The sequence below is a fragment of the Cervus elaphus genome, chromosome 15, assembly GCF_910594005.1.
Source record: "Cervus elaphus chromosome 15, mCerEla1.1, whole genome shotgun sequence".
NCBI classification, from domain to species: Eukaryota; Metazoa; Chordata; class Mammalia; order Artiodactyla; family Cervidae; genus Cervus; species Cervus elaphus.
The window spans coordinates 13,930,546-14,074,724 of NC_057829.1; the positions used below are offsets into that span (position 1 = coordinate 13,930,546).

The following is a 144,179-nucleotide window of genomic DNA, read 5'->3' on the forward strand; positions in this document are numbered from 1 at the left end:
TAAATATAGTCAGAAAGGTAGAAAACATCATCTTTATACCTCTATATTTAAATAAATACATAGTAGGGAATAAATAGTTCAACAGAAAATTCTTAGAGAGCAGAATGTTTTGTAAAATTTTTGTAAAACATGATGATAATTTCTCTTATAAACATATAAGCATTTTTAAAAAGGCTAATAAGTCTTTTCCAAATATACAAGAATATTTTTGCCATCTAAAAGCATTAGGATTGTCAGCTAAGACTTGACTCAAGTGGGATCTAAGTGAAACTTTCTCCTGGTGTCTAATTCATCAAATTCAAGTTATTAAGGTATTTATTTCAGAAGTAGATTACGTTGTGTAAAGATTTCTACCTTTCCCTAACTTCAGATATCAGTATATTTGCATTATCAAGGATATAAATATAAAACATGTTGATAGCCTTGTGGTCTGGGATAACTATTACTGTTTTTTTTCTGTTTGGGTAGAATTAATTTGTTTATTTTCAAATTGGTATGAAATCAAATAACTTTGTCTTGTTTCTATGTCTTTTATAAAGTTGAGGACAATTGAAATAATAGTTACATTGCAAGAATATATATGATCATAAAGAATGGCAAAAGCATTACTTTATTTTATTTATTTATTTCTGGCTCCTCCACGTGTGATGTGGAATCTGACTAGGGATTGAACCCACGCCCCCTGCAGTGGAAAAGTGGAGTCTTAACCACTGGACCTCCAGGGAAGTCCCCAAAAGCATTAGTTAGAATTTTTTTTTTTTTTAAGAATTTTGTGGAGGCTTCTCTGGTGGCTCAGTGGTAAAGAATCTGCCTGACAATGCAAGACACTCAAGTTCAATCCCTTACCCAGGAAGATCCCACATGCCAGAGAAACTTAGCTGGCTTTTTCCACAGCTAAACAAGGCTCACCTGTGACCCGAACACTACACGTCTAGTACTGAGTAAACAGCTTTGAAAAAAAAGTGTCCAGACCAAAAAAAAAAAAAAGAATTTTGTGGACTTCCCTGGTGGTACAGTGGATAAGAATCCACCTGCCAGTGCAGGGAATACAAGTTCCATCCTTATCCAGAAGATTCCACATGCTGCGGAGCAAGTAAGCCCCTGCTCCACAAATACTGAGTGTGCCTCCTAGAGACCTAAAGCCACAACTACTGAGCCTGAGTGCTGCAACCACTGAAGCCTGTGCCTGTGCCTAGAGTCTGTGCTCTGCAACAAGAGAAGCCACCACTACGGAAACCCAACCACAAAGAAGAGTAGCCCTCACTCACTGCAGTTAGAGAAACTCCCTGTGCAAAAACCAAGACCCAACACAACCATAAATAAATAAAAAGAATTCTGTAGTAATAAAAAGAAGAGAGAATGTTACTGGTCATATATTGTAGATACCATCTTAGTAAAATTTCTGAGAAGGCATGAATGAGTAATTCTACATTACCTAATAGTATGGTATAACCAAACATTTATCAAAATAAAAATGAGGTCCATATACATACAAAATCAACTCTTTATCTTAAGTATCACCAGAAACTATAGAGCCCCAAATGAACTCTTGAGTGGTAGTAAGGCTCTTAAAACAATAACATTTTAAGTGCATAGCTATTATAAACCCATTTGATATTCCTTTTAATTGCCATGATGCTGATGAATATAGTTTGTATTCAAACGGAGGTCACAAGTACTACCACAGCAGTTTCAATATAATTCAGCCTTAGTTAAGAAGTAAATGGATATTTAAAGTTACATGTTACCAGGAAGGAGGGAAAAAACCAATTACAGCAAACATTAGTTTCTTAAAATAGCAAATGAAAGATTTGTATTAAATCGTTTTCTTTCTTCTCTGGACATGTACAGAATACAATAATACAAGAAATTTTGCTATATCAACCACTCCTTTTCCTTGCCTCAGCTGTTCTATGGATCAATTAGCTTGGAAAATAGAAACTGGGATGCAAAAAATGACTCAGAAGGGAAGGTTGAAATCCACTTTACAATATTTAGTCTATGAAAAAGGTTTTAAAAATACCACTGAAGTGAAGTGAAGTCGCTCAGTCATGTCCAACTCTTTGTGACCCCATGGACTATACAGTCCATGGAATTCTCCAGGCCAGAACACTGGAGTGGGTAACCTTTCCCTTCTCCAGGGGGTCTTCCCAACCCAGGGATTGAATCCAGGTCTCTGGCACTGCAGGTGGATTCTTTACCAGCTGAGCCACAAGGGAAGCACTAGGTCAATATATTTTAGCTGAAGGAAGAGGTAGTTGTGTATGTTATTTTATTTCGACTGGCCAGACAAATTCTAACGTTCCCTTTAATTTTTTCCTACATTGGAGGACTGACACTTGAAAATCCAACATTAGAGACCTCATGCCATAAATTCAAGATGGTATTTTTCAATGTACAGGTCATAGAATGACCCCTGGATATTTGTTAAAAACAAACATTCCTGTGCCTCAACCAAGTTCTACCAAGACAGAATCACGAGAATCAGCATTTTGACAAGCAATCTGAAAATTTTGACATACACACTTATTTTAAGTGCTCCCCAGGTGGCTTTGCATTAAACTGCCTGCCAATGCAGGAGACACAGTAGATGCAGGCTTGATTCCTGGGTTGGGAAGGTGCCCTGGAGAAAATGGCAACCCACTCCAGTATTCTAGGCTGGAAAATTCCATGTACAGAGGGGCCTGGAGGGTTACAGTCCATGGGGTTGCAAAGAGTATAAATATTACCTCATCCAACCTTCAGGCAGTTTCTTCTTTGTAAGAAGTGTATTTATTTAGAGAGAAACACACTTCACAGAGTATGAACCATCTCAGAAGATGAGAGTGGCCCAGCATGTGTGCATGCTCAGTAGCTAAGTCATGATAAGTAAAGGTGGACAGGAAAACAACTGTAGGGACCTTAAGGATTTATTGCCCCCATCCATGGTTCTCAGGACTTCCCAGCTGGCACCAATGGTAAAGAATCTGCCTGCCAGTGAAGGCTATGCAAGAGACATGGGTTCAATCCCTGAGTGAGGAAGATCTCCTGGAGTAAGAAATGGCAACCCACTCACTCCAGTATTCTTGCCTGGAAAATTCCATGGACAGAGAAGCCTGGTGAGCTAAAGTCCATGAGGGCACAGAGAGTCACACACTGAGCACGCAAACTGAGCACAGCACTGTTTCTGCTAAAACACTTTTCACCATGGCCTAAAGGATCATTTATGTTCTGTCTTTCAGACTCTTGTTGAGCCTCTTTCGACAAACTCAAACTGCCTTTTGACCTCTTTAACAAAGCATTACTTTAACATCCCAGCCATGCATGGTCTTCTCTTCTTTCTCCAAATAGCAGAAGCACCAATTGTCTGAACCAATCAATTTCTTATTTTACAGATTTTACTTTCTTAGAGTTCATAGGTTACACTTGTCTGTAACTTTAGCACAAGGCTTTGCACAGAAAAGCAAACAATGATAGATGAACTCTCCAGGTCGGTAGATGTCCAATATGCTACTGGAGGTCAGTGGAGAAATAACTCCAGAAAGAATGAAGAGACTGAGCCAAAGCAATAACAACACTCAGCTGTGGATGTGACTGGTGATGGAAGTAAAGTCTGATGCTGTAAAGAGCAATACTGCATAGGAACCTGGAATGTTAGGTCCATGAATCAAGACAAATTGGAAGTGGTCAAACAGGAGATGGCAAGAGTGAACGTCAACATTTTAGGAACCAGCAAACTAAAATGGACTGGAAGTGGGTGAGTTTAACTCAGATGACCATCATATCTACTACTGTGGGCAAGAATACCTTAGAATAAATGGAGTAGCCCTCATAGTCAACAAAAGAGTTGTAGTTGAAATGTAGTACTTGGATACAATCTGGAAAACAACAGAATGATCTCTATTCATTTCCAAGGCAAACCATTCAATATCACAGTAATCCAAGTCTATGCCCCAACTAGTAATGCTGAAGAAGCTGAAGTTGAACGGTTCTATGAAGAACTACAAGACCTTCTAGAACTAACACCCAGAAAAGATGTCTTTTTCATTATAGGGGACTGGAATGTAAAAGTAGGAAGTCAAGAAATACCTGGTGCTGCTGTTGCTAAGTCACTTCAGTCGTGTCCGATTCTGTGCAACCCCACAGACGGCAGTCCACCAGGCTCCTCTGTCCCTGGGATTCTCCAGGCAAGAATACTGGAGTGGCTTGCCATTTTCTTCTCCAGGGGATCTTCCCGACCTAAGGATCGAACCCAGGTCTTCTGTGAAAGGCAAATAAGAAAAGGAAAGATATACACATTTAAATGCAGGGTTCCAAAGAATACCAAGGAGAGATTAGAAAGCCTTCCTCACTGGTCAGTGCAAAGAAATAAAGGAAAACAATAGGATGGGAAAGACTAGAGGTCTCTTCAAGAAAATTAAAGATACCCAGGGAACATTTCATGCAAAGATGGGCTCAATAAAGGGCAGAAATGGTATGGACATAAGAGAAGCAGAAAATATTAAGAAGAGGTGAAGAAAAAAAAAAAAAAAAGAAGAGGTGGCAAGAATACACAGAAGAACTACACAAAAAAGATCTTCATGACCCAGAGTATCACGATGGTATGATCACTCACCTAGAGCCAGATATCCTGGAGTGCAAAGGCAAGTAGGCCTTAGGAAGCATCACTATGAACACAGCTAGTGGAGGTGATGGAATTCCAGCTGAGCTATTTCAAATCCTAAAAGATGATGCTATAAAAATGCTGCACTTGATATGCCAGCAAATTTGGAAAACTCAGCAGTGGCCACAGGACTGGAAAAGGTCAGTTTTCATTCAAATCCCAAAGAAAGGCAATGCCCAAAAAATGCTCAAACTACTGCACAATTGCACTCATCTCACATGCTAGTAAAATAATGCTTAAAACTCTCCAAGCCAGGCTTCAACAGTACATGAACCATGAGCTTCCAGATATTCAAGCTGGTTTTAGAAAAGGCAGAGGAAGCAGAGATCAAATTGCCAACATCTGTTGGATCATTGAAAAAGCAAGAGAGTTCCAGAAAAACATCTACTTTTGCTTTATTGACTATGCCAAAGCCTTTGTGTGGATCACAACAAACTGTGGAAAATTCTTCAAGAGATGGGAATACCAGACCACCTGACCTGCCTCTTGAGAAATGTGTAAGCAGGTCAGGAAGCAACAATTAGAACTGGACATGGAACAACAGACTGGTTCCAAATTGGGAAAGGAGTATGTCAAGGCTGTATATTGTCACCCTGCTTATTTAACTTATATGCAGAGTACATCATGAGAAACACTGGGTTAGATGAAGCACAAGCTGGAATCAAGCTTGCCAGGAGAAATATCAATAACCTCAGATATGCAGATGACACCCTTATGGCAGAACGTGAAGAAGAATTAAAGAGCCTCTTGATGAAGGTGAAAGAGGAGAGTGAAAAAGCTGGCTTAAAACTCAGCATTCAGAAAACTAAGATCATGGCATCTGGTCCCATCACTTCATGGCAAATAGATGGGGAAACAGTGGAAACAGTGACAGACTTTATTTTGGGGGGCTCAAAATCACTACAGTTGGTGACTGCAGCCATGAAATTAAAAGACACTTGTTCCTTGGAAGAAAAGTTATGACCAATCTAGACATTATATTAAAGAGCAGAGACATTACTTTGCCAACAAAGGTCCGTCTAGTCAAAGCTATGGTTTTTCCAGCAGTCATGTATGGATGTGAGAGTTGGACTATAAAGAAAACTGAGAACTGAAGAATTGATGCTTTTGAACTGTGGTGTTGGAGAAGACTCTTGAGAGTCCCTTGGACTGCAAGGAGACCCAACCAGTCCATCCTAAAGGAAATCAGTCCTGAATATTCTTTGGAAGGACTGATGCTGAAGATGAAACTCCAATACTTTGGGCACCTCCTGTGAAGAACTGACTCACTGGAAAAGACCCTGATACTGGGAGAGACTGAAGGTGGGAGGAGAAGGTGACGACAGAGGATGAGATGGTTGGATGGCATCACCAACTCAATGGACATGAGTCTGAGGAAACTCTGGGAGTTGGTGATGGACAGGGAGGCCTGGCGTGCTGCAGTCCATTGGGGTCGCAGAGTCAGACATGACTAAGTGACTAAACTGAACTGAACTGAACTTGCACAGAAACAGTACTTAAATCTTCAAAATATTAACTGTCTTGCTTTTAACTCTTCTCTGTGAGCAAATCCCTACAACACTGACTTCAGTACAACAGTGACTCCAAACAGCCCACTGGTCTCTAACAGAATGCTACTTCCAAAGTTGCTTAATATTATAAGAAATAATCGATATATCATTTGCTATTTATTAACTCCTTAAGTGAGTCAAGTCCTATAATAAGCACTAAGTACATTACCACATTAAATTCTCACAATCATTCTGAAATGGGCATTATGATCTTTATTTGACCGAAAAAAGACATTGGAAACTGAGGCAGAAGAGTTCAACGAACTCTCCCAAAGCCACATACCCCAGGAGCAGCAAGGCTGAAAAGTGCGAGCCTGTGTTTCTCTGACTCAAAGCATGCGCATTATCTCCACTATGTTATACTAGAGACAGAGAGATTTGGTGTTCTGTCATCATGTCAAACTTACTGCCAAGAACCCCAGAATGTATGGGTCTTGCAATAAAGACACTTCCAGTATACTGTTTGTAACTCTCTTATTTTCTACACCCCTCATGTATACACATACACATCCTAAAAGTAAGCCATTGTGAAAAAAGAAATTTAAAGAGGATTTCTTGAGACCAACAGATACTGTTAAATGACTACAGACAGCAAAGAGCTCTAAATTCTATCACTATTCTCTATGCTATTTACCTGCAGACAGCCTAAAGACAACCGAAGAACTCAAAGGGAACTACTTGAAAGTTCACAAGGAGCTCTGATAAACTTTTGCCCAAAGCACTTACTGATCATTAAACACTGGAAGCATTCACATACACATATATGCATAAAAAATTGAAAAAAATGTATAAAGACAATGAAATTTTTATCATACGTTCCTTAGCTTCCTTACCCAGAAAACAGACCAAGAGATTCTATTTCAATTTCACAGCTGCCAGCACTTTGAAGACTGGACTGTTCAGAGAATAAACCACACCTGTTGGATTGTTTCGGTCATTCCAATCACCAGCTAATACAGTAATGAAAAGTAACATTCTCCTTCTTGGCCTACCTGAGGTGTTCAACAACGTCAACAGCTTGCCAGAATAATGACATACTGCTCACATGGGGGCGGCATTGTAAATGCGCTGGTCACTGGGTTGTAACCCACCACAGTTCTCTACATCTGCACATAGTGAGACACTCTGGTCCATACTTTGTGCTCCGTGGGGAGAAAAATGCCACAAGGAGGGGTTTTTAGCATGCAAAGGCATCTTCAAATGTCAGAAAATAAGTGAGCTATACTTTCATTTTTACAGTGTTTTCCTGGAACTGCTATAGAACAGTTAAGGACAGTAATCTTTAAAGTACCCCTACTCTCTTCTCATGGGCTTCCCTGGTGGCTCAGATGGTAAAGAATCCCCGACCAGGAAGATTCCACATGCCACAGAGCAACTAAGCCCGTACACCACAACTACTGAGCCTGTGCTCTAGAGCCCAGGGATCGCCAACTACTGAGCCCACATGCCAAAATTATTGAAGCCTGAGAGCCCTAGAACCTGTGCTCCACAGCCAGAAAAGCCACTGCAATGGAAGTAGTCCCTGCTCACTGGAACTAGAGAAAAGCCCGACCAGCAACAAAGACCCAGGGCAGCCAATAAATAAATAAATAAAATTACTTTTTAGAAGCTTTTTTAAGTGTTATTATAAACCCATGATGATGTTATCTTTTTTAAAAATGTAGATATATGTTCTAACTCTGTCCACTGACAAAGTCCCCAAACAAGGACCAACCTCTGGCACCAGAATATCACCACTCAATACCATTTTCTCTTGAGAGAAAACTAAGCTCCTGGAGAAATGGCTGATTCCAGGGCTGGAAATGGTAAAAGCTGTCTGGAACATATTGTCATACTAGAAACAAATAAATTACTGGAGACAGACGACCATTCAAAAATCCCCAGGGTCAAAGAAGAAAGATTTTAATTAACATGAATCAGAATTTCCTGCAATGAATTAAAATACATCAAGGATATTTAATTCTATGAGTTCACTGAAAAAAAAAACATTTAATTTTGAAAGATGCTAGGTAACTAACACATTATTTTGAATATATGAATATAGTATATGAAGGCAAAAAAATACAGCATTAAGTCCAAGTTACCTATATGAAGTGTAATATAACTATTTAGTATAGATACTCCCTTTATGAAAATATTTCAGCTCATAAATAAAGGCTAAATGGTAAATTAGAGTGTTATCATTTTGTAACTTGTAAAAAGTTAGTAGAATCTAAGGAGGATTGGGCTTCCCCGGTGACTCAGCAGTAAAGAATCCGCCTGCCAATGCAAGAGACGCAGGCTCAATCCCTGGGTGGGGAAAATCCCCTGGAGGAGGGGACGGCAACACATGTCAGTATTCTTGCCTGGAAAATGCCATGGACAGAGAAGCCTGGCAGGCTACAGTCCATAGGGTCGCAAAGAATCGGAAACAATTGAAGTGATTGAGCATGCACCCACACAAGGAGGATTACTCATGTCCGCTAACCACATCCACAAGTGAAACGAGAAGAGGTGTGTCTCATGGGTTTGGGACAGGAGAGCAGGTACCCGCACTACTGTGAAGCAGTGCAGACACAAATCAGACATGGATTTCACCAAGCTTATAGTCCTAAAGGATAGGTAAAGTATCTGCCGGTCAATGCACAAGATGCAAGAAACAAGGGTTCAATCCCTGGATCAGGAAGATCCTCTGGAGGAGGAAATGGCAACCAGCTCAAGTACAAACTCTGGGATAATCTCAGGGACAGAGGAGACTGAAGGGCTAGAGTCTGTGGGGTCACAAAGTCAGATGCAACTGAGCACACAGGAATGAATAGTCCTACCTGCCAACTGCTAGAAAATAGAGGGGAAAGGGGAACACATCAAAATTAACCAAAGGGAAACAATCAACAAGATCCGTGCTGTGGAAAACGATACAGATCATGTAACCTAGTTTTTCAAGAGGTAAGCAATACATTACAAAAGAAGAGAGACAGAAAGAGACTGACAGGGACTTCTTTGGCAGTCCAGTGGTTAAGAATTTCCCTTGCAATGCAGGGGATTCAGGTTCAATCCCTGGTCAGGGAAATAAGATCCCACATGCCATGGAGTAACTAAACCTGCATGCTGCAACCACTGAACCCACCCACCACAACTAGAGAGTCCCTGTGCCACAATGAAAGATCCCACACGATCCAACTAAGAACCAACACAGTCAAATGAATAAATAAAAGAAAGAGAGAGAGAGAGAGCTACAGATGAAAAGAGAAAACCTGAACTGGGGTCCTCCTATTTCAGAAAATGGGAACCTCATTCTTCCAGTTCCCAAGACAAAAGCCTTGGAGTCACTGTTAATTCTCTTCATTCTTCCGCCTCCACCTGCAGCCTGTCAGTGACTCCCCTCTGCTCTATGTCCTCAGAATCTGAGCTCCCCTCACCCCATCCCCCACCACTGCTCTGGTCAAAGCCCCTAGGGCCCCTCACCTGCATCCAAGGGGAACCTCTAACCAGCCCCCTTTTTCTCACCCTGAACTCTGACGCCTACCATCAAGACAGCAGCCAGGCTGAGAATTTTCAAGTACAAGTCAGATTCTGACACAGCTCAAAGTCTTCACGGCTGTGGCACATGGTCTCATCCACAGTCCAAGTATAGTTCTTAAAACATCCCAAGGCCCTCAGCAATCTGGCTCCTTCTTGCCACCTGCTCACCTCCCCCTTGCTCCTCAGGCTCTGGCCACCCTGACCTCCTTGAGTTTCTCAAAAAGATCAGGCAGCCCCTCCTTGGAGACTCGCGCTTGCTCTTTCCTGTGTCTAGAGCCATCTTCCCTCAGATCTCCTCGACCCTCCTTTCTTTGCAGATCTGAGCTCCAGAGTTAACCATTCCTTCATGAGTCCTACCCTTATCACACCTGCTCTCCATCTACCTGCCCAGTTTTGCACTGGTAAATTATTTTTTAATGTCTTTATTTTATTTTTGGCTACGCTGGGTCTCTGTTGCTCTGCGTGGGTCTTCTGTAGTGGCAGCAAGCCGGGGCTGCTCTTCCATTGGCTTCTCATTGCAGTGGCTTTTCTTACTGAGGAGCATGGCTTCAGTAGTTCGGTACATGGGCTCTAGTTGCTCCGTAGCATGCAGGATCTTCCCAGATTAAGGACTGAACCCATGTCCCCTGCATTGGCAAGCAGACTCTTATCCACTGTACCACGAAGGAAGTCCTAAATTAGTTTTTGATGTCTATCTCCCTCCATTAGAAGGAACGAAAACAGGGACTTTTTTCAATGCTACATGCACAGTGCTTAGAATGGTAACTGACTCATAGTAGGGCTTCAGAAATGTTAGTTGAATAGAAGCATCAATTGACAAAAATAAATAGAGTACAAATATTTGATCTGGGGACTTCTAAAAATCATTTTGGTTCAAGTTCTGCAGAGACTGTCTTGAGTGACTCTGGACAGACCCTTCCTTCCTAGGAGGTAGAATTTACCTTCATCAATTACAACACTCCTCTCTACCAGAATGCTTTCCAGCTCGCTGTTCTTAAATCATTTAAAATAAGTTCATCTATGGTTACCCTGCAGTCATTTTCTATAGGATAACGATTTTTCCATTTTATTTTTGGCCTGATCAGAACTGCCATTCTGGGACTTCCCTGGTGGTCCAGTGGGTGGGAGTCCACCTTCCAACGCAGGGGACACAGGTTCAATCCCTGGTCAGGGATGATCCCACACGCCATAGAGCAACTGAGCCCACACACTCTGGAGTCCATGCGCCACAACTAAGACCCAAAGCAGCCAAAAATAAATAAATAGTAATTTTTTAAAAAAAGAACTGCCTTCCTTTAGCTCCTCTGATACAGTAAGAAAAACTACAAGATATTTTGGTAATTCAGTCACTTTCTGACATGATTCTGAACTGATTGTCACTTAGATCCAGGCCTGCAGGTTTACCTTCATCTAATTAAAACTTCATTAATTGAATTAGGTTGGGATAAGGATAGGGAATAACAAATCTGAGTCCATATTAGATCTGTTTCTTTTACTTTAACCTTTGTTTTCTATTGCTTTTGCTACAAGTTAATCACTAAAGGGATGCTGTCTATTTTAAAATTTACATGATGGCCCATCTCTGAGAAGCCCCCCCATGCCTGAAGGTTAAACTAAAATACCTTTGTTCAGCTCAAAGGAAACATCCCGATCTAGCCCACCTGTGAATGGCTGCAGGAAAGAAGAAATTAACACACCTCCTCCCCAGTCAGGCCAAAATTAGAACATCTTTGCAACAACTTTTACTGGTCTTCTTACTTTACCTCCTCACCTCCCCCTCCATCCAGACCCCAGCAAGACAGTTCTCTAGGACCCTAGCAGCCTGCCATCTTAGAGGACTTTATTTACTAAAATGCAGTTCTCTGGGTTTCCCAGGTGGCTCAGCGGGTAAAGAATCCATCTGCAACGAAAGTGACACAGGTACAATCCCTGGGTCGAGAAGATCCCTCGCAAGAAGGCAGGACAACCCACTCCAGTATTCTTGCCTGAAGAACCCCATGGACAGAGGAGCCTGGTGGGCTACAGTCCAGAGGGTCGCAAAGAGTTGGACACCACTGGAGAGACTGAGCACACACACTCAGTAAGGATCCACTGAGCACTGGATCAGTTAGGATGTGTTTGGCTTCAAGTAACAGTAAATCCAAATGAAAGGGGTTTAAACAATAACAGCGCAGGCCCTCGTTATATGAAACTCAGAGGTGGGGAAATTCCCGAGTGGGTTGACAGAGAGACTCACTGATCCCATATTTTAAGTGCAAGAGAAAGCTACTGGAGGATTTTCAAAACATTTTCTAAAGTGCTTGCAATTTTGACTGTTCTTTCTGGCTGCTGTACAGACATTGTATGCAGTGGTGGTGGGGGGAGTGTGGCAACAGAGGAAAAAATGGTGAGGTTTTTGCCATAATTCAGGGGCAAAGATGGCAGCTCAAGTTTGAGGTGCTTATTGAAAATCTCCATGGATATGTGAAGTAGGCAATCGGATATGAGTGTTCAGAGTTCAGTGGAGAAGACGGGCTAGAGACACAAAGTTGGTTCTGATCAGTACATAGACTGTATCTAATGCTAGGTAACTGGGTGAGAGCACCTGGAAAGAGGTGAATAGATGGCGAAGGGTATAGAATAGATATTTGGGGCATTCAGACACTTCCAGTTTAAGCAGAGGAAGAGGCCAGCCACAGGGATGGAGTAGGACAATGGTACAGAAGGATGAAGACAGAAGAGTCATGGAACCCCAGCAGAGAACACTCCATAATGAAGGTCTGGTCAGGACTTCCCTGGCCATTCAGTGATTAAGACTCCATGCTCCCAATGCAGACACACGGGTTCAAGTACTGGTCAGGGAACTAAATCCCACATGCTGCGCAGCCAAAAAAATAAAAATAAAAATGAAGGTCTGGTCAACTGAGCCAATAACAATTGAGAAGTAAGATAAAAAAGGACAGAGCAATGATCACCAGACTTGACAACGCATAACCATTGGTAGCCTTGAGAAAAGAAATCCTGGCAGAGAAGTGGGGGGAAAAGATAAGTAGAGTGGGCTGAGAACAAAAAAGGATATGAAATGAGTCACAGTAGACCTGTGCTTTCCAATATGGTAGCACTAGCCACATGTAGCTAATTAACTTAAAAATTCACTCCTTGGGTACACTAGCCACATTTCAAATGCTTGACAGCCACATGAGACTAGTAGCCACCAAATTAGACAATGCAGAGATAGAGTATTCCCATCATCTCAGAAAGTTCTATTGGATAGCACTGCTATGACAATAATTTTATTACATGGATATAGATGCACCTGTAGGGTAAATTCCACAGCACTGGCAGTGGGGTTGGGCAAAGACTCACAGGTTTTTGTCTTGAGCAAATGAGTGGAGAGGGTGCATTTCTTGGAATAGAGAAGCTGGGATAACAGGTTGTGGGGAAATCAGATGTTCTATCTGGGATGTAGTAAGTTTGAGATGGACTTCCCTGAGGGCTAAGCGGGTAAAGAATCCTCCTGCAATGCAGGAGCCACAGGAGACTTGCATCCTAGCAAATACAACCAGTGAAACCCATGGTGGATTTCTGACCCCTATAACTGTTTTTTTTTTTTTTTTTGGCTGCCCTGTGCCACAGGTGGGGTCTAAAATACCAGTCTGATATATAACTCCCTTGCTTAAAATGGTGTTTTCCAACTCCTATAAGACAGCAAATACATTCCCTAACTTGACCTACAAGGCATCCCTATTTGGGCCTGGCCTGCCACTCAAGCCTTTCCTTTAGGATTCCATACCCTCTGCCTCCTTTAGGCCTTTGCATATTCTATTTCCCTATCTGGAACATCCTTCCCAACCCCCACCCTTTATCTTCCCTGGCTGACTCTTACTCCTCCTTCAGGCCCCATCTGGGATGCTTCCTCTGGCAAATTTCCCAGACCCCTAGACCAGTTAGACGCTTCTGCATAAAGGGGACCTAGATACCCCCACCTAAGGCACCATCTAATCGTCTAATCGCCATCTCCACTTCCAGGCACCAAGGGCTCTAGAACACAACTTGCCTAGCACAGCACCTGACATGCAGGAATGTTTGAAAGACAGCAGTTAAAAATGAAATAGATATCATTCACTCCAACTAATAAAAATAAATGAAAAAAAATGAAATAGATATCATTCGAAATGGCTTAAGTGGTTCAGTTAGGATATATGGGAGACTGGAGAGATCCTTAAGAAACTCTTCCAAGTCAGTTTTATCTTTTTCATATTTATTTGGCAGTGTCAGCTTAGTCACAGCACGCGGGATCTTCGTTGTGTCATTGCGGGTCTTTCGTTGCCGTGCAGGGAGTCTCTTGTTGTGGTGCCAGAGCTCCAGAGTCAGAGGGATTCAGTAGCTCCATGGCATGTGGGATCTTAGTTCCCTGACCAGGGATCAAACCTGAGTCCCTTGCATTGCAAGGCGGATTCTTAACCACTAAAGCACCAGGGAAGTTCCCCAAGTCAGTTTTAGTCCCTGGGAACATACTCATTCTCCCTGACACACAGGCAGAGGGCAGGACCAGGTTGCAGTTCCATGCTCAGTTTTGCTGAGGTATTTGAAATAGACCACCATCTAGTCTTGAACTCTTGTATTTCTATAAGAATCTGTCTTGTTTTTTAGAGGTGATCACTTCAGTAAGGGCTTCCCAGGTGGCTCAGATTGTAAAGAATCTGCCTGCAATGCAAAAGACCCCAGTTTGATCCCTGGATCAAGAAGATCCCCTGGGGATGGGAATGGCTACCCATTCTAATTTTCTTGCCTGGAGAATTCCATGGACAGAGGAACCTGGGGAGCTGTAGTCATGGGGTTGCAAAGAATCGGACATGACCAAGCAACTTTCACACATTCATACACACACACACACACACCTCAGTAAATGTTCATGGGAAATGCTGGGCTTCCTTTCTGTTGGTCTTGTAGCAGTGTTTTTCTGCAAGTTATTGGTCAACTGTTTTTTTCTTTCCCTTTCCCTTGTAATGTCTTTGTATAGAACTTTCTCTGGTTCATTTTTGATAATTCATCTCCCTTGAGGTGTTTTCTGAACCAGCACTTTGCAGAAGGTTCACTTGGAGGAGGGCCCAGGGCTACTCAAGGCTTTAATGTGTAATTATTTCTTTTGCATTTTGAAAAATTAAATTGAGAGAATATATGAAATATAAAATGTATATGTAAGATTAAAGAAAGAAAATAGAACAAAGATCAGTGTATCTGAAACTCAGGTAACAAAATCAGGTGCTATCTCCATCTTTGGGGCCCTTGCAGGGCGCCCACCCTAAAGCAACATAATCCTAAATGTGTGCTTACTAATCCCTGTTATTCTTCACAGATTTTCAGTGTCCTTTTTTATGTCTACACATTCTATTAAATAGTATCATATATACTTGGGCTTTCAAAGACGCAGTTTTATGCTTTATATTATCTTCTGTGATTTGCTTTTTTTTGAATGATGTGTCTTCTAACCATTGGAAGGGATAGAACCCATGCCCCTTGAAGGGCAAAGTCTTAATCGCTAGAACACCAAGAAAGTCCCTGATATGATTTTCTTAGTCAACATCATACTTGAGAGATGGCTCCATGCTGGAGGTGGTGGTGACTGACACTTGTTACACTCCCTTCAGAATGGCATTCCATTCTACTGACTGTACACAACTGATTTCTCCATTCTTCTGTTGAAGGACCTTTGTGTTGTCCCATACTCTGCGATGTTATCCATCTAGACTGCCTAGAACAAAATCACCTGGTCCCTGGGACTCCTTTCCAAGAGTCCCACGGGCTATGCTTCTTGGAGAGGAACTGCTGGGATCTGGGACAGGCCCCAAGTCTACCCCACCCTGCACATTGGTTTCCAATGTTACTGTACTGACAATGCTCTAACTCTCAGAGATGGCTCACTGTTCTATGTCCTTCACATCTTTCATATTTTTGTCATTCTCACCAACAGTGAGTGGACAGTGGGAGACATGGGAGAAACTCCCCACACTCCTTTTCTCCACCAAACTATCTTCTATGTGACTTGAGTGTGTGGTTCCTTATTCGTACTCACTCATTTTTTTCCCTGTAGAGAAGGTGGTTGCATTTCATTCCTGATCTCACAAGAGAGGTGTCTGCATTTTGGACTGCAGGATGTCCATTCATTCTGCAGCCCATTCTGCAGCCTCCCTCTTCTGGCCCTGTGGATGGCTCCTCTTCTACTTGATTGGTTTGGCATTTCAGCTCTCCCTAGTTTACTTGAAGACCATATTTGTTCTTATCTGGTTTTGGAAAGAGAAGGAAATGCCAACTGAGAGTCACTATTATTAAATGGAAAGACTCCAAGACACTGTTTTTTGGCTTTTTTTTTTTTTTTTTTACTATGCTGTGTCTTTGTTGCTGTGCATGGCTAGTTGCAGTGAGTGAGGGCTACTCTTTATTGTGGTGCACGGGCTTCTAGCTTCTCTTGTTATGGAGCATGGGCTCTAGGTGCACAGGTTACAGTAATTGTGCCACATGGAATCCTCCCAGACCAGGGATCCAACCTGTGTCCCCTGCATTGGCAGGTGGATTCTTAACCACTGCACCACCAGAGAAGTCCCTCCAAGACTCTTAAAAGCATCAGTTTCTCAGACCAGTCCTAGGTCCCCTGCACTAGGTATTTCCAGATGAGACCCTGAGTATCTGTATGTTTAAAAAAATCTCTCCAGGTTTTGGCCACAGCAATCAGAGCAGAAAAAGAAGTAAAAGGAATCCAGATAGAAAAAGAAGTGAAACTCTTGCTGTTTGCAGATGACATGATCCTCTACCATAGAAAACCCTAAAGACTCTACCAGAAAATTACTAGAGCTAATCAACGGATATAGTAAAGTTGCAAGATATAAAATTAATACACAGAATCCCTTGCATTCCTATACACTAACAATGAGAAAACAGAAAGAGAAATTAAGAAAACAATACCATTCACCATTGCAACAAAAAGAATAAAATACTTAGGAGTATATCTACCTAAAGAAACAAAAGACCTATACATAGAAAACTATAAAACACTGATGAAAGAAATCAAAGAGGACACAAACAGATGGATTTTGTGTTCATGGATTGGAAGAATCAATATTGTCAAAATGACTATACTACCCAAAGCAATTTATAGATTCAAGCTACCAATGGTATTTTTCACAGAACTAGAACAAATAATTTCACAATTTGTATGGAAATACAAAAAACCTCAAATAGCCAAAGTAATCTTGAGAAAGAAGAATGGAACTGGAGGAATCAACCTGCCTGACTTCAGACTATATTACAAAGCCACAGTCATCAAGACAGTATGGTACTGGCACAAAGACAGAAATATAGATCAATGGAACAGAATAGAAAGCCCAGAGATAAATCCACGAACCTATGGACACCTTATCTTCGACAAAGGAGGCAAGGATATACAATGGAAAAAAGACAACCTCTTTAACAAGTGGTGCTGGGAAAACTGGTCAACCACTTGTAAAAGAATGAAACTAGAACACTTTCTAACACCATACACAAAAATAAACTCAAAATGGATTAAAGATCTAAATGTAAGAACAGAAACTATAAAACTCCTAGAGGAGAACATAGGCAAAACACTCTCCGACATAAATCACAGCAGGATCCTCTATGACCCACCTCCCAGAATATTGGAAATAAAAGCACAAATAAACAAATGGGACCTAATGAAACTTAAAAGCTTTTGCACAACAAAGGAAACTATAAGCAAGGTGAAAAGACAGCCCTCAGATTGGCAGAAAATAATAGCAAACAAAGCAACAAAGGATTAACCTCAAAAATATACAAGCAACTCCTGCAGCTCAATTCCAGAAAAATAAATGACCCAATCAAGAAATGGGCCAAAGAACTAAACAAACATTTCTCCAAAGAAGACAGACAGATGGCTAACAAACACATGAAAAGATGCTCAACATCACTCATTATCAGAGAAATGCAAATCAAAACCACAATGAGGTACCATTACACGCCAGTCAGGATGGCTGCTATCCAAAAGTCTACAAGCAATAAATGCTGGAGAGGGTGTGGAGAAAAGGGAACCCTCCTACATTGTTGGTGGGAATGCAAACTAGTACAGCCATTATGGAGAACAGTGTGGAGATTTCTTTAAAAACTGGAAATAGAACTGCCATATGACCCAGCAATCCCACTTCTGGGCATACACACCGAGGAAACCAGATCTGAAAGAGACACATGCACCCCAATGTTCATCGCAGCACTGTTTATAATGGCCAGGACATGGAGGCAACCTAGATGCCCATCAGCAGATGAATGGATAAGGAAGCTGTGGTACATATACACCATGGAATATTACTCAGCCATTAAAAGAATTCATTTGAATCAGTTCTAATGAGATGGATGAAACTGGAGCCCATTATACAGAGTGAAGTAAGCCAGAAAGATAAAGACCAATACAGTATACTAACACATACATATGGAATTTAGAAAGATAGCAATGATAACCCTATATGCAAATCAGAAAAAGAGACACAGATGTACAGAACAGACTTCGGGACTCTGTGGGAGAAGGCGAGGGTGGGATGTTTTGAGAGAACAGCATCGAAACATGTATATTATCTAGGGTGAAACAGATCACCAGCCCAGGTTGGATGTGTGAGACAAGTGCTTGGGCCTGGTGCACTGGGAAGACCCAGAGGGATCAGGTGGAGAGGGAGGTGGGAGGGGGGATCGGGATGGGGAATACATGTAAATCCATGACTGATTCATGCCAATGTATGACAAAAACCACTACAATATTGTAAAGTAATTAGCCACCAACTAATAAAAATAAATGGAAAAAAAAAATCTCTCCAGGTGAGATTCCTTGGCAGTCTAGTGGTTATGACTCTGTGCTTTTTCTGCTGAGGGCATGGGTTCAATCCCTGCTTGGGGAACTAAGAGCCCAAAAGCTGTGTTGCCAAATAATAATAATAAAGTGATGCCAAAAATAAAAAAACCCTCCAGGTGATTTAAGTAGAAAGTCATGTACAACAGATTTGACACAGAAAAGACTTTCTACCTAAGTCTTATTCTTCTTATAATTTTTTACCTGAGAACCAATCTTTTACAAGAACTAATCTGTTAGGACATTCCCAGATTTCTTTTTTCTTTTTATATGAAATTTGTCTCTTACTTAATAATTCTTCAACAATTGTGCTTGATCTGTATTTGGCCTGAGAGATAAACATTCAATTTTATTTACTCAAATGATTAGGTTTCCCTTATAAATTAGCTTGTTAATGACTTGGTCTCTTTGTTACATTTGTTTCCTGGCAACATGGGAGTCTTCCACATGTTGATTTGCTTACCTAAAGGATGCAATGAAAAATTTTTTAAATTTTATTTATTTACTTTTGGCTGTGCTGGATCTTTGCTGCTGCACAGGCTTTTTTTCTAGTTGTGGTGATCTGGGGCTACTCTCTTGTGGTCCATGGGCTTTTCTTGTTGTAGAATCCAGGCTCTAGGGTACATGGGGGCTTCAGTAGTTGCAGCTAACGGGTTCTAGAGCACAGGCAGGCTCAACAGTTGTGGCACACAGGCTTAAGTGGTTCTGAGACATGTGGGATCTTCCTGGATTAGGGATTGAACCCGTGTCTCCTGCATTGGCAGGCCGATTCTTTCCCACTGAGCTGCCAGGAAAGCCTCTGAAATATTAAAGTCCAGTGGCTGCCTGGCACCACCTTGGTTTCCCATCCTTGTGTACTGGAGAGGCTGGCCCTGTGAACCCATGGCTGCTTGTACTAGCTGAGTTTGTGAGAACTGAAATCTCAGCCTGTGTCAGGCATCAGACTAAGTGCTTAGCTTTTGGTGTCCCATCAGTTTATCTCTAATTCCTCCTAGAAAGGCAAGAAGTGCCTATCAAAGGAAATATATTCCTAAAGATGTAAACATTTCTTTAAGTATCAATGCCTTCACTTTCTCTGGGCTCAGTTCCTGGAAACAATCACCAGGATCTTTGAATTTCCAGTTACAACAAAACAAATCCTGAAAGTGACTCCAGAGTAGGTAAACTGGAGTTTTCTTTGACTGTTGTTGGCTTTTGGCTTTGTTTCTTATGAAAAACAGTAGTCTCCTGATATCCTCAATGGATCGATCCCAGGACCCCACAAATAACAAAATGTGTGGCGGCTCAAGTCCCTTTTATAAAATGACACAGTAAGCCAGCCGGTTGTCTCTAAGAGCTCTGCCTCTGAGGATTCACCCAATTTATTACGATTGGCTGAACCTGCTGATTCAGGACCGAAGGATATGGAGGGTCAACCATATATACACTTGATTTTTTCTCCTCTGGGATGGACACTCAATTATACAATTACCTATCTTTGCTTATATATATACTCTACTTTTAAAATTAATTTTATTTCTCTATTCATTCATTTTTGGCCATGCTGGATCTTGGTTGTGGCAAGCCAGTGCTACTGTTCATTGCCGTGCATGAGTTTCTTGTTGTGGTGGCTTATCTTGTTGCAGAACATGGGTTCAATAGCTGTGGTACATGGGCTTAGTTGCTCAGCAGCACATGGAATCTTCCCAGACCAGGGATCAAACCTGTCACCTACGCTTGAAGGTGAATTCTTAACCACTGGACCACCAGGGAAGTCCTACCTTTCTTTCCGATGTAAAACCTAAGAGACAGTTAATGGCCCACAAAATGAAATGTCACTTAGTAAATACTTTTCTAATTCCGGTTTACACTACTTTGGTCAAGGCAGTGTGTGTGTGCGTGTGTGTGTGTGTGTGTGTGTGTGTGTGTGTGTGGAGAGAGAGAGAGAGAGAGTGAGCTATTTTTGAACTGGTAGAAAGGACATTGTTTGCGTGCTAAGTCGCTTTAGTTGTGTCTGACTCTTTGCGACCCCATGGACTGTGACCTTCCAGGTTCCTCTGTCCATGGAATTCTGCAGGGAAGAATACTGGAGTGGGTTGCCATGCCCTCCTCCAGGAGGTCTTCCCGACCCAGGGATCTCTTAAGTCTCCTGCATTGGCAAGTGGATTCTTTACCACTAGCACCACCTGGGAAGCCCAGAAAAAGTATTAAACATGGTAAAAATAGTAAAATTTACTTTTGCAGCTAGGGTAAATCCCAAGTCTTTTCTCCTCTCATGCTACCCCTAGGATGCCAGAGGCAGAAACTAGCACTCCTACTGTGGGAACTACCATTGCCTGGCATTTTCTGCCACCCAGATTAAGGAGGAGCCTCATGATGCTTGGGACAAAACACAGAAATGACTGTTTGATTTGGAGAGTATTCTGAACAGATGGCCACATTGCCTGTGAATTATGTCAATGTTATTACCTCTCTTTTTATTTTCTTTTTGTCTGTGCCTTGAAGCATGCAGGTTCTTAGTTCCTCAAGAAGGGATCAAACCAACATTTACTGTGATGGGAATGTGGAGTCTTCACTGGACTGCCAGGGAAGTTCCAGTCTCTTTTTATTCTTTTCTCTCATTTCTATCTGTCTATCAGCTATCTCCCTCTCTCTTTTTTTTTTTTTTTTAAATACTTACTTGGCTGCACCAGATCTTAGTTGCAGTATGTGGGATCTTTAATTGCAGCATGCCAACTCTTAGTTGCAGCATGTGGGATCTAGTTCCCTGACCAAGGAACAAACCCGGGCCCCCTGCATTGGGAAAGCAGAGTCTTAGCCACTGAACCACCCTGGAAGTCCCTCTCTATTTCATATCCTAGAGTTTTTAATCTGTTTCTATGAGAACTGAAAAAGAGTAACAGGATTTTGGTTTTCACGTAATAACTCAAGAAGTTGAACTTGAAAGCTAAAAGTACGTTTCTGGTTCTGTGAAGTATCTGCCCTTGACTATTTTTGTTTCTATTTTCCTTTTTTAATCTCTATTACGTATTACTGTTGATTGTAGAAAATCAGTAAAAATGAAGTGTTAAGCAGTAGAAAAAAGTGGAAGTTGCCTGAAATCACCCAATGCTTAAATTTTCTCATCCTCCTCTGCCTCCTCCTCCTTCATATCTGCCTCTTTTTTTTTTCCCCTGCATCTTTTTAGTAATATTAATATTAAGAATACCAGACAGATGCACAGGAATGTAAGTACTGCCTTTTCCTCCCAAATATCACATGGTCCCCTTGAGAGATCACTGGTACAGCTAAGGACACTCTGTTTTGAACCATCCCCTGTCCAATTTTATGCCGAACTAGAGTAAGGTGAATGTGACAAACCAATGCAAAAAAAAAAAATCATGAGAAAAATATCAACATTTTAAATAAAAATAAAATCAACATTACTGATTGTTTCTTTAGCTTCAAATTCCACTTTGGCTTAGCATGGGACTGATTCTTCTTTATTTCAAATGTTGATATTTTATTCATTGTGAAATTTTTGCATTAATTTTTATTTTTAAAAAGACTACATTAAAATATTGTCTGGATTACAGGCATCTGGGGCACTCCTTTAAATGTTATGTCCACACCTGCCTCACCCTAGTCCCCACCCAATTCAGAAACCTCTATAATGAGATCTACAGCACTGGAGTGCTTGGTCTGAGTTGCCTGCTGGTCTCTGAGTCATAGCATGTGGCAGTCCCCCATTTTCTGGGACTGTTGTAAAGCAGGAAATCAAGAAGACCGAGGAAAGAAGAAAGCAATCCAGAATTCCCCTTGGGGTTCCTGTTTGTAACTCGAGGTCCAGTTTTTTTCCCTACTTGAATTAAGTTATCTAATCTTTTTTCCTAGAGGAGCAACTGATGGACCAAAATGGTCACTGAGCAATGTCAGGAATAATCCTGGAAGCAAGCCACATGTTCCCAACCAATTTGTGGGGATGAACAAGAGGGCTTTCATGGGACTTCCCTGGTGGTCCAGTGGTTAAGACTCAGTACTTGCACTACTAAGGGCCCAGATCCAATCCTTGGTCAGGGAATTAAGATCTCACAAGACTTGAGGCACAGTCGAAAAAAAAAAGAAGGCGGCGGCGGCTTCTGTGCCACAATCCAATACCAGTCACTGGGAACCACTCGATGGTTTGCTTTTTTAACCAAAACACTCTTATGGGATAGTCAAATAGCACTAACATTTTGGCACCACTTGTCAAGAAAAATTAGGTGTCAAGCAAAGACGTTTACAGCATATAGGTCATTAGCGAGGTATAAAGCAAAAGAAGTGTGTTATTAGATTTGTGAAAGTGAGACAGTCTCCAAATAAGTACCATCTGCTCCCTAGCCCACTGCCTGCCAGGTTCCTGCTCAGTGGAAGGCCAGCCACAAAGAGTTTTAGCTCCCACCAAAGGGCCGCTTTGAGCACCCGAGTTTTCTGTGTGGCCACTAGGGGGAGGGAGTGAGGTATTCTGGGGCTCTTGGGTACCAAGGATGCCTGCCTGCATTCCAGATGGGTCCATGGTTTTCTGTCATTTTTCCTGCAGTTCTTGACTCCTCTCCATGTGTGTTGTTGTCGTTGTTGTTGTTTTTAAAGATTTTTTTTTATGTGGACCATTTGCAAAGTCTTTATTGAATTTGTTACAATATTGCTTCTGTTTCATGATTTTTCACCTGAGAGGTATATGAAATCTTAGCACCATATAGGGATCAAACCTGTACTGCCTGCATCGAAAAGTGAAATCTGGACTGCCAGGGAAGTCCCTCCTTGTATGCTTTTATTTGCTCTGATGGGTTTTGCTTGTTCCTGTCTCTGCATTTTCTTGTGCCTTGCATTTCTCTCTTCCTTTCTGCATATCTCAGGCCTTGACTGCTGCACATCCCAGCATTGTGCTTCCTGCTGCCCCTACCCCAGCTGCCTCTGCAGGCTTCCGGCCCCTCCAGAGACCCAGTGAGTGCAGCCCTGGGCCTTCTGTATGTTCAGTTCAGTTCAGTCACTCAGTCGTGTCGGACTCTTTGCGACCCCATGGGCTGCAGCATGCTAGGCTTCCCTGTCCATCACCAACTCCCAGAGGTTGCTCAAACTCATGTCCATTGAGTCGGTGATGCCATCCAACCATCTCATCCTCTGTCATCCCCTTCTCCTCCTGCTTTCAACCTTTGCCAGCATCAGGGTCTTTTCCAGTGAGTCAGTTCTTCACAGGAGGTGCCCAAAGTATTGGAGCTTCAGCTTCAGCATCAGTCCTTCCAATAAATATTCAGGACTGATGTTCTTTAGGATGGACTGGTTTGATCTCCTTCCAGTCCAAGCGACTCTCAAGAGTCTTCTCCAATACCACAGTTCAAAAGCGTCAATTCTTCGGTGCTCAGCTTTCTTTATGGCTCAACTCTCACATCCATACATGACTACTGGAAAAACCATAGCCTTGACTAGACAGACCTTTGTCAGCAAAGTAATGTCTCTGTTTTTTAATATGCTGTCTAGGTTTGTCATAGCTTTTCTTCCAAGGAGTGAACGTCTTTTAATTTCATGGCTGCAGTCACCATCTGCAGTGATTTTGGAAATCAAAAAACAGTCTCTCAAAAAAAAAAAAAAAAAAAAACAGTCTCTCACTGTTTCCACTGTTTCTCCATCTATTTGCCATGAAGTGATGGGACCAGATGCCATGATCTTTGTGTTCTGAATGTTGAGTTTTAAGCCAGCTTTTTCACTCTCTTTCATTTTCACCAAGAGGCTCTTTAGTTCTTCTTTGCTTTCTGTCATCTACATATCTGAGGTTATTGATGTTTCTCCTGGAAATCTTGATTCCAGCTTGTGCTTCGTACAGCCTGGCATTTCACATGGTGTACTCTGCATAGAAGTTAAATAAGCTGGGTGACAAAATACAGCCTTGATGTACTCCTTTCCCAATTTGGAACCAGTCTGTTGTTCCATGTCCAGTTCTAACTGTTTGTTCTTGACCTGCACACAGTTTTCTCAGAAGGCAGGTCAGGTGGTCTGGCATTCCCATCTCTTGAAGAATTTTCCACAGTTTGTTGTGATCCATACTGTCAAAGGCTTTGGCATAATCAATAAAGCAGAAGTAGATGTTTTTCTGGAATTCTCTTTCTTTTTCAATGATTCAATGGATGTTGGCAATTTGATCTTTGGTTCCTCTGCCTTTTCTAAATCCAGCTTGAACATCTGGAAGTTCACAGTTCATGTACTGTTAAAGCTTCATTTGGACAATTTTGAGCATTACTTTGCTAACATGTGAGGTAAGTTCAATTGTGCGGTAGTTTGAACATCTTTGGCATTGCCTTTCTTTGGAATTGGAATGAAAACTGACCTTTTCTAGTCCTGTGGCCATTGCTGAGTTTTCAAAATTTGCTGGCATATTCAGTGCAGCACTTTCACAGCATCATCTTTTAGGATTTAAAATAGTGCAGCTGGAATTCCATCACTTCCACTATCTTTGTTTGTAGTGATGCTTCCTAAGGCCTACTTGACTTTGGACTCCAGGATGTCTGGCTCTAGGTGAGTGATCATACCATTGTGGTTATCTGGGTCATTGAAGATCTTTTTTGTATTGTTTTTCTGTGTATTCTTGCCACCTCTTCTTAATATTTTCTGCTTCTGTTAGGTCCCTACCATTTCTGTCCTTTATTGTGTCCATCTTTGCATGAAATGTTCCTTTGGTATCTCTAATTTTCCTGAAGAGATATCTAGTCTTTCCATTCTATTATTTTCCTCTATTTCTTTGCATTGATCACTTAGGAGGGCTTTCTTATCTCTCTTTGCTGTTCTTTGGAACTCTGCATTCAGATGGGTATATCTTTCCTTTCCTCCTTTGCCTCTAGCGTCTCTTCTTTTCTCAGCTATTTGTAAGGCCTCCTCAGACAACCATTTTGCCTTTTTGCATTTCTTTTTCTTGGGGATGGACTGCCTCCTGTACAATGTCATGAACCTCTTTCCATAGTTTTTCAGGTACTCTCTCAGTTCTGTGTGTGGCCTTCTGTATGTGGCTTGACTTTGAGGACTTGTGGGTGACTCCCTAGTTAAGGCTGAGGCTCATTTTCAGACACATTTAGAAACTAGAGAGTCAGTTTGGGACATCACCCAATGGGTTGTGAAAGACTTCTCCAGTTTCAGGAGACAGGCCAAAAGAGCCTTCTTGACTCAGATGTGACTTTTCTGGAAAGATTTTTATGAACATATCTTTTGGGAGTTGCCTCTTGGAGGCCAGCCATGTGGTATTTTCAAAAGGCTACTCTGTTGCTCTGGCCCTCTATTCACAATCTGGCCATTTTCCAAGCACTTGCTACATTTCTATGCAGACATTTCTAAACTGCTCAGTTCATGGTGATTGACTCAATGTCTTAAAGAAAGTGGAGCTCCAAGAATAAAATGGTACTAGGCACTGGCTGCCAGTGCACAATAAGAAACTGGCCCAGGCCATGGATCCTCAAGCAGAACAGCGTTTAAGTCACTCAGTCCTTCTTAACATGTTATTTCATTAAAAGCCCTGCCCTCACCATGGCTTGAGGACTTAGGCCTCTTCTAAGCCAGAATCAGAGGTGTTGAGTTCTTGGGTCATGGGAGTCTTCCAGTATGCCTAGCCCTCTTCTTGTATTTCTGTTCCAAGACTGGCTTCTCTACTCTCTGGTCTGCTGAGTGGTGACAGTCCTCACCCCACTTACTCACATCTGTAATCCTGAGGGTTTTCTGATGATCTCCTTTAGCTGGTGTTTATGCTTCTTTGTCAGCTGTAGGTGTCCTGTCATGGGCTCCTTATCTGATACTTGTTCTGCGTCCCTCACACATTGAGACTACAGAGAGCAGCCACTCAACCCAAGAGCTCCCCAGTTGCTCACTGAGGCCGAGGAATCTGATGCTTCCCAGGGACCCAACGCTCTGGCAAAATTAGGAGAGAGAAGCAGCTCAGTAAGAGAAACACTGTGAACTGGAGGTGACTGGTGCCTCTTCTGGTCTGTTTCTGGTCCCACCTCTAGGAAGCTGCACCCAGATCACAGAAGGTGTTTCCATGGTGATGACATACAACCCTAAACTCTTGTTTCTGTATCATGTCCAGCTCCTCACACCCCCATCCCTAATTCAGTGCTCAGATGTCTATGTGCAATAAGGCAGAATACGAAGAAGTGGGGCTACAAAGGTCCTGGGGAAGGAGTGGCCAGGGTGCTTTTGACAGGAGGCAGAAGGCCTCTGAGGTCAGGAGCTATGAGCCTATGGTCCAAGGCTGTGTAGCATCTGAGAGGTCAAGGATTGGGGGTTTAAGGTGACTTGGGAACATGAGTGGGATGCCCATGAGAGGAAGCCCAGAGGTTCATGGAGACATAAAAAGCAGAGATCTAGGACCAGCTAGTGGGGAGTCAAGGTGGGGGAGAGAAAAGCTCATCCTAAGGAAGGCCTTCTCCATTGTAGAGCAGTCCTAGAATAGGCCACCAGGCCCTGGATACGTGCGGGCAGACTCCTGATCATTCCTGTAAGCAAACTGTCCAGAGGGCTCAGACACTAAGTCGGGTGAGGAAAGAGGCTCTTTGTAAATGTTTTAAATCTTAGTTATGTATCACATAGTTGGAAAAGTCAAATATTTCTCTAAGGCTGTATCACAAAAGATAGTGACTCCCTCCCTCCTTTTCCCACTGCCTGCTCTCAGAGGAAATCACTCCCAAGCTGGGCTTTTCCATCCCTGAGCACTTCCAGGTCACAGTTCACCTCTGAAGTCCTGCCATCTTCCCCTCAGCTCTGTGTCTCTGTATTTGTCTCCTGTTTGCAGAGGGGATTCTATCAGCCACTGTCACTTAACACAAGATTTGCCTCATGGCAGCAGTCCCTCCTCATCCATTTGTGTTGCCTGGACTTCTTTTGGGGGGTTCCTGGGTGACTCAGTGGTAAAGGACCTGCCTGCCAATGCAGGAGGTGCAAGAGATACGAATTTGATCCCTGAGTCAGGAAGATCCCCTGAAGAAGGAAATGGCAACCCACTCCAGCATTCTTGCCTGGGGAATTCTCCTGTAGTGACCTCCAAAACAATCCTTTGCTGGTTTCTTTTCCTTATCTCATCTTGGAATTGAGTTTTTCCTGGATCAGATTTGCACAAGACATTTGTGTCAGGGAGAATCAGGGCTGTGAGTGTCAGTGCTGTATTCTAGGCTTGCATAGATTTTGTGGTGATTCAAGTTTTTATATGCAATCGTTTTTCTCATCTTGAAAGAATAAATGTCACACTATGTATATGAGAGGTCATAAAGGTAGGGCATTAAGAGCACTAGGGGAACTTCGCTGGTCGTCCATGGTTAAAGACTTTGCCTTCCAATAAGGGAGATGTGGGTTCGACTGCTGGTAGGGGAGGTCAGATTCCACATGCCTCCAGCCAAAAAAAAAAAAAAAAACCCAGAATATAAACAACAGAAGCAACATTGTAACAAATTCAATAAAGACTTTAAAAAAAAAAAGAACACCAGGAAGTAGGGCCAGGGTATTACTAAGTCTCAGTGGATGAAGTAAACACACCACCATCAGGTACACAGAGCCTGAGCTGCAATTCGAGGGGGCGAACCAGATGTGGCCATATCCCTGAGACCCACCCAGGGGTTCGCTTTGATCCTCAATTTTAATCCTTGCTTTTCTTCATAGTCTTACTCCCTTTGCACCGTATCCTGAAAGGGCTGGCTTTACATGCCCTGGACAGCCTCTGTCCGTGACCTTGTGCCTGTGTCTTCCTCCCAGGAAGTCAGGATTCCGCCTCAACCAAGAGGTCAGTCTGTCCAGATAAGCCTTTTTGGTGTTGCCTTTCTTATGATCAGACACTAAACTCCGGGAAAAAAAACAGTGCTCTCAATGTGGTTTTACACCCAATCTATCTTGATGCCTCCTGAATAAACAAAAGCCCCAGAAATTTTTGCTCCTTCACTTGCCACCTGTCATAGCAGTCACATGTAAGAGACCCTAGAAATAAGAGGCATAGTGTTATCCTTTACATTTAATTAGCTCCACATTTTTTATTAAAGCAACATTAAAGAACTGACCTGCTGACCCATTTATCCAGCCTGCAGGGTAGGAAAAGCCCTAAAATCTAAAAATGAAGTTCAACCTTTTAGAGGTTAATTTTGTATATGCAAAATGTACAGAGTATAAATAAAATGTTTTATTCAAAAAAAATTTTAGAGTTTGTACGCTTTACAGGGTGACTCAGAAGGTCTGGCTATGTCATGGTGCTCAGGCCTCTGGGAAAGGTCATGTGTGAAGTAGTTCTGTATCAAACCCCTCGAAATGTTACTTCTCTTCATTCTGATATTGCTGGTTACTGTAATAATTTCACCAGGTCAAGCAGTCATGTCTTCAGCAGATGGCTTCTGCTTTCCTGCCAGGCTTGCCTGAAGACCCATTTTAAGCTAAGAGCCAGAAACTGCATGTCCAACAAAAGATCCTCTCAAAGCCAGGATGGGAAGGACTGGATTGTATACTCAGCAAAGGACACTACAAGAAAGACTCATGGGTACATGATTCTTAGCATCAGCTAACATCACCTGTAAAACTGTCCCAGGGAACTGAGTGAGAGCTTCTAGGACTCTGAGTTCAGAACAAAAGCAAGTGAATCATGACTGTGTGCCTGGTACACTGACCTGTCTGTGTTTCAGGAATCCACGGAGATGGACACATCGTTGCATCATGTGTTGGCACTGCCTTGTCTTCAGGGTGCAGGGGAACAGAATCACATCTTCTGGCAAGGGCCCTCACTCTGTCTGATGAACTCCATGAGTAGACATGCCTGTGCTATGGAGGGGAAGGAAACAAAGACAGGGATAGCCCAGAGTGCCTTGCCCCCAGCCCCCACCCCACAAGATGACAGATGCCTGGCTCATGCCTGAGAGAGGTCGGCAGCTGCCACTCCAGGATCCTCCTTGGCTTCATTCCTGCCTAAAAGTGGGCTTGGCATCAAGAAGAAACTGTATAGAGATTTATCTGGTGGTCCAGCAGCCAAGACTAAGCTAAGTTCTTCCAATATAGGGGGTACAGGTTCAATCCCTGATTGGAGAATTAAGGTCCTATGTGCTGGGAGTAGCCGCCCAAAAAATCTCTATGTCTGTGGTGATAGTTACACAACTCTGTAAATATACCAAAGTCACTGAATTGTGCAAGTAAAGCATGAGAATTATAACTCAATTAAAAAATTATTTTAAAAAAAACAGGAAACCGTACGTTTTGGCCCTAGTGTGGCCAGACAGGACAATTCACTTACTCCCAGCCCTCAGGGCCTGCCCTTTTCCCAGGGCCAGGCAGTAAGGCAGAGAAGATATTTGAGAGTCAGGCTGAAAACCAGTGAGGTGGATCCAGGAGCCAGTTGGGATCTAGGCCAGAGGGGCTGAGTGTGTGGAACCTGAGGGACGACTCCTAAGTTTATGACCCAGCTCTGCCACAAACTGGCTGTGGCCTCGCTGCCTTTCTATAGAATAATGGTAAGAGAGCCTCTTCCCTTGCCTTGTACCCTTCAATGAATTAATATGTTCAAAAAACTAAGAATAGCCTTATGAGTGCCCATGGTGTTAGCTGTCATTTTCATCCAGAGACCTCAAGGAAGATTGTTCCTTGAGCTCTGGTGACCACTGTCCATCTCAGCCCCAAACTGAAGATCAAATGAGATCATGGAAAGTGCTTCACCCAGGGCCACTTGACAACATAGGAGAGACTCGTGAAGTCACTATAGCAAGTTTCTGTAGCTTCCCTAAAACAATGGTGTGCCCTTCCCCTTGCAGTGCTATGCTCCTGCCTCCTGCGGGAGCCCTCTGTGGGCCCCTCCCTGCTGAAGAACCTGACATTCCTAACTAGGTTTTTGTCTCCAGTTCTTTGGGGCAGGAGCAGGGTGGGCAAGCAAATGGCTGTCGGCAAGCTTCACTCCATATTGTCAGGCCTGAGGGTGAAGTCTGGGCCATAGGATGAAAGTGGGTCCCAGTCCTCACGCAGAGAGCTATTAATATTTGCCTGGCACATTGATAAACATTCCCTATAACTGAGGCCTACGTCAGAAGTGCTCTATTGCCTATCATTGGAGGGTTATAAAACAACAATGTCCCCTACTAACATTTACATTTTACTACCCTTTGAAACAGGCTTCCCTGGTGGCTCAGACAGTAAGCCACTTGCAGTGCAAGAGACCCAGGTTCAATCCCTAGGTTGGGAAGATCTTCTGGAGAAGGGAATCCCCACTCCAGTATCCTTGCATGGAGAATTCCATGGACAGAGGAGCCTGGTGGGCTACAGTTCATGGGAGTGCAAAGGGTTGGATACAACTGAGCGACTAACACTTTCACTTATGGGTTTTCCAGGTAGCGCTGGTGGTAAAGAACCTGCCTCCTAATGCAGAAGACATAAGAGATGGCAACCCACTCCAGTATTCTTGCCTGGGAAATCCCATGGACAGAGGAGCCTGTCAGGCTGTCAGGGGAATATTTATCAACCCTGTCCATAGGGTCGCAAAGAGTTGTACACAACTGAACTGACTTAGTACACACGCACCATTTGAAATAACATTTTAGTGAATATCCTTGTCAATAATAATAATAAAAACTCTCTGTGCATGCCCCCCCATTTTTTTTGGCTGTACTGGGTCTTGGTTGCTGCGCGTGTATTTTCTCTAGTTACAGTGTGTGCTTCTCACTGTGGCAGCTTCTCTTGTTGCAGAGCATGGGCTCCAGGGCGCTCGGGCATCAGTCGCTGTGGCACACAAGCTCTGCAGCTGCAGCATGCAGGCCCTGAGCGCAGGCTCCGTAGTTATGGTGCATGGGCTTAGTTGCCCTGAGGCATGTGGAATTTTCCCAGACCAAGGACTGAACCTATGTCTCCTGCATTAGCAGACTCTTAACCACTGGACTACCAGGGAAGACCCTTAAGTGTTTCTTAAAGTAAGTTTTTAGTAATAGAAGTACTGGGTTAGTGTAATAATTTTAACACATATGGCCACAAATTGGCATTCCTGTTTCCTGAGCCCTTACCAAAAACACATTTCATAGTTTTGGGGTTTTCTAAATTTTATTTTTTGGCCACACCAAGAGGCATGTGGAATCTTAGCTCCCCAACCAGGGATCGAACCCACACCCCCTGAATTGGAAGCACATGGAATCTTAACCACTGGACCGCGAGGGAAGTCCCCAAACATATTTCATAGTCTGCATCTCTATATATCTCTGCCAGTTGCACAGATGAAAAATTATCTCTGAAGTATAAAAGTTCCTGTAAAAGTATATTGGTTGGTTATTGCCAGAATACTATGTACAAACAGCCACAAAGTTTCCATGGTGTAAAAAACTTTGTCCCACATTTATGCATCCATGGGGTGGCTGGACTTCAGCCAACAGGGTATGCTCAGGTCTGCTCCCTGGGTCTTTAATTCTCCTGGGACCAATGAGAATCCACATACATTTTTCTGCTGCAGAAAGAGCATACATTCTGTGTGCTGCAGAAACACAGGAGAAAAAGTCTCTGCTCACATCATAACCACAAGAGTTTCAAAACAAGTTCCTGCCAAGCCCAGTGTCAAGGGACAGGAAGTCCATGACACTCACCATGATGTCATGGTGGCTGATGACATCAGCATTTCCCTACTGCAGGAAAGTGAAGCATCCAGACTAGTAATTCCACCGGAACTGTGAAGCTGAACACTACCTTACATGCTTATTAGTGGTATTCCTTACTTTGGAGTATTATTTTGGAGTGCCTTGGACCAAGGGGCAGGTTTAGATATAATGATCAGCAAAGGTGAGTCATGCAGGAGGAACAGTTTTCAAAGCCAGGAGAACTGCAAGGGGCCAGTGTGAGCAGGACAGGTAAGTTCAGGAACAGGGATGGGGTGGGGGGAAAGTTCAAGGTGACATGTTCCAATATGTGGGGAGAGTAGATAGGGATCCAGAGCAGCAATGGGGGATCCCTTCTTAGGCTCCTGCAGTAAATCTTCAACTTTAAGGTTGTGAATAATTTTTTTGTGGACAAGGGCTTCAAAGAAGAGTGAAGGTGAGGTAAACTGGAAAGCTTGGAGATGTGAGTGAGAGGGAGATGCTGAAATGGGTATTACCGGTGGTGGGCTTCGTTAGTTCAGCCTCTTAACCACCGTAACTAAGCCCACTTCCCCAACAAGCTCTTCCTGCCCTTCATGGTCACAGGCGGCACCACAGTTCCACACACCATTTACCCAGAACAAAACTCGCCCAAACCACACACCTGTCCCCCGTACCAAATCTCCGGATACGGTCAACACTGAGCCAGGCTGCCTCTTCCCTGACACAAGGACCGGCCCTCAGGAGGCTCCGCGAACTTTGCTCAGAGCACCCCACGAATGTTACTACAGCTTTGGTTTCGGAGACAAGAAGAGGCCAGAGTACCCGTGAGAAGATGAGGGAACCAGAAGACACGCTAGGTGAACCCAAAATTTTCACTAACCAACAAGGAGGGCTGCGGGGGAGGCGCGGGGCCCTCTGAAGAAACTGTTTTCCCTGCAGTCTCAGCTGCTCACCTGCTCCTAAGGTACCTGTGCGGGTCTCCATGCCTGAGGTTGCCTGCTCTCAGGAAAGTGAGCCTCTCTATACACAATGGCTACCTACTATCACCATGGGAACACCATGGGCGGGGCTGCGAAGCCGCCATTGTGACTCTCCCAGATCGGAGCCTCGGATTGGTCAGTAGGGTGCGGGGCGGGGCCGGCTGGGGATGGGCTGAGAGCCTGGAGACACCAGGTGGGTAGTGCCGAAACGGGCCGTGGATTTAAGGCTCAGGTAGAAACCTCATTTCTGGGGCCTGGCAAAGTCATAGAGGGAGATGTTTGCCCCTTCTCATCACTTTAAGGGACCTCCAGAGGAATAAAAATATCCTGCTGGCCGCTCCTGATCCCCCACACCCCCGCAAAGAAACTTTTTTCTGTAGGACACGTGAAACTGAGAAGCAGAGAGCCAAAAACAACCACAGATATTGTTAATCTTTCTCTCAGCCTTCCCCCAAAAGATTAAAAGCTGCTTGCCAGCGTCATTACAGTGCAATGGGTAAAGATAATCATACTTTTCAGAAATTACTGCATATTGGTTCTGAAGTGATTTCTGAAGATCACCATTTCTGAATGAAGTTTTAGCTTCGGTCCATCTTACAGTGGATCCCTGAGGTCACCGTATGGTTATTTGCCCAGTTGCAGAATTGGAATAGACATACTCGGCAACTGACAATTCGCACATTGGTTCCCTGATCTATGGACCGAGGGCTGTCATCGTAGGAAAGGCCAGGTGGAAGCCACTAGAACAGCCTCTACCAGAACAGTTAACAAAACAAAAAATGAAACACTGTTCCTGGAGGGATTGCAGAGATTAGTGCCACCATCAAGGATCTGAGGGATACTGGAGTGGTGGTGATTCCCACCCACAAACCCATTCAACTCACTCTTTTGGTGTATGTGAAAGACAGGTAGATCTTGGAGAATGACAGTGAACCTGGTTGTTTAGGGATTTAACAAGGAACACAATTGCAATATTGGTGACAGTGAGGTTTGGGGAAGAAGTATGTGGATCTGCTTCTCTGAATAGGCAAAACAAAAACCAAACCATTTGTGTCTTGTGTGAATGCTCACCCAAGTGTGATTTCAGCAGAGGAGAATTTTAATAATCAAAGGGATAGGATGATCCCTTCTGTGGTTACCATTCAGCCTCTTTCCTCAGCCACCCTGTCATCACCCAATGGGCTCATGAGCAAAGTGGCCACAGTGCCAAGTTGATTCTGCTGGACAGCTTACATCATGGAAGAAAAATCACCTTTGATCTTACTGGAATAGACACTTAGTCTGAGTATGGACTCTCCTTTCTAAGAGGGTTCTTGCTGTGCCACCATGGCAGTTCAAAGATAGCCATAAATTTTTTGGATCTTCTCCCATACTGAAGTGGGGTCTATGTCCCCTCCCCTTAAGTCTGTCAGGCTCTTCAATTGGTTTGACCAATAGAATATAGAGGAAGTGATGCTAGGCCAATTTGGGGCTCAGGATTTTAGAAGCTTCCACTTTATGTCTCTCAGAACACTCAGCCTTGGGGTTCTCAGCTGCCAGGTAAGAATTTCTGCTACCTTTCTAAAGATACCATATTGAGAGCCCATGAAACTGCATAGAGAGAGAACTTGCTGAGCCCAGCTTCTGGTCATAACAAAAGCATCAGGCACATAAATGAAGCCATCATGGGCCCCAGATCACCCCAGTAACTAGCTGAAAACTGAGTAACCCCAGTGCACACACTCATGGAGCAAGAAAAGTGGCCACCTTGGGAATTCCCTGGTGATCCAGTGGTTAGGACTCAGCATTTTCACTGCCCGAAAGTGAAAGTCACTCAGTGGTCTTCAACTCTTTGTGACCCCATGGACTATACAGTCCATGAAATTCTCCAGGCCAGAATACTGGAGTGGGTAGCCTTTCCCTTCTCCCGGGGATCTTCCCAACCCAGGGATCGAACCCAGGTCTCCCACATTGCAGGCAGATTCTTTACCAGCTGAGCCACAAGGGAAGCCCAAGTACTTGGTATTATTACCAGGTTAGAGGTGGGGGGATCCTGAAGGGGAGGGAAGGCACTTCTGCAGGTGCAGAGGGTTCATGGAAATCTGAGTACAGTTGTCTGCTCAGATGTCCCCGTGCTAAGTCTCAGGGAACTTCTGTCTCAACGAGGGAAGGGAAACTTGCTAAGACTGAGAGTTCCTCGTTTGCTCCAGGTCTAATTAAGCCGTGGGTCCAATTCTCAGCGTTTTCAGTGCTCTAGCAGCAGGAAAAAGTGTCTCTTTAAACACAGCATGGAAAGCTTCTGACTCTGACATTTCACTACCTGTTGGTGATGAGTCATACTTAGCTTCTCATTGTCTTTTCCTAGTCAGTGGTCTCAACAGCAGCCATCCCATTCCAGACCTTATAATTAGTCCTCTCAGAAGCCAGAAATAACGTCTCAGAAGCCTGAGATACTGTGTCTCCAGTGCATTTTTTTCTCCCATTCCAATTTACCACCAGCGAAAGAGTTAACAATTTCACCTATTCTCAGCATGCCATGGGCATCAACACATCCCCACCATCAGTGATGGGGGGATGGGGGCGGGAGGTTTTCACTAGGCAACCACTCAGCAATGAAACTCCAGAATCCCATTTAGGGTCCCACCTATGTTGACCCACCCTGGAACCGACTGCCTTAGGTCAAGATCCCTGGGGAAGGCTGAACTGGCCATGTGCATGCAGGAAGTTTATTGGTGAGTGTTCTCAGGAACAATATCCATGAGACATGGTTGAAAGCAGGATGGGCAGAGGAAGAGTGACCCAGGACACCAGAGACCTCATTCAAGCCCACAGAGAAGCTCTGGAGCCTGGCTGGCTGGTCAGGGATGTCCTGCCTTGAGGCAAGGGAGCTTTTTTGCCAGTGCATTGCCTTGCTGTGTCACTGGAGGTGGACTGCCCCCAGGGAGGGGATGTGACCTTGGGCCAAAGGCAGTTCCTGGAGCAGGACTCAGCTGAGAGTCAACAACAGCCACTACTTGAATGGTAGCTAGCAGTGAGCAGCAACTTGAAGCAAGACCTTAGTTCCCTGACCAAGGATCAAACCCTGGTTGCAGGACTTCCCGGGTGGTGCGGTGGTTAGGAATCTACCTGCCAATGCAGGGGACACAGTTTTGATTGCTAGTCTGAGAAGATCCCACATGCCCCAGAGTAACTAAGTACATGTACCACAACTACTGAGTCTGTATTCTAGAGCTTGGGAGCCAGAGCTACTGAAGCCTGCACGCTAGAGCCCGTGTTCTATAACAAGAGAAGCCACCTCAATGAGAAACCCACTCACCACAGCTAGAGAGTAGCCCCTGCTCACTGCAGCAAGAGAAAGGCCACGCATAGCAATGAAGATCCAGCATAGCCAAAAATAAATAGTTGGGGAAAAAAAAAACCCTGGTTGTGGTGGTGAGAGTGTCAAATTCTAACCACTAGACCATGAGAGCCAGTTGCTAGAGTTTGGGTCCTGGTTCTTGTCTCCCTAGAAAAGAAAAAATTCTGACAAGGAGACAGAAGATAGAGAGGAAAGCATGCCACAGTGTGCAAGTTAAGTGTTTAGTAGAAAAGCAGAGTACTTGCAGACGCACTGGTGAGTCAGCATGAGAGTTGAGATATTGGCAAGTTTAAATCCTTTCAAAGGGGGGGCAATTTTCCAAATCTTTGCTTTCCCTCTGGCCAGTTGTCTTGCTTTGACCCCATGGCTGATTTGCCTCAGGACCCTCCCCTATGTGTGCACACACCTTTCAGCCAAGATGGATTTTAGTGCAAAGGCTTGGGGGAGGAGGAGGTTGACATGACTCATGGTCTGTCGCCCTCTGCCTTTTGACACACCCCTGCAGGAGACTTTTCCAAACATGTGTAGTATATCTCTTGCCCCAGTGGTGGGGAATATGTAACCTCTTGATCTTTTAGTCAGACAGGGTTTAGCCCCTGTCAGACATGGGTTCAATCCCTGGGTCAGGAAGATCCCTAGAGTAGGAAATGGCAACCCACTCCAGGATTCTCACCTGGAGAATACCATGGACAGAGGAGCCTGACAGGGTACAGTCCATGCGGTCCCAGAGTAACTGGGTAACTGAGCATGCATGCACGTCCCTGCCTTAACTGTTAACTTAAAGAATCCACAGGAAACGAAGACCAGCTATTTACCCTGTTCTTGCTAGTTCTATCTCTAAGTGCAGGCAGGCCATAAATATCTACCCTGGAGCCCACTTGCCTCTTATCCCTGGAAATGTAACCAGGAGGCTAGTTGTAAATACCCAGCCTGGAGCCCATCTATCTTCTGCCTCAATCCTGCCCTGCAGTCCTCCACAGTCCAGCACACCACATGCTTCTGAATGTCCCTTCCAGCACATTCCACCCTGGACTGCACAATACTGTGGGCACACCTCCAATTCCAAATGCCATGAGGGCCAGGCTGACTGTCAGCACTGGAGATGTGGACAAGAGAAGGGGACAGGCAGTCGGCCTGAGCATATGGTGAGTTTGAAGAGGCAACTGACAGCCTGGAGCAAATGCTGGGTGTTGGGGAGAAGCTGGAGAGGGGGTGGAATAGGCAGGGAGTGATCAAACAGGCAGGGAAATGCTGAAGCTGGAGCTGAGGAGCTGGGCATGATTGGGGAGGAAGGAGGAAGCCCCGGGAGGTTTCCAGCAGGGACCAGGCGTGGTTAGAGCAATGCTTGAGAAAACTCCATCTGATGTGGAGGGGAGAGCGGCCAAGCAAGTCTGGGAAAGGATAAGGTGTGGGAGGAGGGTAAGTCCCCAGGGCAACGAGGGGACAGAGGAGAGAGAAAACTGGTGGCAGCCAGCCTAGAAACTGGATGGAGGGTGAGGCAGCAGTACAGTTTTGCACCCAGTTCAGCCAGAAAGACCAGAAGAGCAAGAGTAGGAGGCAGACCAGAGGTGGGTAGAAGCACGAATTTCCTGGGGGTGTGCAAGGTGCCCGAAGGACTGCTTTCACAACCTCCAGGAGCCTCAGAATGAGGAAGCAGGAATGCACAAGGGAGAAAGGAATGTGAGAGGAGCAGCACCCGGGGAGGCCAAAGCAGGGCTGGTGGAGGGCACGCACCCGGCTTTGGCCGAATGTGTCCTGAAGGCCCAGACCCAGGGGGCAGGGTGGAGCCTGGGCTATGTCTACACAGCTCCTAGATGCTCAATGAGGGCTGGAGAGAGGGCTGTGCACCTGGATTGAGTCTGAAGCAGAGCAGAGAAGTGGTGCCCTTGAATCAAGGGGTCAGTTTTTGATGTAGGATCTACTGCTGTCAGCTGGAGGCGGGAGACAGACAGGCTTCAGGTTAGGCATTTACAACCGGCCTCCTGTTTGCATTTCCTGAGATAGGAGATAGGTGGATTCCAGGTAAGGCGTTTACAATCAACCTTCTGTTTGCTCTCTGAAATGGAACTAACAGTAGAAACAGGGTAAATAGCCAAGCTTTGTCTCTTGTAAACACCTTAAGATAACAGTCATGGCACGAATGAAGAAGAACAAAACCCTGTTTGAGTAACGGATTAAGGGATCTCCACTCCCTACCTTCTTGAGACAGGGGCTGCTGCTGCTGCTGCTAAGTCGAGTCAGTCGTGCCCGACTCTGTGCGACCCCGTAGACAGCAGCCCACTAGGCTCCGCCGTCCCTGGGATTCTCCAGGCAAGAACACTGGAGTGGGTTGCCATTTGGGGAGACACTACAAATGCGAAGAAAGGGTCCTTGAAGGTCAAGAGTCAGGGGACAATGTCAGGCCATAATGAGTCTTACTTTTCCCAGATGCCTTCACATCAAGATCCATCTTGGCTGATAGGGTATATGCACAACTAAGGGGAGGGTCCTGAGATTAATTAGTCAGGGGGAGCAAAATGAAATGACTGGCCTGAAGGAAGACAAAGACCTGAAAAACTTCTCTCTTATAAAGAATTTAAACTTCCCAAAGGTGCAACTCTCTCTCTGAGTTTGCCTGTGCATTGTCGCATATGTAATTTTCTTTTCCATTAAACTTACTTTTCTCTTTACCTTCTGCCTCCTTGCCTGAATTCTTTCTTGACAAGGCAGGCAAGAACTAGGGGTCTAGGCCCTAGTCACTGGTCCTGTGGTCTAGTGGGTGTAAAAACCTTTTAGTTCCCAGGCTGGGAACTACAATCTTGCTCCCTGCTACTGCTCACTGCTGCTTGACACAAGCTGCCACTTACCGCTGTGTGTATCTGAAATTAAGCTGTATGAAAAAAATAAAAATAAATAAATAAATAAATAAGCTGTGTGGTCCTGGCCATGGCCCAGGGCTCTCAATGCCTTCACTAATCAGTGTATTAATGTTAATCACTTCAGTCATACCCAACTCTTTGCAACCCCATGGACTGTAGCCCACCAGGCTCCTCTGTCTATGGAATTCTCCAGGCAAGAATATTGGAATGGGTTGCCATGCCCTCCTCCAGGGGATCTTCCTTACCCAGGGATCGAACCTGTGTATCCTGCAGCTCCTGCATTGCAGGCGGATTCTTTACTGTCTGAGCAAATTTACAAAAATAGCTCCTGCTAGGGACTTCCCTGGTGGTTCAATAGCTAAGACTCTGCATTCTAAATGCAGGGAACCCAGGTTCAATCCCTAGTCAAAGAATCTGAATAGTTACTGGAAGGACTGATGCTGAAGCTGAAACTCCAATACTTTGGGCACCTGATAGGAAGAGCAGACTCACTGTAAAAGCCCCTGATGCTGGGAAAGATTGAGGGCAGGAGGAGACGGGGACGACAGAGGATGAGATGGTTGGATGGCATCACCAACTCAATGGACATGAGTTTGAGCAAACTGGGTGACAGTGAAAGACAGGGAATCCTGGTGTACTGCAGTTCATGGGGTTGCAAAGAATCAGACACAACTTAGCAACTGAACAACAAGGAACTAAATCCCACATGCGGCAATAAGAGCTTGCATGCCTCAACTAAGACCCAAGATAGATAAATACTTAAAAAAAAAATCCTGCTGTATTTTCTCAGGGAAGGAGCCACCAGAAATTCTGGGACTAAGCCAAAGTCAGGCCATTGGAGGCCCAGCAGTAAGGCTGTCAGGCAGGAGACAAAGTCTTCCAGTAAAACACTCATGTATCGAGTACCAGCTGCCAGGGACCTACACCTCAGCTCATCCTAAGGGGGGGTGATGTGCCCTCATCTCCTTCTCTCAGGAAAGGAATCTCCTCCCAGGGGAAGTAACAGGCCCAAAACAATGCAGCTTAGAAGTGCTTGGGTCAGGACCTGAACCTGAGTTGGCACCCTAACCCATGACCCTAGATGCCAAGCCACTCTGCCTATTGTGAGGCTTCAGGAAGTCAAGAATGAAGAAGTCCAGGACTTCCCTGGTGGTCCAGTGGTTAGGACTCCAACCTTCTACTGCAGGGGCCCTAAGTTTGATCCCTGGTCAGGGAACTAATCCTGCAAACTGCGTTGCGCAGACAAAAAAAAAAGAGAGAGAGATGAAAGGGCCAGGAACAGCCTTGACAAAGTGGCTCCCGGGAACGCTGGGGCTGGGGGAGGACAGAAAGGGAGTGGTGTGGTGGGAACAGACATGCCTAGGATATTTTTCAGAAAGCGAAGAAGAATCCCAGTGGCAGCTTGAGGGCCTGGCAGTGTCTAATAGACTCTGTTACAGGAGCTGGGAGAGAGGCCATGCTGAAGAGGCCAGTGGAGGCTGGAGGGGAAGAGGGGGCAATGAGCTCCGCAAAGAGCTATGTGTGGGACTTCCCTGATGGCCCACCACATAAGAATCTGCCTGCCAATGCAGGGAACATCGATTTGATCCCCGGTCCAAGAAGAGAAATTTGGAATCATGATCTTTCATTGAGGAAGGAAAAAGACCCCCAGGCACTGGATGTTTTAGAGAAGAATTCCAAAGGCTGATCCCTAGGCATTTCAACTTTAAAAGGTCAGGATGGTGAGCAGCAACCAGCAAAGGAGTCCAAGAAGGACCAGCCAGTGGGGTAAGAGAACAATGAGACAGTGGTGCTGGAGGCCAAGGAAAAAACTATGAATACTTCAAAGAGAAAGAAATTATTATCCATGAAATATCTGCTAGGTCAAGAAAGACCAGTGGGGTCATGCTTTCCTACTGATGGGAATGTTTCAGTGGAGGAGGACAGAGGAAGTGCAGGAGTGGAGGAACATGTCCTTGAGCAAGGAGAGGCAATGAGGTCACTTGGAGGAGCAGAAGAGTTCGCCCTGAAGGGCAGCCCAGAGATTCCCTCCTGATTGCTTCTGTCAAGTTAGTCAAAATGAAACCAAGTTTTCACAGAGAGTCAGGGCAAGGAGGATGTCTTGGGACAGTGAATTGGCCAGAAGCAGAAATGGCAACCCACTCCAGTATTCTTGCCTGAAAAATTCCATGGACAGCGGAGCCTGGAGGGCTTGGCGGGCTACAGTCCATGGGGTCCGGAAGAGTTGGACACAACTGAACAACTAACACACATGGAGTAGGAGCATGAAAGGCAGTGCCAAGGTCAGTTCCAAGCTCAGAGTCATGTTTAAATCATCAGGGTGGTTGTGGAGGTCCCTCTCCCTGGGCTATTAATCCATGGACAGGTGTGGAATACTAAGGGGCAGAACATAATGAACAAAGATCCAGAGAAGCAAGGAGGCCAAGATGGATGCAGGCAGTGACATCAAAAAGGACCAGGGTCTACTGATCTGAGCTCTAAACTCTGCTCTGGGACCCAGGACCCTCAAGGTCCCCTCCCCATATCCCTCCATTCCCATCTAGGCTCTTAGCCCCACCCTGTTCTCCCAGTGCCTGCTGCCCTGGGCACCAGACCTCATCTCACCTCCAATTCCATCTCCCTGGGTTATACTTGAGAGATGAAAAGGGTAGCCAGATGAAAGCTGAGGTTTACCATCACCATGGAGGCCATGGTGGACTGCTGTGGGTGGGTGGGGCTTAGGGGCTGAGGCCCCTGGGAGAGAGGTGGGCTCTGGGGCTCCACTGACCACTACCCTTAAGGACCTCTCCCCGCCCCTACAGTGCAAGTTCTACAACCCCAAGGAACTGGATTCTGCCAATAACTCAACTGGACTTAGAAATATTCTTGCTCAGAGCCTCCAGATAAGAACCCAGCTGGCCCACACCTTGAATTGGCCCCTGGGGCCCTGCCAGAGAACCCTGCCTGGCCACACCTGGACTCCTGACCCCCATAACTGTGAGGTGAAAACAGGCATGCAGGATCTTTAGTTGCAGCATATGGGATCTAATTCCATAAGCAGGGATCTAACCCAGGCCCCCTGCATTGGGAGTGTGGAGTCTTAGCCACTGGACCACCAGGGAAGTCCCGAGATGGTTACTGACCTGTCCCCCATGAACTCTCATTTCTGTTGGTCTACCTCACCTTGAATTCCTGTTCATACTAGAACAGGCTGAATGTGGACTGGGGAGGTGAAGGGCAGGGCCAAAGTTTCTTCCAGAGTCTTTCGGTCCTTGACTATTTTCAGCTGGAAATAATCCACATACCAGAGAGACGTTTTGGAATGGTGAATTTTGTTCCCCTACAGCCCCCAGATGATGTATGACCTTTGTAACCTGCCCTGGGACACCGCTCCTCCTCCCACCGTGAGAGAAAACCTTCCCAAAGAAAAGGATAGGGCAGTGAAAAGTGAGAAGTACAGGTAAGCTTTGGAAGGGAGGGTGTTAGTCAAGTGCATGTGGTGTCCTTGGAGCTGCCGTGAGCCATGTGGATGATACGCTGGCCTGCTGAGCTGCTGCCACCAAAGGCCACATCATCTAAGAGTCTATCCTGCGTGAGAAGGGCAGAGAGGACAGGGACCTTTGGTAAGAACTGTGGAACACAATGGGGACATGCATACATAAGTGCTAAATAAAGACATGTGATATACGATAATAATTTAGGCTGATTGGTTTGAAGGCCCCAAAGACTCAGGTTCACAATGATCAACAACAACAGCCTGGATGGAATAGGTCCTCATGAAGAGCACTGGAAATGTACACAGATGTCAGCAATATGAAGCATGCAGTATATCAAACATTTCATAAACCAGAGAAAGAATCTGCCATCTATATAAGAAATGTATTACATCTATCTCCCTAAAGACAGAAATGAAGACTACTTTAATAAAAATTACATGGTTAGAAAAATATAGTGGTTACATAAATATTTTAAAAAATGAAGAAAAAGTGTAGAATAGTGCTTGAATTAATTCTAAGTGGAGAAATGGTATACATATGCATAGTACGTGCATGCTCAATCACTCAATTGTGTTCGACTCTTTGCAACCCCATGGACTGTAGCCCTCCAGGCTCCTCTGTCCATGGGATTTCCCAGGCAAGTATACTGAAGTGGGTTGCTATTTCCTCCTCCAGGGGATCTTCACAACCCAGGGACTGAACCTACATCCCTTATGTCTCCTGCATTGACAGGTGGATTGTTTACCACTGTGCCACCAGGGAAGCCCATGCATAGTAAATATACAGATTTATCTGTGTAGATTGGTAAAGATAGCTATTTGCATATCCAGTAGTTCAGTTCAGTTCAGTTCAGTTCAGTCGCTCAGTCGTGTCTGAATCTTTGCGACCTCATGAATCACAGCACTCCAGGCCTCCCTGTCCATCACCAACTCCCGGAGTTTACTCAAACTCATGTCCATCGAGCCTGAGATGCCATCCAGCCATCTCATCCTCTGTCGTCCCCTTCTCCTCCTGCCCCTAGTCCCTCCCAGCATCAGGGTCTTTTCCAATGAGTCAACTCTTCGCATGAGGTGGCCAAAATATTGGAGTTTCAGCTTCAGCATCAGTCCTTCCAATGAACACTCAGGACTGATCTCCTTTAGGATGGACTGGTTGGATCTCCTTGCAGTCCAAGGGACTCTCAAGAATCTTCTCCAACACCACAGTTCAAAAGCATCAATCAATTCTTCAGCACTCAGCTTTCTTCACAGTCCAACTCTCACATCCATACGTAGATGGATGTTTGTTGGCAAAGTAATGTCTCTGCTTTTTAATGTACTATCCAGGTTGGTCATAACTTTCCTTCCAAGGAGTAAGCGTCTTTTAATTTCATGGCTGCAATCACCATCTGCAGTGATTCTGGAGCCCCCAAAATAAAGTCTGACACTGTTTCCACTGTCTCCCCATCTATTTCCCATGAAGTGATGGGACCAGATGCCATGATCTTAGCTTTCTGAATGTTGAGCTTTAAGCCAACTTTTTCACTCTCCTCTTTCACTTTCATCAAGAAGCTTTTTAGTTCCTCTTCACTTTCTGCCATAAGGGTGGTGTCATCTGCATATCTGAGGTTATTGATATTCCTCCCGGCAATCTTGATTCCAGCTTGTGCTTCTTCCAGCCCAGCGTTTCTCATGATGTACTCTGTATATAAGTTAAATAAGCAGGGTGACAATATACAGCCTTGACGTACTCCTTTTCCTATTTGAAACCAGTCTGTTGTTCCATGTCCAGTTCTAACTGTTGCTTCTTGACCTGCATACAGATTTCTCAAGAGGCAGGTCAGGTGGTCTGGTATTCCCATCTCTTGAAGAATTTTCCACAGTTTATTTTGACCCACACAGTCAAAGGCTTTGGCATAGTCAATAAAGCAGAAATAGATGTTTATCTGGAACTCTCTTGCTTTTACAATGATCCAGTGGATGTTGGAAATTTGATCTTTGGTTCCTCTGCCTTTTCTAAAACCAGCTTGAACATCTGGAAGTTCATGGTTCACATATTGCTGAAGCCTGGCTTGGAGAATTTTGAGCATTACTTTACTAGCGTGTGAGATGAGTGCTATTGTGGAGTAGTTTGAGCATTCTTTGGCATTGCCTTTCTTAGGGATTGGAATGAAAACTGACCTTTTCCAGTCCTGTGGCCCTTGCTGAGTTTTCCCAATTTGCTGGCATATTGAGTGCAGCACTTTCACAGCATCATCTTTCAGGATTTGAAATAGCTCAACTGGAATTCCATCACCTCCACTATCTTTGTTCGTAGTGATGCTTATATGCAATAGTTAGATAAATATGTCTCAGTTGACAGTATATACATAGGAAAATATATTTTTCACATTTCTTGATAAACAAGATGTATAGAGTGATTCAAGAAACATATAATCAGATACTTAATGGTTAGTTAAGTGTAGTTGTTAAGGCACTTGAATGCTATGAAGACAAGCTTTTCCCACCAACAGCTTCAGCCAGGTCAAGCCAAGGACAGTCCTGCCAAGTCCTGTATCAGGAGTACCAGTGGGAGCACTGACCCATGGGGATAGTACCAGCCCAGAGGTAAGAATGGATATGAAGGGCTTCCCTGGTGATTCAGTGGTAAAGAATCCATCTGCCAATGCAGGAAACCTGGGTTCAATCCCTGATCTGGTAAGATCCCACATGCCGAGGAGCAACTAAACCTGTGTGCCACAACTATTGAGCCTGTGCTCTAGAGTCTGGGAGCTGAAACTACTGACGTCCGTGTGCCATAGAGCCCGTGCTCCACAATGAGAAAAGCCACTGCAACCAGAAGCCTGTGCACTGCAACTTGAGAAAAGCCCACACAACAATGATGACCCAGAACAGCCCAAAATAAATAAAATAATTTTTTTTAAAAAAGAATGAATGAAAAATACAAGAATGTGATAGTAATGGCATTCCATAGGCACTGGGCACTTAGGTTGATCTCAGTTACCTCCCCAGGTGGATTAACCCTAAGTTAGAGCAGAGGAAACTGGGGCCCAACAAGGAAACATCTGGTGCACTAGTAACTTTATAAATTTTAGGTGTCATGAGAATTAATGGGCTACTCCTGATTTGTAAAAGCAACTTCAGGGTAGAGTAAATCTGCTGCTCCCAAAATCTACTCGCTAACCTTAGAGTGTCCAGATAGCCGCAGAGGGGAAGAACCAATGCTGAAGCAGCCCTTGACTGCCACCTAGTGGCTAATTGGGGTGGACTCCTCCCTGTCTCCCCAAATGAAAACCACCTTGGGATCCCACACCCTTTCTTGCCTGACTCAGGCCAGGCCACAGAAAGGGCTCTGGGTAAGTGAAATGATGAGCTGACCACTGGCTTCATGCCTGGTGGTGCTGTGGCCTGAGGGGGCAGTTTCTGGGCCTGGCCTGGAGGGACAGTAATGTCACAGAGAAACTAAGGCAGGGAGGCATTGAGAGACACATGGATATAGCAAAGATAACAAAAATAAAGATGCCAACAACTTAAGAGATCCAGAGGGATGAGAGAGAGACAGAAAGTCTCAGACAGATTCAGAGAGCAACACCAAGCAACATTCGGAGACACAGACACACAGAAAGCTGCCGGCAGGTGGGAGGACCTGCCAAACAGGAAGCGCCCTGTTGTTCCCACAGACTTCCAGGTAGTCCTCCAGCCTCATCCAAATACACCTTTCAGAAGGTCCTGGCACTCTAATTCCTAGTCCTTTCTGAGACTCATTGGTACAAATTAGCTTATTTCAGGGCTTTCCCTGGGACAGGCTGAGGTGCCACCTCTGCTGTGGCAGGTCCAGATTTACAGCTTCTGAAACCCGGCAGCCATTGTTTCTTTGCCCTTCTCTTTCTCCTGGTGAGTGTATTTCCCAGGTCTCCTTCATATACATAATGTATATTTTCTTATACATAAAAACCTCTGTAGGGACTTCCCTGATGATGGCTAAAACTCCACGCTCCCAGCACAGGGGGCCTGGGGACCAGGGAACTAAATCCCATATGCTACAACTGAAGATCCTGCATGCCGCATCTAAGACCCAGAACAGCCAAATAAATAAATAAATACATATTTTTTTTAAACTTCAGTAGGGACTTCCCTGGCAGTCCAGTGGTTAAGGATCTGTGCTTCCAGTGCAGGGGGCACAGGTTCCATCCTTGGCCAGGAAACTAAGATCCCACAAGCTGTGTGGTTGGGCCGAAAAGTTAAAAAAAAAAAAAAAATTCTGTAGCACTTTGCCTGGAGAAAACAAAACTGATTATGGGTTTCCTCCCAACTGACTCTGTTCTGCTGAGGCATAAAGAGCTGTGAATTTGGAGGGTCCAGGGATTTCTCCTGGCTTGCTAAAGACCCCTGACTGGCTGATGAAAAACAGAATCTGTTTTAACCCACCATGGACACCTCGTGGCTTCATCTGCCCCATGCAGTCTGCTAATTTTTGTGTTGTGTTCCAGGACCACCTCCTTGCTGGCACTTAGCAAGCTCCTGGAGAATGGGGGGTGAGTTAACAACGGAGGGACTTGGGAAGGTAGGAAATGTCAACTCCCAACTTCAGTTCTCCTGCATTCTCTTCTCACTTTCCCACCTAGACTCACCCTGAGGCCATTGTCTGTGGCCTAGAGGCCTAGATTACATAAACTGACCTTCTGGATTCTAATTCTTTCTTTTTGACTTTTTTGGCCACGCCACACAGCACACAGGATTTTAGTTTCTCAGTCAGGGACCGCACTTGCACCCCCCTGCAATGAAAGCACGGAGTCTTAACAACAGGACTGCCAGGGAAGTCCCCTGGATTCTAATTCTGATCCTATCACTTACCGTCTGACTCTCCTTGCTTCCACTTCCCCAAATATAAGACAGAATACTAACATGGTCCACTTTATAACATTGTCGTGAGGATTCAGTTAATACTGCAAAGTGTGGCACTGAACAGAGTTAAAACTTGGGACTTTGGAGTCAGTCTGGCCTTGGGGAATTCATTTAATCCTTCCAAACTTCATTTTTCATCTGTAAAATGGGCACACACTTTGGAATATTAACCCTGGAAGTCCAGTGGTTAAGACTCAGTGCTTTCACTGCCCTGGGCCTAGGTTCAATCCCTAGTCCAAGAAATAAGATCCCACAAAGCCATGCAGTTAAAAAAAAAAAGCAATTGTTCTGTTATTCTAAATACATATGAACTTTCACACAAGCATATTATGTTCATACTTTGTGTTATTTTTCCTAGAACTTTCAGCACTGAACCGGTTTCAGCTCCCACTTCCAAGATCTGCCCTTGCCTCACTTCTGGGGCTGGTATGTTTGTGCTCTGAGGGCCTTAAGTGGGGCATTGCTGCTGGGCACCATGTTTGCACTATTCCACTTTTCAGAAGCAATGCCTCTTGTTTCCCAAGGCAAGTATGCCAATTTAGAAATCAAACTGAGATCCTGTGCACCCCACTCTGCCCAAGTCTAGTATCTTTGAAGGTCTTAGTCACCATGGATGAAAAAGTAGAATACAGCAAACTCCACCCAGTTCTAGTGGCAAAACTGGTTCTCCAAGTGCTGCGTGGTGGAGCAGAGATGGCTTCAGACCCTCTCTATGGAAAATTCCAATGTTGATCATTAGAAGTTAATATATTAATACTTTACTAGTTTATTAAGAACTTAAAGACTTTATCCATGAAACTATAAGACATTCTACATGACAGGAGGAAAAAGTGCTACACAACTTTTAAAATACGATTTCCCATTGTTTACTAATCTTCAACTTCAGTAGTTCATTTTAATTTGGTAAACATTTCTGGGAGGAACTTGTCATCCTGTTTTGTAGTCTGATTGGAGTAGAACAGAACAGTAGCTCTCTTTGTTTATTGGTAACACTGCCTAACATATAACTGCAAAACATTAGGGGACTTTTAGATGAGCTACTGTAGTGGAGACAGCAAAGACTTTGTCAAGCTTTGATTGCTTTTGAATGCAGATTTCAGGTGGCCACAAATTCTATGCATTCTTTATCTTCCAGGCAAGGTTCTAGAAACTACTGACATTCATATTCAATGCTAATAAACAGAATTAGACCCCTTCCAATCCTAGTGTCTTTGGTCTATTAAGCTACTGTTTTCAGCTTTTCAACCGTAACATTCAATGCCAGTAAAAACATTCTTTTATTCTATTATTGCCAAATAAGTAAGTAATGCTCTTTATCAGACACTTAATCTTATTATAACTAACTTATACAAAGATGTGGATAAACAAGTTTAAAGGAGAGACATTTCTTGGAATGAGAGCAGCTTGATCTAGATAAGAGACCCTTTTCATAAATTAAGCTCTAATCTGAAATCTGGCTATGTATTTGACTTCATTGGCTCAGTTTAACAAGGGTGAAATGGGCAAAGGGAAATTTATGACTATGTCAACACAAATATTTTTAAACCCGTATTTCTAACACTGACCAATTCTAACCTTCTAAGAAGGTAGTCTCTTTCCCCCATCACTATATAACTTAGCTGCTTTATGTGTCTTCACTACACTCGTCAATGTAAATCAATATTTGAAATATTATACCAGCTTTTTTCTCTTTCCTACTCATCCTCATCATGTCAGCCGTTCAAGGCAGAAGCTTTGCATTACCCAGTTGGAACCCTCAGTTCCTGGAAAAAGTGCCAGAACAGTGGTAAAATTCAAGACAGACATTGAATCAGTGAATACATACCAAGTAATTACATTAGAATGAAAATACTTTGAAAGATGTAAGACCAAATTATAACATTAAATTTAAAAAACATCATAGGGACTTCCCTGGTTATCCAGTGTGATGAAGACTCTACCCTTCCAATGCAAGGGACACTGGATCAATCCTTGGTTGGGGAACCAAGATCCCACATGCAGTGTGGCGAGGCCAAAAATAAATACATAAATAAGTACATACTTCTATTTTTTTAAAAAGCACAGTACACATAGTACATGTATGTACATGCATGCTAAGTTGCTTCAGTCATATCTGAAACTCTTTGCGACCCTATGGACTATACCTCAGCAGGCTACTCTGTCCATGGGATTCTCCAAGCAAGAATACTGGAGTGGGTGGCCATCCCTCCTCCAGGGGATTTTCCCAACCCAGGGATCTAACCCACATCTCCTGCATTGGCAGGCAGACTCTTTACCACTAGTGACACCTGGGAAGCCCGGTACATATATAGTAATACCAACTTCCCCACAATTGGCATGTTAGTGCAAATAAAATACACATTTATCGACACAAAATATCTAAACAGATAGGCATCAGACTAAAATTCACATATGCATGCACACCAAAGAGAAATACACACGCACACACACATATATCTCCAATATACATTCTAAAAAACATTGAAATTGTACAATTTAAATTGGGAGAATTGTTTGGTATGTGAAATCAAAGCTGTTTTTAAATCACATTCAAAATAAAATCACATGCATAGTTTAACGTGGAGAGTGGTGGTTAAAAGAAGTGGTTCTGGAGCTATCACTTCCAGTTGTGAGGTTGGGTGCTTCTTTTTTATTTTTTTTAATTTATTTTTAATTTGAAAATAATTGCTCTATAATATTGTGTTGGCTTTTGCCATAAACAAATTGCATCAGCCATGGGTATACATACGTCCCTTCCCCCATGAACCTCTCTCCCACCCCTGACCCCATCCCACCCCTCTAGGTTGTCAGAGCGCTGAGCTCCCCGTGTTATACAGCAACTTCCCAGCATGCTTCTCTTAATCTCTCTTCACCTAGTTTTATCATCCTGAAACAAGGTGAAGTCTTCCTGGAAAGGTTGCGATGGTGACATGAATTAACGTGGGGAAAGTGGTGGAAAGTAGCCTGCCAGGTGGCAAGCACTCACCAAGGCTGCCACTGTGGATACACCCAGAGTGCGGGGTGCTAGTCCCCTTACCCTTAAGAAGGTCATCATCTGAGGGGGGTGACACACATCAATAGATAATCCCCATTATGATGTGCTCAGTGGTGGCCTGTGTGACAGGGTGGATAAACGAGTGACTTTTCAGGGAATTCTGAAATAAGAGGCAGGGTTGGCCATGGAGGAGGTGACACAATGGAAAGGTTTATTTCAGAAGTGGTTGACTGGGCGGTGTGTCCAGGAGGTACTTCAATAATAAGGTCGAGGGCTGAGGAGTATGGTTGAGAAACATGAGCAGCAGTTGGACAAGAAAGCTAAGAGACCCCTGGGGGACCTCTAACAGAAGCGGAATGAAGGATCGATGAGAAATGACATCTCCCGGTATCTGTTTTGGGAACCCTTGAGCTTCTCTCCTCTCGCACAGGTTTTCATCCTCACTCTTCGAAGGGCCTTCTCAAATGCAAATTAACAATGTCTCTCCCCTGCTTGAAGCCCTCCCTCCCAAGGTCCACTGCCTGCTTGCTGGCCTCACTCTCTGCGGTCCGCCTCCACGGCTCGTCCCCCTCCTCCTCGGCCTCCTGAGCTCATCCGATGCTCTGTCCCTTCACTTCAGCTGTCCCTCACAGCCTCTTAAGGACCCTCTTAAAGACCTCTTAAGGAGACTGCGGCCATCTCGGCGGCAGGAACGGATAAACGGGTGAACAAAGGCTCCAGAAACGACTTAACCAGAACCCCTACCGTTACCGGCTGACGCAGAGGAGGAAGGAAAACTGCGCACGCGTAATAGGATGGCTGCTTGACAGCCACTCGCGAGAACCCAAGTAGGGCCAATCCGCACGAGGATGAGCGGGACCGCTTCCACGCCAGAAAAGCCCCGCCCACACGGCCTGGGCCCGCGCCTGCGCCTCACAGGCGGCTTTGCCCAAGGCCCCACCTCAACTCCCTTTCTTTGGTGCCGATTGGCTGGAAGTCATCATAGTCCTGCTCCGAATGGCTGTTTCTCGGCCCCCTGCATGAGGGATAGTGGGTACGGAAGGCTTCTTGGAAGGACATCCTAAGTCAATGGAGTCTTTTTGACCGGAGTTGGCCGAAGAGAGTCAGGCAGTCACTGACAGCCGCAGAGACCTCCACATCCCCATTCTTGAGACACTCCCCACCCCCCACATCGTTTCAGTATCCCCTCGTCTGGAAGGCTCTTAGATCGCGCAACGTGACGGACCCATCCTGCCGCCGCCTCCCAAATGCGGAGGAGTCAGCCTACACCGAGATCCAGGGAAAAGCCCTCAAACTGCCGCAACCCTTCAAATGGCCTCCCCTGCACCTTGTCTTAGACCCATTCACCTCCTGCTCTCGCACTGGTAGGCAGGTGAGCGAAGTCAGGCTTCCTCCCTCCACACGGTCCTCAAAGAAAGTGAGACCCATCTGTGAGCTAGGAGCCCAGCACCCTGAGTGCACACCGAGAGGGACCTGGGGAACATGTCAGCCAATGAAGTTAAATACATACCCAGATGTGAAAGAGACAGGAATAAGAACAGGGGGGCTCCTGAGGGAGACAGCAGAGAAGTGGTCCAGGTGGGAGTTCAGTATTTCTGACTGGGAGAAGCCTCAGAGAGTTTCTTTGTCCTTGTTCTCTCATGAATGAGGTCTTTTCTCTCCTCTACCAGATTCATCAAAATAGACAATCAGCTTTCTACTGACGCCTGTGACATTCAGTCTATCTTCGAAGGCAGGAAAAAACACTCCCACTCCATGCCAGGCATACTAGCCACTTCCCTTTTATCTCTGGCCAACCTTAGCTAATTCCTGTTTTAGTATCTTTCTTCAGACAAATTAATGACTTTGAGAATGCATCTATGTTCTCCGCAGAGTAACTGGTAATGAGAAGGGGAAAAGTATAACTTGGGAGTATGAAGAGCTTTGGCAGTGATTGACATGAGCAGAAGAGAGAGTCCTGGGTGTGAGTGCTGATTTTCAGGTGGCCACTCTTGGCAACAGACTTCCCTTGTTCCACACAAGGTCCTTTGTATCATTTGCAGCACTGAAGTCCAGAAGGGGAAGGGAGAGTTCAGAGCTGGATCTTGCTGCATTCTCTCTTTTGACTTTTGATACCTCTAGGCTGTCATCTGCATCCCTCCGACTGAGGCTGGCTCTCCATCACCCACTCCTCCGAACCTTTCATCATCAGAGGTTTGATTTCCCTGTAGGTTTCAGTTCCTCTCACCAAGCTCCCCATCTGGTAGATAAGAAATCAGGCCCAAATGGATGGTTCCAGAAATTCTGATAAGGAATGCATGCCCAAGAAGCAGGGCAAGTAGCCAGATCTCCTTGAAAGTGACTTCCTGAAAACAGCCTTCACTGCCAGTCCAGTCCCTCAGGAATCACATCTTGAGAGAGCAATTGTTCATCCTAAATACTCCAAACAAATGAGACACCTTTTTTTTTTTTTTTTTTTTGCATGAGGTTTGGGAGATCTTAATTCGCCAACCAGGGATCAAACCTGGGCCCCTTGCATTGGGAGCTTGGAATTTTAGCCAGTGGACCACCAGGGAAGTCCCCCGGAGACAATTCTTAATAATATACAAAGCTTGTAAAGTTTTCTACATGCACCTTCATGATCACTTATAAGCACTGAGTTTAACATCTAAGAAGCTAAATTCATTAGTTTCAGAACTGACTGATGCTGCTTCCAGTGTGGAAAGCATTGTTGCCCACCACTGAGTGTGTGGCCAGCCTTTGGGGCCTCTCAGATGGGACAGAAGCAACACTCAGTCTTGATGCACCTACACCGAATTCTGGCAAAAGAGAGAGATGAGGTGCTAACTCACCGTTGTGCTCATAGAAATTACACACAGGTAGCTGGGCTCCCTCTCCCTGGTTCTGTCCTGGGCTCAACCTGTCCTCTACCTTCAACCAGTGGCAATAACACCTGACACAGGTGTTTTCCTTCTACCTGGTAAAGGTGATAATATCTCATGGTGATAGAGATGGGAATGGAGGATCCTTCAAGTGGGCAGCAGCTTCAGGATGGAGTAAAAGTGCTAGAACCTTCTGGAGAAGTGGATCTGAGGTCTTTTTCATACTTCCTGGAGATCTTTCCAAGCACTTGGGATTTCAACAGTCCTCTTCCTACAAATGCTTGCTTTCTTGCTGTTTATTTCTCACATGTTGAGTGTGAAAACTTGAGCTGAATTTCCACTTTGCTACCACGGCATACAATGTAACCTTGAGCAAGACTTTTTATCTTCTCTGGAGCACAGTTTCTCTCATGCTGCAGGGCTCACTGTGTGAATACAAGGGCCATTCCCAGCTACACAAATAGCTCCTGTGAACTGAGCAGTTAATCAGATGTCATCACAGCACATACTCAGAGTCAGCTCAGTCATAGTTCCCGCTTCATGGATGAGCAAACAGGCTGGGAGAGGTAAGTTGCTCAAGTGCATATAGCAAGTAACTAACAGAGCCTGGGATTGACTTCAAGGTATGCACTATTAATGGTTTTTCTGAATCTTGAGTTTCACAGACTGTCCTTACATGGGGCCTGGGAGGCATTCATTCCACAAATACAAATTGAGGACCAGCCATGGGTCAGCCCCTTGCCCCTGCAACATCTCCACCCCAAACATCAAGTAAGTCCTGTTGTTACTGCAGTTTAGAGGAGAGGGAACTGAGGCTTGGAATGAAGGAACTGATTGAGATCACCCAGTGAGCTAGTGGCAAGCTGGGGCCAGCTCTTTCTGGCCCCAGAGGCCCTGATTTAAACTGTACAAACTGAGTCAAGAATAGGAAGCACCATATAAGGTTTTCGTGAGGAGGTGCCACATGTTTGCACTACGAAGGTCCTCTCTGAATCCTTCCCACCCCTGTCTTTCAGGCTCTGTGCTGCCCTCTGATCCTCAGCACCGTGATCTGCTGATGGCCTCCTGTCCTCAGTGACTCAACAATTCAATCAAAATCTATCAGTATCCATGACTGGGCATTGGGAGGGAATAGGGAGGCAACAGTCCTGTTTCAGTTGGTCACCATGCATTGGAGAAGAGGGTAAAGAGAGAGGAATTAGGGAGGGGAGACAGGAGAATAGAGAGGCCTGGGGTCATCCAAGGTCAAGGGCACAGGTAGAAGGCATGTGGCGGGGTAAGGGACAGGAAGAGAATTTGGCCAGGCATGGGGTCCACAGAGGCAGGTGGCCCACTCTTCATCTTGGGGCTAGTGGTCCTCCTCCTACCCGCCACCTGGCCACCACCCTATCCTACACCCCTGCCCCCAGGCAGTAGGCAGGAACTAAGGACCTGGCGGGTGGTTCTGATTCCACCTTCTGCCCCCCTCCACCCACAGCTAAGTGGTTGTCAGGGCTGGTCAGAGGGTGGGCCATCTTAAGGGGCACCCATCAGCCCCATTTATTCCCCTCGATGAAACCCAGTCCAAGGAAAAGCAATGAGACCACTGAGCAAATGGAGCCTCAAGGCCTGATTCTTTGTTGACACCATGTTTCTGGGACACTACCCTAAAGAAGTTCTGGAACCCCTACTTTTGGTCTAAGTACCCAGAAACATCCTGGTCCCCTCCAGCACCTTTCTGGACCTCTCTTTTAGGGTCCAGGTGAGCTAAAGAAGCAGAAAGCCCACCTTCTCCTCATGAGAAGGGTCTGGGGCCCAGCCCACTCCCCACCACTGCCTTAGACTCTGAGCAGGCCTGGGTCCCTCACTCCGCTGTCCACCGGGTGTGGCAGTCTCCTTTAAGAGCACACTGGGGAGAGGGAGCTGCAGGAATCTCAAGGAATCTGACCAGTTCCTTCTGCCTGATAGTATTGTTGCCCTGGGCAGGCGGGGCCGCGGGCTTAAAAAACCGGAACCCACCTGGGCTGGACGCAGCCCTAGAAGCCTCCTCAGACCAGCCGGCTCTCAGGTGAGCTCAGGAGAAGCCTCTCAGGTGAGCAGGTTTCTGGTAGGACTTCAGGACTCCTAGGCAGAGGGATGGAGGTGGAGGGGTGGTCTGGGGTACCAGTCTGAGAAAGGGTATGATACCTGCCTAGGTATTCCCAGTAACAGATGCGTTTGGGGGTTTGGAGGACTGCCCTGTGAGCACCATCACGTGGAAGGTGGGTTGGGGGCTGGAGGAAACAGGAAGCAGTCTTTAGCTAAAGAGTAAAGAGGAGTTGCAACCCTCATGATCCAGGAATTCCAGGGTGATAGAAGGGGCAGGGAGAGACAGGCCAATGGAGGGCCCGGTTTACAAACTGCTCAAAGCCAAAAGACCCCCATGTTCCGAAGGAGCAGCTTAATAGTCCTGACTTCCTACTGCAAAAGGATCCATGTACTTGTGTAACATGTTTCAGTACTTATAATGTGCTTGGCACTATTGTTAGGCTCAACATATAGTAACTCATTCGATTCAAACATAACCTTAGGAGGTTGCTCTTATAATTATACTCATTTTTACAGGCACTGAAGCACAGACAGGTTAAGTAACCTAGCTGAGTCACACAGCTATTAAGTGCTGAGAGAGGAATTCTCCGGCTAGCTGGGCCCAACACGTAATAACTGGGGTTGGGATTTGGAACACTGACAATCCCTATGCCTGCCTGAGGCCAATAATAGGCAGAAAGCTGGGAGCATCTTATCTCAAGGACACAACCACCCTAGGGACTAATAAATGAAGACAGGAATAGTTCCCACCCTAAGGAGAAAGAAGGGGCCATGTCCCAGCCACCAGGCACTTTCCTGCTAACAGCAATCTGTACTCTAAGAGTGGAATTTGAGGCTACCTGGAGTATGGTCCTTGGCCAGGGCTGGGGTGGGATGCATTTGCCTGCACCCAGTATCTGCCCCCAACTCCTCTGCTTTCCCTGTCCCACCACTCACTCAGAGGAGTTCTGGGCATGCCCTATGTGTGCGCGCTCAGTCGTGTCTGACTCTGCGACCACGTGGACTGTAGCCCACCAGGTTCTTCTGTCCATGGGATTTCCCAGGCAAGAATACTGGAGTGGGTTGCCATTTCCTTCTCCAGGAGATCTTCCCAACCAAGGGATCAAATCCACATCTTCTACATTGGCAGGAGGGTTCTTTACCACTGCACCCCCTCGGAAGTCCAGGCATGCCCTAGCTGGAGGCTGTCTTGGACTTCAGCCTGGTATTGCCCCAGGCCCAGATCTTTGGAAACAATACCTCAAGTCCTTTGGGCTGGGGGTCAGGAAGGCAGGCACCAAAGCCTGAGTTACAGCAGTCGCCCTCCTCCTGAAGGTGTGTCAGGCATCTGATGACCAGATTTTAACAAAACAGACCTCATATGGCACTTACTACTGGGTTGGCCAGAAAGTTTGTTTGAGTTTTTCCATCAGATGATACAGAAAAACCTGAACAAATTTCTTGGGCAACCCACTATGTGCAGGCATCGCTCTGCAGCTGTATTAGAGCCGCAGTATTACAAGTATTAGAGGTATTACTATTATTAACTCTAGACAAGGACACAGAAATTAGTACTTTCTCATGTCTACCCCACAAGCAGCCTTGAGATTTGTGCCACTGGGCTCCATGAGTGTGGGGCTGGTCGGGGCTGTCTGACCCCAGCCTGCTCTCTTCTCCTGCAGACCGGTCCTGCGTGCTGCTGTGTCATGGAGGGGGTGACCCGGGCCCTTCTCCTCCTGTTGGCTGGTGAGTCCTCCCAGAGGCAACCCTGCTGCCACTCACTCCCCTACCAAGGCTGTGAAAACCAGGACAGCACCTCATAAAGGGCACCTGACGTTGAATAAATGGGTTTTCATTTAGACTGCCAACTAAAACATACAGGAAGTATTGAGTTGGCCAAAAGGTTTGTTCGGGTTTTCCGTAGATCTTACAACCCAAACGAACTTTTTGGCCAACCTGATTACAGTAAGGTAGATGTTCCCAACATTATCCTGAATCATGGAACTTTGGGAAACTGTAATCACCTGTTGGCAAGAAGAGACCAGTGTTCCCTACTTCTTTAGGAGGCAGACCATTAGCCAGGATCTGGGTAGGAAGCTTTTCAGGAGAGGGTAAAGATACCAACACACCATCCCATTTTGAGTATAAGAAAGAATAACAGGAAGCCTGAGAAATAGCAGGACGGGCTGGGATGGGGGAGCGGGACACAAAGGACAGAAAATAGGAGACAAAATTCCAGGTCTGTTTGTTTGGGTTGGGGAAGGTATGAGGAGGGGAATCAGTGACCTTAGGGTCCCCCCACCCCCTGCTCTGGTGCCCCAAGCAAGGCTGGTTGATCTTTTGCCTCCGAACTGGGGTCCTGCCTGCTGATTCATTTTGAGACCAGTATCATGAATTAACACCCAGTCCCTCTGCTTCTCTCACCCAGGACTGCCTGTCTTGGATGCCAGTGACGTGGTTGGTGAGTGAGGCCCTAAACTGCTCTGCTGGCCCTGTCCCCACATTTTCTCTCTAAGACCCCACATCTTGCCTCCTGGTTCTGGTTATTTTTTTTTTTTTTTTCCTTTCCTGCAGATAAAGACAGTCCCTTCTACTATGGTAAGAGCTGATATCCCTTGCCCCTGACCCCTACCCTTGCCTATGCTAGACCCCTTTGCTAGAGTTGGTAAGGGGTAATGTGGAGCCCAGTGTAGACAGAGCAGGGCTTGAGGGAGTGGGCAAGGAGGGGCAGAATGAGGATGAGACTGGAAATTAAAGAATCAGAGTGTTGGATCAAAAGAACGACAGACCAACATGTAACGTCATCTTTGGGAGAACTTCCCTCCAGCAAGGAGGTAAGGGGCCTGCAAGATGTTTAGGAAGACTCCTGGGAAAGTGGCGGAAGGCAGCTGGCTGATCTCCTTCCTTTCACTCTCTCTTCACTTGCCTTCCCCAGGACCAGCTCCTTGCTGCCCTACAACCCCCGCAAGCAAGTGTCCTCTCCTTCTGCCTGCCACTGTCCCCCACACACCCTCATCTTCCCTGGGTCTCAGCTCAAATGCCACCTTTCAGCAAAGCCTTCCTTGATCACTCTTCAAAGCCTCTTCTTTTTCTATGCATTTCTGCTTGATTTTTCTTCCTAGTACTTGTTCCCACCAGATATGACATGATGTATTTATGAGTTTGTCCTGCTTGTTGACTGGAATTTAAGTGCGTCTGCATAAGCAGGTGTGCATAACTATCTGTTGAATGAGTGGGGTGGAGCCAGGCTGATGCCAGCCCACTCTCCATTTCTCTAGACTGGGAAGGCCTGCAGCTGGGCGGGATGATCTGTGCAGGCCTCATGTGCATCGCTGGACTCTTGTTTGCCCTGAGTGAGCAGTGGGACTAGCAGGGTCGGGTGGATGTGGGGAGCGGGCGGGAGGAGGGTGGCCCAGGCTCTCTGGGCTCTTTGCACTGGCTGTGTCTTCCCTCACAGGTGGCAAATGCAAATGCAAGAACAAGCAGAAGCACGGGTGAGACAGGGCCCTGTTTTGTGTCCTTTGAGCTAGGCAGAGCAATTTGGGCATAATGTCCTACAATTTGGAAAAAGAGGACAGAGTCCTGGCTGTCCCTGGGTTTGCAGTAGAATTTGTTATTCACAGATAATCAACCCTGAGGGGGCCTCCGTCAGAGAAAGCTCTGACCCTTCGTACTGTTTAAATTGCTACCAGGAATCTTGGTGGGGGAAAAGGACAGAAAGTTTGAGGATGCTAATCTGATATGTTCCTTTCGCAGCTCCTTACCTGAGAAAGCTGTTCCACTCCTCATTCCAGGTGAGATGGACTTCTTTGAGAGCCTTCCTGGCACTCAGGCAGTACAGCCATATAATTTGAGGATTAATACATGTTATGCTGTGTGTAAGGCAGGACTGTCCTGAACCAGTCAGCTTTGGGGATGCCTAAGGCTGAGGATGTGTCTATGGAGTTCGTGAGGACCTGACCCCACATTCTCTCCACAGGCTCTGCCAGTACCTGCTGAGCACAGGATCGGTTTCATGACCTTCTCTGCACCGGCTCCCATACTGTCCCCTTCCCCTTGGGGGCCTTACCCACTCAGGATGGCTTTTCTCTCTGTTGGTGGGCCCTGAGGCTCCCTTCTGATCAAAAGGCTGTCCAGAGCTTATTTCTATATTAAATTTCTCTCCCCCTCTGATGGACTTATGACCTTCTGTGGGTCTGGTTGGGGATGGGCAGGTTGGGACAAGACAATAAAATCTTGCTCAGAAAAGTCCAGACCACTCAGCTGGGGTGGGGTGGGGGATGTCCCATGGATGGCTGATGCATCTTGTGGCTGCATGTTTGTCCTGAAGCCCATTCCCAGCATTACCCACCCCCCCACTTTGAGGACCTCCTAATTGATCTCCTGCCTCATCCATGCACCACACAAGACACTTCAACATTATATCAAAGAACATCACAATTTCCACACCTTGCCTGAAGACCTTAGAAGTCCCTGTGACCCAGATCCCCATGACTTCCTGTAACCTAGAATGATCCCCAGTGGTTTGCCCTCTGCTAAGATCCCAGCTCACCCAGTGAGTGTTCACACAATCCAGGAAATGCAGTTCTTCCTTCACTGACTCAGCCCAGTAAAACCTTTTATAACCCTTAGAGCAACCCATGGACCCTTCCCCTTACTCCAGGTAATGTCCTGTGAGACCTTACTATGAGCAACATCCCAAGAAGCCCTGCAGAGTGCATTTCAGAACCCAAAACCATCCATTGCCACTCTGGGTCTCAGTATGTGCAAAGTCCATTCCTGGAATACCTTATTGAGAGGCCCCAGCATGCATGGCATAGGGCTGGGGAAATGGCTTTTCTATCTTAGCAGCCTGTTCATCTGCAGCCTCACCCCTCTTGCCGACCTCCATACCCTAAGGTGGAAGGAGCTGAGGCCTACCCTGCCCAGCCCCTGCTCCTGGCAGAAACCCTGGGGTGGAGACAGGCCAGGGCAGCAGTGGTCTGCCCTGTGCCTGCCAGGCAGTGGCTCACAACCTGGGTCTGAATCTGGGCTGATGGGGCAGCCACCTGCCTTGATATTGCTTCAAGCCACCTCAACTGGCGGCAAGGAGTGCATGCTGTTGTGTCTGACTCTTTGCGATCCCATGGACTGTAGCCCGCCAGGCTCCACTGTCCATGGGATTTTTCGGGCAAGACTATCTGGAGTGGGTTACCGTTTCCTCCTCCTGGGGATCTTGCCAACCTAGTGATCCAACCCAAGTCTCTTGGGGATCTTGCTTTGGCAGGCAGTTTCTTTACCACTGCACCACCTGGGAAGCCCCACCTCTACTGGTGACCTGCTCCAAACCTTCCATTTCCAGGGTGTTGGTACCAGATCCTCTGGAAAGTATACTGTGTCCAAGACCTGTGGGCTGGGGTTAGGGTGCCAGCACAAGGGATTCTAGAGGCTGAGGAGTCCGGCTTCTGGTCTCCAGCCCTCCCAGGTCCTGAGGTCTAAAAATGATCTGTTTAGGGCCCTTGATCAGGATACATAAGCAGGGTGAGGGAACGGTTCGAAGGCTGGCCCAGAGCTACAGCCATTACTCCAAGAACCTGAGTGGAACTCGGAATACCTGGCTGAAATTGGAGCCATTCACTGTCCAAGGTGAGTAGAGGAGCCCTAGTAGGGTGTTATGGGCGTGGACAGCTGTGCCAAGCTCATCACCCACCCAGACAAGATCCTTTTTTTTTTTTTTTTTTTAAGGCCTCAGCATTAGGAGTCGGATAGACATCATGAAATAAGTAAAATGAGTGTGCTGCAGAGGCCCGGGTGCCTGGGCAGCGATGGGTGATGTGGTCAAGTCATGAAGTGACACACCTTTGAAGATGAATCTTCAAAGGTCAAAGTGGAAAGGGGCCAGTCGCGCAAACATCTTTCCTGGTAGAGGGAACTTTGTCCTTTGTGTTTTTTGAGGACCAGAGCAAAGTCACCCTGACTGGTACATAGGCGAGAACCCCCGCCAAATCCTGAGTAGAAATTCTAAGAGATCCGCAGCTGCGTAGGCAGCGGGACCAGGAAGAAGGCAGGGCGCAGGCGCGCCCAGGGGAGGGAAGAGCCCTGACGCGACATCATCTGCCCAAAGGCGATTTCCGGCCCCGCCTTTCCGTTTTGGGGAGTGGGCCACTCCTTGAACGCTGGAGGCTGCTGATGTGAATAACTGCATTGGAGAGTAAAATTAGCTCCGCCTAAAAAAAAAAAAAAGCCAAGTCTGTGGCCTCACGTGGGGCTAGAGTGGCAGGCGCGGATGCAGTATTGTCAGAACGCCCTCTTCTGACCAGCAACCGTTCTCTGAGAAAATTAGGTCTCTACCATCGCAAAGGGTGAGGTGCTCTTCTGTCTGAAATTCAGTCAGTATGAAGGAAAGCCCCATTGCTGCCAGGGGAACCTGAGTCACTTTGACAAGAGATTCAACCTCGATTGCCACCGGGGCGCCCAGCTCCGGAAGAGGCGTTTGTGGACGCAGTGTTCCACTTCCATCTTAATGTTTTCTGATTCGCCAGCTCCGATTCGCGGTGGAGACCAGTTACACAGTTTTAATCTGCTTTCACCCCGCCAAACAGCCTAATTTCACCTAAACAAACTCCAGAGTTTTTCTCACGCCTCATAATCCACTAAAGGGCACCATGTCCCCATAGTATGCCTTGTGCAGCTCCCTCACGGCCGAGTCAGTGAACCTGGCTTTGACCAATTACAGGGTCCCGCCTGGGGGTTTAGGTTGGTTCTACCTGTCCAAGGCTGAGGCACAGGGCTCATGGAGAACATCCGGGAGCCTGGGTTGATAGTGGGTGAGAAAAGTCACAGACTGCGATGGGAAGGTGGGGGGAGAGGGCTATGTAGGATAGAGTTGATGTTAGCCTGGTGTGGCTGGCGCCTGGTGCTGATTCCCAAGAGAAGCTAGCTCTCCTTTTCCCCTCCCAGTAAAAAGGAGGAAGTGGGAAAGGTTAGTCAGTCATAGGACGAGAGGAGTCTCTGTTCAGGCTTCACCGTATGGAATTACTCGCTGTGCCTGAGAGATTCTCCTTCAAGCCCCTTCCACTCCCCATCCCACCCCCACCGCGGGAACAGGGGGTTGGGGATTGGGAAGAGGCTGCCTTTTGTCATCTCCTAGATGAGGGCTGCCCAGGAAAGAACCAGAGAAAGCAAAGGGTAATTTCCACTTAATTGAACACTTACATTATGGGCACTGTTATAAACACTTCCCAACCACCTATGTGATGGGGATTTCATATCACGGCCCTCTTATTCCTGAGCCGTTTCTGAAGGACGTTACACTGCCTTTCTGGTATTCACTATCTGAAAGAGAATCCACGTTCTGTACCTGCCAGGGGACTATATATATATATATGTGTGTGTGTGTGTGTATACACACACAAACACACTTTTTAAACAATCTTGTTTTCTGATTGCAAGCATTTTTCACGCTTATTATCCAGAAAACTGAATAGTACAGAGATATCTCAGAAGAGAAACCAATTTCTTACTCAGCACTCAGAAATAAAGGATGTAAGTTTTGATATATAATGACAGTATTCTATAATTCTCTGGAGCTCCAGGTTGTTGCATGAACTAGTAGGTCATTACTTCGTATTGCTGAGTAGTCCCAGGCAGTCCTCTTAAAATAAGGGAGGGCTTAACTTAACTTAGAGAGAGTTAATACAATTTATTCTAAGACTAGTCATTTGAACACACTGGTATTTCTGTTCCACAGAAGGTAGCAGTCTTTTACCCTCAATTTCTGTGTGTGTTAGTCCTTCAGTTGTGTCTGAATCTGCGACTCGATGGACTGTAGCCCAATAGGCTCCTCCGCCCATGGAATTTTCCAGGTAAGAATACTGGAGCGGGTTGCTATTCCCTTCCCTAGGGGATCGTCCCAATCCAGGGATTGAACCTGGGTCTCTTGCATTGCAGGCAGATTCTTTACCATCTGAGCCACATATAAATACTATAAAGCTCAGGGTAAGAAGTGAGGGCTAACAGCTAACAGGAGCATGATCCAGTTATCTTGGTTGGCCAATGGTTAGATCCTGTGCCAGATCCTATGAAGGGGTTTATCACTCAAGTCTCAACACAGCCATCAAAGGAGTATTAAGGTATGGTCAGATCTACTCAAAATGCACTAAAGATAACAGAAAACCCCTTTTCTTACAGAAAACCCCTTCAGCTGAAGCTCCAATACTTTGGTCACCTGATGCTAAGAACTGAGTTGTTGGAAGACTCTGATGCTGGGAAAGATTGAAGGCAGGAGACGGGAGCGACAGAGGATGAGATAGATGGCATCACCGATGCAACAAACATGAGTCTGAGGAAAATTTGGACACAGGGAGAGAGAACAAAGAAGAACAAAGAAGCCGAGGAACACCAAGGACTGTCAGCAGTCACCTAGGCTGGAAGAGGCAAGGATTCTTCCTCAGAGCCTTCAGAGTGAGAAGGGCCTTGCCAACACCTTAATTCCTACTTCTCACCACCAAAACTGTGAAAAAATTAATTTTTCTACATTATATAAAAAAGTTACATGGAAACTTTACAACTCACAGTAACTGATGTTTAACAGCCAATTAGACTTAGTTGAAGAGAACGATTAGAAGATAGATAAAAGGAATAAAGACATATAAGGAAAGAGTATTAAATAAGATGCAATTTACCAGTGATTAAAAAATAAATTGATACTAAACCTGAAGTAACTGAAGTCTAATAAAGAGTATGCAACAACAAAAAAATCTATTTTTTTATCACTATTGTAATAGAGAAATATTAATGAAAGCTTTCTCTTTGAAATTGGGAGTAAGATGCCCCCTGACCCCAACTTTGTTCAGCACCATGTTTTCTAATGATTAAAAAATGAACTTACCTAAGTAAGCAACAGGGTAAGGCTATGAAAAAAAAGTACCTAAGGATTAGAAAGAAATTAATCAAACTGCCATTATTTGCAAATGGCAGGACTTTGTAGTAAAAAATTCAAAGAATCAGGACCTCTGTAGTGATCCAGTGGCAAAGACTCCGCACTAACAATGCAAGGGCCTGAGCTGGATCCCTGGTCAGAGAACTAGATCCCACATGCTGCAACTAAGACCCTTCACAACCAAATAAAGAAAAGAAAATCCAAAGAATCTACATTTAAATCAGCGTAAGCATTAGCAAGACCACAAAAGTTAACATAAAAAATTTTTTTTTTTAAATCCTATTTCTAGTGCCAGGAACAAAACTTCCAGCAAAAGTAAAAGGCACCATTTAAAATATAATAAAATGCCTAGAAATAAGTCTAACAAAGTATGTCCAAGAATTCTTACACAAAATCTAAAAAAACTGTTAAAAGAGCCTCAGGATTTGATGTGTCTGCCAACACTCGGAGCAAGAGGGGGATCTTAGTGCAGGGCGAGCACAGTAGCTCTAGCAGCTTTTTGAATGGCAAACAGCTCCCTGCCACAGAGGAAGTGTTGGTTCCTGTCACACAGGCGGCTGAGCAGTCACCATGTAGTGAGACATGAGAGACACCACACAAAACCATTAAGAAGTGATTCCTGGATGGTGAAGCCTGTTCTGTCCTTTCCAGCAGGGCAACTTGCAGAAACCCTGCAGACTGCTAGCTCACCTGGTAGTTCAGTAGCAGCATTGTTTTCAAGTCAAGATTTCTCCAAAATCCAAAAGGTCCTGCCAAAACTCATGCTTCTTTCTTGGTGAGGCAGTGTCTTGACTTTTCCACTGGAGGAAATGTCAGTTTTGCCCAAGGCCTGAAGTCAGCAAATATGTCCTATAAAGGCTCAGAGTAAAAATCTGCTAGGCTTTGTGGGCCACATGGTCTGATGAAACTACTCATCTCTTGGCAGAGGTAACACAAGAGCAGCCTATCAAAATAAATGAATGCAGATGGCTGTGTACCAGTAAAACACTATTTACAAAACAGGTCCAGATTTGGCCCATGGGCCCTAGTTTGCCAGTTGCTGCCCAGGAGTATTATACTAGACCCTAAAAAACATCCTTGACACAGCAGAGCCCTAAATTCCACGCACTACCACACAGGTGTCTTGCCAAGACCAATGAGTGGATTTGGCAAGGTGATCAGTCTCCAGAGGGCAGGAGTTACCAGCCAACTGATGACAGACAAGAATGTCCATGTTATAAGGTCATTAAAAAAATCTTTTGCTTGACGCTAACTCAGAATGTTTTCACTAGGTCAGGGGCTTCCCAAATTCCAGAGGCTTATCTTTCCAGCAAACACATCACATTAAGCACTGAGCTGCAACTGAGACAACTGCATGGTTAAGTTCCTGGTTGTTTGCTTTCATCTGCTGGAATCCATCTGCTTTCTGGGGACCAGACATGCAAACAAGGGCTAGGCTTAACTTCTTCAAGCCTTGGAGTACAGCTCTAACCCCACACATTGCAGACATCACAATTTCTGTTCACTGTCTTGGATGGGGGAGCACTTTCTGAGAGGTTCCTCTTAGCCTTTCCTACCACTATGACTTACTTCACGAAGACCCAAGTGTGTTTCCGGGTGGGGGAAAACCTATTAGCTGCCAAGGATACCCCCTCCTACTCACTCATGGAGATAACCTGAGGAGTCTTCACCTGTTTAATCCAGTGACATGAAACTTGGGCCTGTGAATCCGTATCACCTGGCCTTCCTATGCTCCCACTCTAACAGAGGTTGGCATTAGATGCCTACTTCTAGACTACCAATGCAACAGCATAAGAGATTTGGGTCACTTCTTACCCTTGGCCTCAGAGCATAAGATGTATACATTATCTTTACCATACACACATTGGTGCAATGCTGCCAGGCCCTTCCTCCACACCATCTGATGGTCCCGGGGCCTGAGACCTGGCTCTGTTCTGAAAATAGAAGATTCTGCTTTTTCAATCTGCTTTTTGCTCACATAAAGAGAAGTGCTGGGAGCAAAAGCAGACAGACACCTCAGAACTGCGCCTGCAGGACCCTGACAGACATAGGTGTTAGCCTCACCACAGATGTGGCAGGGTCAAGGGTTAACTGCCTTTCAGGCTTTGCTGCCCATTCATCCAATTGCTTCCACTTCCTCTCTCCTTCCAGAATTGCACATCCATCCTTCTCAACACTCACAATCTCTCCCTCCTATAGGTCAGTCTCCAAGCTTCAATTAAAAGGGCTCCAAAAGTGCTTACAACTTACACACTCACTCCTAATACTTGTGTAGTTTGGGTAATAAAAATTTGAAGGGCCAAGGCACATTTGAAGTTTTCCCAATGTTTGACAAAACTAGAAAACAAGTGCAGTATTTTGTACTGCAGGTCTATTATGAAGAATAGATTTGAGATTTAACCTTAACTGGGGTTCCCTGCCATCAAACTGATTCATCAAAATGGTAACCATTTTCAGGGCAGGCTGGATTTGGCTTACCAACATTTTTACCTCATTTCCTGGAGGAGAGTCTGAGACAGATTTTCTTCATATCAACCACATACCTCAGGTGAGGTGACCAAGTCTTCTAGTAAGAGGCAGGTAAGCACTGCAGCTGCAGTGGGATTTACCGTCATCCAGCACATTCTGGATTTCCTACCCCAGGTTCTTAGAGCCCACTGTTCTTAGTCAGTCTTGTCTGACTCTTTGTGACCCCATAGACTGGAGCACACCAGGCTCCTCTGTCCACGGGAGTTCTCCAAGTAAGGCGGGTTGCCATGCCCTCCTCTAGGGGGCCGTCCCAACCCAGGGATCAAACCCAGGTCTCCCACACTGCAGGTGGATTCTTTACCATCTGAGCCACCCATGAAGCCCACTCCTTCCATATTTGAACCCTTAAATTTGCAAAGATCTACAGGGAATAAACACACTCCCTGAAACTTCACTGCTCTATTAAACCTTCGCCTCTTCACTGCACCCTAGCTCTGGCATTCCTGGGTGATGTTGCCACTGTATCTTTGCCATCTGAGTCTGCAGACGACTGGTGGGAAGAATGACAGGGTGGGGCCATTAAGTTCAACAAAGTTAGGAAAGGCCTAAGGTTCTCTCTAGTCTACCTATAGACTTATTGGATTTGGGCTACAGTGTTTAGTCACTAAAGTGGAAAAATAAAGCTGAGAAAATGAACACCCATGAAGTGAAATTCTCTCACGTTAAAGTCTTGATAGTGTTTAATGTGATTTGTAATGCTGTGTGCAGAGCTACCTGAAATTTAAAATTTGCTTCCCACTGCTAGATAAACAATTTTCTACCAACAATTTGGATGTAGGTCTCAAACTTCAGAATATGCATATCCTGCAATAACCAGTAACTGTGACCCAAGAGTGTCCTATAATCATAAACACGGGAGACTGTGCCAAACAGCACATCTTAAATAAAACCATAAAATTTGGCTAATGACTCAATGTATGTAGCACCAAAAACTAAAGACCCCTAGCTATGAATAGGTGCCACCCTAGTATAAAGGAACAGCAGGATATTACAAATGGCTGATGAATAGAAAGTCACAGGAAAACTGGAACTCTATGTTTCTAGTTTCTAGTCACCATTTCCACTCATGTTTAATGTTTTTAAATTTGACTTTTAATTTAGCCTTAAGAACACAAGGGAAATCATAGTGCTAAATTTAAAATTCACACTGTAACACAGCAGTATTAAATTCAACCACCCAAGTCACTTTGCTATTTGTTGGTGAGTATATAGTCTGTGCCAGTCATTGTGAAAAAGTCTTTTTATTTTAAGAAAAAAATTTAGTTAACAAAAAAATTTAACAAGTTTCACTTAGCAAAATACACCCGAAAGGAAATCACAGTACAAAGAAAGTTTTTTAAGTCAAGGCCTCACCAATTCCTACAGTATTAGTAATGTGTCTCAAATTTCAAAACTAACTTTTAAAAAGCTTAAACTTAACCTAAGAGATTTTAAATGAAAATAAACTAGAATGAACAAACATGAGAAATGTCCTCTTTGAATTAGGGATCTAGCACCTTGAGTTTTCCAAAAAAGCACACCTCCCCAATGTGTTCACGATGATGTGGTGTAAAAGATCCACATTTAACATACTTAAAACTACTTTAAACTCAGATAACATCACTCCAGAAGTACACTACCAAAATGTTAATTGAGAAAAGCTGAAAATAGTTTTAGTTTACTCAATATCACATGCTAGAAGAAAGTTTGCATGAGAAAACACTGAAGAGGTAATTTTTTAATCCAGATTTCACAAACTCATGGTGCAAAATGGGTCCCATAGCTTCCTCTAGAGTAATAACTGCTTTTCACTGCTTGTTGGCTGCCTGTGAAAATTTGACTGAAATAACTCTACTACGAAACTAGTCATATCCACCCATGCTGTTCTGGCCACCATAGCCAGCCCCGTAACAGCCACTCACAGACTGGCTCTCAAGGCCACTGTAAGTGGACTGGGTTGACACCCCCATGCCTTGCATCATCTGGCTGCTATATGCCCCATTGCTGGCCCCAGTTGTGGAATTCAAGAAAAGTTCTATGTATCTATGTTGCATGTTGGCCCTGTCTTTGGACATGGCTGCCACGGCTTCTTCGTGAGTGGCAAACTCAACATCAGCTTCGCCGGTCACTCTTCCATCAGGGCCAATCTCAATGTGGACTCTCACAGGGTTGAGCGGGGAGAAGAAGTTGTAAATGTCGTTCTCTGTAGCTTTGTAGGGCAGCCCTCTCATGTGGACGCAGTGTCCAGTGGTGCTCTGGACAGTGAACTCGCCGTCTCCATACCTGTGGTCATACATCCCAGAGAGACAGTAACTGAGGTCTCTCCCGAACAGGTCGGTGGTGAAGCCGTAGCCATCACTGAGGCCGCTGTACTCCTCATAACCCCCATAGCCTGCACTGTAGGCCCCAGACCTCATCCTCTCCAGGCCTGCCTGCTTGACGATGCCAATATACCTCCTGGCTGTGCCAGGGCGGTCATAGGGCCCTGGCCGCTGCACTGACATGAACTTCAGTGGGGGATCCGAGTATGACCTAACTTCTTCCTGACTGCTCTTGAACACCTCAATATACCTGTGCCCTATTCTCTCCTTGTGCTTCCCTAGAGCCTTCTCTGCTAACTCCTGTGAGGCAAACTGCACAAAGGCTTCCCCTGTAATCTTGCCCTCGGGGTCCACAGGCAATGTGATCCCGTTTGGCACGATTTCCAACCCTGAGAAAAACTGAATGATCTCTTCCTTGGTGCATCCAAACGGGAGTCCTCGAAGTCGCACGAAACCATCATTGGCAGTGTCAGCACTATTTGGACCACTGTGCTTCAACACCCAATCCATCTCGGTTCTGTGGGACTTGAACACTTCAATGTACCGATGTCCCATGCTTTCCCTGTCTTTTTTAAGGGCCAATTTTACATCATCTTCTGATTCAAGTTCAACAAAAGCCTCACCACTCTGCCTGCCTTCTCTAGTGTAGATAAAATGAACACCTGCGACCCCGTCATGGATCGTGCAGTCGGAGAGGAAATTCTGCACATCCTCAACAGAGCAGGACCAGGGCAGGCCACGGAGCTTGACCACAAAGCCTTCACCTCCCTCAGGGCCCAACATCATGGACACTCGACAGAGCAGACGTCAAACAAGCTCGGGTGCAGCTTTGTGTGGCTGAAAAGAAAGCAAAAACTACTTTACATAAATTTTCACTTAACATGTATAACAAGAACATGGAACTAAAGAAAAACAAGATTATTATTACTGCATTACTAAAGTAAAAGGCAAGAGAGTAGGTAGGAAGTCCCATTGTCTATTCAAAACCCCAATCAATGGTGAGGTCAAATTAAGACATATCCAAACAAACAGGTAAGTCCATCAGCAGAGTATCAGTTATATGTGATGCAAACATAGAAATCAAATTATATGCTTCTCAGTTTCACACTGCTATGGCTTGGGTTCAATCCCTAGTCCCATAAGCAGCACAGCATGATCCCCCCAAAAAAACAAAATAAAACACATTACGTTCTTCAATGTAACACATACTTCGCTGTGTTTCACTGAGGGACTAGAAAGGGAATAAACTCTTCATTGTACAAGAGGCATGACAGGTGCCCCTCCTAACAGAGTGCCATGAAGTGTAAGTGGCATCTGACACCCAGAGTCCAAGCTGAAAAAAAAGTAAAGGTCAAATCCATGTCGAAGGGCAGCATTCTGAAAGGCAGGAGCTGAGTCAGACACCAATATATGAATAACATGGACAATAAAAATACAGATAGCACCAAAAATATATTCAGAACAGGCACAAGTATACAGAAATTGTTTTATGAAATTGTCATTTGATATCAAGTATAACAGATGTAGCTATTAAGTCAGTGGTAAAAGATGCCTTTTCAAAAAAAATCTAGGCACATTAATTATCACGCAGAAAAAAGATAAAACAGAATCTTACCTCATATCAATCCCAAAACTATCTCAAATGGCATGGCATATTTACACTATTAGAGCAAAACATGGACAGATGTCTAAAAACGCCACAATTAAAACTAGAAAGCATGAAGGCTAAGAAAAGGAAAAGTAAATCGCTTTAATAGAGACCTGGTGAAGCTAATCAGAGCAAGTTTTAGAAATTTATAAACAAAGGAGTTGCTTCTTCTGTAGCTGAGCTCTTATCTGTGGCTCTGCTCTGGTCAACTCCACCCACCCCAAGGAATCTCCCTCTTCACACAAACTTCACTGAACACTCTTTTCCTTATTAAGATTTCCTCATTTCTAATCGCCCCCTAAGATACATCTTTCCTGATACCAATTTTGCCTCTAGCTACTTGGTTTTGCTTTCCCTTTCAGTGAAATCTCATCCTCAAAAAGGCTTCTTACACGCCCCACCCTACCCCACCAAACCAGTGGGACATCTCACTCTGCCAAGGACCTCCATGGCAAGAAAAGAAACATTTTATCTCCATCTCTTCTGTGCCCACAGGATTTAACACCATTCTCTCTGGAAATCCTTTCTTCCCTTGGCTCTTGGTTTTCCTGTTAATTCCTTAGGTACTCTGCCTCTTCCCCAAGGTTTAACCATACACAATCACTGGTCCCCTTTTTACAGGCAACCTCACCTGTTCCTTTTACGTCCAGGGCCAATTCTGGGTTCGGGACACACAAGTTTCTAGACTTAGACTCCCCAAGGCCAAGACTGGCCTAGACAAACTCCATTCCATAGTTCAACCTATGTACCACAAATGAACACGGCTGTTTTCTGAAACTCTTCTACAGTTCCCTGGTTGCAGCATAAATGGCCTTACCTGTCACCCGAAAGCTCTAGAATGAAACTGAAGCAATCTTTGAACAACTTGAAAGCCCTTAAATCTAATGAGCTCATCGTTTCTTTAGGGGGTGATCCCATTCTCCACCCTAATCCTATTCCTAATCCATGTGTAAATTCTATTCAGTAACTCTTGACTCCCAACAAATATAAAGGTTTCTCATATCTTTCCTTGGTCCCTAGCACACTGCTTGACGTTATGATTTGAATATCAAATCATCATCATCTTTGGGCATCACCTTCTTCCCTTTCTAGTTCCTGTACCAACAAGCCCTTTCCAAGACATTCACATCAGCAACTTTTCCAATCCTTTGTGCCAGCCCAACCTGTAGCTGTTTTAAGAGTAATTTTATGTCACTCTACTGTTTCAACACCTCAGTGGCTCCCCACTGTCTTGAACACAAACCACAGGGCCAAGGGGGTGCTCAGGCCTTGAAACTTTGACCTGAAACACACTTGCATTAGAAAGCAAACAAACCTCTATTTCCGTATTTCTCTGTGCCTGAAATGTGGCAGGCTCTCTGCTCCACTGGAACTGACATAGTAATTATGTGTCGGAAGATAGCCCACCCAATCTTCTGTCTAGCTAAATCCCACTAATCCTTATGGTCTCAGCTTATATTTACCAACTTTTCCACAAGACTTTCTCCCCGCCCCCCCCAATAAATTAAATCTATCCTTCTACGATCCCAGAGCATTCTAGGTAAACAATTCATAATTTGTTTAAAACTCTGCAACTGCATTGAGAGGCTCGCAGCAACAGACTTATCTGTTCTGTAGGTCACTGTAGTCCCACTCCCAGCACAGCAGGCCCAAGATTAGCAAGAGATTAACTGATGGCCACGTGGGGCCAACATCACCTTCTAGAATATGGCAGTCTGGTTAGATTAAAAAAGACAAGCAGAAGGGAGAAAAAAAAACACAGGAAGTATAAAAGAACAAATATTTCATGTAAGAATTAAAGTGCCCAAAACAAAAATTATAAAGCGAAAAGAGCACTTTTCCAAAACACGGATGTACTTCTAATACATAAAGCAATATCCTTACTTTTGACCTCAGAATCCTCTACATTTGGATTCTTCGCAGACTTTCAGTACTTAGAACATTAACTAAAACTTGTGGAAATGAGAAATGACTTTCTGCTCAACATTAGATTTACAGCTAGTGAAAAAAAATCTTCACTCAGGAAGTTTTCTGCATCAAGAAATCAATCATAAACTGAGAATTAGTTTTCTTAAAATAGCTCACCTTAAAGAACAGCGGGGGATGCCCACAGTCGAAGACACTCCAGGTAGGTAACGAATCGTCCTAAAAAAGAGCGACAAGGATATCTTGTCTTAATGCCCCAGCACTCCCGGAGAGTGCAGAGGCAGCAATCCTCTGGCTGAGACCGGCTCTGAGCTCCTCTCCGAAGTCAGAGCCCAGGCTATAGCAAGCCTTAAGCGCTGGGCTGCCTTAAAGTAGGTACACGCCCGCCCCACCCCAACAGCTTTGGAAAGGTTTAAGTTTTTCAAAGGGTAATACAGAGAATAACAGCCTGGAACCCTCCCACTTGCCCTGAAAGATTTACTCAGAAGGCGCATTCTGTACAGAAAACCCTAACAGGGGTAAGAAAATTTAAATACCCAGAGTGGGAGGTGCACCTTCTGGGCGGGGCTGGGGCGAGGAGCAGTTCCCGGAAGCAGAAGGCGGGAGGGGGAGAGGAGTTGCGCCGCTGATCGGCACTGGAGACCAGGCAGTGTTCACAGTTGCGTGCTCCAGGCAAAAGTAGTTTGCTGTAACAGTATTTACAATTTGCAAACATCCCTGGAGGCCTGGGTGGAGATATTAAAAAGATTTTCCTTCCCCTGTTTTTAATAACTTCATTTCTTGAGACCTGTATTTGATCTAACACTGCTCTTTTATCTGAGAAAGAATGAGGGGAGGTAGTGTTTAAATGTTTTAAAATAGGAAAACCATCAACCACAGAATAAAGCTGTCCGCAGACTTTGGTATGTCCAGCGAATTCGTTAAAGCACATTCTTAGTTTTAGAACCGTAGAATTGAGAAAAGTCAGTTCCCCTGAGCCTGTTGTCGTAGACACAGTACCTGTCTTGCATCCTGTTACATGACATACTACTTTGGGGGAGCAAAACCTATATAAAGTACTACAATTTAAGATTTTAACAGTTTCAAATTCTCGAGACGAGGGTTTTCAAGAGGCTTCATCAACTGTCCCTCTCCTCTCCTCTCTATTTAGAGTAGAATCTAAAGGGTAAAGCCCAGTCACCTTAGTGGTCTGGGCTTTTATCACCCTGGGTTTTATCACCCTGCTACCTACCTTACTTGCTCATTCCAGAGTGGTCCGCAGACCAAAAGCCCTTGTTCGGACATGCAAACCCAGGGGCGGTCAGACGCGAGGAAACCGATTCCCAAGTGGCTGAACCATGGCGCACACATGTTCAAGCGTTAAGGTTATACACTGGTCTCCCACCCGGCTCCCCGACAGCCCGTCGACACCGCCGGGGCCAAGTGTTACAAACACTACTCTTGGGTCCAGCACCTGGAGACTGATTTTGCGCAACTCCACCCCCCTGCCCGCAACAGGTCTAGGACGTTAAGTGTGCACAAAGACCACCCAAGGATCTTGTTAAAATGCAGATTCTAGAACAATAGATCTGGGCCGGGGCGAGATTCAGCATATCTAACTGCTCCCAGGAGGTATTCCACAAGAGTTCTACCTCACTCTATACTATACTGGTTAGGCAGGATTTAGTTCAGATCCAGGTAGCCCCATCGAGATAAACAGGGCGCACCTCCAGCGCCCGACTGATTAGGTTTATCTACGAAGTACACAGGGCGGCTGAAGCTGCGCCCCCACCGTTTCTATTCAGGGACGGGAACTCAGCAGCTCCCTGGCTTCACCCTGCTTTATCCGTGTCACAGTGGAGCCTGAGCAGCATTTTCGCCCTTACTTGTAAATGAATTTTAACCTACAGCTGCCAGCACGCACAGACTGCAGTGGCTGTCTTAATTAATCAGAAAGTTCTACCTCTTAAATCACAGTCCGCGGGAGACGCCGCCTCAGGATTACGCAGTTGACTCTGCCCTAAAACTTACCGCTGAAGAGAGCAGGACCGATTTCTATTTTCAACCAGCAAGCGCAGTTTACAGCCAAAGGACCCCCAACTCCACCCGACGCTTAAAAACGGAGAAGATTCCGCGGAAAGGCCAGGTGCACCTCCTTTTGTTATTAACCTGAAATTGAAACTCAACTGGCTGGGGGCAAACGCTTCGTACCAGGCTTGAAATTGCGCTCTCAAGCTCGCGGCCACGGGCCGCCAGGGGCGCGTCTGAGCGATTTCGGCGGGAAGCGCGGTATCAGTCCCGGACGCTAGGCTGCTGGCGGGGGCACTGGGACGTGAAGTGATTCGCTCGGCCTCCAACCGTCGACCCGACAGCCTTGGGTCGGCAAAGCCCTACAGGAAGGCCCGACGACAGGGCGCCCCATCCACGGGCCTGGGCGGGGTCAGCGGGAGCTTCCGGGGCGGGGCGAGCTACGGGTTGGGGGAGGGAGAGGCTTGCCTGGCCGGGCGAGGTGGGGGGAGGGGAAGGTCACGAGACTTAGGCTCCAGGGGCACAAGGTGGGAGGGGGCTCCCAAGGCAGCGGGGACTCACTAGGGTGGCAGAGTTTTCAGGCCGCCGAGAGAGGCAAAAGTGTTCGCGAAGTGGGAAAGAGTTCTCCTGCCCGGGCTTCCCGGAGCCGCAGGGGAGAGAAGGCGGAGCTCCCTAATCCGAGGGGCTCCGTGGAGCCGCGAGTTCCCGGGACCCGAGGCGGGGGCGGGCGGGCGGCTCCTGGAGCTGGAGGCGGAGCTCCCGGGTCGGGTCGGGGGGACTTCCTGGGGACGCAGGGTAGGTGGGGGAGGGGGAGTTCCTGGGGCAGCGAGGAGAGGGCAGAAAGAGTTCCTGGGGTAGAGGGCGGCTGCGCGGGAGGAGGTAGGGGAGTTCCCGAGACCCACGGGGGCTGGGGGGAGTGCGGGCGGGGGTCGTCCGCTGGCGGCGGCTCACCACGACGGATCCGGGGCCTGGAGTGCGGAAGGCCGGCGCACGGGGCTGCGTCCCGGAGGCAGAGGCCGCGTGACTGGGAGGGCGGCGAGCCGGACGTGGGTCACGGGGTGTAAAGGAGGAAGTGCCACCGGCGGGCCCGCCAAGATGTCACCAATGGAAACGCGTCCTGCAGGTGCGGCCGCGCGGTCGGCCCAGGCAGGAAGTGGGAGGAGGGAAGGAAAGCAACGAGGAAGACCGTTCTGAGTGAGCTCTCAGGAGAGGTGCCAGGGTAGAGAAAAGTCCAGAGTACGGGCGGAGGGGAGGGGAGGGGAGGAGTGGCCGGCACCACTCTTAAGGCAGGAGAAACCGTAAAATTAAAACAAAAAACACAAACTCTTTAAGGCAGGAAAGAATTCCGAATGAAAACTAATGAACAAAAGGTAGAACCCTCTTTGTATATAGATATATACAGTACCTTGTTTTGTAGATTTGAGCAGTCATATAACTATTTTTTCAGTTTAAAAGGATTAATTTTAAAACTTGCAATTCTTAAAACTTTACAACCTAGCAAACAATTGCATTTTATGAACACTTGAATCTTAATTCAAATGAACTGGAAAACAATTATAAGGCAATTGCAATGTTAGCAGTGACTTGAATTTATATGAAGAAACTATAAAATTTTAGTTGTAGCTTTGTTGCTGTGATTTCTTATAAGTCGTTAAGAGATTCGCATGATTATCTAGAATCTGTTTCTAAATAATCTGAGTGGTGGGAGTCAGTACGGACGAAACAACATGGGCCACTATTTAGTAATTATTGAAGCTGGGGAATGGGTACATGGAGTTTTATACTATTGTCTTTTGTGTATGTTTAATATTTTTAGTAATAAACTCTATCTTTTAAAGTCTAAGAACCTGCTTACTAGAGATAACAAATTACAGAATTTATAGAGAAAAAGGAATGAAAATGTAATAATGCAGTTTGCAGACTGGGAAACTGGATAAGCACAATAGTCTGTCCTTCATCAAGATAGCTTCAAGGGAGCACTTACTGAATAAAAGAAATTTAAGAGAATTATCAAGGATTATCAAGGATTCACAATATATGGGAAATATATGGATCTTGATTCAAACAAATTGGTAAATATAGGACAATTTTGGAAATACCTAAACACTGACTAGAAATTTGATATTAAAGTATTTTATTTACTTAGGTTACAGAATTAGCTATCCTAAAATGAAAGGCATTACTTTTTAGAGATACATTTTTAAATATTTGTGGGTAATATGGTGTGATGGCTGGGATCTGCCTCAAAATTATCTCTAAAAAAATTATCTCTAAGTAGAAAGTAAATGGGGGATGTAAAGAAAAACTGTCCACAACCGGTAGCTATTGAAGCTGGGTGATAGGATTTAAAATGCAGCTATCGCACAGAAATGAGAAAGACACTAAAAACTCATACATTCAACAGAGAATATTCTGAAGAAAAATTAAGTCACAAAATTGGTTTGTTTGGGGAAAGAGTTACCTACAGAAATGAGTACCCTGAATGCTTCCTGAGCATTTTTTTTTTTTGTCACTTCCTAAAATCCTCTTCAAAACATATTCTTGGTAATTTACATGACTGACATCCATTTTCTCACTTTTTTCAGTGTATTTGTTTCAGTTTAGTAGTGTTATATACGCTTTCTTGGCTTAACTGGTTGATGACACTGGCTAGCTGAGTGTTAATAATTCATCAGTCACGATAGGGTTCCTGCCCAGTGAAGGAACAACATGTACAGAATACACAGGGCAAAGTATTGGGACAGAAAACACCCCAAAACACCTGCAGCCAGGACTGAGATCAATGAGGGAAACAGAACAAGATTCCCCCAAAGCCCTGAAGGCCTGATACCGTATTTTGGGCTTTATTTACTTTAAGACCAATGGAAAAGTGTTTTGCTTTCCAACAGAACAATCTAGCTGCTCTCTGGAAATGAATGATGGGAACAGATGCATGGAAACTAGATGGGAAGAGATAAGACAAATTTTGGAAGAATTGATGGTACCCTGCAAAAAAACATTGTAGTGGAAACTCAACTGTGTCAAAGGATTTGAGTGACATGCAGCAGGATAAAATTTACTCAATCTCAAGTCATTCATTAACCCAGAAATATTGTGCACTTACAAGATGCAGGCACTGTGCTAAGTCCACAGAACGGTGGACTAGGAATCAATAAAGAATAAACATCTGATGACAAATTATGAAATAACCCCAAATTAGAAAATGGGGGTTAACTCATATAAGGATTCTGAGGCAATGACATTTAAACAGATCAGAAGCATGAACAGGGGTAGAAATGTTAAAACATTTTTACCCTGGTATACAGGTAAGATTTAAAAGTATAAGTTAGTAGACCGTGTTTTCTATTTTTGCTTTGTACATTACCTACTTATTTCCCCCTGGATACTTGTTCAAATTATTTATATTTTTAAAATGCAGTCATTTGTTAGGATATGTTTTGGTGTTAGTTGCTTTGTAAAAATTTATAATGGGAAGGAATATGAAAAGGTATAGAGAGCTGAATCACTTTTCTGTACACCAGAAACTAACACAATATTGTACATTAACTTCAATTAAAAAAGAGAAAAGCTACAGATGGGTGATTAAAATACTTTAAATGTTTGCCATTACATTTTCATATGTCAAAGAGGATATGTCATAATTTGAAAGCAACAGGAAGGCTGTTTTCCATTATCTTTAGACTATTAGGCTCTTTACCTAATAGTAGCTAAGCCTGGGATAATAATACACTGTTTTCCCCAGTGTTTATTTCTCAAAAGCTGTGTTAACTAAAAAGCAAAAATAGTGCAATATAATGCTAGGTAAATCATATCTGTAATGTTTGTTTTGAAATGATCATATCTATAATGTCTGTATTGAAATGAACACAAGGAACAATTTTTTAGCCAACATAAAAAACAAAAGGTTGTTCCATGATATTGACTGCATTTTGTTGGTGACTCAAGGATCAAGATCTAAACTTAGAACAGAAAAAATATCAGGTGTGGCAGTTCATAAAAAAAGAAACACTAGATCTCCAGTGCTAAAATCTGTTCTCAACATAGGGAAATATCTATCACCTGTATTAACAAACGCCCACAGTCCATTCAGGAGGCCTGGAACTTCCTCGTGGGACTAGGTCAGATCACCTGCAGGTGCCATAGGAATGGAGACAGTTATAGCTCCTGGTGCTCAATGTTCACTGCTCAGGACCACAAGCACACTATGCCAGGGAAGTGGAGAACAGAGCGAAGAGCAGCAAAGGAACAGGGCTATGTACTTCAAAGAGGCTCCAGCAACAGTAATACAAGTCAGGCAACAGCTTAGAATGGTTTTCTAGGAAAAGTACTGCACTGAACTTTAGTAAATATTTTAACAGAAAAAATTCAGATACTTGAACACAGAATGAAACATTTTCCAGTGCTAAAAACTGAGTTTTGATTTATGGTCAATAATGGAAGAAAGGTTAGTGGCTTGGAAAACCAAATAGAAGAAATAAGCTCAAAACAAAGGGAAAAAAAAAAACAAGGGGGAAGAGATGAAATTCAGTGAACTCATATAAGAGGAGACAGGACAGAAGAAACATGCGAATGATAGGAATTGCAGAGTAAAAAGACAAAATGGAGGCAGGAGAAGAGATAAAGAATGGAAGGAAACCTTCCTGGCTTAAGATAAACTGTTGTGTAGCTCCCCAGATACTTTAAAAACACACAAACCGAGCATATGTTGGTAAACTCCTACATTTAAAATGCAAAGGAAAACTGCTTTGAAAAAAAGAACAGGTTAGGTACAAAGGATAAAAATACAGTAGCCCATAGCACTCGAAATGTGGCAGGAACAAACTAAGAAGTGATAAAATTTAGTACATATACAATGAATTGCAGGGAATTCCCTGGTGGTCCAGTGGATAGGATCCCACTTGCTTGCTCACTTGCTGAGGGTGAGGGTTCAATCACTAGTTGGGAAATTAAGATCTCAGAAGTCTTGCAGTGCAGCCAAAAAAGAAGGGGAAAAAAACAAAATTAAAATACTTATTACATATTTCTGCAATGCGGGAGGACCCAGGTTTGATCCCTGAGTTGGGTAGATTCCCCTGGAGAAGGAAATGGCAATCCACTCCAGTATTCTTGCCTGGAAAAGCCCATGGACAGAGAAGCCTGGCAGGTTACAGGGGTCACAATGAGTCAGACACGACTGAATGACTTCACTTTCAATTTTTTCATTACATATTGAAATGATATTTTGGATGTTTTGAACTAATCACAATATATTAAAATAAACAATTAAAACATTTCTCAACTCATTCTACAAGACCAGTATTAATTACCCCTGTTATGGGCTGAACATTATGTTCCCAAAATTCTTATGTTAAAGATACCCCAGTACTTCAGAATGTGACTGGACTTGGATATATTTATAGAGATAGCTAAATTAAAGATGACATAATTAATGTGGTCTGTATTCCAAAATGAAGAAGGGGCAATGTGGACACAAAGCAGAGGGAAGACAGCCACCTAAAATTCAAACAGAGAGGTCTGGAACATATTATCCCTCAAGCTTCTCAAGAGGGAACCAAACCTGCTGATACCATAATGCAGGACTTCTAGCCTTCAGAATTATGGCACAATAAATTTCTGTTTAAGCCACCAAGTCTGTAGAACTTTGTTATGGCAGCCCTAGCAAATTAATACACTTGTAGACGTCAAAACCAGACATCACAAGATAACCCTTAAGAGCATAAATGCAAAATCCCAACAAAACACTAACAAAATGAATCCAGCAACCTATAAAAAGGGTTATATGCCATAATGAAGTGGAATTTATTCCAGGAATGTTTCAACATAATATGTACCAGGCCATTTGTAGCCACATGGATAGACCTAGAGACTATCATATTAAGTGAAGCCAGACAAAGAAAGACAAATATGATACTGCTTATAGGTAGACACTAAAAACAAGACACACTTACTTACAAAGCAGAAAGGCGGCTCACAGACATAGAAAATAAACTTATACCAAATGGAGGGGGTGTAAATTAGGAGGTTGGAATTAACATATACATACATGAAATAGATAACCAACAAGGATCTAACTGCATAGCACAGGGAACTATACTCAGTATTTTGTAATCACCTTGAAGGAAAAAGAATATACACATGAATAACTGAATCACTGTGCTTACACCTAAAATTAACATATTAGAAATCAACTATAATTAGTCAAACAAGAAAAATATACTGGAATTAGTGGTGGTGGCTTTTTACAACTTTGTGAATTAAAAAAACACCCTCTGAATTGTACTCTTTAAAAAGGTGAACTGTATGGTATGTGAATTATATCAAAATGAAAAAAAAAAAAGCATTTGTATCATAATTCTATTGGACAGCACTATTCAAACCAAATATTTGTTAAGTAAAGCAGAAAAGACCTCAAGTAGGGTGAAGACGAAGACTGGAGATGTGAATTGTGGACCATCCCTGCGTGCAGATAAACTTAAAAGGACAGAATGTGGTAGGAATTTCTAATATTTATATAGGCAGGACTTTTGAAAAGGCATACTGTTAAGACAAAACATAATAGTTTAGAATTTTTTCATTCTTGTCATTTTTCCTTTAAACGAGAATCGATTTTTGTGTCATTTCAGAGATCTTTCTCCTGGCCCAAGGCCATATGGACATTTTTTAAACTTAAAGGCTCTGTTGTCTTCATCTACATTTGTAAACATTTTAATCTACAATAAACTTGGAATTGATTTTTCCAAGAGTTTTAGAATGTTTATACAGTTTCACAGGCTAATTTCAATCCAGAACTCACATGAAAAATTCCTACATAAACATATAAGACAACCAAATCCAACAATACACAAAGCTACTTAATACATCATGATCAAGTTGGATTTATTCCAAGAATCCCACTGTAATTCATTTCAAAGTCAATCACTGATGTCATATTAATGAAGGTAAAATAAGAGTTAACTAAGAATTTTTCATGTTTCTAAGAAATGCTAAGAAATATCCTAAATTACAAAATTCCTCTTCACACTGGAAGTAGAGAGCTTGTCTGATTATGACTCACATATAGGGTTACAAATATACACACATCAAAAAAAAAAAAAAAAACAACCCAACCTAAACATCTTATGCATGGCTAAAAATAGCATAAGCTATGCAAAAACACCACTGATAAAATGGGAAAGACATTTGCAATTTACTCCCCCAAAGTGTTAATATCTTTAACATATAGAGAGCTTCTAAAAAGAGAAAGTCTAACATTCCAAAAAAATTTTAAAAGGCTAGAGATATTGACAATTGATAGAATATTGACATGAAAAGATGCTCATCGCCACATAAGATAAATTAGAATTGTAAATCAAGCATTGCAGCACTATTTCTAATACGAAAAGACTAGAACAACCCAATTGCCCATCACTAGAGGTCCAGTTGAATGAACTTTGATGGATCCACTTAAGAAAGTATTATATCTTAAACTCAATAAGCCAAAGACTATGAAGTTGAGTCAGGAAAGTCAGGAACCAATCTTAAAGGCACTCCCATCAGCCAAAAATTGAATAATGTGAGCATCAAAGAGAATAAAAGCTACAATGGATTTAAACACATCCTCTATGATAAAATCCATGACTTCATAATGATACCAGAAAAATTACTGATTTTGGCACATACTAAAGATTCAATTCATTATGCTAGATATTGATAAATATAAAAAAAATCAAAACCTTAACCTGCCTTTTATAAAAGTACATCTTAGAGTAATCAAATGGTAAAGAAAATTTCCTCTTTATAGGAGTACTCCTGCTAATAAATAAGGAGGAGTACTGAATTAAAATATCACAGATTTGGAAATAATTAACAAAACAATGCATCTAGAGAACAATCAATAGCTGCCAACATCACAAAGGACACCAACCAATAAGTGTCTCTGGCAGGAGTACAAAACACCTCCAATGCAATATTTAAAAAAAATCTCAAGGGCATCAGAACAGCAATATAGAGATTAACTAACATTTTACAGGAAATGCAGAGGACAGAGACTCAAACAGCTCCATGGAAATGCAGTCAGAAAAACCCAGAGTGTGAGAAAAGATTTCTACATGAGACACAAAACCTGAATTCTGCATAAGAAGAAACTTTAAAAATAGAAAACCTTTAGACCATCACTGTCTAATAAGGGAGCCTCTTGTCACAATTGAAATGTGGCTGGTGCAAATTGAGACGTGCTATAAAATAAGCACACATTGGATTCTGAAAGCTTAGTTCAGGAAAAAAGCATGAAAATTTATTACATGATGAAGTGGTATTTTGGATCTATTTAAGGTATATATATATCACATTAAACTAAATTACTAAAGTGAACTGTATGTTTCTTTTCATCAGAAAATGTTAAACTATGTGACTTGCATTGTATTTCTATTGGACAGTGTTGCTCTAGCCTAAAATATAAAGGGAACTTCCCTGGTGGTCCAGTGGCTAAGACATGGTGCTACCAATGCAGGGGGACCAGGTTTCATCACTGGTCAGAGAACTAGATCCTGCATGCAGCACCCCAGCACAGCCAAATAATAAAAAAAAACAAACACATAAAAAAAAAAAACAAACACGTAACTCAAGAGATATTTATCTACCAAATACATAATGAACTTGTTTGGATCCCAAATCAAACCAACCAGCTATATAAAAATATTACACAATCAGGTACATGTGAACACTGAGTATTAGATATCAAGGAATTATTTTTTAGGTGTGATAATGGTATTGCGATTATATTTTAAAAGTCTTTAGAAATACAAAATGATGAATAAAAATCTTACTATGCCTGGGATTTGTTGTAAAATAAGCCAGGCTGGTCTTGGATGAGCCTGGCTCTCCCTCTGCCCCGTTTTTTGTCTTCCTCAAGAGCCTTTGTGGCAGCTAACTAGGGGCAGGGGCCATGGTAGAGGACTGAAGCCTCAGGGAGACCTGCGTCCCAGTCCCACCTATATCCCTAAGACACATCTGTATGATGAGAACACAGTAACACCTCCCTGCAAACTGGTCATGAGCATGCGATCAGAAAATGTGGGAAAACACCTAGTTCTGTGGGTGGATCCAGTTAAGGGTCACTTAATATGTTTCTACAAAGAATCTGAGAACCAGAGCTCAGATTGGAGAGGGCAGGTTGGTGGTATAGTCAGCTCTGTGGAAGGTGGCCCCCTCCATTTCTGTAGTGTCTCCAGGAACCGACACCAAAGGGCACACACCCCTTCTCTCCACACTCTCCCTCAGTTTCGGCCAAAACAAGGACTAACTCTCCTCAAATCAACTCACATTTTTTCAGTTATTTTATGTTTAAAGGGAGCTCTGTAACAACAGTACTCAAGTGAAAACCAGTCACTTGCCAGTTAAAAGAAAAAAGCAACAAAAAGCAAATAATACAAAAAGAACGTTACTAAAATAAACGTTAAAAAACAGACACCATAAAACGGAAATAAAAAACCGAATCAACTTACAGAGAACGCACACAGGAAGATGAGATCCCCCAAGGCAAAGGATGAACCTGCTAAACACCAGTAACAAAGCGATCTCTCTCAATATTCATTAAGCGCAGAAATTACCTTTAAAAAAAAAAAAAGGCCTAAAAATAAGCACTGAAAATATCACTTTTCACTGATAGGCTTTTATCTGACCGGAGAACCCGAAACTATTTTCATTTTTACTAGAAATTCAGAAACAGTCAACTTTTAAAAACGTGACTGAAATACTGACAATTATAGTAAAATGGATAGTTTCGATGGTGTTTTTTAAAAGATTTCCCGCCTTCAACCCTTCAAGTTCCACGAGGGTCGGAACACGCCAGGCCCGCCCCCAACGCCGGCCGCCTGCGCCCCTCCCCCTCCCAGCCGGCGGTTCCCGGAAGCCACCGCGGCCGCACTGCCCCCCTCAGGGTATGGCCGCTCGCGGGCCGCTCTCCCGCCGAGCACCCGGCCGCAGTGGCAGACAGGCGCTCTCCCCCCACAACCTCGAAAACAGTTAGTGAAGCACAGTGGTTCGTCTTAGGACCTCCAGGGGTAGAAAACTGCCAAGGGCGTCCCAAGGGACGCGGGACTCGCTGGTGCCCGGCGAAGTGGGGGGTGGGGTGGGGCGGCTCTCCAGAGTCTGGGGTTATTTGTTGGGAACCTCTGAGAGCCCCTTTAGAGTACATATTAAAGGGGAGAGTCCTACGGCCTCTCCAACCGTTCAGGTAAAAGACCCGGGTCCAAGGGCAGTCGGGTCCCCGTGACTCGCGAAGCCTCCCCCGGGCCCCGGCGCCGCCCTCAGAGAGCCACGCGGGAACAGGGAGGTGGAGGCGCAGCGCTAACAGCGTCCAGAAGTTTCTTGAGCTCAGGCAAGAACGGGCAGAAAGCACATTCAAAGATAAAAGTAGTTCAGGACAAGAAAAAAGAAACGGCCAAATTAAGATAGCTCAGTAGAAGTGTGGTCACCAGGCCAAGACAATGAGAACTAGAATTTCAACCAAAATACAGGAAGGATACCTCCGACAACAGGAGACGAATGAAGATGGGGCTCAAGGAACACACACCGCACGGAGAGGAAGAAAAGGCCGCAACGCTCGAAAGTGGAGGCTCGGCAAGCGGGAACGTGGGAGGGGGGAGGAGTCAGGTCCAAACTAGTTCAACTCGTGGACGCGTTCAGCCACGTGCAAGTACGTACCGCTTTCATTTTAAAATGACCCTCCTCGAGCGGTAGCCTGGTCTTCCCACCCTACTCCTGTCAGAGGCGCTAGGGCTCTGCTTCCTCTGGAGTCCGCATTAGACTCTCCTTACCCCTCCTTGCCTCCCCAAGCCCAAACCTCAGCCCCGCGGTCTAGTGCCGGAATGTAAGGCCCCTGACCTCAAATCCACCTCCCTCGAGCCCAAATCTCAATCTCGCTGTCCCCACCCTCAGTGGGCCGAGTCCCCTTTCAGTACCCTGTCGGTCCCTGAATACACAGCCCCTGACCTCAGATTCCATTTCCTCCGACTCCAAACCTCAGCCCCGCGGTCCCAACTCCCCCCGTAGGCCCAGACTCCAATCGGTTCCGGGTGTGAGGCCCTTCACCCCAGCTCCCGCCTCCGCTGACCCCCAAATCTCAGTCCCTCGGCCCTCAATGCCAAGTGCCAAGTTCCCAGCCGGTCCCTGGTATGCCAGCCTCGGACACCGCCTGTCCCACCCCTCACCTCGGGCTCCGAGTCTCCACGCCCCCGCTTTTCTTCACATCCGGCACCTTGGTCGTCCCTCTAAGCACCTAGAGGAGGGTGGAATGCCAGGGACTTGGCAGTTGTGGCTGAGGCAGTTGAGGCTTGTTTACCATCACCATGGAAACCCCTGGCAGCGCGCCCCGAGAGGGGGCCCCGAGGGGCGGGTTCAGGCACGCGGCAGGCCCGAGTCCACAACCCCCGCCCGTTGTGCGCACTTGGCGCTTCCGGAAGCCCTAAAGCTCTCGGAGTGCCCTACCCCTCCTCGGCCCCACGCCCAAGCACCCAGGAACAGGAGCCCCAGTAACTCACGCCCCCGACCCCCTCCCGGCTCCCGGCGTAAAAGCTGCCCGGTTTCCCCGCACAATCCCACCTGCTTCTCCAACAAGACGCGGCGCAGTCCCACTTCCAAGACGGAGCCGGAAAGACGCAAAGACCGCGGAGGGGCGGGGTCTCCAAGGCGGGCGTCCGGGGGCGGAGCCGCGGGGGCGCCATTGTGACGCTCCCGGAACGGAGCCGGGGATTGGACGGCTAGTAGTAGGGCGGGGCAGGGGCGTGCGGAGCGGGGGCGCGCAGAGTTGGGGTGCTGCTGGGAGGGGAGTGACGGGATCCGGGCGAGTTCTCCAGGGTGGTTAATGGGGCCCTTTTGAGCCGCAATAGCTACTGACTGGGAGAGTACCCCACATATTGAGCCCAAAGGACGCCTGGATTGAAGGCCAGGGCAAAAGAAGAAAAACAGTTATTTCCTGCTGAGAGTGAAGAAAGGGAACCGAGAACACCGGAAACCGATAAAGGCGGCTCCGAGGGCAGGGTTTAGAGAGGGATTAGCAAATTGACCTGGGGTTGCTCAAGTGATTATCTCTTAGGCTGAGAAGTCCCAAGGTTGCTAAAGGTGGCCCTCAGGACCCCGAGGCAAATTAGTTTTCAGTCAGAGCCCCTGAGCAGACTGGCAAGACGGTAACTGAAATGGCTACCCTGCCTGAGGCAGTGGAGTAGATTCTTTAATTTGTTCTGGGGTTAATAATCATTATCATTTGATTTTTGGAGCTTCCATTAAGAGGAAGATATAAAGGCACTCATCACTGCTTAAGTAAAAGATTATTTTAAAAACCACCAGTTAAAAAAAAAAAAAAAAACCACCAGTTAATAAGGGGATGCTTGGTATAGGGTCAGATTATGAGTGAAAGTGAAGTGTTAGTTGCTCAGTCGTGTCCAACTCTTTGCGACCCTGTGGACCTTAGCCCGCCAGGATCTTCTGTCCCTGGAATTCTACAGGCAAGAATACTGTAGTGGGTTGCCATTATGAGTAGTTACTATAGAAAAGGAAGAAGCACAGTTTGTCACCAGAGTTTGATTATAAGGGGGAAAGAAAAGTAAAAGCAAGAGGACTTGAAAATTAAAACTGATGAGGCACAATTACAGAAAACAGGTTCTTCAAAAATCAAATAAGTTATTTTTAAGAAATCCAATGACTCCATCACAGGTCAGGTTATAGAAAAGTCTGACTCTGGAGAGAAAATACAAGTAGCTAATCTGAGGCAAATATTCAAATTATACAAAAAAAAAGCTTCAGAATTTAGAGACTGAAATCAGGTCCAATAAGACATGTTCCTACAAAGCACTAAGCAGGCCTCTGAGTCATGGGGCTTTCTGATCCCCTCATCAAGTTTGACAGTTCTCCAGCATTCATCCATGATGCAGTAATCTTAGAGGCCTTCTGTAAATGAAAGACTGGGGCCTTGGCCTGATACTGAGCCTCCCCTGCTCCTCGGGAGTCATCGCAGGTGTCCACTATGAAATCTTTTGCAGGTGAGCACCAGCACAGTCATGTGTGGATTTTCTTCCACAGAAAGCTCAGACTGGTGCCACAGATCCCAGACCTTTTCAACAGATGTACATCTCATCTCACTAACTGGAAGATGCTTGCCCACAGCTAGTCTACATGGACTACCTCCTCAGCTGTGGGGCCTTAGAGGCCTCCACCTTTTCTTTTCACATCTGTGTCCACAAAAGTGTTTCACCCAGGCTCTGAAATCAAAAGACATCTTTTTTGATTCTTGAGAGTGTCTGCACAAGTGCACCTCTACCATCTGATTTACAAACAGTTGAATTCACCACAAATGAAAATCACCCAAAGACGTATCCTCTTACAGATAGACCTGCCTGTTTACTTCCTGTTGTTTATGTAAGTAGATTATTATCACAAATTTAATACCTTTTAATAAGTATTTTATTTTGAATTTTAAAAATAAGCTCATGTCTGGAAACCACTAGCAAATAGTATAGAGTTTTGTCTAGAATTTCCCAGTTGGTACCCCTTGAAAGAACACTTTACCCATTAAACTTTACACCTCTCACCCCTTCTTTCCCAGGAGAGCATCTGTATAGGTAGGATCACAGAGATTCAGAGAAGGTTCTTACAATCACATTATCTGTCAAATGGCAGTGGTGATAACAACAGTGAACCTGTATTGCATCTTTGGGCTTCGCAGGTGGGGATAGTGGTGAGGAACCCACCTGTCAATGGAGTTAGATGCCTGAGACAAGGGTTTGATCCCTGGGTCAGGAAGATCCCGTGGAGGAGGGCATGGCAACCCACTCCATTACTCTTGCCTGGAGAATCCCATGGACAGAGAAGCCTGGCTGGTGGGCTACAGTCCATAGGATCACAAACAGTCAGACATGGCTGAAGAGTCTTTGCAAGCATGTATTGCACCCGCACTGTGCTTTCCACTGTTTTGAGTACTTAATCTCATTTAAGCATCATAGCAACCCACCAAGATGTTACTGTAACTACTTAGTAGAAGGAAACTGAGGTATAGAATTGTTAGGTGACTTTCCTAAAATTACTTGGCTTGTAGATAGCAGGTCTGGGCATTGTGCTAAGGCACTCTGGTTTCAGAGTGCAGCGCTAAGACACTCTGGTTTCAGAGTCTGCCGTCTTTTAAGTACTGCACTCTCAAGCCAGTGAGAGATAGGTCTTTCTGGGTTAGCTCCCAAGCGCCTACTCTGCCTCCCTTTCCCATGTGAAGGAAGGAAAGAATGAAATAAAGTATTGAACTGCCCAGCCACAGTATAGGTCCAGTCCAAATGGAATGTTTCTCATTGAGGCCAGGTGCTGTAGTAGCCAGAGATGAAGGATGAGATAACCCAGGTGGGACACCAGCATGCTCAGCGGTCACAGCCTTGTCTGGTTAATTTTTTTGACCAACATAGGAAAAAATGCATCTTTGAAGTGGCAGTACCACCACAGAAGACTGGATCCCTAGGTTATTTGCAGTTCTTTGGGGATAGTTTACAGTTCTTTCAAACAGCACTTTGTGTTAAATAGTAAAATAGGGGTTATGGCACCCCATGAGCTTGATGGTTACTTGCTTGAATTGGTTTTTTTGTCTCGCCAGAGACTGCAGTGGGGTTGTGTGGTCCTAGGCAGTGCTGTGTGGCTGCCCTTACTTTATTTCCACAGCAGGCCTGGTCATCAACAAAGCCTGACTTAAGCTGGGCCTAGTTCTGTCACCATTCTGTGTTGTCACCCGTTAGCCTCCATGGTCTTTTCCCCACCCTAAGATATGTACAGTTAGACTCTTTCACTTCTGTGGGGCCTCGGGAGTGAGGAAACCTCATCTGCGTCAAGATGTGCTATTATCTGCCAATTAGATCTCAATATAACTAGAAAAAAAATTTGCTGGATATAGGGCAGCTTGCAGCTTTTCTCTTTCTCTCTCAGTAACCTCCACTTTTCAGAAATTATGGAATATTTAAAACATACAGAAAATTACAGGTATTGTAAAAATCTAAGAGATTTTGGCATACTACTTCCTTTCATTGTTTTTTGCACCAAAAATTACAGAAAAACCAGTGTCTGAGATGCTTTCTAAAAGTAATTACTCTAAAAAGCAATTACTAGAATACAATTTTTGGATGATGACATATTTCAAAATTTGAGAAAAAAATTGAAGATAATATGTACATACAGTCAGTCAGGAATATTGAAGCTTTGAAAGCAGAAAGGTAACAAAATATGTATTCCATTTGCATAAAAAAATTTTTTTAAGAATATTGCTTGCTATAGTATAGTTTGTGTGGGTGTGCATGCTCAGACCTGTTTGACTTTTTTCGACCCTCTGGACTGTTGCCAGCCAGGCTCCTCTGTCCATTGGATTCTCCAGGCAAGAATACTGGAGTGAATTGCCATTTCTCCATTTCTCCAGGGGATTTTCCCAACCCAGGGATCAAATCCGAGTCTCCTTTTGTCTCCTTCATTGGCAGGCACATTCTTTACCACTGAGCCACCTGGGAAGCCCATTCTGGGTGGGTAGGTGTGTGCCATCTTGATCCAGTTTGGAGGTCCTAGCTAGAAGTTAGTCAGTTCCTCTTCTTAAACAGCGGATTAAGTCCGTATCACCAAACACCACTCTTATCAGGCCCTCACACTCTGGGACCAACATATGCTCACCCTAATTGCCCTGGGGCCAGATATCAGAGGAGGGACAGTCCCTGTGCCTAAGAACCTGCTGAAATTATTCAAATTAGCCAACCCCACACCCGTTTGCTCTCTTTTCCTTCCCACAAAACCACAATAAAAGTCCTTGCCCACACTTCCCCTTTGCTCTTCAGTGTGACTGACCTAGTGCTTCCCCTAAGTAGCCCTGGTTGGCATGCTGTGTTCTCCCCCAGGAGCTGTGAGTACAAAACACTGTAAAATTCTTTCCGGTTTTTCTCTCTTGATCTGCATCTGACTTGGTGATACCCGAGCTGAGATAATATGGCTAAAACAATTCCTTCCCACTGCAGCTTCTAGTTCAAAACTATCATGACTAGATAAGTGGAAAGGAGCCTGGCAGTAAGTTCCGTGCATCCATACTAGCTGCTTCTGGGGTGCAGACTCCTGTCTCTGGTTCTTCATAGCAGAGTTTGTGCTCCCCATGGTCCAGTGAGCTCGGAGGCCAGGGTTGGCCAGTGATTTTTGAGCCTCAATTCATATGGCAAAGAAGTGACAAGACAGAAGTGTGGGCCCAGGCCATATGGGTTGCAGTCCTCCTTTTGAGAGCTCACTACATGCTAAGAATTTTCTTTCTCTTAAAAAAAAAAAAAATTATTTACTTGGCTGCCCTCGATCTTAGCTGTGGTGTGTGGAATCTAGTTCCCTGACCAGGAATGGAATCTGGGCCCCCTGCATTGGGAGAGTGCAAAGCCTTAGCCACTGGACCACCAGGAACGTCCCTAAGCATTTTCATTACCTATGTTTTTGTCAGAAGTTCTCTATCACTTGGGATTTATTAAGCAGCAATGTGTCCTAACATTTTCATTTTGACCATTTCATTTATTAAAAATGAGTCCCCAGTTTTATCCTGGAAAATTAGAATAAATTTGAGATCTTTATCCTCATAATAGGAGTGCTTAACAATGTTGACTTTGAAAGTTTCTGAACTACAACAGACAAAAAAGGGGGATTAGAGTTTATAAGTTAAGAGTCAGTTAAAGTGGTTTGGTGTATAGGTGGTAATGAGAGACAAAGGTGGGGGAAAAAAAACAGAGAAGGAAAGGATAGGACTTACTCCTCTTATGTATAAGGAGAAACCAAAACTTTTCTGCATCACAGACAGCCTCACATCAGGAATCATTAAAGCTACCTAAACTCTTGCTCTTGTCAGAGCATCCCAAGAGGCAGGCCACATGGGGTGCTATAAAGAAACTAGGGGGGTGATTTTATGCTTCTTAGTAGCAACCTTCTAAGCAAAACATTGCCCAGAATTCCCTTTCCTGAGTCTTTCTGAATGACTAAGGGACTATAAGATTCTTCTGTGAGATCTGGGGGTGGAACCTGCCATAGCTTATCTTCCTTGGTGGGTGGCAGTGGCTGGCCTTGCAGCTGCTCCATTTCCCCTGCATCTTCTTTTTTCTCTCTCTCTTAATATTTATTTATTTGACTGTGCCAGGTCTTAGTTGTGGACATAGGACCTTCAATCTTCATTGCAGCATGTGGGATTTTCTTTTTTTTTCTTTAGTTGTGGCTTGCAAGCTCTTAGTTGCAGCAAATAGGATTCAAACCCTGGGATTGAAGAACCCAGGCACCCTGCATTGGAAAGTGAGTAGTCTTAGCCACTAGACCATCCCCCTACCAGATCTTCCTTAACTTCACTGACTCCTGGGCCAGGTATGAGTTTAGCATGGCAATAAAGGGTCTTCTACTGAACACCCACACTTCCAAGGTCAGAGGCAAGAAACATAAAGAGAACTGAAGTGAATTTCAACTCCAGCTTGGATATGTGACTTCCAGCTTGTTCTTGCTATCCCCCTCTTTACATCCATCTTCCCTTCCTGACAGAGACTGCTTAACCAGCTCCCACAGTGGCATAGCTGTCAAATCCCTCTTACAAATTATATATGCACGTTTCTTGATGGTTCTGTTCTTCTCTTTGAACCTTGACAGATAAAGGAATTTTTAGTTGTACTTATATAATAATATATTGGTACTTTGTGACATGGCTGAGTTCTTAGTGTTCCTTCTTATCATATGTGGGAAATATAAATGACCTGATCTGACAGGCAGTTAACTATGCTGTCTTCCTGACATGTGATACTTGGGATTCTTTTTTTTTTTTTTTTAAAGCAGTCCAGTATATACTTTCCTCAAATGATATATTCTGGTGTTGTGATTAAGATATATTTATAAAAAAAAAATAAAATAAAATATATTTATATACATTAAGAAGTTCTATGACATTTCCTTGGTGGTCCAGTGGTTAAGAATCCGCTTTCCAAAGCATGCTTGTTCCGTGGTTGGGAAACTAAGATCCCACAGTCCCCAGGGCACCTAAGCAGCTAGACAAGCCTTTGTGCCACAATGAAGAACCAACGCAGCCAAAAAAAAAAATATGTTCCAGAAGGATGTAGCTAAAAGTGTTAACAATGGTTTCCTCCACTCTCCCTCTCTTCTGAATATTGGGACAGCTGCCTATTTCTATTATTCCAGCCCTTCATCCTTTCTCTAAGTTTTCTCCAAGCTTCTGGGGCCTCACTATAGCAAATTCACTTTCAGGCATCTGGCTGCAATCCTGAAACAAGTTATCTCTCTTTGCCCTTACAGGTCTCAACTGTCTAATTTCATTGGCTAAAAACAGAATCTGAGGAACAATCTCATGAAAGGAAATGTTACATTTTTTTTTTCCTGAAAAACCATTTCATAGGAGAGGGTGTGTGTGGGGAAATGCTAATAAAGACTATAAGTCATCTACCTTGTAATCTTTAATGCCTATGACTAACAAATATATCTATACTGACATATATACACTCTGTGAAAATGTTTTAAGGAAACATCTGGAGTTGGGAAGCCACAAAGAGAAAGCTCTCACAAACATTACTCATCTCAGTGTGTATAATACAGCAGGAAGAAAGAAGGAAGACTTCCTCTCAGCCTTGCAACAGCAAGCCACAGGTACCTAGCAACAGTAAGCTGCCCTCATCTGTAGCCAGTGCTACCACACTGATTGCCTGCAGCCAATGAGAAGCCACCACCACTTTGAACTCTCATTTTCCTCCAATGAACTTTTAAAATACCTCCCCCAAAATAAATAAAATAACCCCAACTTCTCCCAGCTCCCTCCTTCCTTCTATAAAAAACACTCTCCTCTTTTGTTCTCCAGACTTGCCTTTGGTTCCCCATAGTTTGATTGTCCTGAATTGTAATTCATTTGCTATTCCTGATTTAACTTGATTTTGCTGGCTAAATTGCTTACCTTTTTCTTTGAAAAAAATTGACATATCATGGTGTCAGAAGTGGGATCTGAAGGTAATGAAACCCTGAGGATTTAACGCCCCCAGATCAGTATGTGGTATTCACTTGAGCCCCTTGTGCTCTTCAATTTAATAAGTTATTATCTCCCTTTTGGTTCAGTAAGTCTCCTCTCAGATTCAAGTTTCCTTCTTTTGGCTGAGCTTTCCAACTTTACTTGGGATCTGTTTTCTTAAAGATATCTTCCTTTTGGTGAGCACTCATTGGTTTCTGAGCCTCTGATTTTGATGTATGTATGATGTAATCCCCTAAATTCTCTCAGGAGGGTACTTTCAGGGCCCCTGGCCCATTTTATCTTAAAAAAAACTACGGTCCCTCCTCATGCACAATCTTAACTTAATAGATCAAAGATAATTTAGAACTTCAGTGGCCATTAAGAGAAATTTCTGACCTCCCCAAACAGGTTTTTCTCAGAACCAAATTAAAAGACTGTGGCTCTAAAATTAAACAGAGTGGGACTTCCTTGGTGGTCCACTGCTTAAGACTCTACACTTTCAATGCATGGAGCATGGGTTCAATCCCTAGGGAGGGAATTTCTTCATGCTGAGTGCTGTGGCTAAAAAAACTAATTGATTAAATTAAAATTAAACAGATTGATGGGATAACTATTTTAATTTGTACATGGAGACTTTCAAATGTATCCAAGATTCTAAAATTGCCCCTTTACAAAATACCATTTCTAAATTAACCAAGGTGAAAAAAAAAAAGAAGACCAAAAAAGCTTCTTGGACTTCTTTTCCCTGTTCCCCACTCTGTCTCTGCAGCCAGCTTCCTTTTTCTCTTCTGTACTGTCCCCATCTCCTCTATTCCCTCAACTTCCTGATTCTCATCCTGTCACTGAATTTTCCTTTTTCTCTGAACTTCTCCATTTCTGCTCCTCTCCTGAATTTATTAAAACCTGTCCCCCTAAGGTTTGTGACATTGTACAGGAGACAGGGAGCAAGACCATCCCCAAGAAAAAGAAATGCAAAAAAGCAAAATGGCTGTCTGAGGAGGCCTTACAAATAGCTGAGAAAAGAAGAGAAGCAAAAAGCAAAGGAGAAAAGGAAAGATATACCCATTTGAATGCAGAGTTCCAAAGAATAGCAAGGAGAGATAAGAAAGCCTTCCTCCGTGATCAATGCAAAGAAATAGAGAAAAACAATAGAATGGGAAAGACTAGAGATCTCTTCAAGAAAATTAGAGATACCAAGGGAACATTTCATGCAAAGATGGGCACAATATAGGACAGAAATGGTATGGACCTAACAGAAGCAGAAGATATTAAGAAGAGGTGGCAACAATACACAGAAGAACTGTACAAAAAAGATCTTCACGACCCAGATAATCATGATGGTGTGATCACTCACCTAGAGCCAGACATCTTGAAATTCAAAGTCAAGTGGGCCTTAGGAAGCATCACTATGAACAAAGCTAGTGGAGGTGATAGAATTCCAGTTGAGCTATTTCAAATCCTAAAAGATGATGCTGTGAAAGTGCTGCACTCAATATGCCAGCAAATTGGGAAAACTCAGCAGTGGCCACAGGACTGGAAAAGGTCAGTTTTCATTCCCATCCCAAAGAAAGGCAATGCCAAAGAATGCTCAAACTACTGCACAATTGTAATCATCTCACACACTAGTAAAGTAATGCTCAAAATTCTCCAAGCCAAGCTTCAATATGTGAACCGTGAGCTTCCAGATGTTCAAGCTGGTTTTAGAAAAGGCAGAAGAACCAAAGATCAAGTTTCCAACATCCACTGGATCATCGAAAAAGCAAGAGAGCTCCAGAAAAACATCTACTTCTGCTTTATTGACTATGCCAAAGCTTTTGACAGTGTGGATTACAATAAACTGGAAAATTCTTCAAGAGGTGGGAATACCAGACCACCTGACTTGCCTCTTGAGAAATCTGCATGCAGGTCAGGAAACAACAGTTAGAACTGGACATGGAACAACAGACTAGTTCCAAATAGGAACATGAGAACATCAGGGCTGTATTTTGTCACCCTGCTTATTTAACTTCTATGCAGAGTACATCATGAGAAACGCTGGGCTGGATGAAGCAGAAGCTGGAATCAAGATTGCCAGGAGAAATATCAATAACCTCAGATATGCAGATGACACCACCCTTATGGCATAAAGCTAAGAACTAAAGAACTTGCTGATGAAAATGAAAGAGGAGAGTGACAAAGTCAGCTTAAAACTCAACATTCAGAAAACTAAGATCATGGCATCTGGTCCCAACACTTCATGGCAAATTGATGGAGAAACAGTGGCAGACTTTATTTTCTTGGGCTCCAAAGTCACTGCAGATGGTGACTGCAGCCTTGAAATTAAAAGACGCTTACTCCTTGGAAGGAAAGTTATGACCAACCTAGACAGCATGTTAAAAAAGCAGAGACATTACTTTGTCAACAGAGGTCCATCTAGTCAAGGCTGTGGTTTTTCCAGTAGTCATGTGTGGATGTAAAAGTTGGACTATAAAGAAAGCTGAGCACCAAAGAACTAATGCTTTTGAACTGTGGTGTTGGAGGAGACTCTTGAAAGTACCCTGGACAGCAAGGAAATCCAACCAGTCCACCCTAAAGGAGATCAGTCCTGGGTGTTCATTGGAAGGACTGATGTTGAAGCTGAAACTCCAATACTTTGGCCACCTGATGCGAAGAGCTGACTTATTTGAAAAGACCCTGATGCTGGGAAAGATTGAAGGTGGGAGGAGAAGGGGATGACAGAGGATGAGATGGTTGGGTGGCATCACCGACTCAATGGACAAGAGTTTGGGTAAACTCCAGGAGTTGGTGATGGACAGGGAGGCCTGGTGTGCTGCATTCCATGGGGTCACAAAGATTTGGACATGACTCAGCGACTGAACTGAACTGAACTGAACTTAATTTAAGATGTATGTTGTGGAAGTGGGTCTGGTAAAAGTATATAAGGCCTTGATAAGACTGGTGAGTGGACCATTATCTGTCCCCCTTCTGATGTCTATGTCAGAAGCTTTCTCAGTCCGTTTTCAGTGTAATAAAATTTCTGCCACACAAAAGCTCTAAGTGATCAAGTCTGGTGTCTGGTCCTAAATCACCATCTTCAGAGATCACGAATCCAAAATGGTTCACTGTAAGTCTTTGGAATTACATCCTGGAGACAAAGAAACCCTTGTTGTCTTATTATACACTCAGAATAATGGAATCACCAAGTAACCCATTTGGCAAATCTGGGCGTTTCTGAAGTCAGTTGATTGGAATAGGATTCATGCCTGTATCCAGAAACCTGATTAGCTCATGCAAGTAAAGACAGCTCCATTGTTTTCTTTTTTTTAACATGGCATGAAACTTGCAGAATCTTTCTTCCCTGACCTGGGATTGAACCTGGGCCCTCGAAATGAAAGCGCTGAGTCTTAACACTGGACCACCAGGGAATTCCCCCAAATTATCCTTAAGGAAAATTTTGGTCTTCCTTTGAATGCTGAATCCAATCAAGTTGCCTTTGATCTATGTACAGTAACAGGCTGAACTGAGATCTCTCTTCTAGTTAGCCAGACCAGAATATAATGGAAAATTATGTCCAACTCACCCATACCCTCAATGATGCAACTAAAATGAAGACCACTAACATTCTTAATTTTTAACTCCAAAAAAGGAAGCCTTTAAACAAATCCAAAACCTTCCTAGTCTCCATCATAATTTCTAAAAGCTAGAATTTTGGAAGAAAAATTTCTACAAGGGCTTAAGTACTCTAAGCATGTTTAGTTCTCTAACCAGCCTTACTAATGTCCTCCTAATGTCCAGGACTGTGAGGAACTACAGAGAATTTCCCCAATCCTTTCTCTTAATCAACTTGAAGAAACTACTCATTAGACTGGAAACAAATCTGTTTTTGTCCTTTTTGTAAGAGGTACACTCTTGGTGCTCAGCCCCACTACCATTAAAAAGCTCTTGCCTCAGAATACTAAAATGATTCAAGTGGTGGGGATGTCTAGTAAACCTCAACAGTTTATGGCTAAACTTGTCCCCTTTTGCTTAGGCTCTCTAAGAGATACTTACCCTTTTCTCCTTACTTCCTCCACTTCTATTTATTTATTGAGCCAAAATACATTAGAAAAATAATCATTGGAATTTATTTCTCCCAAAAGGGGGAAATAATTCTTGAACCTGACAGTAGCAACCAAAATAGCCAAGTAGGTAAATCAAATGGCCCTTCAGCATCTTGTAATTTCTCCATCTCTAATGGCACTAGAGCTAATTCTGAGAGCACTGATCATTTGTCCCTATTGGATTAGCTACCACTCTTCCCTGTGGCTCAGATGGTAAAGAATCTGCCTGCAATGCAAGAGACCCGGGGTCAGTCCCTGGGTCAGGAAGATCCCCGGGAGAAGGGAATGGCAACCCACTCCAGTATTCTTGCCTGGAGAGTCCCATGAGCAGAGAAGCCTGACAGGCAATAGTCCAGGGAGTTGCAAAGAGTCGGACATGAATGAGCGACTGACACTTTCACTTTCTCCTTATGGGCAAAATCCTCAACTGATATCTGAAATACCCATGTGCACCTCCTATTAAGATCCAAGTATGACCCTCAAAACTTCTCTCAGGATTAATCAATACCCTATAAATAAAGAGGCCTTTCAAGGCATTAAGCCAATAACAAAGGCCCAGGGCCTCATTATCCCCTGCACCAGTTAGACTATACAGACCTTTGTCAGCAAAGTGATGTATTTTAATACACTGTCTAGATTTGTCATATCTTTTCTTCCAAGGAGCAAGCATCTTCTAATTGAATGACTGCAGTCACCTCCGCCCCCCCCCCCTTTTTTTTTTACCTCAGCCCTTCTTATTTCTCACAAACTTTATTTATTTATGGCCTCTCGTCTTGTGGCACTCTAGCTCCCTGACCAGGGATTGAACCCATACCCGCTGCAGTGGAAGCACAGGATTCTAATCACTGGGAAACTAGGAAATTCCCCTCATAAACTTTGAAGGCTGATCTAGAAGACATCCAGTTCTCTGGAAGCTCCATCTTGAAAAAGTTATTTATTTGACTGCACTGAGTCTTAGTTGTGGCATGTGGGATTTAGTTCACTGACCAAGGATCAAACCCAGGCCCCCTACATGGGGAGTGCAGTCTTAGCCACTGGACCACCAGGGAAATCCCTGGAGGCTCCACTTTAATAGAATGTGTGGATGACTTAGTCTCTGCTCCCCTTCCTAAGCCTCCTCACAAGAAGAGAGTCTCCATTTACTCAAACATCTAGCCAAAAAGGAGCATAAAGTCTGTAAGGAAAAATTGCAATTTGTTCAAATTCAAGTTTGATATTTAGCACATCTGTTCTCAGAAACAAGGACTGCACCTAGATCAGACAGACTTCATAGCATCTTGAACTTCCCAAAGCCCCAAACCAAATGCAAGCTGCAAAGTTTTCTTGGATTGGCAGGCTATTTTCTCAACCAGATCCCTTAAACTTCCCCAATGGTCCAACACTTACAATCTTGTTAAAAACTAATAAATCTCTTATCACCTTGGAATATTCAGGTGACATGACTTTTACAATTTTTTTTTTTTTTTGACTTTTACAATCTTAAAGGAAAGTTTTATAACCACTCCTGCCCTTGAACACCCCAATTATCAATTCCTTTTCTTTTTGTACATGAAAAAGAAGGGAATGCCCTTGGGGTACTCACTCAAAAGTATGTGGATCACGACTGACCCATAGTGTATTACAGTCAACAACGAGAACCTGGAGCCTGGGATACATCTAAACCCCCACCTCAGAGCTGTACCTGCAACTGCCCTTCTTGTAAAAATCACTGAAGAATAGTCATGGGATCTTCTTTAACCATTTTGTGCCACATGCTGATGAAATTCTTAACCTTTATCATAATCAACATATTGCAGTAAGCCACCTCACTTTCTATGAAATTCTCGTGTTAACAAACTGCCCCATAAATCATTCTTGCCCAGTGTAATAACTTTAGCCCTGCTACTCTTCTCTCACAGATGAACTATGCCCCTCACGCACCTCACCCACACTGCCATGACTGCTTACAGGAAATGCCCTTAGATAATATTGACCTCTTACGGTTCACTGATGGTTTTTCGTTGAAAGATGAACATGATAACTATTGTGCTGGATATGCAATGTCCATTCTTCTTTAAGAAACCGAAATGACACTTTTGCCTTGGGCTACTTTGGCCCAATAAGCCAAATATATGTACTCACTTGGGTCTATAACCTAGTCAAGGGCAAAATCGACAACATTTACACTGATAGTAGCTTTGTCTTTGGCATGACTCATGATTTTGGAACGTTATGGAAACAACATGGCTTTCTTACTTCCAGTAGAGATCAAAGTAAAAACAGCCTTTTTGTTCAAGAATTATTAAATGCCATATTCTTACTTGTTACTTTGCCTATTATTAAAGTTCTGGGGCGTGCTAAGCTTGACTCTTTAGAATCTAAAAGTGTTATAGCCATGCTTTCCGGGAAACAAACTCACTCAGAAGGACAATGCATATAGTGGAGTGCAGTTTATTACACCGGCGGGCCCAAGGCAGAGTCTCCTCTTAGCCAAGGACCCCGACCAGCATTTGTGAAAATCTTTCATACCCCATGTGTACGTGTCCAAACCCACCAGCCCAAATCCCTTGAGGCTTACAAAGGAAGGGTAAATACAATCACAATAACCCCATCATTCACGTGTTATGTGTTCAAACAGTTAATAATCAATAAGCCCACGGTTATATTCCAACCAGTTAATAATGGATAAGCCTGTGGTTACATTCCGATAGATACTGTCCGGAGGCAGGGGTGATTAGTGTCTGTTTTCTCTTAGGCAATGAGTAACCTGGATGTGATCTTCAAGATTCCCCTGCCCAGAGGGGGTCTTATCCTTCCATTGTCATTCCCACAGGCGCTAAGCACAGAGTTCAGAGTCCATAGGAGAGGCGGCCTAGCAGGATCAGCACGGACAGGCCTGAGATGGAGTCCAGGCCCTATGAATTCCTTCTTCATTCCCCCCTCTTGATGCTCTTAGTTTCCATAACGAGCATCATTTATTGAGATATATTGTACCTTAGCCCTCCTGCCACCCACATGAGAGAATGCTATCAACCTCTGGGTTACAAAATTCACAAGGCATTGTAGGAAGCAGGGCCCACAAAGCAGTATGATCAAGATTACTATAACAACAGTTACAGTGGTTTTCCACCAGTCTCACTTTACCCAGGAGAGGACTTAAGTCCAGAAGGGAATATTTTCATTGCATATATTCGACTTTAATTATGGCGCAAGTCCCTCCTTGGGCTGCTGTGAGTATGTCTAATGCCATCCTATTTTGAATTACTGCCTTCTTCATCTGAATCTGTTCTTCGTTAACGGTTTCACGCCCTCTTGAACTCTCTCTTCAAAGTTCTTTTCAACTTTCCCTTACGGTACTTGTTGATTATCGGTCTCGTGCTGGTATTTAGCCTTAGTGGCTTTAGTACTGTCTAAGAGGGCCTGTTTAGTGAAATTAGTTAAGGCCTCTACCTTAACCATGATATCCGTTGTCCCTACAGAGGGTACAAACAAGGCAGCAAGATAGTCATACCATTGGAACATGGATCATGTCCATCTTGCATGCAGATAAGGCAGGTTTACTGGAGGCTGGTGTAGGCTAGGCTTAATCCTAATGTGCAATGCCCCACCCAGCCAACTGGTAACCATGGCCATAAGTTAAGCCCACAGAGCCACTGGGTCCCACTGGGGGCTACCCAGCAGATTCCAGGATTATATTTCCAGTCGGAACCGGGCCACTGAGTAGACTGATTGGGGTGATAGGTAACTTTTACCCGATTTATTACCTTACCCAGTTCCATCTGCTGTGAAATCCTATCCCCCCTTACCTGAGGCAAATTTGTTGACACCTGTTTTATTGTGGGAGGGGGCCTCCCATACACAATTTCGTATGGAGAATAGCCTTGGGACTGTGGGGTCATCCTGAGTCTGAGCAGAGCCGTCGGAAGCAAGTTCAGTCAGGAGCAGTCAGTCTCTCTGATCCACTTGGAGAGTCTCTTTAAGTGTCCGGTTGGTTCATTCCACCATCTCAGAACTCTGGGCCTATATCCAGTGTGCAGTTTCCATTTGATGTTTAAAGTTTTGCTTACTTGTACTAAATCAGCTACAAAAGCTGGGCCACTGCCTGGTAGGAAATCCAAATCTGGGAACCATTTCCCTAAGCAGGCACTGGGCTACTTCTGATGCTTTTTCAGTCCAGGTAGGAAAAGCTTTTACCCATTTCAAGAACGCACATACCATGACCAGCAGGTAACGGTAGTGTCGGTGAGGTTTCATTTCAGTGAAGTCCACTCCCAGGTGTTCAAGGGGCAGTGTGCCTTTCAGCTGAATACCCGGAGGTTTTTGTCTGAATACCTGAGAGGCAGCATTAATCTGTGAGCAGGCAGCATGGCCTAGGTGGGCCACTTGGTGTGTTTGGCTTACCAGAGTGTGTGCCAGCTCCTCCGGTACCAATAATTTGCCACTTGGCAATTCCCACCATCTCTTTTCAGTCTTGATGGCCCCTTCCGCTTTGGCTAACCCGACAGCTGTTGTCCCTGTTTTATCAGGCTAGTGCCATCAGTATATAGGACCCAATTAGGGTCTGGAACCTTGAGCCCTTCTTTAAAACAAACCCTAGATACCTTACCTCCTCTTTGTAGATCTGTGCCTTCTTCTTCAACACCCGGTAACCTGCTTCCATCAACAGTAAGAGCAGTGCACTTGTCCCTTTCCAGCATTTTTCCTTGGTCTCAGGCAGCCAGCAGCAGGTCATCCCCCTATTGTAGGAGCTGACATCCATACTCTTCCGGATGGAATGAATCCAGATCAGAAGCCAAGGCTTCCCCAAAGATGGCTGTGGAGTTAGCCTTTGTTATCTGGTGCTCCCGACTGGATCATCCCATTCAAAGGCAATGATGGGCTGTGACGCTGGGGCAAGGTGTATGCAGAAGAAGGCATCCTTGAGATCTAGGCTAGTGTAAACTTTAGTCCTCGGCGGGAGGAGGCTAAGCAAGGTATAGGGGTTTGGAACAGTGGGGTGTAAAGTCACAGTAGCCTGGTTGACTAGCCTGAGATCTTGTACAGGCCTATAGTCCTGTCCTCCTTCCGTTTTGACTGGCAGGATTGGCATATTCCAAGCCGACTGTCACTCTACTAGAATGCCTGCTTGTTTCAATCTATTGATGTGGGGCAATATGCCGGTTCAGGCCTCCATCCATAGCGGGTACCGGCACCCTCTAACCGGGATGGTGCCTGGTTTGAATTCCATTATCACTGGGGCGTGATGTTCAGCCAGCCTGGGGGGAGGGGGGGTTGTCTTCCACCCAGACCTCAGGGAACAATTGAGTTAGCTCTCTCATGCTCTTCCGGCCCACCCGGTTCTGCCTTCAGAGGCTCATGCAACCTCCACTCATCTTGGGTTGGCACTGAGAGAGAGGGCAAATAAGTCATAGAGTCCGTCCAGAAGGTGGGCCTCTCCTCAGGGGAGAAAGTCACCTGTGCTCCTAGTTTGGAGAGCAAGTCTCCTCCCAACAGGGGTACTGGGCACTCAGGAATGTCACTTGGTGACCCCTCATCTGACATTTTCTGGGCTGGCAAAACGATTTAAACGTCTCTTCTCCCGATACCCCAGTTACATTGGTAGTCTTTTTGGAGAGTGGTGCCACAGGTTTTGTTACTACCGACAGTTCTGCTCCTGTATCCACCATGAAGTCAATGTTTTGGTCCCCCACTTTTACGGTTACCATGGGCTCTCAGGGACCTAATATCTCTGAGCCCTGGCAGCCCTAGTTAATTTCCAAGTTAGCAAGCCCCACAACTGCGGGAACTTCCTCTTCCTTCCTTGCCTTAGGGCATTCATCCTTCCAGTGGCCAAAACCTTGGTACCGGGCACACTGGTTTTGCTGTAACGGGCCCAGGGCCTCCCTTGGGACCGGTTGAAGGACTGTCCTGTCCCTGGGGCAGATGAGGTTTTCTGGAGGGCCCGAGATAGACTTTCCCAGAGCAGCAGCTTGCACTGTAAGTTTCTTGTCTGTTCTCTTTCGTTCCCTCCGGCTCTCCGGCAGAGCCCAGCCTCTGCTTAATTACAACGTCTCCCTCCCCTTCTTGTCAGTACTCACCAGGAGAGGCGGGTATAGCTTGGACGGTTCGGTTGGAGCCGGATCCTGGAAGTGTTGGCCAGAGGCTTCTGTCACCGGAATCGGAGCCTGCCCAAATGGCAGCTCTACGAACTCCGTGAAAGCTGGCGGAGGAGCAGTGGTTGTTGCCAAAATTTCACCTGGCCCTGGATCGGGCATTAAGGCGGCCTCTGGTCCTGGTGAAGCACTGGGAGGCAGGCGTGTCATTATCCAGCATGGGGGAGGGGTCAGGTCATCCCCGTCCAAATCCTGCAGAATTTCCTTTTTTATCATCAGTCAATTTTTGTGCCATTAATATTTTTCCCTTTCCCTTCTGGATACAGCCAAGTAGGAGGGTCTCAAGCTAACCCTAGCCATGAGTCAATAGATGGATATTGATCCAGGTGTCCTGGCTCTCCTGTGACTACTGTACAGATTGCTTTCACTATTTTTAAGTTCACAGTGTTCTCTGGTGGCCATCCTGCTCCCATAGGGGTCCATTCGACCTCACAGAGTATGTGGAGGCAGTTAGGCTTCATCTTCACCCCATAATCTCCTCCTGATCCCTTCTTTAAATTTTTAATCATGCACTCCAATACAGTTGCCTTAGATTCACTTCCCCTCCACCTTGCTTACCTTCTCAGACCTTCTTCTACTTTTCCTTTTCGTTCTGTCTACAAAGTTCTCAGTACCCTATGTACTTCTGATATTTCCACTCAGTGACACTTCTGCCTCCTTCCTAATTAGGGTGAAAAGAGCCTTACCTGCCAGATCCCAGAGGGAGAAGGGGGATCAGCGTGTCTTCACCTGCGGGTCAGCACAGCTGAACCAGAACATCACATGGTCCAAGACTGTTTCTCCCTTAAAGTCCGTTCTGCCTTGGTGGGCTTGAAAACACAGATGGGTTAAATATCCCATGTCCCAGGCCATCTCCAGAAAAGCCAATTCATACTCACTTCTGTATTCCCCTCCTTCTAGCCTAACAATTCCGAGGGGGTCAAGAATTTCACAGCAGACAGGACACCTCCTGGGGGAGGGCAGAATAGGAGCATACAAGGACCAGTTTCCTATCCTAAAAATCCCCTGGCGATCGCTTGGTAATAATTTCCCCCGAGATGGCGTGGACACACCTCCTAAATGACCTTCACAAATTTCCTTCCTAAACCCTAGCACGCTCGTCGACCTGTGTACCAAGCAATCGCCGCCTGCCTATTCCAGGCTCCTGTGGGTCCTCGCTCCTTCTAGTCCCTCCCAGGGGGGTGATCAGGCCCCCTCTTCCACCCTGCTGGGTGGGTTCCTCCTCACCTGAGCACTCAGTACCCCTGCTGCCGTGAAAGGTCTTGGCGTTGAGAAGCAGAATCCTTCCAGAGGGACGAGGCGCCTTCCCCCCTCTAGGAGATTCAAGCTACAAAGCCACGAGGTGGCCTCAAATGAGACCTGTCTCCTCAAAGTGAGGAGTTTCCCGGCCAATGCACCAAATGTTATAGCCGTGCTTTCCGGGAAACAAACTCACTCAGAAGGACAATGCAGATAGTGGAGTGCAGTTTATTACACCGGCGGGCCCAAGGCAGAGTCTCCTCTTAGCCAAGGACCCCGACCAGCATTTGTGAAAATCTTTCATACCCCATGTGTACGTGTCCAAACCCACCAGCCCAAATCCCTTGAGGCTTACAAAGGAAGGGTAAATACAATCACAATAACCCCATCATTCACGTGTTATGTGTTCAAACAGTTAATAATCAATAAGCCCACGGTTATATTCCAACCAGTTAATAATGGATAAGCCTGTGGTTACATTCCGATAGATACTGTCCGGAGGCAGGGGTGATTAGTGTCTGTTTTCTCTTAGGCAATGAGTAACCTGGATGTGATCTTCAAGATTCCCCTGCCCAGAGGGGGTCTTATCCTTCCATTGTCATTCCCACAGGCGCTAAGCACAGAGTTCAGAGTCCATAGGAGAGGCGGCCTAGCAGGATCAGCACGGACAGGCCTGAGATGGAGTCCAGGCCCTATGAATTCCTTCTTCAAAAGAAGTTACCTCATTGATATTTCTACCAAAAAATGCTGCCCTTCTGGGACTTCCCTGGCACTCCAGTGGTTAAGACTTTGCACTCCCAATGTAGGGAGCAAAGGTTTGATCCCTGTTCACAAAACTAAAATCCCGCATGCCACACAGCACAGACCCATCCCCCTCCCCCCTCCCCCCCAAACAAAATGCTGCCCTCAAAGGATCATGGTCTAGAGGAACTTGGGTGGTTTTGATTGTTGGATCTGTCATTAGAAAACCTAATCTATGACAGCCATGACCCTTTAGCCATCTCCACTGTGACAGTTAGTTGTAGCTGCACCCTTTTGGATATTTATCATCGAGTCAAACTTCTGCAGCCAGATTTTCCTGTACCTTGCTTTGACCTCATGTGTTGTAACTCTCAATCCAGCTAATCATACCTATTCTGCCTATATATTAATAGTTCTTATCAGTAGGTTAGGTGTGCTTGTCATGGCAAAACAACTCCCTTCTGTATGGCCTTTGAGAACAAAGTCCATAGAACAGGATGGTTTCTCCCTAATTGTTCACCAGACACCATTGACCCTTGGCTTGAAAGGGCCAAGATAGAATAATCCCAATTAATGGCACTAATAATAATCAAACCCAGCAGGAATCTTATGTGTACCACCTGTTCTTATCTCTATAATGAATGGGCCTCTTGATGGGTTTATGAATGTTTGTACAGCTGGTGGATTGAAAGCCAGTGCTTACTAGGATTTCTAACTGTCCCCATGGACGTTCACAATAAATCTGAATTCTCCCATTGGTCCTGTCATTTGCCTTCTCCATTAAACCACATTGCCACCTTAAATGCGAATTCCCAGGAGGTAATATACATGACTGGATTTGCTTCCATTGGAAGAGCACTTATTCACGGCAAACTTGCCAATTCTACCACTAAGGCAATAGCAGCCCAAGAACAACTACTTGACTCACTGGCCAAAGTAATTTTCGATTATTGAGTAGCTCTTGATTACCTAGCATTTGTGTGAATGCAAATGTCACCTACTGTACATGGATAAATTCCTCTAGAGAAGTAGAGACTCCACTGGTATACCTTAGATATATTTGGGTTTGGTTCTCAATAACCACAATAAAACAAATATTACAGTAAAACAAGTTACATAAATTTTTATTTTCCAGTGCATGTAAAAGTTATGTTCATACCATGCTGTAGTATATTAGCTGTACACTGTCTGAAAAACCAATGTACATACCTTGATTGAAAAACCTTTTATTGTAAAAGAATGCCAACCATCATCTGAGCCTTTAGCAAGTCATAATCCTTTTGCTGGTGGAGAGTTTGAAATATTGTGAGAATTACCAGAATGTGACATAGAGACACAAAGGGAGCAAATGTTGTTAAAAAAATGGTGCCAACAGACTTGTTCAATCCAGAGTTGCCATAAACCTTCATTTTGTAAAAGTGAAAACAAAAAGTGCCCCCCCAACCTCAATATCTGCAAAGTATAATAAAATGAAGTGCAATAAAATGAGGTAGGCCTATACATAAAATTAGGGAACAAGCATATTGGCTGCAACAAATTTCACTGATGATCCATAGTCCTTTGATCAGCTTTTGGCTTAAACTTTCAACTTTTAGTGGCCTTTTATTGAGATAGTAACATTTAATAATTTGTACAATATTCTAAAAATGATTTTTATCAGTTTCTAAGTAACTGTCGTAAGATTTTACTTAATTTACCAGTTACTGGTCTATCAGAAAATTATATTCTTCTGCCTGGAAGTCTTCATTTAAAAAAGATTTTTTTCATGTTTTATAATACAATATCAAAACACAATCCTTATTTTAAAAAATTTAGAAATTTTATTATGGAAATTTTCAAAAATACAGAAAAAGAAAGAATAGTCTAACTAAAAAAAAGAAGAACTGACCAACAAAGATGAAAGTGCAGCAAATAAGTGAAAATGCTAGGAGTGAAACTGAAATTGAGTATAAATGGAATTTGTAGAAGAATTTGCCGAATGGGAGAATGTTGACACTGCTGCTGTTCAGGAGACTCGACCTGCAGGAAGAAGTAGCAAAAAACTTCACATGAAGGGATTCTTGGAGATATTTCATGACACTAAAAGTGGAAAGGATACACAGCATTGTAAATCAAATGTACCTGAATAAAATATAATTTTTTATAATGTGGAAATGGACTTCCCTCATGGTCCAGTGGTTAGGATTCTGAGCTTGCACTGCAGGGAGCATGATTTGATCCCTGGTCAGGCAACTAAGATTTTACAAGCTGCTCAGCCCCAAAAAAAAAAAAAAAAAATCTCCAACACTTTAATGCTGAATGTTTCTAATAAGTTATGGAATACAAAATAAATATTAGTTTTTGTTTTAATTTCCCAATACACTCTATTTTTGAAAATTAGCTCACCTTTTAATTGAGAGTATGAGAAGGAAAGAATAAACATGTTAACTTTAGTAGCAGGAATGCTGCTATAAGAAAACTATTAAAGTTGGCTTTTATCTCAGTTCAGTTCAGTTCAGTTCAGCTCAGTCACTCAGTCATGTCCGACTCTTTGCGACCCCATGAACCACAGCACGCCAGGCCTCCCTGTCCATCACCAACTCCTGGAGTTTACCCAAACTCTTGTCCATTGAGTCGGTGATGCCATCCAACCATCTCATCCTCTGTTGTCCCCTTCTCCTCCTGCACTCAATCTTCCCCAGCATCAGGGTCTTTTCAAATGAGTCAGCTCTTCACATCTGGTGGCCAAAGTATTACAGTTTCAGCTTCAACATCAGTCCTTCCAATGAACACTCAGGACTGATCTCCTTTAGGATGGACTGGTTGGATCTCCTTGCTGTCCAAGGGACTCTCAAGAGTCTTCTCCAACACCACAGTTCAAAAGCATCAATTCTTTGGTGCTCAGCTCTCTTTATAGTCCAACTCTCACATGACTACTGGGAAAACCATAGCTTTGACTAGACAGACGTTTGTTGACAAAGTAATGTCTTTGCTTTTTAATGTGCTGTCTAGGTTGGTCATAACTTTCTTTCCAAGGAGTAAGCGTCTTTTAATTTCATGGCTGCAGTCACCATCTGCAGTGGTTTTAGAACCCCAAAAAATAAAGTCTGCCACTGTTTCCACTGTTTCCCCATCTATTTGCCATGAAGTGATGGGACCAGATGCCATGATCTTAGTTTTCTGAATGTTGAGCTTTAAGCCAACTTTCCCACTCTCCTCTTTCATTAAGAGGCTCTTTAGGTCTTCTCTTTCTGCCATAAGGGTGGTGTCATCTGCATATCTAAGGTTATTGATATTTCTCCTTGCATTCTTGATTCCAGCTTGTGCTTCATCCAGCCCAGCGTTTCTCATGATGTACTCTGCATATAAGTTAAATAAGCAGGGTGACAATATACAGCCTTGATGTACTCGTTTTCCTATTTGGAACCAGTCTGGCTTTTATCTCATTTGATTCAAATATATGTACACACAAGTCATAAGCCGCAATTGGTGTTTAAGGACAAAAATATAGCTTCTTAGAATGCAAAAGCTAGTGAGCCTTTGAAAACTCCTTGCACTCTGAAATTAAAATAAAAAATAAAACTTTAATAATAGGGCTGAGTGTGTGTGAGCGTCTGGTGGTATCTGCTCAAGGGCCCTATGCTAGCTCTAGAGGATGTTGCTTGTCTAGGTGGTTGTATACTGCAGAGATGATTAGAAGACAGGTCACAACTGGAAGAGCCAAAGGGAAGCTTTCATTAACTTTAACTTATCTTAGGGTTCTTGTTCTAAGAAACCTTCAGTTTACATCTAAGAATGTTAGTCAGTTTTTTCTCAAAAGAGACCTTTTTTCTTGGTTGAGTGTTCCTTCTTTTGATTTTAACTCCATCACTTTATGAGTCCATCATTTTTTCTGGAAATGCTGGAAGAGAATCACCACAATTATCATTATGACCATTGCTGCACAGGCAAAGCCAACGGCCAGAGCCAGGAAGTGGAGCTCAGAGAGGCATACAGTGTACACAACAGTGAGCCAGAACTCCCCTGTTGCCCCATCAACATCAGGTGGGTCCTTCACCTGGCAGGTGTATGTCCCATTATCATCAATCTGCAGCTTCCAAAGGATGGAGACATCACAGTGCTCAGGGCTCCCATCCCATACCACCCAGTCCTTGAAACTCCCACTCATGGGTTTGAAAGGATCCACATGGTAGTAGAAAATAAATAGATCCCTCCATCTCAAAGACAAAAATTCCAGGTCACTGTTAGAGCATAACCCACAGGGACGAAGTTAGAGAAATGATACAGATGATAAAGAGAATTAAATTGTTTGTGCTTTCCTTTAGAGAGCATACCACAAAGCTCAGGGATTTTTATTCTTAAGAATAAAAGTTTAAAAAATTACAGATAAAAAATAAAATAAAAATAAAAAATTACAGATAAAAATTCTTGGAAATTCCTTGGCAGTCCAGTGAGTAGGACTCTGAACTTTCACTACCGAGGGCCTGTGTTCAATCCCTCACTGGGGAACTAAGATCCCACAAGCCTCATGGCAAGACCAAGAAAAAAAAGAATAAAAATTCTCAGGAATGACATGTAACTAAAAAGACTATGAGAACTGAAACTTTGAATGAATAACATCATAACAAAATACAAAGATTACTACAAAAACAATACAACTCCAATCAATCCTTGTCTAAAATATATTATCAAGCACCTAAGTTGTAGCAAAAACTGTAAATAAAAGCCAATCACACTTAATCCCAAGGGGGAGAGTTAAGAGCAAACCTTGATGCTGCCTGTTCCTCTTTCACCCTGAGATTTTGAATATTTGTGATTTTCACAAAGGAGACAACTTCATAAAAGCTGCTTTTAAATTCTAGACGCTGGCTTAGAGTAAGTCCAGTGTGAAATCATCCATTGTGAGATAAAAGTTCACTGGGTGACAAACAGAGTTAGAAGAAGTCTCTGGTGACTTCCTTCTGAGAGATACCACACCCACAGAGTTACAGTGAGTGACTAGCACCTCAGAAAGCTGCATTTCCTTCTACACAAGGGAAATTTCTCAAGGAAACAGAAGCTTTTTTTCTGAGGTAATTAGTACTTCCCTGGTGGCTCAAATGGTAAAGAATCTGCCTGCAATGTGGGAGACCCAGATTCGATCCCTGGGTTGGGAAGATATCCTGGAGAAGGAAATGGCAACCCACTCCAGTATTCTTGCCTGGAGAATCCCATGGACAGAGGATCCTGGAGGGCTACCGTCCGTGGGGTTGTAGAGTCAGACACGACTAAGCATTTAACACTAATCACTTTAATTAGTCAGAGTACCATACCTAGGGGCTTCCCTGATAGCTCAGTTGGTAAAGAATCTGCCTGCAATGAGGGAGACCCAGGTTCAATCCCTGGGTTGGGAAGATCCCCTGGTGAAGGGAAAGGCTATCGACTCCAGTGTTCTGGCCTGGAGAAATCCATGGAAGTATAGTCCATGGGGTCACAAAGAGTCGGATACAACTGAGCAACTTTTACTTTCACTTTCACCACACTTAAGGCTTCCCTGGTGGCTCAGATGGCAAAGAATCTGCCTGCCTTGCAGGAGACCTGAGTTTGATCCCTGGGTTAGGAAGATCTCCAGAGAGGTCCTGCCTCTCTGGGGAGGCAGAATACTCCCACCCCAGTATTCTTGCCTGGGAAATCCCATGAACAGAGGAGCCTGGAGGGCTATGGTCCATAGTGTCACAAAGAGCAGGACACAACTGAAACAACTTAGCGCCCTTGCACAGCAAACACACCACACCTAAGACTTACATAACAGTTTCTAATCCTCCAGTCCATCCTAAAGGAGGTCAGTCCTGGGTGTTCATTGGAAAGACTGATGTTGAAGCTGAAACTCCAATACTTTGGCCACCTGATGCGAAGAGCTGACTCATTTGAAAAGACCCTGATGCTGGGAAAGATTGAGGGCAGGAGGAGAAGGGGATGACAGAGGATAAGATGGTTGGATGGCATCACTGACTCAATGGACATGGGTTTGGGTGGACTCAGGGAGTTGGTGATGGACAGGGAGGCCTGGTGTGCTGTGGTTCATGGGGTCGCAAAGAGTTGGACATGACTGAGCGACTGAACTGAACTGAATCCTCCTGGCTGAGTGAAGAAAGGCAGTGACTTAGAGCATAGACTGAGCTGCCAGGCAGCGCTTTCAGAGTGGCATCTGAAGATAGGGATTTCTAGTCCTCTTTATCCTTCATCTCAAGGTGCTCTGTGTGATAAGGGGGCCATTTAGCCACACAGGCTTTTTGAGCACTTGAAATATGGTGAATATGTCTGAGAACCTAACTTTTTACTTTGTCAAGTACACAACATAAAGTTTATCATCTTAACCATTTCTAAGTACATTCAGTTTTGTGCAACCAATCTTCACAGCTCATTTTTATCTTGAAAACTTGAAACTCTCTACCTATTATCAACTCCCCATTTTCTGCCTCCTCCCAGTCTCTGGAAACATCACCATTCTAATTTCTGGCTCTGTGAATCTACTTTTGATACTTAATACAAGTGGAATCATACAATAGTTGTCTTTTTGTGACGGGCTTATTTCACACTGCTTAATGTCCTCAAGGTTCATCCATCTTGTAGCCTGTCTCAGAATTTCCTTCCTTTTTAAAAAGGCTGAGTAATATTCCCTTGTCTGTATATACCACATTTTGTTAATTCATTCATCTGTCAATTAATGCTTGGGTTGCTTTCAACTTTTGACTACTGTAAATAATGGTGCTATGAACACTGTTGTACAAATGTCTTGAAACCTTACCTGTAATGCTTTCAGATACATATCTAGCAAAAAGAATTGCAGGATCATATGGTAATTCTTTTTAAATTTTTGAGTTGTTATACTGTTTTCCACAGCAGCTGCACAATTTCGTCAGGTTGGTTTAAAGTAATTGTGGTTTTAAACAGTGAATTTTAAATTATAATTAGGCTCAAACACATTTTTATCAACCAAAATAGGAACCATTACAATGAATACATTTTTGCCAATGAGGAATGTTTGTTTATTCCTGTGGTGTAAATATCCGTGCTTCGGGATTCAGTGAACTCTCAGAAAGCATGTTCTGCATCCTGCTGTCTGTGGAAGCATTTTCCTCGCAAAAAGTTGTTGAGATGCTTGAAAAAATGGTTGTCGGTTGGTGAGAGGTCAGGTGAATATAGTGGATGAGGCAAATCTTTGTAGTCCAATTTGTTCAACTTTTGAACTGTTGGTTGTGCGACAGGTGATCGGGCATTGTTGTGGAGATGAATTAGGCCCTTTCTGTTGATCAGTGCTGGGCAGGCATTGCAGTTTTGGGTGCATCTCATTGATTTGCTGAGCATAGTTTTCAGATGTAATGGTTTTGTCGGGATTCAGAAAGTTGTATTGGATCAGATGGGCAGCAGACCACCAAACAGTGACCATGACCTTTTTTGCTGCAAGTTTGGCTTTGGGAAGTGCTTAGGAGCTTCTTCTCAGTCCAACCACTGAGCTGGTCATTGCTGGTAATGGATAAAGTCCACTTTTCATCACATACCACAGTCTGATGGAGAAATGGTTCGTTGTTGTTGTGTAAAATAAGACACTTCAAAATAACACTTAAAAAACAACAAAATAACACTTTTTAAAATTTTTGGTCAGCTCACGAGGCATGTACTTATTGAGCTTTTTCACCTTTAGAATTTGCTTCTAATGATGAATGACCATAGAATGGTCGACATTGAGTCCTTCGGCAACTTCTTGTGTAGTTGTAGGAAGATCTGCTTCAATGATTGCTCTCAATTAGTCATTGTCAACTTCCAGAGGCTAGCCACTGCACTCCTCATCTTCAAGCCTCTTGTTTTTTGCAAAACTTCTTGAACCACCACTGCACTGAACATTTGTTAGCAGTTGCTGGGCCAAATGTGTTGTTGATGTTGCGAGTTGTCTCCACTGCTTTAGGACCTATTTTAAACTTGAGTAAGAAAATCACTCACATTTGCTTTTTGTCTAACGTAATTTCTGTAGTCTAAAATAAATATAAAATAAGCATCAAGTAATGTCACTGAGCTTCCCTGGTGGCTTAGACAGTAAAGAATCTGCCCGCAATGCTGGAGATTGGGGTTCGCTATCTGGGTTGGGAGGCTCCTCTGGAGGAGGGCATGGAAAACCACACTCCAGTATTCTTGCGTGGAGAATTCTATGGACAGAGGAGCTTTGTGGGCTATATAATCCATGGGGTCACAAAGAGTCGGACACGGCTGAAGTGACTTAGCACACAATGTCATTAGCCAAAAAACACAAAGTGAGAAATGCATATTAAAATGATGTATAACATAATCACATTTATTTAAGAATGTATTCCAATATCAAATGGCAAATTTCAACAATGTAAAACCCATAATTACATTTGTAGAAGCCTAATACATTCTTATCAGAGAAGGCAATGGCACCCCACTCCAGTACTCTTGCCTGGAAAATCCCATGGATGGGGGAGCCTGGTAGGCTGCAGTCCGTGGGGTCGGTAAGAATCAGACACGACTGAGCGACTTCACTTTCACTTTTCACTTTCATGCATTGGAGAAGGAAATGGCAACCCACTCCAGTGTTCTTGCCTGAAGAATCCCAGGGACGGTGGAGCCTGGTGGGCTGCCGTCTATGGGGTCGCACAGAGTTGGACACGACTGAAGCGACTCAGCAGCAGCAGCAGCAATGCATTCTTATAAGCAACATACAAGAATTCCAATTTCTCCACATCCTTGCCTTAATGTAATTTAAAAACTCATAATTCAGTTATGGGAAAACCTTTAAGTATGTTTGGAACAACACAGATATGTGTGAATCTGCTTTTTCATCTGTAAATTTTATGAAATCTAAATATACATTAAGTATTCCCCCCCAAATTTAAACTCTTGATTTAAAAAGAAATATGGAGATATGCTATAGGTGGAAAATACACATCAACCTTCAAAGAATAAAAAAAGAACATAAAATGTCTCACTGATAATGTTACATATTGACTACATACTGGACAATATTTTGGGTATGTTGATCCAAATAAAGCTATTAAAATGAACATTACTCATGTTTTTACTTTTGTAAATATGGCTACTAGAAAAAAATTAAATTACATTTGTAGCTTATATATTTCTATTGGACAGCACTGCTATAGCTACTCCCACCACATAATTAAAACCATCAGATTCTGGAAAACAAGGTCCTTCTCCTGGAGTCCTAATTGTTAAGTCAAACAAATCCTTTTCATCTTCTCTTCTGCCCTTGATATTTACATGCATTTTTTTTTTTTTTTACTACAGGAGGATGATCTGAATGAAAATTTCTATCCACCGCTACTGCAACAAGCTGGGCTATTATAGCTAGTCCCTTAGTGACTGTCTGGTATCTAGGCTTGGGTATCCTATTTTCTCTCTTTTGTTGGTGTTTCATAGCCTGATGCCTTCCATTACAGTGTAAATTAACTCCTGTGCCTGGGTCATGGCTGGGGTCTGTGTGTCAACACCACACCAGGGAAAGCTCAGGAAATGCGTACATGTGTTTGCAGAGTCCAAAGAAGCATTTTCATTTCTTTTCCTTTGACCTGAAAATTCTTCCTTGACACAACTTCTCTTGTACCTTTGTGATTCTTACCCTCTTACAGCTTATTTCTACTCTGAAATCAGTCAGGAATCTTACTTTTGTCTATGTGATGACAAAGTAATGGGCCAGACCTAGATCAGCTGTGGTCACTTTAAGTGACTGTGGTGGCTATAATCCCACAGGGGTTGGGGCAGGTGTACAGGGACTCAGGAAGAAACCCTGAAATGTCAAGTAGAGAAAATCCAGAAGCTTGAATTGAGCCAGAAGAGCAGTTGTTGACTAGAGCTCTTCTCATTTCTGTTGCTCACACTGGGATCATTCTAGATGCAACAACCATCATCCCAGTCAAAAGCAAAAATAAAACTTCTCCCTAGAGGATGAACTGGGCATAAGTTTTTAAAAAATAAAATTGTTCCAAAATAAAAATTTTAAGTATTTAGAAAAGTTGTGGGACTTCCCTGGTGGCCCAGTGTTTAAGAATCTGCCTACCAGTACATGGGATGTGGGTTTGATCCCTGGTTGGGTAACTAACAGACTGGTTCCAAATAGGAAAAGGAGTATGTCAAGGCTGTATATTGTCACCCTGCTTATTTAACTTATAAACAGAGTACATCATGAGAAATGCTGGGCTGGATGAAGCACAAGCTGGAATCAAGATTGCAAGGAGAAATATCAATAACCTCAGATATGCAGATGACACCATCCTTATGGCAGAAAGAGAAGAAGAACTAAAGAACCTCTTGATGAAAGTGAAAGAGGAGAGTGAAAATGTTGGCTTAAAGCTCATCAGAAAACTAAGATCATGGCATCCGGTCCCATCACTTCATGGCAGGTAGATGGAGAAACAGTGGAAACAGTGGCAGACTTTATTTTTTGGGGCTCCAAAAATCACTGCAGATGGTGATTGCAGCCATGAAATTAAAAGACTCCTTGGAAGAGAAGTTATGACCAACCTAGACAGCACATTAAAAAGCAGAGACATTACTTTGTCAACAAAGTTCTGTCTAGTTAAGGCTATGGTTTTTCCAGTAGTCATGTATGGATGTGAGAGTTGAACTATAAAGAGAGCTGAGCACCAAAGTACTAACGCTTTTGATCTGTGGTGTTGGAGAAGACTCTTGACAGTCCCCTGGACTGCAAGGAGATCCAACCAGTCCATCCTAAAGGAGATCAGTCCTGGGTGCTCACTGGAAGGACTGATGTTGAAAAGCTGAAACTGTAATACTTTGGCCACCTGATGTGAAGAGCTGACTCATTTGAAAAGACCCTGATGCTGGGAAAGGTTGAGTGCAGGAGGAGAAGGGGACGACAGAGGATGAGATGGTTGGATGGCATCACTGACTCACTGACAATGGACATGAGTTTGAGTAAACACTGGGAGCTGGTGATGAACAGGGAGGCCTGGCTTGCTGCAGTCCATGGGGTCGCAAAGAATCAGACGCAACTGAGCAACTGAACTGAACTGAACTGGGTAACTAAGGACTTCCCAGATGGCACAGTGCTAAAGAATCTGCCTGTCAACACAGGAGACATGGGTTCAGTTCCTGGCTCAGGAAGATTTCCTGGAGGAGGAAATGGTAACCCACTCCAGTATTCCTGCTGGGAAAACCCTATGGACAGAGGAGCCTGGCAGGCTATGGTCCACGGGGTTACAAAAAGTCAGAATAGGGAGTTCCTGTATACCCTGCATTATGTCTGCTGTATTTAATGTCTATATAACCATGGCATATTTGTCAAAACTAAGAAATTCACACTGACATGATACTCTTAAACTACAGACTTTAATCTGATTTTACCATTTATGTCCTTCCACTGTTTTGGAATCCAAACTACAATCTCATATTGCATTTAGCATACAAGTTTTTTATATACCAAGATGTTACCTCATTTTACTATTCACAGTGTTTTTGATTTCTCTTTAGAATAAAGGCTGTAAGATTTTGTATGGTTATTAATTCATAAATGTAATTATCTATATCCATAAATGTATGGTTATGTATAGTTCATAAATGTGATGCCCACAACTACCAAAACGCAGTTATGGTCAAACAGTGTAGGGCTAACTGACGTAGCCAGGGAGATCTGACACTATGGGGAACCCTTGGGTATCTTAGGAAGTGAATGTTAAAAGGGGCATACTGGGACTTACTAAAAGGCCAGTGGTTAGGACTTCATCTTCCAAAGCAGGGGGTGCCAGTTGGATCCTTTCTCGGGGAGCTAAGAATCCCACATGCTTCTTAGTCAAAAAACCAAAGCATAAAACAGTAACAAGAGATTTTTTAAATGGTTCACATTAAAAGAAAAAAATCTTTTAAAAAATAAAAAGGGCTTATTGTAGTGTTTGGGCTTATGTAGGTGATTTGGGGGAGGGCCCAGGGAAATGGTGATTTGTTTGTTATCTGGAAAGCAGGAGGAATGGAGCAGGACTAGAGTTGTCATTAGAAAAGCAAGTCACTCATGTTAGCTAGAGAAGGAATGTTTGGTCTTTTTGTGTTTGCAGTGTCTGTTTACTGTTCATGCACACTTAAATTTCTTCACCTTCTTTCTCGTTAGATACCTCATCTGACATCAAAATTCCACGATGTCGCTTATGTTCATTAGGGCATTCAGGCCAGCTACCACCGATGGTTGTCGGGGGCTCCTTTACTTTTTAGCGCTAAATCTTAACGTAATTAAGATGAAAAACAAACGGAATTCGCTCAGCAGCTTCTGCAACAGAATATGACAACGCTTGGTCCCTGACACTACTAATTCTGACTTTGTACAGGTGCTTAACAAATAACTCGTTACCAAGGGCTGGAAAGTTCAATGTGTCTAGTTTAGAGCAGAAACAGCTGGCCTGGAAGTAGCAGGAAGCCAAACAATGGCCTAGACCGTGTTTCTTCCAGAAGTGATGGGCTCCGTGGTGACTTCCTCTGCCCCAGCACTTTTATTTCTCAGGACAGTCCTGAAGAAAAAGCCCTGCCCTCTGAAGGAACCAGTTAAGAGAGCCAGCCGATGTCACGTAACCCCGCAGAGTGGAGACCGTAGAAAGCACACCTTGCGGCTGCGGTCGCTCGATCCGCCTTCATCGGTCTCCGGTGTTCCTGATCCCTCCTTCCTTCTCGCCAGGAAATGACTCTCATTTCCTTCTACCACGCTAGTCTTCAATCTCGACATTCTTTGAGCTCACTGGGAGACCCTCCCAGTCAGTGCCACTGAAGCCTCAAACTTGCCACAAAAGGCCTCTTCTTTCCCAAGGGCTCGCCCAAGTCCCGCAGCTCCCCTCCATGCAGTGGGTCGCTAGGCATGCCCCGTCCCCGCCCTTGCGCCTGGGTGGCCAAGCCCGGGGTACGCTCCGTGTGCGTCACAATGGCGCCCTGGTGGCCCCGCCCCCGGACGCCAGTCTCGGAGACCCCGCCCCCGCGCGGTCTTTCCCGCTTGCGTTTAGAAGTAGGATTGCGCCGAGTCTTCCTGGAGAAGAAGGTGGGATTTGACAAGAATCCGGAAGCGGGGCGGGGGCGCGAGCTCGTGGGCTGTTGTTCCCGGATGCTCGGGCACATGACCGATAGGGGGCAGAGCATACCGAGAGCCGAAGGGCTCTAGGAGGTACTGCGTGGGCAAGGGCGGCGGGAGTTGTTTGACTCCGGTCCTCGGCGCTTCTGACCACGCCCCTCCGTAGCCCGCCCCAGGGATTTCTATGGCGATGGTAAACAAGCCTCCCTTGACTTAACTAGAACGTCACAGTCCCCAGCGTTTCGTTCTCCTCAGGGTGCTCAGGGAATAGGGACGGCCGAGGTGTGGGATGTGAAGAAGAGCGGGAACGTGGAGACTCGGAGCCTTAAGCGAAGGGTGGGGCGGGCGGCCTGTTCGAGACTCGCACACTGGGAACCGACTGGGACCTGGAACCCCTGGGGTTAGAGACTGTGGGTCTGTGATTTGGGAAAAGGGGTGGTCGTTGCAGAGGTAGCCAAGAGTATTCTTGGTTCCAATGGAGGAGTCGCCAGCCCACCTGGGGAGACGGAGTCAAGGGGGCCAGAAAGGGTCGTGTTTGGGGAGAATACCTTTTTTAGGGCAGAGATTTAGGGGAGTCGTTGACTGGTTCAAATCCTAGGACCCAAGGGTACGAGAGGTTTGCGCTAGCCTGTAGGGACCAGGTGTGTAGACGTGGTTGGGAAAAAGCTCTTGTTACTTTATTTTATATCTTAAAGCAGTACAATTTACTCAAGGTTTTGCTACACTCAACTTTTCTCCTACCCATTTCCTGTTCCCTGAGGAGATATTTTCAAACCTCTGAGTTTTCTTCCCCATGTTTTATTCCTTACGTAGCTGCATCTCTTTGTGTACTTCCTTCATCAACTTCGCTAAATTTGCTTACTTAAGTTTGAAATATTTCCTGATTGATTTCCTTTGCGTCCTGGTCACACTTTGCTGCAGCATGTGTGTAGGCAGCTGTTTGCTTTTCTTTCTTTTTCTACACGTATCCTTGACTGTATTTTGCACTGGTTCCATTTTTGACGGCTCCTCTTGGAGTGAGTTTGAATTCAGCAGATTGTGGGAGTGGGTCCAAGGCTCTCATGCTTTTCTTTATTATCAAGATTTGCGTGTAGTTTATTTTTTCCCTACTTTAAAAATATGACATGTAAGAGATCTTTTGTAAAACATATCTCAAAGATGTAAAGAATACTACTCAATCCAAATCTTAAGAAGTAGAACTCAACCTGGTTCTCTTTCTCATCAGATCTGAGTACTGGTCTTGGCGGTCATAAAGGGAGGTAGTAGCAGTAATGAAGCTCTTCTCACAGTGCTTGGAGTCTGCTATATGGCTGTGGGCTTCTTTCAAACAAGGTTAAATTCTCTTAGAACTTGTTTCCTCCTCCCCTGTAAAGTGGCATAATCTCCGGCTTAAAAGTGAAATTGCCCAGTTATGTCCGACTCTTTGTGATCCCAAGGGCTGTAGCTGACCAGGCTACTCTGTCCAAGGGATTTTCCAGGCAAGAGTACTGGAGTGGGTTGCCATTTTCTTCTCCAGGGAATCTTCCCAACTCAGGGATGGAACCTGGGTATCCCTTGTTGCAGTCAGGCAGACGCTTTACTGTCTGGGCCACCAAGGAAGCCCAACAATAGGTGGAGCTTTGTTGTTCAGTTGCTCAGTCGTGTTCTCTTTGTGACCCCATGGACTGCAGCATGCCAGGCTTCCCTGTCCATCGCCATCTCCCATCTCATTTCCATTGAGTTGGTGATGACATCCAACCATCTCATCCTCTGCTGTCCCCTTCTCCTGCCCTCTGTCTTTCACAGTATCAGGATCTTTTCTAATGAGTCAGCTCTTCCCATTAGGTGGCTAAAGTTTTGGAGCTTCAGTTTCAGCATCAGTCCTTCTAATGAATATTTAGGATTGATTTCCTTTAGGATTGACTGGTTTGATCTCTTTGCAGCCCAAGGGACTCAAGAGTCTTCTCCAACACCACAGTTCAAAAGCATCAATTCTTTGGTTCTTAGCCTTCTTTATAGTCCAACTCTCACATCCATACATGACTACTGGAAAAACCATATCTTTGATTATGTGGACCTTTGTTGGCAACGTAATGTCTCTGCTTTTTAATATGCTCTCTAGGTTTGCCATAGCCTCTATTCCAAGGAGCAAGCGTCTTTTAATTTTGTGGCTGCAGTTACCACCTGCAGTGATTTTTTAGCCCAAGAAAATAAAGTCTCTCCCTGTTTCCATTGTTTCCCCATCTATTTGCCATGAAGCGATGGGACCAGATGCCATGATCTTAGTTTTCTGAATGTTGAGTTTTAAGCCAGATTTTTCACTCTCCTCTTTCACTTTCGTCAAGAGACTCTTTAGTTCCTCTTAGCTTTCTGCCATAAGGGTGGTGTCATCTGCATAATTGAGGTTATTGCTATTTCTCCCCACAATCTAGATTCCAGCTTGTTGATACAGTGATTGCTGACTAATATTTCTTTATTTGGGAGAGATTTCTCATTGGCTTTCTTGCCTCTTGATTGAGAGTGATCCTTTATTCTAAGATATGTTACCAGTAAAACTGTATTTGTTATTGTGGATCTACAGAGGATCTTCTATAGGAAGAGGAGAACTAAGAGATAATGGATTCTTTTAGGTGAAAACCTTGACCTTTGATGTTTTGTTTGCTAATGCTGGTACCTGGCATATCAGTAACCAGTAAAAGATGCCTGGATGTAGAAAAGAAAGAACAAGAACTCCACATTTATCTTAAGACAGTTTGTGTGATCCCAGTCTTCCCAGCTTCCCCATCACTATCTTGAATTTTATGTTTGTCAATTGCTTGCTTTTCTTTATAATTTGACTAAAATTGTATCCCATAGAAAAATGTATTTTTTAGTTTTGCATGTCTTTGGATTCTATATATGTTGTTTTCATACTCCATTTTCTTCAGTGCCTTTCTTTGGTTAATCAGCCTTGTCTGTTGTCTTCACAGGATTATGAAGACCAAGCATAAAGCTATAGTATTTTTTTGCTTTTTTATAGCATTCCATTTAATAAGTGGGCAACAACTTATTTCCCCACTATTCTGTTAAAGGAGTTATAGATTGTTTTCAGTTTTCTGTATTATAAACAGTGATGCTTTGAATTAGTACCTATTTTCTGGTCTGGGGCAGTGTTTTCCTCCTCTTCCATTTTCTGAGAGAGATTGTTTAAACTAGGTTTTAATTCTTCTCTAAATATCTGATATAGCTTTTCCAGTGAAACCATCTGGTCTGGAGATTTGGGGGAAAGTTTTAAAATTATGAATTCATTTTTTTAATAGTTACAGAACTGTTCAAATTAGTTCATACTAGAGGATCTGTGGTAGTAACTTTTTGAGGAATTCATAGTTTTCTTATAAAACAACCTTTGAGGTTGTTTTGCCAAAATTGAAGTATTTTTAGTCATTATTTCTTCGAATACTTTCCAGGCTCACACTCTTTCTCTTTCCCTTCTGAGACTCCCATGATGTGATTCTTAGATCTTTTGTTATATTCCCACAGGTTCTGGAGGCATTTTCCAGTTTTTGATGCTCTGTTTTCATTCTTATTCAGATTGAATATCTTATTTTGTATTCTTATTCAGATTGAATATCTTATTTTGTTCTTTATTCAAGTTTTCTGACTTTCCCCTATCTATTGGGTCCATTCTGCTTTTGAGCCCATCTAGTGAGTTTTTAATTTTGGTAGTTATGTTTTTCAGTTCTAGAATTCTCCTTGGTTCTCTAAATCTTCTGTTTCTTTGCTAAGTTGTACTTTCCCACTTATTTAAAACATGTTCATAATTGCTCATTGAAGCATTTTTGTGATGGCTGCTTTAAATTCCTTTCAGATATTCCAAATACTGGTGTTTCTGTCTTTAGTTTTTTTTTTTTTTTTTTCTGGCTGTGCCATGGGGCTTGTGGGATCTTAGTTCCCTGAGCAGGAATCAGACCCAAGCCCTTGGCAGTGAAAATGTGGAGTCCTAAGCACTGGACCACCAGGGAATTTCTTCTGGTTTTCTTTTCTCATTTAAGTGGGAATTTTCCTGGTATTGGTATGATAATTTTTTTTTTTTAATCCTCAAGAATTTTCATCATATTCTTGAGACTCTGGTTGTTACCCAAATCTCTTTTTAACAGGTTTTCTCTGACACCATACTGGCTAAGGAAAGGGAGACGCTACCTCATTACTGCCAGGTAGGGTGGAAGTCCAGGTTGCCCACTCGACTTCTGTTGACTAACTGGGGCTGGAGAATGGGAGAGGTACCTCATTCTAGTGGACTGGGGTGGCTGTCCGGTTCCGTACTGGACCTTCAGTGACAGCGGCTTGCCTGCGAGAATGAGATGTGTGTGTTGCAGCCTGGTGAGGGGAAGTCTAAGCTTCCTGTTAGGCCTTGACTGATATGGGTGGCAGTGGTAGCACACTTATTTTCTGTGGAGTTTGGTTGAAGTAGGGTGGTTATTGCCCACAAGTTTTGTCTTGCAAGGCTGCCCCTTTCTTTATCCTTTGGCTCAGAAGAGCAAGCTTCTGTTATAAGCCACTGACATTTTCAGATGGCTGGCTTCTCAGACACCCTACATAGAATATACGAGGCAAAAAGAAAACCCAGGAACCCTATGTCATGTCATTTCTTGAGTCCCAAGATAATTTTTTGATCTAGTTTCTCTTCATCTTTCAGTTTTGTTAAGTTTATCTCTATAATTTCACTATGTTTAGCTGTATTTAATGGGAGGAATATGAAGCATATCTTTTTTTATCTTATCCTGAACTGGAAGCTTTGCCTTAATTTTTGAAAGGTATCTTTGCTCTCTCTGAAATTATTTGACAGTTTTTTCTTTTAGGACTTTAAAGATGTCATTCCACAGTGTTCTCTTTTGTATTGTCTTCTATGAGAAATCTGATGTTATCCTTATATATGTTCTTTATTTAACATGTCTTTTTCTGGCTGATTTAAGACTAAATACACTTGATCTTAGCCAAAAGGCTGAGAAATGATTAAGATTTTTTAAAAATAACTTGTTTTGAGCAATTTGATTCTGATGTTATTAGGTGTCATTTCCTTTATGTTTCTTTAGTTTAGGGTTCATTGAGTTTCTTGGAACTATAGATTTATAGTTTTTTTTTTTAAATGTGGAAAGTTTTAGGTCATCATTTTGTTACTGAACAAAGTTTGTGTGTCTGATGGACAGTGAGGCCAAACAAACCAAAATGGTGGAGTTTGGAGCAGAGAAAGTTTTATTGCAGGGCAAAGCGAAGAGAACTTGTGGCTCATGCTAAAAATCCCCTAATTCCTCCATTGTTTTGGTGGAGAAGTTTTTCTTAAATTTGTTTATTTTTATTTATTAAAATTTTTCACTGTACTAGGTATCTGTTGCTGCTCAGGCTTTCTCTAATTGTGGTGAGCGGTGGCTACTCTTCATTATGTTGTGTTGTGTGGGCTTCTTATTGTAGTGGCCTCTCTTGTTGTGGAGCACAGGCTCTAGTTGGGTGGGCTTTAGTAGCTGTGGTGTGTGGGCTCAGTAGTTGTGGCTTGAGGGCTCTAGAGCTCTGGCTCAGTAGTTGCAGTACACAGGCTTAGTTGCTCCATGGCATGTTGCTTCCCAGACTTGGGGTCAAATCCATGTCCCCTCACTGGCAGGTGGATTCTTAACCACTAGACCACCAGGGAAGCCTGAGAAGTTTTTATAAGCTAAATTTGAGATGAAGGCTTCAGGGTGTTTGACTTCTTTTTGATAGGTTGGTGGTGAGCTAGTGTAACCAAAATTCAGCCCCTGTATGTTGGTACCAAATTGCATCTTGGAGATGGAGTTTTGGGTGAAGTATGAATAGCTATGGACTTCCCAGGTGGCCCTAGTGGTAAAGAATCCACGTGCCAATGCAGGAGCCACAGGAGATGCAGTTTCGATGCCTGGGTTGGGAAGATCCCCTGGAGGAGGGCATGGCAATCCACTCCAGTATTCTTGCCTGAAAAATCCCATGTACAGAGGAGCCTTGCAGGCCGTAGTCCAGTGGGTCACAAAGAGTTAGACATGACTGAGCACACATACATGCAGACATAAATAGCTTTGTTGTTTTGCCAGGCAAAGGGGGCCACAGTAGGCAAATGCCCTTCAAACTGTGTCCCAACCTAGAGGAGGTAGTGAGGAATTTTTATAGTAATGATCAGCGTGTGGACATTCTTTTGATTGTTCATTGGTGAGGTGAGTGGGAGTCAGTGTCAATCTTCTGGTTCCAACCAGTCTGGGATCTACATGCTTGAGGGCAGCATGTGGACTCAAACTAAAATACCCGGCCAGTACCCTGCTTGGGACTCGAACCCCTCCAGGCAAAACCCATAGTCTTCCAACTGAGATCACAGAGTTGGTTTTAGGACCTAATGAAGCTAAGGTTCTTGATGTCTCATCACAGAAGAAATTCAGTGAGAGACATAGCGATAGGTAAGAAGTGGATTTATTCAGAGAGAAACACACTCCACAGACAGAGTGTGGGTCATTGCAGAGGGTGAGTGCAGTGGCTTCGAAATGTGTGGTTAGCTTTTATGGCCTGGGTAATTTCATAAGCTAATGAGTGGGAGGATTGTCCCACCTCTTTTTGGGAAGGGGTGAAGATTTCCAGGAATTGGGCTGCTGCCCACTGTTTGGTCTTTTGTTGACAGCTGACCTTGGAACTGTCATGGTGCCTCGGTGTGTCATAGCTTGCTGATTGAGGATCATGGTCTAGTCATCAAAGTTGACTTGTCTGCCATCTTGAATTCATTTGATTCTAATCAGTTTATGTTGTATTCTCTAGGCTCTGTCATTCTTTCAAAGGTTGTGCCCTGCCCCCTTCCCTCCTGTTTCACAATTGCTGAGCCCACTTGCTGCAACTGCTGAAGCCTGTGTGCCTAGAGCCTGTGCTCTGCAACAAGAGAAGCCACTGCAATGAGAAACCCGTGCACTGCAACTAGAGAATAGCCCCCACTTGCTGCAACTAGAGAAAGCCTACATGCAGCAACAGAGACTCACCACAGCCAAAAAATAAATAAATGAGTAAGCTTTTTTAAAAAAAAAAGCAATTTAATGAAGAATCAGCAGACTCGTAGAAGACATATTCTCATTTTAGGTCTAGGACAGATCTTAATGCATGAATGGAGATTGGGATTATCTACCAGGAGTAGAGACAATACCAGGTAGATCTTTAGCCAGTCATGACTAAATAAGTGGTTTTTGACAGATTTATCCTTTAGACCATTTGGCCTTTGTAGACATTTTGATTGTCACGGCCAGGGGCAGTACTACTGGTATTCAGTGGACAGAGGACAAGAATCTTGCTAAACGTACATTTTGTAGGATAGTTACCAAACCAAAAAAATTATCTGGTCCCAAATGTCAATTTTGCTGCTGTTGAGAAGCCTAAATCCTGTGTTACCCGAAAACTGGGTTTGCCTCTTGAGGGGTGACGAGCCAAAAGACACAATCAAGCCAAAGATCAGGAGAAGGAAGGATTTATTAGTTGTAGCAGGTGAGGAGAACACCAGGAATCTTTCTCAAAGCAGTGTCTCCCTGAACAGCAAAATTGGGGAAGTTTTAAGCTAAGGATACTTGAATATTCATGAAGTGACTTGAACAAGTGAATTTAGCATAGAATTGGGGTAGAGGTTGATAGAGTCCAAACTTTAGTTAATTGAAGTTGTGAGGGTCAGAAAAGGTCAACATCATCATTCCTTTGGTTCCAGTTTATCTAGTTGTTGAGACCTTGAGGAGGGGTTAAATTATGCAAAACAGTTAAAGAAAGTGCCTCAGGCTAATCTTTATCATTGAAAGAGAACTGGGAGTCTTTACAACTGACTTCCCTGGGTGGCTCAGGCAGTAAGTAGTCTTCCTTCAATGCAGGAGACCTGGGTTTGATCCCTGCATCAGGAAGACCCCCTGGAGAAGGAAATGGTAACCCACTCCAGTATATTTGCCTGAAGAATCCCCATGGACAGAGGAACCTGGCAGGCTAGTTTATGGGGTCACAAAGAGTCAGACTGAGTGACTAAGACTTTCACTTCACAACTGATTTACTGTTTTTGCTATTGTTATCTCTGACCTGATAAGAGTTTATTCTTTTGTTCCCTTAGGATTATTACTGAGACCTGTTGAAGGGCAGGGTTGTGACCAGGCTTAGATTCCAAAATGGCTTAGGCCAAAAAATTGCTTGTCTTATGTCAGTAAAGTCCTGCCTAGTTCTCTTTCTTCGGAGACTCCCTACCCAATTTGATTACAAGTGGACTAACAAAAGACCTTGGAATAAAAAGAAGAGTAATTCCTGGCAAGATTTAAGAGAGGGTTAATAAGTAGTTCTGGGCTTCCCTGGTGACTCAGTAAAGAATCTGCCTGCCATGCGGGAGTCCTGGGTTTGATCCCTGGATTGGGAAGATCCCCTGGAGAAGGGAATGGCTACCCACTTTAGTATTCTGGCCTGGAGAATTCCATGGACTGTATAGTCTGTGGGATCTCAAAGAGTTGGACACAACTGAGCAACTTTCTCTCCCTAAAGTAGTTCCAAATAATTTTGCAGGGGGAGTTGCTACCATTAGCAATACCCACACCAACACCAAAAGGAATACAAGGTTTTGTGTCAAGAGAAGGACTAAGGTGGTGCTAGTGGTAAAGGATCCACCTGCCAATGCAGGAGGCACAAGAGATGTGGGTTCAATCTCTGGGTCAGGAAGATCCCCTTGAGGCAACACACGCTAGTATTCTTCCCTGGAGAATTCCATGGACAGAGGAACCTGGCGGGCTACAGTCCATGGGGTCACAAAGAGTCAGACACAACTGAAGTGGTTTAGCATGCATGCATACATCTTCCAAGGCAAGGAAGCTAAGGAATGTACAAATGCTTCATAAGTATTATACACAAGCTATATATATTAGTGCTGTAAACATTAGTGCTATATTCAGTCTATTACACAGGGCACCAGTGACCTCCATTTTAAATTACTTTGCTAAGTCATGTGTTTAATTAATTGTGGAATTTGGCTTTGAGCCCAAATCCTAATCCCATTTTTTATCACTATACTATAAATCATGACAAGAGACAAGAGTGAGAGAAATAATCGCTAAGGCACAAAAAGAGAATAGAAGAGTAATAGAGAAGTAGAAAACAAGATTAAGTTGCAGACTTGAGATTTGGGACAGTAAGCTAAAAGAAATACTACTGTGCAAAAGGCAGATGAGCTCAAGGGCAATTGTTGTTAATAAATAATTATTCCCCTGTTTTTTTCTTTTTTGTCACCACACTTGTGGGTTAGTATTCTAGGCCTGGAACTATCTACAGTGGAGATAATAACATTTACTTAAAACAGTTGGCTCAGTGCCTTGCAAATAATAGCACTTCTTCATTGGAAGGCATCGTAGGTACTGGCCATGGTTATCAGTTAATGTATTTGTGCTTAAGTTCTCTGAGGATTGCTGATGTGATATTTTTATAAGCCTTGCAGATAGTTACTTGTCAGATGACCAATACTCTCAGTTCAACAGTAAACTCTGTAGCTTTTATTTTTTATACTCCTTGTCTACTGAGAGAGAATGCTGTTTTCAGAGAAACTTTGCGTATACTTTAGGATCACCTAGGAAACTTTTTAAAAAAAATATTTATTTTTTAGTTAATTAGTTTGTTTGGTCACACCAGATCTTAGTTGTAGCATTGGTGGGTCTTTGGCTGTATGTGAAATCTAGTTCCCTGACCAGGAATAGAACCCAGGCCCCCTGCATTGGGAGTGCACTGGCTTAGCCACTGGACCACCAAGGAGGTCCTCAACTCGGGAACTTTAAAAATGATGATGTTTCTGCTCATCCCAAACCAATTAAAGAGCAACCTTTAGGAACAGGACCGAAAGAAGGGGTACTCAAGCTTTTTTGCTTCTGTTTTTTTAATTTTCACATTCATATTTTAAAATTGATATCCAAAATTTTATAAATTTAAAGAATTTTGTAGTATTAAATTTCTGGTATTTGTAAATATTGACTTAAAAAGATATAAGTCACCTCACTTCTTTAAATGTGAACAATAAGTTGTAATAACCGTAGTGCAACATGTGATAAACTTCTTATCATTGGGAAGTTTCTCATCATTCTTTTCTGTCCTACTCTCTCCATAGAATTTTATCCCACTAATATATATTCATGCTTTAATGTCTTTTTATTACCTTTTGAGAAGGAAATGGCAACCCACTCCAGTAGTTTTGCTTGGAAAATTCCATGGATGGAGGAGCCTGGTAGGCTAGAATCCATGGGATTGCAAAGAGTTGGACACAACTGAGTGACTTCATTTTGTACTTTGTACTTTATAATTCTCTGGAGCAAAGATATGTATATCTCTTTGGATTAAACTTTTAAGATTTCCTCTGTCCACAGGCTTTAAGTACTTAAAATTTCTGGATTGTGGGATCTTTATGTTCAGTTCAGTTCAGTTCAGTTGCTCAGTGGTGTCCAACTCTTTGTGACCCCATGAATCGCAGCACGCCAGGCCTCCCTGTCCATCACAAACTCCTGGAGTTTACTCAAACTCCTGCCCATTGAGTCGGTGATGTCATCCAGCGACATCTGTCATCCCCTTCTCCTCCTGCCCCCAATCCCTCCCAGCATCAGGGTTTTTCCGAGTCAACTCTTCACACGAGGTGGCCAAAGTATTGGAGTTTCAGCTTCAGCATCAATCCTTCCAATGAACACCCAGGACTTATCTCCTTCAGGATGGACTGGTTGGATCTCCTTGAAGTCCAAGGAACTCTCAAGAGTCTTCTCCAACACCACAGTTCAAAAGCATCAATTTTTCAGGCCTCAGCTTTCTTCACAGTCCAACTCTCACGTCATACAAGATCACTGGAAAAACCATAGCCTTGACCAGATGGACCTTTGTTGGCAAAGTGATGTCTCTGCTTTTTAATATGCTATCTAGGTTGGTCATAACTTTCCTTCCAAGGAGTAAGCGTCTTTTAATTTCATGGCTGCAGTCACCAACTGGAGTGATTTTGGAGCCCCCAAAAATAAAGTCTGACACTGTTTCCGCTGTCTCCCCATCTATTTCCCATGAGGTGATGGGACCAGATGCCATGATCTTAGTTTTCTGAATGTTAAGCTTTAAGCCAACTTTTTCACTCTTCTCTTTCACTTTCATCAGGAAACTTTTTAGTTCCTCTTCACTTTCTGCCATAAGGGTGGTGTCATCTGCCTATCTGAGGTTATTGATATTTCTCCCGGCAATCTTGATTCCAGCTTGTGCTTCTTCCAGCCCAGTGTTTCTCATGATGTACTCTGCATATAAGTTAAATAAGCTGGGTGACAATATACAGCCTTGACGTACTCCTTTTCCTATTTGAAACCAGTCTGTTGTTCCATGTCCAGTTCTAACTGTTGCTTCCTGACCTGCATACAGGTTTCTCAAGAGGCAGGTCAGGTGGTCTGGTACTCCCATCTCCTTCAGAATTTTCCACAGTTTATTGTGACCACACAGTCAAAGCCTTGGCGTAGTGAATAAAGCAGAAATAGATGTTTTTCTGGAACACTCTTGCATTTTTTATGATCCAGCGGATATTGGCAATTTGATCTCTGGTTCCTCTGCCTTTTCTAAAACCAGCTTGAACATCTGGAAGTTCTCGGTTCACATATTGCTGAAGCCTGGCTTGGAGAATTTTGAGCATTACCTTACTAGCGTGTGAGATGAATGCATTTGTGTAGTAGTTTGAGCATTCTTTGGCATTGCCTTTCTTAGGGATGGGAATGAAAACTGACCTTTTCCAGTCCTGTGGCCACTGCTGAGTTTTCCCAATTTGCTGGCATATTGAGTGCAGCACTTTCACAGCATCATCTTTCAGGATTTGAAATAGCTCAACTGGAATTCCATTACATCCACTAGCTTTGTTTGTAGTGATACTTTCTAAGGCCCGCTTGACTTCACATTCCAGGATGTGTGGCTCTAGATGAGTGATCACACCATTGTGATTATCTGGGTCATGAAGATCTTTTTTGTACAGTTCTTGTGTGTATTCTTGCCACCTCTTCTTAATATCTTCTACTTCTGTTAGGTCCATACCATTTCTGTCCTTTATTGAGCCCACCTTTGCATGAAATGTTCCCTTGGTATCTCTAATTTTCTTGAAGAGATCTCTAGTCTTTCCCATTCTGTTGTTTTCCTCTATTTCTTTGCTATGATCGCTGAGGAAGGCTTTATCTCTCCTGGATATTCTTTGGAACTCTGCATTCAAATGAGAATATCTTTCCTTTTCTCCTTTGCTTTTTGCTTCTCTTCTTTTCTCAGCTATTTGTAAGGCCTCCTCAGACAGCCATTTTGCCTTTTTGTATTTCTTTTCCATGGGGAGGGTCTTGATCCCTGTCTCCTGTACAATGTCACGAATCTCCGTCCATAGTTCATCAGGCTCTCTGTCAGATCTAGTCCCTTAAATCTGTTTCTAACTTCCACTGTATAGTCATAAGGGATTTGATTTAGGTCATACCTGAATGGTCTAGTGGTTTTCCCTATTTTCTTCAGTTTAAGTCTGAATTTGGCAATAAAGAGTTCATGATCTGAGCCACAGTCAGCTTCTGGTCTTGTTTTTGCTGCCTGTATAGAGCTTCTCCATCTTTGGCTGCAAAGAATATAATCAGTCTGATTTCGGTGTTGACCATCTGGTGATGTCCATGTGTAGGGTCTTCTCTTGTGTTGTTGGAAGAGGGTGTTTGCTATGACCAGTGCATTCTCTTGGCAAAACTCTGTTAGCCTTTGCCCTGCTTCATTCCATACTCCAAGGCCAAATTTGCCTGTTACTCCAGGTGTTTCTTGACTTCCTACTTTTGCATTCCAGTCCGCTAGAATGATAAGGACATCTTTTTTGGGTGTTAGTTCTAAAAGGTCTTGTAGGTCTTCATAGAACTGTTCAACTTCAGCTTCTTCAGTGTTACTGGTTGGGGCATAGGCTTGGATGGGCCAAGAGGAGCTATTCCACATTCAAGGTCAGGAGGGGCAGCCGTGAGAAGATACCCCTTGTCCAAGGTAAGGAGCAGCGGCTGTGCTTTGCTGGAACAGCAGTGGAGAGATATCCCACGTCCAAGGTAAGAGAAACCCAAGTAAGACGGTAGGTGTTGCGAGAAGGTATCAGAGGACAGATACACTAAAAGCATAATCACAGAAAACTAGCCAGTCAGATCCCAGGACCGAAGTCTTGTCTAACTCAATGAAACTAAGCCATGCTGTGTGGGGCCACCCAAGACGGTCTGGTCATGGTGGAGAGGTCTGACAGAATGTGGTCCACTGGAGAAGGGAATGGCAAACCACTTCAGTATTCTTGCCTTGAGAACCCCATGAACAGTATGAGAAGGCAAAATGATAGGATACTGAAAGAGGGACTCCCCAGGTTGGTAGGTGCCCAATATGCTGCTGGAGATCAGTGGAGAAATAACTCCAGAAAGAATAAGGGGATGGAGCCAAAGCAAAAACAATACCTAGTTGTGGATGGGACTGGTGATAGAAGCAAGGTCCAATGCTGTAAAGAGCAATATTGCATAGGAACCTGGAATGTTAGATCCATGAATCAAGGCAAATTGGAAGTGGTCAAACAGGAGATGGCAAGAGTGAATGTCGACATTCTAGGAATCAGCGAACTAAAATGGACTGGAATGGGATCTTTATAGTACTTGTTAAAACACAGTTAATACAAGCAGTATACATATATTAAAGCTTTAAGCCCACAAAACCTAAATTTCCATCGATAGGTGAGAGGATAAACTAAATACGGTATGTTTATACAATGGAATGCACATTAATAAAAAAGAAATGAAGTACTTATATTAATATATACATTAGTATGAATGAACTTCAAAAGCATCATCCTGATTGAAAGAAGCCAGACATAAAAGAGTATATACTCTATGTTTCTGTTTATTTAAAAATCCTAGAAAATGCAAACCAACTCTATGGTGACAAAGAGCATGCTGATAGTTGCTTGGGACTAGCAGTGGAGGGAGGCATGGACTGCAAAGGAATGGGACATAGAGTTCCGTGGTGTTCCAGTGGTTAAAACTCCAAACTTCCAATGCAGGGAGCATGGGTTCGATTCCTGGTTGGAAAATTAAGATCCCACATGCTGCACAGTGTGGCCAAAAAAAGGAGGGGGGATGCTTAGAGGATGATGGAGATATTCTGGAACTTGAGTATAGTAGTGAGGTCACAGGCATCATCATTTATCAAAATTAATTGATTGTACAGTTTAAATTATACATCAATAAAGTCAACAATATATTGCAAGTTTTTATAAGTAGTGAAATGTACAGCTTTATTGGAAATATGCCGAAGAATAAGTTCAGTCGCTCAGTCTTGTCTGACTCTTTGTGACCCCATGGACTGCATTACTCCAGGCTTCCCTGTCCATCACCAACTCCTGGAACTTGCTCAAGCTCATGTCCATCGAGTCGGTGATGCCATCCAATTGTCTCATCCTCTGTTGTCCCCTTCTCCTCCTGCCTTCAGTCTTTCCCAGCATCAGGGTCTTTTCCAGTGAGTCAGTTCTTCACATCAGATGGCCAGAGTATTGCAGTTTCAGCTTTAAAGTCCTTCCAGTGAATATTCAAGACTGATTTCCTTTAGAATTGACTGGTTGGATCTCCTTGCAATCCATGGGACTCTCAAGAGTCTTCTCCCACATCACAGTTCAAAAGCATCAATTATTCAGTGCTCAGCTTTCTTTATAGTCCAACTCTCACATCCGTACATGACTACTGGAAGAACCATGGCTTTGACTAGATGGACTTTTGTTGGCAAAGTAGTGTCTCTGCTTTTTAATATGCTATCTAGGTTGGTCATAGCTTTTCTTCCAAGGAGCAAGTGTCTTTTAATTTCATGGCTGCAGTCACCATCTGCAGTGATTTTTGGAGCCCCCCAAAATAAAGTCTGTCACTATTTCCACTGTTTCCCCCTCTATTTGCCATTAAGTGATGGGACCAGATGCCATGATCTTAGTTTTTTGAATGTTGAGTTTTAAGCCTGCTTGTTCCCTCTCCTCTTTCACTTTCATCAAGAGGCACTTTAGTTCCTCTTCACTTTTTGCCATAAGGGTGGTGTTATCTGCGTATCTGAGGTTATTGATATTTCTCTGGGAATTCTTGATTCCAGCTTGCGCTTCATCTAGGCCGGCAGTTCATATGATGTACTCTGCGCATATGTTAAATATGCAGGATGACAATATACAGACTTGATGTACTCCTTTCCCAATTTGGAACCAGTTTGTTGTTCCATGTCTGGTTCTACTGTTGCTTCTTGACCTGCATACAGATTTCTCAGGAGGCAGGTCAGGTGGTCTGGTATTCTGATCTCTTGAAGAATTTTCCAGTTTGTTGTGATCTACACAGTCAAACGCTTTGGTGTAATCAATAAAGCAGAAGTAGATGTTTTTCTGGAATTCTCTTGCTTTTTCTATAATCCAGCATATGTTGGCAATTTGATCTCTGGTTCCTCTGCCTTTTCTAAATCCAGCTTGAACATCTGGAAGTTCATAGTTTACGTTCTGTTGAAGCCTGGCTTGGAGAATTTTGAGCATTACTTTGCTAGCGTGTTAGATGAGTGCAATTGTGCAGTAGTTTGAACATTCTTTGTCATTGCCCTTCTTTGGGATTGGAATGAAAACTGACCTTTTCCAGTCCTGTGTCCACTGCTGAGTTTTCCAAATTTGCTGGCATAGTGAGTGCAGCACTTTCACAGCATCATCTTTCAGGATTTGAAATAGCTCAACTGGAATTCCATCACCTCCACTAACTTTGTTGGTAGTGATGCTTCCTAAGGCCCACCTGACTTCACATTCCAGAATGTCTGGCTCTAGGTGAGTGATCACACCATCTTGGTTATCTGGGTCCTAAAGATCTTTTTCGTATAGTTCCTCTGTGTTTTCTTGCCCCCTCTTAATATCTTCTGCTTCTCTTAGGTCCATACCATTTCTGTCCTTTATTGAGCCCATCTTTGCATGAAATGTTCCCTTGGTATCTCTAATTTTCTTGAAGAGATCTCTAGTCTTTCCCATTCTATTATTTTCCTCTATTTCTTTGCACTGATCACTGAAGGCTTGCTTATCTCTCCTTGCTATTCTTTGGAACTCTTCATTCAGGTGGGTGTATCTTTCCCAGAGGAATAAATCCCTACTCAAAGAAATAAAAGTCTCTTATTTTTGAATCAAAGTTAATAGGCTACTTTTAATAGGTAGATTCACCTCCTCTCCTCCCCCATTTCATTTTCTGATCTCATTTCCTGTTGTACCCCAACTCATCTGATTCTACTCATGTTACACCCACCAGGCAGTATGTCTACTTCTGAAGCATGCTTCTTTTCTCTGAGTCTTTTCTCAAATGTCATCTTTTCAATGATACCCATCCTAAATACCGTCTAAACTGGCAAATTCCATCCCCACATTCCCATTTCTTTTATTGTTTTTTTTTTTTTCTTTTTTTTTCAATTAGCAATAATCACACCTTGGATAAACCTCATTGGCTACGATACTGCCACTGCGCAAAGCTATTGTTTTTTATTTTCCTTTATTCTGTAGACATTAACTCCTTTGAAAAATGATATAATTACTCATTATGTTTAGTATTTTTTGCCATATAAACTCCAGGAAGGCAGCAGTCTTTCTTTTGTTCTCTGTTGTCTCTAGAGTTGTGCCTGGCTCTTGCTCAGTCCCCCAAAAGTGTTGAATAAAAGAATGAATTAAAGTAGACTTAAAACTGAAGACTGGGGACTTCCCTGGTAGTCGAGTGGTTAAGACTCTGTGCTTCTAATGCAGGGGGCACTGATTCAATCTCTGGTTGGAAAACTAAGATCCTATAGGCCAAAAAAAAAACACCTCTGTGCTTGTGGTGATAGTTAGGCAACTCTGTCAATATACCAAAAATCACTGAATTGCACAAGAATAGTAAGTGAATTGTATGCTATGTAAATTATAACACAATTAAAAAGAAAAAGTTTAAGAACTAAAAAAGAAATTATAAAACTGAAGGCTTTCAAATTAGTATATATTTGGGTCAATAGGATCCCTGCTTATAAACATTTTAAACCCTTACTGGGATTTCTATGAGGGTACCCTGTCTGAAACAAACAAACAAAAAACTCAAACAACCTTCAGTTCAAAGAGGTCAACTCGGTGCTTTTGAGATAAAACAAGCAGGTTATAAATGCCGTGGAATTCAGGAGTACTCAGTATAACCATCTGATGAACCAATACAGGGTCTTGGATATGAGGTGGAATTCCCTACAACTCGGCACTGACCCTTCTTCCTCACAATGAGAGTACCAGACTTAGGAGGAAAAGTAAATTTGAGGGAAAAGAAGTTTAGGATGGTTGAATAGATGTGTTGAGTTGCCCAACCTGAAGTAACATACCATTATCTGGGGGAACAAAATTCCCAGAAGCTCTATAAATAGATGGTTCTTCATATAAACCAAAAGAGCAAGGACTTCCCTGCGGGTCCAGTCATTTAGAGTCCAGGCTTCTGATGCAAGGGGCATAGGTCTGATCCCTGATCAGAGAACTAAGATCCTACATGCTGTGCCAAAAAAAGGAAAAACAAAACAAAACAAAGAGCAGACCAGGTGTGAAGCAGAATAGGGGACATCTCTGAAGTAGAAGGGATGGGGCCAAGGATGTTGGACTTCCTATGGGGCTTCCGTTACATTCCCGCTCCTTCTTTGTGTAACACAAGAGCTTTGTGCTTTTAGTCAAGAGGCTGAAACCTACTTTGTCAGCCTTTATTGTTTCCCAAATCAAAGGAACCTCCACCTTTGACACAGAAGTGTCATAGCTTAGGTAGATTTCTAGACTACATATGCTAAGCACTGAAGCCCTATAAATGGAGATGATGTCAGTACTGGGTCAGGAGAAACTGTCCCAGCTGTGGGGTTATTGTCAGCATTTAAAGGGCTTAGTGAAAAAAAAAAAAAAAAAAAAATCCTTTTCTGGGGAAAAAAAAAAAAAAAATCCTTTTCTGGAAAAAAAAAAAAAATCCTTTTCTGGGGAAAAAAAAAAAAAAAGGCTTAGTGAACTCTGGAATAGATCAGTTAGACAGAGTCTCTAGGAAGTCAGACCCAATAGCCCAATTAAGGGTAGGGTGCAGGTGAAATATACCATATTCAGAGGCAATGGAGATAGCAGGCAATACTCAGAGACAGGTAGATGCAACAGTAATGCCACAGGAAGCCATTTCCTAGATATTGAGGGTAAAGACTGGGCAGTGTGTCAAGAAGGGTGGGGTGATAGCGAGGACCCCCAGTTCCAGCAGCAGCTATCGAGACACTCTGATGGAATATTAGCCATAAAAAGGAATGAAATTGGGTCATTTGTGGAGAAGTGGATGGACCTAGAGTCTGCCATACAGAGTGAAATAAGTCAGAAAGAGAAACAAATATTGCATTTTAACACATACATATGGACTCTAGAAAAATGGTACAGAGAAGCCCATTTCCAGGGCAGGAATTGAGACCAAGGTGTAGAGAACAGAGTTGTGTATACCGTCAGGGGAGGCGGGAAGGGGAGAGTGGGACAAACTGGGAGAGTAGGATTGACATAAATACACTACCACGTGTAGAACAGATAGCTAGTGGGAACCTGACGTATAGCACAGGGAGCTCAGCTTGGTGCTCTTTGATGACCTAGAGGAGTGGGATGGGCGGTGGGGAGAGGTGGGAGAGAGGTCCAAGAAGGAGGGGATATATGTACACATGCAGCTGATTTACTTCATTGTATAGCAGAAACTTAGTACTGTAAAGCAGTTGTCCCTCCACTCCCCCCAAGAGACACTGTGTAGTTGCAGGGGCTGTCTTGGAGCCCTCCAATATGTAGGGAAAATTCTGAGAGCACTAGGGTGGCCACTGAGTGTTCATATTTTCAGACCATTTACTCCTGAAATTAGATAGTATTGGGGAGATTTGAATTCAGGATGGATTTCATTTAGGGTCAGAAGACTAACTTTGACAATAATATTGAGAGTCGGCATGGCATTGTGAGACTAGCACTTAGCTTATAGTCTTGTTTGAAGATTAAATTAGTTATAAAGCATTTAGAACAGTACTTTACATCGTGAGTGCTACTTATCAGGAATGGTGTCTTATAATAGAAATTTTGAAAATGCATTGCCTATGTTCTCATTTAGTATTTAATATTATATATTCCTGAATAAAATATAAATTTAGCAAGTTCAGATGGTAAATAATCTGCCTGCAATTCAGGAGACACAGGTTTGATTCCTGGGTCAGGAAGATCCCCTGGAGAAGGGAATGGCTACCCACTCCAGTATTCTTACCTGAAGAATTCCATGAACAGAGGAGCCTGGTGGGCTACAGTCAATGGGGTCGAAAAGAGTTGGACATGACTGAGTGCTAACTTTTTAATTGTGGTTTAGTCCATGAATATTGATGGTTTTGAAAAATATTACAAGAAATTTCCTGGCAGTCCAGTGGTTAGGACTCCATATTTTCACTGCTGAGGGCGAAGGTTTGATCCCTGGTTGAGGGACTAAGATCTTGAAAGCCACAAGGCATGGCCAAACAAAAATATATAAATTGAAAAATATTATAGAGCTGATGAAAAGAATGATGAATAGTGGTATAAGAAAAATGTATATATGTTATGTATGTATTTACACTTCTGTTTTATCTGAATCACATCTAAGGATAGCAAAAGAAATTGTATCTAAAGATAACAAGACTTTTTTAAAGTCAAAAACAAATGGCAAAAGACAACTAATATTGAAATAGACTTCAAGAAAAGAAGATAATTGACAATAATGAAGCTATAATACTCATAGACATGAACTACAGTATATATAATACACAGAAGTGTATAAATGATCTTTTGAGGGAATATCTATCTCATGAGTTCAGTGAGAAAAAAACTGTCACCATCTAAATTCTTGTTGTTGTTTAGTCATTAAGTTGTGTCCGACTCTTGTGACCCCATGGACTGTAGCCTGCCAGGCTCCTGTCCATGGGATTTTCCAGGTAAGAATACTGGATTGAGTTGCCATTTCCTTCTTCAGGGGATCTTCCCAATCCAGGAATCAAATCATCATCTTCCTGCATAGCAGATGGTCTCCTTCATTGCAGGCAGGCCCTTTACCGCTGAGCCAGCAGGGAAGCCCCACCATCTACACAGAAGCAGGCAAAGCATCCTTTGGCCGGAAACTGGGCAACCAGTTGTTTCGTGCTCGTGGGCCCAGCTTTCCATCTGTGAGTAACTCTGCGTGACCAGCAGTTACCTCTGTTTCTGTTACAATTACTATAAAATGATATAGGTAACCTCAAGCTCAAAAGAACAAAAATATGAACAGTTGTGGAGGGGCTTGCTTCCATGAGCAAGTTTTTCAGTGAACAGTAGCCACATTTTAGGGCTCTTCTGAGCTTGAGCTTGAGACCAGATGATGTGTCTGGATTGCCCTCTCATAGATCCTCATGGATTCAACTCTGAAGCCTTTAGTTCAACCCAGATGCTACTTCTGCATTGCAGGAAGATTCTTTACCACTGAGTTACCAGGGAAACCCAGAGCACGAAGTATATAGGAAATTCCTGTACCTGTCTCTCAAATTTGCAATGAACCTAAAACTGTTCTAAAATAGAAAGTCTATTTAAAAAACAGAAATCTCTACTAATTCTGGGTTCAACTCCATATCTACTGAGTCACAATCTCTAAGAGAAGATCCCTTAAATTTTCATTTTTAGCAAGTAACTGATGACTCCTATTCCCATTTAATATGTAATCTACTTCACTAGAGGACACTGATGTGCAGCTTCTTCCACTGAGGCTGCCCAATTCAGGAAAGCTCAGTCCCCAGCTGGGTAAGAGGCCAAAGGCATCAGAGGTGGACAACAAATACTTCCTTCTAGCAAATACTCTTCCTCTCTCCCTTACATTAGCCTCGAATGGTGGTGTAATACACATGTTGTTCTGCAACTTGATTTTTTGTTGTTGTTATTTTGCATTTAGCAGTGTATCAGGACATAGAGAACTTTTTTTTTTTTTTTTTGAAGACTTCCCTGGTGGTCCAGTGGTTAATAATCCACCTGCTGTTGCAGGGGACACAGGTCTGATCCCTGGTCCAGGAAGAACCCACATGCTGCAGGGCAACCAAGCCAGTGTGCCACAACTACTGAGCCCACACTGTGAAGCTTGTGCTCCACAACAAGAGAAGCCACTGCAATGTGCAATGAGAAGCCTGGGCACTGCAACAAAGAGTAGCTCCTACTTGCCAAAACTAGAGAAAGCCCTCACCTAGCAACAAAGACCCAGCACAGCCAAATATAAAAATTAAAGACTATACTGTATTCCACTGTATGGCTGTACCATAACTTTTAAAATATGTTCCCTAACTCTGGTTCCTAAACATTTGCCATTACAAAAAGTGCTGCCATAAATAATCTTGTACAGACACTTACGTACATATATCATTTTGCACCTCTGTGAATATATCTGGAGGATAAATTCATCCAAGTGGAATATGCTGGATTAGATAGAGGTTTATGCATCTGTGGCACCAAGTTGCCCCCTGTAGAGGTAGTACCCATTACATACCACGAGTAATATGTGTTTTCCTACTTTTTTTTTTTTTTTAACATTTTATTTTGTATTGGGGTATAACCGATTAACAATGTTGTGATAGTTTCAGGTGAACAGTTGAGTGTCCTATGTTATTTTTTAACGGCTGCATGTTATTCTGTTGGAGGAATTACCATTGTTTGTTTAATCTGTCTGCTGTTTGTGAATGCTGAAATTGTTTCTCTATCCCACATTTCTTTTGTTCTCAAAGCCACTGTTTGACTGTCCTATGACTTAACTACCCAGCATGAGGGATTTAGCCATCTTGGGAGGATCCTTGTGGTTGACTTATTATTGTTGTGATTATCATAACAACAGACCTACAAACTTTTTTTCTAAGTGTGTCTCCATCTATGAACTCACTTCTGTGGCTAGACCTCACCTCTAGCCTCTGGGAATTTCTTCTGTGAACCCAGCAGGATGAGATCCTATAAGTCAAATTCCAAAGTGTTGAAGCAAATCAGCAGAGCAGGGCCCCCTAATGACTGATTACACACAACTCTGACCCCACACAGCCTTGATCTTGTTGTTTTCTACAGCTTTTCATCCCTGCAACCTGAAGATGAGTCAATCTCCTGCCCAGTGGGAGAGCAGAAATAGTGGGGTGGGAAGAGCGATGATGCATGTCCCCTGGGCTATGCCTAGGAGAACACTCTGATCTCTGCAGTGACTTGTTTGCAAATGCCTTTCTCTTCATGCCAGAGGACCCAAGAGAGAAGTGAGAATGGGGACAGCTCTGGCACCTGGAAACTGATTTGTTTGCCTGAAGCAATACACGAAGTGGTTTCTGCTGAGCATCTCCAGCTTGTAGTGTTTTGGTACTGATCTAGCCTCAAACTTGGATGGTTTCTTACTGTTTGTGAAAGAGTTCCCAAATATTTAGTGGTTCTCAGAGATGGTGGTCTTGGGGTGGAGACAGTTCTCAGAAAAGAGTTTTACAATTCCAACCATGATGGCCTTTTCTCATTAATCTCCTCGTTTTCTCTATCCTATATTTGGTTAGAAATCAGAGTGAAATCAAAATGCTATTAGAAATTATTTTGGCCAGACACACATGAAATTAGCAGATAATACCACTCTAATGGCAGAAAGCAAAGAGGAACTAAAGAGCTTCTTGAGGGTGAAAGAGAAGAGTGAAAAAGCTGGCTTAAAAACAGCATTAAAAAAAAAAAAACTTAAGACAATGGCATTCAGTTCCATCACTTCATAGCAAATAGATGGGGGAAACGTGGCAACAGTGACAAATTTTATTTTCCTGGGCTCCAAAATCACTGGATGACTGCAGCCATGAAATTAAAAGGAGCTTGCTCCTTGGAAGGAAAGCTATGACAAACCTAGACAGCGTATTAAAAAGCAGAGACATCACTTTGCTGACAAAGGTCTGTCTAGTCAAAGCTATGGTTTATCCAGTAGTCATGTATGGATTTGAGAGCTGAACCATAAAGAAGGCTGAACACTGAAGAAATGATGCTTTTGAACTGTGGTGTTGAGAAGACTCTTGAGAGTGCCTTGGACATTAAGGATATCAAACCAGTCAGCCCTAAAGGAAATTGGTCCTGGGCATTAATTGGAAGAACTGATGCTGAAGCTGAAGCTCAAATACTTTGGCCACCTGCTGCAAAGAGCCAACTTATTGGAAATGACCCTGATGCTGGGAATGATTGAGGGCAGGAGGAAAAGGGGATGACAGAGTATGAGATGGTTGGATGTCTGACTTAATGGACATGAGTTTGAGCAAACTCAGGGAGATAATGAAGGACAGGGAAGCCTGGTGTGCTGCAGTCCATGTGGCTGCAAAGAGTCAGACACCACTTAGCGACTGAATAACAACGGCTAAAGAATAACCAAGGAAGTCATATAGTCAAGCAAGGTTAGCAAAGAAAAACAGTAACACTTGGTTGATGAGTTTGCTTTTGATCCCTAATCCCAATGCAGACAACTCACATGAAGTTGTCTATAAAGAGGAGGATTACTCCCACCGACACACCCATCCAAAGATCCCAAGCCATAGTTTTGGTGTACCATGAAATGACCACAGGAAAGAAGAGAGAAAGAAAGGAGATGACTACAGGTTACTTTCTGGTGAGCATGGACCCTGCAGCTTCACTTTAGCAGCTTGGAAGGAAGACAAAAGAGACTTCCCTGGTGGTCCAGTGGTTAAGACTCTGCACTCCTGGTGCAGGGGGCATGGCTTCCATCCGGATTGGGGAACTAAGAGCCCCCCAATTTTTTTTTTTTAAAGAGCCATACCTCTATATAGGGATGCACTGCTGGGGAAACGCCTGTTCCAAGCAGGGAGAAGGTAAGGGCACCGAGGCACAAATATCCTTGGTGTGACCAAGGGACAGCCTCTAATCCTTGGATTTTATTATTTAATCCATGATTCTGACAGGTGTTTTGGGTTGATAGTTGTGGATTTAATAATTTTAAACATAATAGCCTTCATTTTTTGGTTGTACTGAGCAAGAGTTTCATATAAGAACTTCGTTTTTTTAAAAAAAAAAAAGAACTTCATTTTGCTGACATACACTTATTTCTCCTGGCATAAAAAATTCTGAACATCAGTGATGTCATTTTTTTCCTAACCACCAACTGTGGTGGTGGTATGTTTGGGGCAGACCTTGCAAAGATAGATAACAAACCAAGAAAATAAAATTAACAATAATGGCAATAAATTATTGCTTTATTGGAAGTCATCTCTTGGATCCATGATCTATGTAAATGATTTAGTTTTTTGCTTTCTTTTTTGTGAATGTGTGACATTTATATTAGTTTTCTTTATTATTATTTTTTTGGCCATGCTTGTGTGGGATCTTAGTTCCCTGACCAGGGATTGAACCAACGTGTCTGCATTGGAAGCCTGGAGTCCCAACCACTAGACTGCCAGGGAAGTCCCAGTGTAAGTGATTTATAATTTAATTGATCATCTGCTTTCCTGATCATTACATGAACCACAAAGAATACTTACCCTCACTCTGTTACGGAGGGAAAAATAACCCATATCCGAGGGTCTGAGTCAGTAATATCTTGGCAAAACTTAATCTGAATGTCAGTTGGCCGAATCATTTATAAGTAGTCTTAGTGTCCAGTTCAGTGAATTTTCCCGTTTCCATAAAGTTCGGATCGCCGTAGCTGTTCACACTGGCTAGATACATTGTTTCATCAAGTTCGGCTTCAGCGTTTGCTAAACGTAGTTTATTTCACAAACACTAGAGGGCAGCATTTGATAGGGATTTTAGAAAGACCGAACGCTCCACGTCAAACCCGCCTCAATGCTCCGCTGGGCTAGGCTTTTCAACCTTCTTTTCTGGTTCCACTTCTGTTTTCAAGCCAGGAAATGCCTTTCCCTGTGGCTTTCACTGCCCACCGCCCTCTTCCTCAAGGAACACAGCTAGCTGGCTGGGGTTTATAGTGGATTAGTGCTCAGCATCCCTTCCCCCTTTTCTGGGGACGTCAGTCTGTACCACACAGGCTGGAATGCTAAAACCCCTATCTTCCAATTCCCTTAG

At 43.8% G+C, this 144,179-nt stretch overlaps 2 protein-coding genes, 2 long non-coding RNA genes and 2 pseudogenes across 20 annotated transcripts; 2 read left to right on the forward strand and 4 right to left on the reverse strand.

Annotated features, from left to right (window-relative positions):
- Nucleotides 1–4,180: 4,180 nt before the first annotated feature.
- LOC122709379 lies at nucleotides 4,181–34,446 on the reverse strand. Its single transcript, XR_006345495.1, has 3 exons — nucleotides 33,057–34,446; nucleotides 29,176–29,326; nucleotides 4,181–4,240 (listed from the first exon to the last, which is right to left on the reverse strand). It is a non-coding gene; the product is annotated as an uncharacterized LOC122709379 (long non-coding RNA).
- A 19,576-nt stretch (nucleotides 34,447–54,022) lies between these two features.
- On the forward strand, nucleotides 54,023–59,716 carry FXYD4 (FXYD domain containing ion transport regulator 4). 3 transcript variants are annotated; one of them, XM_043926691.1, is made up of 11 exons: nucleotides 54,045–54,059; nucleotides 54,159–54,264; nucleotides 54,510–54,676; nucleotides 55,441–55,540; nucleotides 57,222–57,285; nucleotides 57,968–58,000; nucleotides 58,114–58,137; nucleotides 58,818–58,892; nucleotides 58,997–59,033; nucleotides 59,296–59,333; nucleotides 59,519–59,716. In XM_043926691.1, exons 3-11 carry the CDS (start codon nucleotides 54,660–54,662, stop codon nucleotides 59,536–59,538), a joined length of 408 nt encoding a protein of 135 aa, XP_043782626.1. In that variant the 5' UTR covers nucleotides 54,045–54,059; nucleotides 54,159–54,264; nucleotides 54,510–54,659; the 3' UTR covers nucleotides 59,539–59,716. The 3 variants fall into 3 exon arrangements, with proteins under 3 accessions (XP_043782624.1, XP_043782626.1, XP_043782625.1); XM_043926689.1 differs by lacking the exon at nucleotides 54,510–54,676 and having other exon boundaries at nucleotides 54,023–54,059; nucleotides 55,459–55,564; XM_043926690.1 differs by lacking the exon at nucleotides 54,045–54,059 and having other exon boundaries at nucleotides 55,441–55,564.
- A 2,058-nt stretch (nucleotides 59,717–61,774) lies between these two features.
- LOC122709542 lies at nucleotides 61,775–63,747 on the forward strand. Its single transcript, XR_006345550.1, has 3 exons — nucleotides 61,775–61,880; nucleotides 63,269–63,383; nucleotides 63,709–63,747. It is a non-coding gene; the product is annotated as an uncharacterized LOC122709542 (long non-coding RNA).
- A 4,466-nt stretch (nucleotides 63,748–68,213) lies between these two features.
- Nucleotides 68,214–86,538, reverse strand: HNRNPF (heterogeneous nuclear ribonucleoprotein F). Of its 15 annotated transcripts, none has more exons than XM_043925486.1 (5): nucleotides 75,821–75,973; nucleotides 74,873–75,010; nucleotides 74,094–74,192; nucleotides 73,022–73,081; nucleotides 68,214–70,125 (listed from the first exon to the last, which is right to left on the reverse strand). In XM_043925486.1, exon 5 carries the CDS (start codon nucleotides 70,072–70,074, stop codon nucleotides 68,830–68,832), a length of 1,245 nt encoding a protein of 414 aa, XP_043781421.1. In that variant the 5' UTR covers nucleotides 70,075–70,125; nucleotides 73,022–73,081; nucleotides 74,094–74,192; nucleotides 74,873–75,010; nucleotides 75,821–75,973; the 3' UTR covers nucleotides 68,214–68,829. The 15 variants fall into 15 exon arrangements, with proteins under 15 accessions (XP_043781421.1, XP_043781425.1, XP_043781411.1 ...); XM_043925490.1 differs by having other exon boundaries at nucleotides 68,214–70,143; XM_043925476.1 differs by lacking the exons at nucleotides 74,094–74,192; nucleotides 74,873–75,010; nucleotides 75,821–75,973 and adding exons at nucleotides 84,352–84,456; nucleotides 86,450–86,524.
- A 15,321-nt stretch (nucleotides 86,539–101,859) lies between these two features.
- Nucleotides 101,860–110,367, reverse strand: LOC122709208 (annotated as a pseudogene).
- Nucleotides 110,368–135,519: 25,152 nt separating this feature from the next.
- LOC122709666 lies at nucleotides 135,520–135,603 on the reverse strand (annotated as a pseudogene).
- Between the last annotated feature and the right edge of the window lie 8,576 nt (nucleotides 135,604–144,179).

What these genes read in the sequence shown, in the direction of transcription:
- FXYD4 (XM_043926689.1), top strand. Translation starts at nt 54,038, where the DNA reads ATGAGCAAACAGGCTGGGAGAG. An exon ending in GCTCAGGAGAAGCCTCTCAG is followed by an intron (nt 55,565 to 57,221) that starts GTGAGCAGGTTT and finishes CTTCTCCTGCAG; the next exon opens with ACCGGTCCTGCGTGCTGCTG. An exon ending in CCTTCTCCTCCTGTTGGCTG is followed by an intron (nt 57,286 to 57,967) that starts GTGAGTCCTCCC and finishes TCTCTCACCCAG; the next exon opens with GACTGCCTGTCTTGGATGCC.
- HNRNPF (XM_043925479.1), bottom strand. Translation starts at nt 70,074, where the DNA reads ATGATGTTGGGCCCTGAGGGAGGTGAAGGCTTTGTGGTCAAGCTCCGT.